This window comes from Dendrobates tinctorius, unplaced genomic scaffold, assembly GCF_039654945.1.
Source record: "Dendrobates tinctorius isolate UK_male_01 unplaced genomic scaffold, ASM3965494v1 ptg000062l, whole genome shotgun sequence".
Lineage (NCBI taxonomy): Eukaryota > Metazoa > Chordata > Amphibia > Anura > Dendrobatidae > Dendrobates > Dendrobates tinctorius.
The window spans coordinates 22619198-22737363 of record NW_027361730.1 but is presented as its reverse complement, the minus strand read 5'-3'; the positions used below and the strand labels follow the sequence as shown (position 1 = coordinate 22737363).

At 43.5% G+C, this 118166-nt stretch overlaps 1 protein-coding gene across 1 annotated transcript; it reads right to left on the bottom strand.

The window, feature by feature from the left end:
* Window positions 1-451: 451 nt before the first annotated feature.
* TBC1D2B (TBC1 domain family member 2B) lies at window positions 452-112158 on the bottom strand. The gene is made up of 13 exons (XM_073579377.1): window positions 111458-112158; window positions 83972-84128; window positions 82698-82860; window positions 64196-64368; window positions 58482-58648; window positions 32696-33073; window positions 24654-24764; window positions 20786-20979; window positions 19563-20057; window positions 19243-19360; window positions 8312-8497; window positions 3921-4042; window positions 452-3681 (listed from the first exon to the last, which is right to left on the bottom strand). Exons 1-13 carry the CDS (start codon window positions 111794-111796, stop codon window positions 3486-3488), a joined length of 2799 nt encoding a protein of 932 aa, XP_073435478.1. The 5' UTR covers window positions 111797-112158; the 3' UTR covers window positions 452-3485.
* Between the last annotated feature and the right edge of the window lie 6008 nt (window positions 112159-118166).

Below are 118166 nucleotides of genomic sequence, written 5' to 3'. Positions count from 1 at the left end.
CCTGCGGATTTCTTCCATTTTTCCTGCGGATTTATTGCGTTTTTAGTGCGGTTTTCCACTGCGGTTTCCCCCTGCGGATTTGGTGACAGGGGAGATGGAAAACCGCACAAAAGAAGTAACATGCTGCGGATTTTGTAGCGCAGGTAAACCGCGCGGAAAAATCTGCAGCGTCTGCACAGCAGTTTTTTTTTCATTGATTTTAAGGCTACTGTACATCACAATGCGGATATGCAACGTTTCTGGGCGGTAAAATCCGAGGCGGATCCGCTGCAAATCTGCATTGTGTGCACACAGCCTAAACATTAGGATATTTTAAGACAATTTGTGCTTGATACATTTTTTTTCAAAAGATTTGATACATGAATACATGCACACTAAAATGAGGACAAGTCGATATACGTTAATGAAGATTTTGGCAATGAAAGCTGAACAGAAGAATGAGACTAAGAACTGTTATCTTATTACATTATTTATTACATGTTAAAAGAGCAAATATGAATGACTGCGCACATACATCGGGCCCTTGGAAACCTCACTACCAACTTTGTGCATTAGGACTGGCCCCTTTAAAGAACAAGTTCACTCACTGGATAAAGTGGTTAAAAAAAGGCAAACAGTAAAGACAGTAACCACAACTATAATACATATTAGAAGACACCTTCACAGTCATTTATACTCAGGGATATATCCAAACAGTTTTTTTTCTTGCACACCTGAGGCATGTGAACAGACATACTGGTACTTGTAAAACAAGTTCTTACAAAAAAAGCAAAAGAATCTTCTTAAGAAAATTGAGAAGTATTTATGACCAGCGAGAGATTTTGTTTCATTTTCTGGTAAAAAAAAAACAAAAAAAAAACAAAAAAAAACACACTACTTGTCTTGATTCTGAAAGAAAAAATGGAGACAGTCTGGATGTCTCAAAAAGTAGAAACAAAATAGTGGTTCAGGAATACAAAGAAAATTCCAGCGATTATTTTTTTTAGTGACAGCAAAAATAAAAATATGTAACACTGTAAAGTAAATCATCATAGCTGCAAGGACTTTGCTGCTGGACCCACGTTTCAGAAATATCAGCTATCCATTGAAATGTTACATCTAAATTCTGTGTCAATGGTTCACTTGGGATGGACCTGAATGAGGAGACTCCGCTAATTTAATGCAAATTCTGCTGTTGTCAGTCTGCTTTATAGACCAAGATGTCAAAAGTGTGACAATATTACAGCATTTAGGATATTACCAGAAGAATTATGTAAGTGAAAAACATTGAATCCTACCCTTCCCTCCCCACAAGGAAGAAAAAAAAAAATCTGAATGATGTTTCACACAGAGGGGTAAAGTGCTTACTAGTGTGGTCACTAAACTCAATCCTGTCTTCTCCATTGTAATTTCATACATTTTAGGATTTTCTGGCAACCGCAGTGGATCCAATACGATACATAGATCATGCCCTTCTCATCATGATAAAGACTAGGAAAGATAGCTGCTGGTGGTTGGTATCAGTGTGGCTCAGCCAAGACTAAAGGAATGCAGTTCTTTAAGAATTAAGGGTATATTCAGAAACCTGGTTTAATCCACCTTTTACATTGGGGGAATCCATCTCATAAAAATGCTACATTTCAGGAATGTATGAAAATATTAATGCTACATGCCATACATGTTGGAGGCGTACACAAAGTTACTAGAATTTGGTTGGGGTTTCTGGTCCTTTTAAAGGCAATAGTGCAGTCTACTACAGTACTAGGACTTGTCATCGCCTGATAAAGCTAGAGGATAGCGAAACTCACGTCAAGGTTTTCATTCCTTCACATGTACATTTTTAGATGTCATGTCTAAGGGTATGTATAATGTTTTTTTGCCTTTTATCTTGTTGACACATTTCTAGGAGCCATCATATTCTATTGGTATGATTGCTAGCTGTCATCTGTATATGGTTATTGGATAAACCATCTTTTTTTTCTTTTATCTAATTTATAGTCTCAATACATTCACTATAAATTATATACTTATTATAGAAATAATAAAGAATATTTATGATTTGTTTTATGGTCATTTTTACTTTCATGTTTTGATAATCCACTTTGGACATCATAACTTAATCAAAGTTACTGAAACCGCCAACGGCTCCATTAAAGTCAATAGCCCATTTGGGTATCAATTAGAAATCAGATTTGATATACCCGTCATGACCACTTCGCTTGTGTGAACATCAAAATATATCTGGATGCTTGTTTGTTGTGTAAGTGCCATCATATATTCCTTATTAGTAAATCCTATAAGGGTAAGGCTTACCTAATAATGCAAAATGTAACCATTATATACCATAAATGCGGGTAGAAATAAACTGCATTAATTATCCGTTTATAATACTGCTACATTTATGGGAATGCTTATGGAATCTAAGGCAAAAAAATAATATAAAATGAATTGATATATATGCATATTGTAACATAAAAGAAAATATGTGGCTAAAAGTGTAAAAAAAATACTGTGATAAAGACTTGGAATGATAGTTAAGTAACCATTCTATAACTAATGGGCCTAAGGACTAAAAATGATTTTAAAAAGAGTGCAAACAATGCAAAACGTTGGCACCCGAATGCCTGATCCCTGGCGCCAATGTAACCATTTACTTTCCAGCACGTTTTTGTCCCACGCTCATAACATGTTTTCTGAAAGGGCTAAACCTGAAGTAATTAGCTTATAAAAGTGCAGTGTTACATGTAACTTAAGATGGCCATACACGTGAAATAGTTGTCGGCAACAGCTATTTCTCCCAAATCCGTAATAAAGATGCATGATCAGTTCAGCTGAGCATGCCTGTCTAATTCAATGGAGACTGGGTAACAAACCAGACCCATTGTAGGAACAAAGAATTGGGTATCAGTTTTGGACAAACATTGTGCACTGCCATCCTCAGGTTCTCCTGTGGTACATGTAGCCCAGGGAGGAACGTCTATGGGTACTTGCACTGTTCCCTAGCAGAGCTTTGAGTACGTGTAGCACATGATGGTAATTTACTCTACCACCTTCTAAAACAAATTACAACTCTTCCCTTACAAAACACATTTAGAGTAACACGAGCTGCCAACACTTTTCATGCCCATACAAATATTTGCTGCATCTCAGTACTGCAGTAATCACCGGGTTGGACATTTTTCTCGAATAGCTAGCCTCACTAGGCCCAGAAATGCAAAAGTTTCCTTGGCCCAAAATGACTTATAACATGGAACAACATATAGCCTTTTCATATTGTATCCCTTTAGCATCAGGCACTGAATACATTCTGAGTTATTCTGTTCTAGTCAGGATCAAATGGCAATTTCCGCATCTCAAAATCATAAAGGAACATTAGCCATATTTTTTATAAGCAATCTGATAATAAACGGATATCTAGATAGAGACTGCTAGAAGTTTAGAAATACGCCCAGCGTCATTTCACAAGTTTTTTTCAGTGACCTCCATGGTGGCAGATTTTTTGCACCCTAATTATCCTCATCATCGTCACTTATGAGATCTCGTCTTTCTGGGTTTGTTTCCCGTTCTCGAATAAAATCTGCGCGGATAGCGTCTAACTCAGACAGCTCCAGTCTGACTTTCTCCAAGTGATACGTTCGGCGGTTGCGGATCTGGCGTAGTGGGAATGGGTTCATATCCACAAAGGCCATATTACTGAGTTTCCTGCAACAAAGTGTGAAAAAGGTATACAAATAAATATCACAACTGCTATAACATATACAAATATATATATATATATATATATATACACACACACACACACACACATACACACACTGTATATATACACATAGTATATCATACATAAACACAGACACTGATGTTCCTTTATATGTATGTACCGTTTACACTCTTCACATAACCTTATATAACCGCATATTCTAACAAGAATTCAAACACACCTTGCATCAAGAATGGTCCGACTGAAGTATCGCAGATACTTAAAGATGGATGTTGAGTCGCGGAGCTTCAGAAAATCCTCTTCTTTATATTTGAACAAACCCAGGGCAAAACGAAAAATGATCTAATTGATGGAGGGAAAACTACATCTTAACTACACTTAACTACAAATATGCACGAAATGCAATGCAAGAGTGGCAAACAAAAAATGTTAGTTGCCTGTATCTCCAGATCTGTGAAAGTGATACATTGTATACTAATATATAAATAATATGTGTCTATAATACACACACACACACACACACATACATACACACATATAGATATACACCTAAATAGAGTGGGAATGGTTGGTGATATCAACTTCCTATTTGTGGCACATTAGTATATGAGGGGGGAAAACTTTTCAAGATGGGTGGTGGCCATTTTGAGGTTGGCCATTTTGGATCCAACTTTAAATTTTTTTAATGGGAAGAAGGTCATGTGACACATAAAACTTATTGAGAAGTTCACAAGAAAAATAATGGTGTGCTTCGTTTTAAAGAAATTGTGTTGATGTCTGGTGAACGCAGTACCCGAGTCATTGCAGCAGATTTGAATGCAAGACACCTGTCACCATTCCCATCTTATTTAGGTGTATCCATATAAATGGCCATGTATGTATGTCTGCATAATATAACCAGGAGCTACGCTACTGTAATGCCGATACAGTTACATTCTGAGGCAGAGCAGGGAGACACAGCTGCCAGGCGGTCATGTGTGCCCGCTACTTAAAAGAGGTGAATATTCATTTGTCTTAAGTAGCGACACGCGTGACCGCCCGGCAGCTGACACTGTGCACGCTACTTAATACTCACTGCCCTCCACGCACATAGTTCCGGTGTGGGGAATATTCCGGCAGATGTGCTCTGCTTGTGAGCAGTGCATGACGTCCCTGCCATGCGCTGCTTACAAGCATAAAGCAGCTGCTTGCACTGGAACAAGACACTGCGAGGGAGCACAGGAAGTGTAATGGTTTATTTTTGTTATCTTTTTTGATGGTGGCCAATGATACCAGGATAAGAATGGGGCCATGCCTACATGGATAGGGATGGGGGCCAATCATACAGGATAAGGATGAGGAGCCTTGCATACCAGGATAGTGATGAGGAGCCATGCATACCAGGATAGGGATGAGAAGCCATGTATGCAAGGATAGGGATGAGGAGCCGTGCATACCAGGATGGGGATGAGAAGCCATGTATGCAAGGATAGGGATGAGGAGCCGTGCATACCAGGATGGGGATGAGAAGCCATGTACGCAAGGATAGGGATGAGGAGCCGTGCATACCAGGATGGGGATGAGAAGCCATGTACGCAAGGATAGGGATGAGGAGCAGTGCATACCAGGATGGGGATGAGGGGACAATGCTTACCAGGCTTTTTTTTTTTTTTTTTTTTTTTTTTGGGTAAAATAAGGTGCCTCGGCTTATACTCGAGTATAAACAAGTATAATAAATATACGCATACACACACACACACACAGTTCTGTGAAAAAGTGTTTGCCCCTTCCCGATCTCCTATTCTTTGCATGTTTGTCACACTTAAATGTTTCAGATCACCAAACAAATATAAATATTACACAAAAATAACAACATTTTTAAATGAAGTCTTTATTATTAAGGAAAAAAGAAATCCAAACCTACAGGGCACTGTGTGAAAAAGTGATTGTCACTGCCACCCCCCTCCTCAAGCTCACCCGTAACCCCTTCAAGACCGGAGCTTTTTTCGGTTTTGTGTTTTCGTTTTTCGCTCCACTTCTTTCCAGAGCCATAACTTTCATTTTTCCATCAATATGGCCATGTGAGAGCTTATTTTTTGCGGGATGAGTTGTACTTTTGAACGACACCATTGGTTATACCATGTAGTGTACTCGAAAATGGGAAAAAAAGCTCCGGACATGAAGGGGTTAATAGGTGCGAGAGGATCGCGATTCCACCCGCGCCTACTGCGGGCACAAGTCAGCTGTTCAAAACAGCTCACACGTCCCGGCTTTGAGGTGACCTCAGCCTGAAGTGCATTTGGGTTGTGCAGCATGACAATGTTCCAAAACACACCAGCAACTCCACTTCTGAATAGCTTAAGAAAAAAACAAAATTAAAACTTTGGAGTGGCCTAGTCAAAGTCCTGACTTTAATCCGATTAACATGCTGTGGCATGACCTTTAAAATGTGGTTTATGCTCGGAAACCCTCCAATGTGGCTGTATTACAACAATTCTGCAAAGATGAGTGGGCCTAAATTCCTACAGACCGTCGTAAAAGACTCATTGCCAGTTATCGCAAACGCTCAATAACAGTTGTTGCTGCTAAGGATGGCCCAATCGGTTATTCGGTTTAAGGGGCAATCACTTTTTCACACAGGGCGCTGTAGGTTTGGATTTCTTTTTCCCTTAATAATAGAGACCTTCATTTAAAAACTGCATTTTGTGTTTACTTGTATTATCTTTGTCCAATATTGAAATTTGTTTGGTAATCTGAAACATTTAAGGCTGCGTTCACACGTTCAGGTTTTTACCGCGCGATTTTGCAGTGAAAACACAAAAAAAAAAAAAAAAGCATCCCATGCATTCCTACGGGGTTCCGCAATGCTGTGCTAATGCTGCGCATTTTCCCGCGGCGGAATCGCATCGCGGAAAAATCCACAGCATACTCATTAATTTGCGAAATCGCGGCGATTCCGCCCACATAGGAATGCATTGTTCTGCTTACTTTCCGCATGTGGCTGTGCCCACCATGCGAAAAGTAAGCAGAACATTTGCGGATGGTACCCACGGTCTGGAGAAGAGGAGACTGTCCTCCGGGCTCTGGGTACCATTTCCCTGTAAAAAAATAAAAATAAAAAAAATCGGGTTATATTCACCTTCCGATGTCCCGTGCAGCGTCCCCAGGCTTCAGCGATACACGCAGCAGCTCCGGTTCCCAGTAATGCACTGCGATGACCCTTGCTGACGTCGCGTCTCGCGATGGTGTAGCCGTTTCGCGAGACCGCGACGTCATCAAAGGTCATAGCCGCAATGCATCACTGGGAACGGGACCTGTCGGAGCATCGCGGAGGCCTGGGAACGCTGCGCGGGACATCAGAAGGTGAAAATAACCCGATTTTTTTTTATTATTTTTAACATTAGATCTTTTTACTACTGATGCTGCATAGGCAGCCTCAATATTAAAATGTTGGTCACACTCATCAAACACTATGTTTGACGAGTGTTACCAAACTGTCAATCAGTTCTCCAAGCGATGCTACAGATAGTTTGGAAAACGCTAGCATTCTGCAAGCTAATTACGCTTGCAAAACGCTAGTTTTTCCGCGGGAAAATTACTGGAATTTAAAATGCGATTTTCCCACGGAATGGAATTCCGGAATTCTTGCGGTAACTTCCACGGGAATTCTGCTACGTGTGAACTTAGACAAAGTGATACAAAATGCAAAAGAATAGGAAATCAGGAAGGGGCAAACACGTTTTCACACAACTGTATAGGTTATACAATATGTGTGTGTTCGTATATGCATCTAATATATATTCGATGCATACACAAAAACACACTTTATAGATGATAGATATATTATAAAGTATTAGTATAAAATATATATCTGTCTATCTATAAACCATATTTTTCAGATTATAAGGCTACTTTCACAGTTGCGTGCTGAGGCGCAGCGCAGGGCCGCCACTAAGCTCCGCCCCTGGCCGCGCCTCCTCCGGTCAGCTCCTCCTATGATCGCATGATGCTGCATGCGATCAGCGTACCCTATATTTAGGGTTGGGTACGCTGGCCGTGCGCTGTTATGATTATGACCTAGGTACGTCTTATGGTCCGGTGCGTCTTGTAGTCCAAAAAATATGGTATATAAAACACTGAGCAACTAGATTTAGAGTGAATTTGACATCACGTAAAAACAACCACCACAGTAAAGGCAAACTATTTATTATCTGACCAGAAGTGCACTGGTGACAGGTAGCATAAGAATATCTTTGGTTATGAATGTAGGAGAGCATAAAGGACATGAAAAAGTGCCAAAGGAGTTGTAAACTTTCAATTGCATTTTACAATATAATGTTTTGTAAGTGTTATAACATTCTTTGTCCATTACATGGGATGCCATTTTGGAAGTTATTGTACCAATGAAGCACATGCTTGTTTGTGTAGGAGTAGTGAGTCGGCAAAGTGATATTTTAGTATGGACTTAATATGCCTACACTAACATGAAAAGCATTACCCAGGATCTGATTAAGAAAAATGACTTCCAAACTACATGGAAGATGCACATTAATTATAAAACATATAAGTCAACTGTGCATTATGAAAATCTAACACGAAAAGGGTTGAAACATTTACAATCTGCATTTTTACCTTAGATCCTTCATATAGGAAAGTGTCCCATATTCTAAAAAATATGTCACTAACCACGCTGTCCACAAATACCACGAGGAACCAGTTAAATGTGATCAATGTGTAATCCACCTTGTGCTGCTCAAAATGAGCATTGAGACGAGGCAACTTCTCACTCATCAGGTCCTTGAAAACTCTCTGATCCACCTGTACAAAAAAAAAAATAAAAACGGGATATTCAACTTTCATTCCTTCTCTACATTTAGTTTAGCATACACACATACAGTAGCTCTATGATATGGCTGAAAAACAAATATCCATTAATATTAACTGGGAGATAGGAAAAGATAAAGGGAAGGATATCTGTACAACAATTCATGTACAAATCTGCCAACAAAGAGCAAATTTCCCTCGGATCCCTCATGTCAATTGACTAAATCGACATTCAGACACACATACAGGTGCGTCTCACAAAACTAGAATATAACCAAAAGTTGATTTCAGTTCTTAAATACAAAAAGTGAAACTCATCTATAATAATAAATGCCCTAAGGCCTCTTTCACACTTCCGTTTTTTACAATCAGTCAAAATCCACCAGGTTTTGAAAAAAACGGATCCTCAATTTTATTTTGAGGATCCGTTTTTTTCCCCATTGACTTGCATTAATGGCGGATTGTGACGGATTGCTGTCCGTTGTCGCCGGCGTGGAGGACGCCGGGATCCAAAATGGCGTCGGCGAAATCTTGCGAGATTTCGCCGACGCCATTTTGGATCCCGACGGCATCCACGCCAGCGACATGTTCCTGCGGCGACGCTATTTTAGGTTGGCGAAATCCCGCAATACTCAAGATGGCGTCGCCGCAAGAACATGTCGCCGGCGAGGACGACGTCGGGATCCAGGATGGCGTCGGCGAAAACTCGTGAGATTTCGCCGACGCCATTTTGGATCCCGACGTCGTCCACGCCGGCGACATGTTCTTCCGGCGACGCCATCTTGAGTATCGCGGGATTTCACGATACTCAAGATGGCGTCGCCGCAAGAACATGTCGCCGGTGTGGACAACGTCTGGATCCAGGATGGCGCCGGCGGAAGATGATGTCGGGGATCGTGGAGCAGCGGCGATGATGGCGTGAGTATGAGAGACGGAGTGAGAGAAGGGGTCGTATGTGGAGTGAAAGAGTGAGTGGAGATGGTGAAAGGTTAGAGGAGTGTGTGTGTTGAGGGTTAACATGGCAAGAGGTGTGTTGCTATCGCATCCTCCCGATGCGATAGCATCGGGCCATAATCTAGTATTATATAGAATCATTACAAACAGAGTGACCTATTTCAAGTGTTTATTTCTGTTAATGTTGACCATTATGGCTTACAACCAATGAAAACCCAAAAGTCATTATCTCAGCAAATTAGATTAAGAAAAAACACCTGCAAAGCCTTTCTAAACTATACTACGGTATATAATGTCATATTTATTAATTACAAATGAGAGTACATATATGCAATACCAGGGTAATAATAAATAAAAAGTGTGTAGCAAACCACCTGGATGAAGCATTTCAATGAGAAACGCGCGTCGGGTGTGGTGGGTGCCTGGTGTCAGGATCCTGTCAGCGCCGGCGTGCAGCCTCCGCTGAGCAGGGACTCACCCGCACTGTAGGGGGGCCCGGGGTCAGGTACAGCCGGAAAGTACAGATACACAGGACCTGTGGACGCTGAAGTTTAGCAAGCAGTCACAGGACCTACAGTCATGTGACTGCAAGGGGGCGGGGCTTAGCGTCCTGCTTTCAGACATGGCAGGATACTATACAGAAATACTCAGTCAGGCAAAAACGGAGGTCATACACAGAGATATCAGTAAAATACCAGGGATGAGACAGAACGGATAGTCAGGGCCAAGCAGAAGTCAAAACCAAACAGACATAGAAGGTACCAAGCAGAATCCAAAGCAATATCCAGAGAACAGACCGAGCCGTACACAGAGAATCAAGCAACCAGAACACAGCACAAACACACTCAGGGGTCACCACAAAATGCCAAGGGCGAAAGTATAACTGACGGGGATGGGAGTGTCCTGAGGCAATAAGAAGCCTCCCCCAGAACCAGGGAGAGGCCACAATCATAGCCCCAGGTGTGCAGGTAAGCCTGCACTGGAATCACAACCTTTAACCCCAGAAATGCCAGTCATCAGCACTGGTTCCAGACATTAACCCCACGTGTGCGAGTCAAACCCACACTGAGATCATGACACCTGGATCTGGATAACTTCTCCTTATGTAATATGTATGGTTTCTCTTGCAGATTATGTTGAGGATATGTACTCAAATGGGCAACATTGATACTTAGTAACGTATATATGCATCATGTCTGATAAGTGATCACTATTAGTGGTTTGCCACACACTATTTATTTATTATTTTCGTACTCTCATTTGTAATTATTTAATCTGACATGATACACCATAGTATATATACTTTAGCCCACAGGATGATTACATTTTGAAGCCACACTCTTATTGGTATCTATACCTTTACATATACGTTTTACCATACTTTAGCCACAGGATGATTACCGTATGTTTTGAAGCCACACTTATTGGTATCTATACCTTTACATATACGATATAATGATAAATACTCAATATATACTGTTCAAAACAGCTGACATGTCCCGGCTTTGATGCAGGCTCACCATTAAGGGGTTAGCTGAAATGACAGCTGACACCCAACACTCACTGTCAGGAGTGGTATGTATATTTATTTATTTTACTCATTTATATAGCGCCATTAATTCCACAGCGCTTTACACACATTAGTGGCACTGTCCCCGATGGCGCTTACAATCTAGATTCAGTATGTCTTTGGAGTGTGGGAGGAAACCAGAGAACCCGGAGGAAACCCACGCACACAGAGAGAACATACAAACTCCTTGCAGATGTTGTCCTTGGTGGGATTTGAACCCAGGTCCCCAGCGCTGTAAGGCTGCAGTGCTAACCACTGAGCCACCTACTAGCTAACCCCTTCAGTGAACACCGTAAAGAGAATAAACAAACAAACAAGGCAAGAAACGATGCTTTATCATCATATCGCCAAGCAAAAAGTGGAATAAATTGCGATCAAAAAGACGAATGTAAATAAAAATGGTATAGCTAAAAAAGTCAACTTGTCCCGCAAAAAAAAGGTGCCATACGGCTCCATCAGCGGAAAAATAAAAAAAGTTATAGCTCTCAGAATAAAGGGATGCAAAAACAAATATTTTTTTCTACAAAAAATAGTTTTTATTGAGTAAAAAGCATCATAAAAAAAATTATATAAATTATTGCTGTAATCGTATGGACCTGAAGAATACATTTTACCACACGTGCAACTGCATAAAAAAAACAAACAATTCCTGAATTGCTGTTTTTTTGTTCATTGTGCCTCCCAAAAACTTTGAATAGAAAGCAATCAAAAAATGTCATGTGCTCAAAAATGGTACTAATAAAAACAACTCGTCCAGCAAAAGAACAAGCCCTTACATGACTATCAGCAGAAATCTAGAAAAATTATAGTTCTCAAAATACAGCGATGAAAAAACAAGTTATTGCAATAAAAAGCATTTTTTAGTGTGTGACAGCAGCCAAACATAAAAACCTTATATAAATCTGGTATTGCTGTAATCGCACTGACCTGAAGAAAAAAGTTGCCCAATCATTTATATCACACAAGGAACGGTGTAAAAAATAAATAAAACCAATTTGTCACCCGAAATTGATTTTTCATTGCGCCTTCCAAAGATTGCAGTAAGTCTCGGCACACATTTATCCTGCGTTCTTCACATGCACTGGGGTTCCATGTAAATCTCTGAAATACGTGATTCAGACCAAACCCCCAACAGAAGATTCCCTATGATGAGGCAGATGGAGGAACTGTGGGCGCCATAGGACCTGTGATCCGGCGGCGTCCGTCTTCTGAGCTGTGCATAAAAATGTGGTCGGCCACAGTTTGTGCACTTCTGGACCACGCTAAAAAGGAAGCTAAATGGAGTCTAGAGTAACTCTGCTGCCTCATTATAGTGAATGGCTCCCTCGGGGGTTTCATTTGAATCACGCCACTCAGAGATTTAGATGGAAACCCCAAAGTAAGTGCTCAGGATAAATGTGATCCCAAATATTAAAATGTTCCCAACAAAACCTTGAACTCAATACACAAAAAAAGCAAGTCCCCATTCAGGTCCGTCATCTGTTATCATAAATATAGGAGGCTTCCACATTACTGATAGCACAGACTCTGGAAAAGTGCCATCTCTTTGCCCCCGAAAAGAAATTCAGCAAATTTTGCACTCTCAAACCCAAATGCGCCCCTTCCTTCTGAGCCCCAGTGTGCCTAAACCATATTTCGCATCCACATGTTTGACATTTCTATAGTGATGAGAGCCTAATTTATGGGTGCGTGTTTCCAGAAGCACGAGCTGGCACCACAACGTACTGGTCATCACAACATACTGGGCACTACACGTACTGGTGACTACAATGGCAGTTTGCAATTTTTATTCAGCAACATCCATGGCTGCTTGTTCATGGAAAACACCCATGGAGTCAAAATCATCACTACATCTGTAGATAAAATCCCAAAGGGGGGGATTCTGCTCTTCTAGCACTTAGGGGCTCTCTATATGGAGTCTGCAAACTATTCTAGGAAAATCTGCGCTCCAGGAGGCAAAGAGCGCTCTGTCCCTCCCGAGTCTCACCATATGGCTAAGCAGTACTGTACAGCCACATATGGGGTATTTCTGCATTCAGCAGAAATTGTGGGACAAATTCTGGTGCCATTTTTACCGATTTCACAGTGTAAAAATGTAAAATCTGGGTCTAAAACAACATTTTGGTGGTAAAAATATAATTATTTTTTTTCTTTACTGCCCAGTGGTAAAACTTCTGTGATACACCTGTGGTGTCAATATGATCACTGCTGTTCTAGCACCTCAGAGGCTCTTCCAATGGGTCATGGCACCCGCAAACGATAACAATAAAATCTGGACTATAATATGGTGCTCCTTCCCTTCTGAGTTCTTCACTGTGTCCGAAAGGTATTTCACGATTAAATGTAGGGTATTGGCGCACTCAGGAGAAATTTTTACAACAAACTGAGGTCCACTTTTTCCTAGTAGCCCTTAGAAAAATTAAAAGCTTGGGGCTAAAACAACATTTTAGTGGTAAAAATGTAATTATTCGCTCTTCACCGCTCAACTTTGGATTCCTCAGGCAAACCAACCTACATCCCCATTCGGATACAGCATTCATTGATTTATCATGCTTGTTTATATAGCCACAAGGGTTGCCTTGATGTGGTGGGATGGCTTGTACACTCGATCAAAATTATGTTTACTAAATACCCTTATTATTATTACTACCTTTATGCAATTTTTGCAATTTATTTTTTAATTTTTTATTTTAGGATATTTGTTTTTGTTGTTGTTCTCTGTGTAGTCATGTGTTTATATGCATTTACATTTTGCATACACATTAATTTACTTTTTCAGCTCAGATCTAGTTTCTCATTTAGTTCAATGTGCATTCTGTGCATATAAGGGTGTGACCGCCCTATTTCGGAGTTGGAAAATCCATCCTGTCTGGCCTATGCTATTACTGTTGGTTTAGTCCCTCGGACCTTGTTCACATTTACGTCACTTGACAAGTGAAAATGTTTTAAATACAAGAGATAGGACTGTCCCACAAGGGTTGCCTTGACGTGGCGGGATGGCTTGTACACTCTTTTGATCAAAATTATGTTTGCTACAGTAAATACCCTTATTATTACCTTCATGCAATTTATTGTTTACTTTTTTATTTTAGTATATTTGTTTTTTGTTTTCTTTGTTTATATAGCGCCATCATATTCCACAGCGCTTTACAGACATTATTGGCACTGTCCCCGATGGGGCTCACAATCTAAATTTCTTATCAGTATGTTTTTGGAGTGTGGAAGGAAATCAGAGCACTGGAGGAAACCCACGCAAACACGGGGAGAACATACAAACTCCTTACTGATGTTGTCCTTGGTGTGATTTGAACCCAAGAACACTGCATTGCAAAACAATAGTGGTCTATTTAAGTTGCTCTTCCATGTAACCACTATGGCACTTTCAGAATTTAAGAAGTCAAAGCTACTGAGAGACTTTCTTTAAGTCCTTCCAGACTTATGACACATGTTGGGCTCCTGTCCTGGCATCTTTCCCACAAGATAATGCTAGTGTTGTGTTATACAGCCATTATTGACCAGGAACAGCAGTGGGTGGAATCGAGCTCCGCTCGCTGCTGTTAACCATTTAAATGCAGCTTTCAATCTCTGATACCGGCATTTACAGGGCATGGCTCGGGGAGTGTGCTATTCAATATAACCATCAGCGCCTCAGCAATGTCATTGTAGGGTGCTAATAGGTTGGATATGGCAGCTGGGGGTCTAATGAAGACCTCTGTTCCTGCCATTGCTATGCTCCGATGAAGGCCATCCATAGGCTTCATAGGAGACAGGGATTTTTACTATATACTTCCAACAGTGATTAAAATAAATTAAATTATCGTATGCGCTTTCCATTGACAAAACTGCACAAAAAAAGCAGTAAGAAGTGATCCAAATGTCATATGTACCCCAAAATGGAATAAAAGTGGTCGCTTGTCATACACAAAAACTAGTCCTCACATAGTTCCTCTGACTGAAAAAATGAAAATTATTTTGTCACCATTTTCCAAGACCGTATATATAGTTACAAATTTTCATTTTTTTTATAATTAAAAAAAATTCTATAAAACTTTGATATTGCTATAAGCATACTGACCTAGAGAATCATGTTGACAAGTAATTTTTACCATAGTATCAAAACCATAAAAACAAAACCCAAAACTCAAATTGAGAAATCCGATATATTTCACAATTTCACCACACTTGGAATTCCTCCCCCACTTTTTCCAGTACACTGAATAGTAAAATGATTGGCGTTATTCAAAACTGCAACTAGTTATGCAAAAAATAACCCTCATACATCTATGTCGACAGAGAAATCAGAAAGTTATGCCAGTGTGAAATATAGGGAGGAAAAACTGAAAGCGCAAAAAGAGGAAAAAAAAAGAAAATCACCAAGTCAGGGAGGGGTAAACTATATGCCTCCCACTGAATGGGAACAAAGCTGCAGTCTCCGAGAATGGTCACTACACAGTGAATGAAGCTGTAGTGTTCTAGCCCTGTACACTGCAAGATTTCAATGGGTCGGGACCTTCAAGCAGCTGATTGTGGGGTGTCAGGTCTTGGGTAGTGCAGAAATATCTTAGGGTATGTTCCCATGGTAAGTAAACGCTGCGGGTAGGACGCAGCGGCCAGATGTTACAGCATAGTGGATGGGATTTCAAGAAAACCCTTGCTCACTACGCATGCACGGACACCTCTGCCTTCCCTGCAGAGATGGACATACGGCGCGTTTTTCCTGACCGCAGCATGTCAATTTATGTAGCTGAGACGCTGTCTCCGCTGCGTAAATTACCCTTAGACTTTCATTGGATGCAGTAAAACCACATTATCTTTCTAGTCACATGTGTAATAAGTGAGGGAACGCAGCTTACTACGCATGTGTACTAATTTAAATAAATGGTGTACCTCGGTTTAGCTGGAAGTACACGTACACAGCAGTTCGCAGCTGATCGCAAGAACTGCCGTGCACGTGACCGCCGGGGATGGGGTTATCTGTGGTCACTAGACAAGTTCTCAAGATCAGCTGATCGCGAGAACTGCAGTGCACGTGACCGCCGGGGACCAAGTTATCTCCGGTGATCATCTTCAAGCTCAGCTGTGTTCTGGATATCAGGTTGAGTGGTGGCATAATGCCACCGTTCAGCTAAAGGCAACCAGATGTAGCAGTGCTGGACTCATCGTGGGACAGTATGTACAGTGGGGCAAAAAAGTATTTAGTCAGTCAGCAATAGTGCAAGTTCCACCACTTAAAAAGATGAGAGGCGTCTGTAATTTACATCATAGGTAGACCTCAACTATGGGAGACAAACTGAGAAAAAAAAAATCCAGAAAATCACATTGTCTGGTTTTTTTTCATTTTATTTGCATATTATGGTGGAAAATAAGTATTTGGTCAGAAACAAAATTTCATCTCAATACTTTGTGATATATCCTTTGTTGGCAATGACAGAGGTCAAACGTTTTCTGTAAGTCTTCACAAGGTTGCCACACACTGTTGTTGGTATGTTGGCCCATTCCTCCATGCAGATCTCCTCTAGAGCAGTGATGTTTTTGGCTTTTCGCTTGGCAACACGGGCTTTCAACTCCCTCCAAAGGTTTTCTATAGGGTTGAGATCTGGAGACTGGCTAGGCCACTCCAGGACCTTGAAATGCTTCTTACGAAGCCACTCCTTTGTTGCCCTGGCGGTGTGCTTTGGATCATTGTCATGTTGAAAGACCCAGCCACGTTTCATCTTCAATGCCCTTGCTGATGGAAGGAGGTTTGCACTCAAAATCTCACGATACATGGCCCCATTCATTCTTTCATGTACCCGGATCAGTCGTCCTGGCCCCTTTGCAGAGAAACAGCCCCAAAGCATGATGTTTCCACCACCATGCTTTACAGTAGGTATGGTGTTTGATGGATGCAACTCAGTATTCTTTTTCCTCCAAACACGACAAGTTGTGTTTCTACCAAACAGTTCCAGTTTGGTTTCATCATACCATAGGACATTTTCCCAAAACTCCTCTGGATCATCCAAATGCTCTCTAGCAAACTTCAGACGGGCCCGGACATGTAGAGGCTTAAGCAGTGGGACACGTCTGGCACTGCAGGATCTGAGTCCATGGTGGCGTAGTGTGTTACTTATGGTAGGCCTTGTTACATTGGTCCCAGCTCTCTGCAGTTCATTCACTAGGTCCCCCCGCGTGGTTCTGGGATTTTTGCTCACCGTTCTTGTGATCATTCTGACCCCACGGGGTGGGATTTTGCGTGGAGCACCAGATCGAGGGAGAGTATCAGTGGTCTTGTATGTCTTCCATTTTCTAATTATTGCTCCCACAGTTGATTTCTTCCCTCCAAGCTGGTTGGCTATTGCAGATTCAGTCTTCCCAGCCTGGTGCAGGGCTACAGTTTTGTTTCTGGTGTCCTTTGACAGCTCTTTGGTCTTCACCATAGTGGAGTTTGGAGTCAGACTGTTTGAGGGTGTGCACAGGTGTCTTTTTATACTGATAACAAGTTTAAACAGGTGCCATTACTACAGGTAATGAGTGGAGGAAAGAGGAGACTCTTAAAGAAGAAGTTACAGGTCTGTGAGAGCCAGAAATCTTGATTGCTTGTTTCTGACCAAATACTTATTTTCCACCATAATATGCAAATAAAATGAAAAAAAAAACAGACAATGTGATTTTCTGGATTTTTTTTTCCTCAGTTTGTCTCCCATAGTTGAGGTCTACCTATGATGTAAATTACAGACGCCTCTCATCTTTTTAAGTGGTGGAACTTGCACTATTGCTGACTGACTAAATACTTTTTTGCCCCACTGTATATCTTCTTGGAGGACAGATAAGAATTGATGCTTTTTTATTTTGTCTTCCAGGAGACAAGAGTGTCTGTGGAATAGGCGATACAGTAAGTATGGTTTAATTAAGATCTATTAAAGGAGTCTGTGTCATTAATTCAATTAAAAGACTTTATTCTTGCTGTGTCTTTATTTACCATGCAACTATAGGATTAGTAACGGAAAGGTGTCTTACAGACTCTTCTCGATTACTAATACGTGGGCTTGAAGTCACCTGACAATACAAAGGTGACATCGTCGCCACAAAATTGATGAGCCGGTCACAGAGCCACCATTGGCACATCTTTGGATGTGTCAATTGTGGGGCGGCTGCGGGCTGCTATTTTTAGGCTGGTGAGGGCCAAAATCCATGGGCCACGCTAGCCTGAGAAAACCAGGCCGCAGCTGTCTGCTTTTTCCTTGGCTGGTTAATAAAAATAGGGGGACCCCACACTATTTTTTTTGGAGGATATCCCAGTATTATCAGGCTGGTAAAGTTCATGGATATTGGATCCTTACCAACCTGAAATACCAGTCCCAGTAGTCTGCTTTACTCTGGCAAATATAGGAGGACCACACACTTTTTTTTATTTATATTTTTTTTAAAAAGGAGGGGAGGATACTACATTAAACTGATCTCTCTCTGTGATTTCCTCCACTTCCTGTGTCATGTATTACTGACTGTGTCACACGATTCCCTATTATGTATACTAGTATATATGCGTACTAAGCAGAGTTCCCGCACTTAATACGCATGTGACTAGGAAGATAATGCGGTTTTACCGCATCTAATGAAAGTCTATGGGTAATTTATGCAGCGGAGACTGAGCGCCTCTGTTTCATAAATTGACATTCTGCGGTCTGGAAAGACGCGCCACATGTCCGTCACCGCAGGTGAGCCGCGGGCGTCGGTGCACGCATAGTGGGCATGGGATTTCTTGAAATCCTATCCACTATGCTGTAACATCTGGCGCTGCGGGTTGGACGGACTGCGGATGTAAGCAGCGTCCAACCCGCAGCATTTACTGTCTGTGGTAACATACCCCCAATATATCTGCAAATAGGAAATCACTTTTTTTCCCTTCTCAGAAGGCCAACTTTCAATTAGCTTTATTTCAAGTGACAAAAAAAAACAAAAAACACATGCAATGGAAAAACGCATCAAAAATGAATGTAAAAACGCACCAAAGACGCAGGTGACCTACCAGTGACCTCAGATGCAGATTTGGTGCAGATTTCACCTGCGTCAAATCCTGAGCCATTCCTGATCGTGTGCACATAATCTTAATCCTGGACAACCCCTTTAAGCCTACTAAAATACATTTCAGCATAACCAGCAAGTAATATAAACAAGTTTTAAAATATGAAGCAATATGACTGTGTTGGTTGAATACCAGGATGCATGCGACAGATACCTGGGATCCTAGAAGAGTTTTGGTGTAGTAATCACGTGGCATGAAGACCTCTACTATTGTAACCAAGCACCAAAAGGCATCCTCCTGATCAAGGTAAAGCAGAGCAATAGCGGCCAGCCTAGAATTAAAGAACACACATTTTACATACAAATGGTATGGAATATTGATCACTAATCCTTTTTTGTTGGCCAATGACATTTTGCTAACAAGGGCTACATTATTAGAAGCTACATGCTCATGGTCCTCAGAAGTGTATTTCTAGTCTAACTTCATAGATGTGATAAACGACAGCAGACAGATCCTAAACAAATAGCACTCACCGATTTAATCCCTGGCAGTAGCCAATATCTGGATTCCTCCAAGAATAAGCCAACAAGACATTGCGTAGCTTCTGAATGCCCTCCGACGTGGGTGAGGTGTAGTGCTTGTTGTTGGGAAGTGTCCTCATGAGATCCAACTCAATTTGCTTTGATGCCGGGTTTTGCTTTTCAAGAGCTTTTTGGAGGAGACTTTGGAAATATCCAGGTAGTTTCTCTTCCTTTAGTTTCTTAATATGTAGGTTTACAAACATCTTCCACATTTTAGAGCGATGCTGGTGAGGTATTCCGTTGCGGACAAGACTCTTCAGCTCTGGTGAATGGACCATCTCACGATTTACTGTGCTGGCAAAATAGTTTTCCCACTTCACCACTGTTGAAATTTCTTGGCTCTCTGACAGAGACAAAGACTTGAGATCAAGGGCTCTTACTCTTGCCACCAACTTTTCCTCATCGTCGTCTTCAGGGATGTTCTGGAATCCGTATATATCATATTTGCTACATAGATAAAGATAACACATGACAGAATAGAACTTACACAATTTATATGAAAAATGTAGATAAACATCTCAAAACACACTTATGCACAAATTCATACTCCAGAAGTTTTTTTGGTGGAACATATTGCAGTGTCCTGATGACAGTAGTTCTCTGATTATTATTTTCCCTACGAGCAAAAACTGGTGGTACCAACAGCAATCAGCGAGATATGTGATAAATGGATAGAAACCTGTTTAAGGGAACCTGTCACCTCCAGACATCCCATTTACCTGCAGATAAAGTGGTAATCTGCAGGTAGATAGCATTTCATTTACATCATGGAAGAGCGGCTACAGGTAGAAATTGAAGTCATACACTCCCTGCACGCTTGCAGTCATTGGAGCAGAGCAGGGAGATGTTACAATCTCCGCTCACTACACAGTGATTGCATTGTAATCACTTCCCGGCATAATGATTGACAGCCTGCTGTGCAGTGTACAAGTGAAAAGCAAGGTTTCAATCAATGTGTAAGGGAGTGATTTCAAATCACTGGATGTATATTGAGCAGTGACTCAAAATGACTGGCTGCAGGGAGAATATAACTTAATTTTCTCTCTGTAGCCACTGGTTCAGTATTTCTGCTACATAGGATTTGAACCCTATTTACCTGCAGATCATCACAATATCTTGGGAAAAAAATAAAACAAGGTAAGCATCAGAATATCAAAATTAGCAGATATCCATACCTCATAGTGTGGGGCCTGATGTACGCATGTTCAGGGTGCTCAACTGTATCCACCTTTAGAGCATCCTCAAGCAACTGGTTCACAACCTCTTGGCCTGGCCCTTGGCTATCAACACACACTGGTGTTTTCATCTCTTGAAGAAGGACAAGGTACTTGCTCTCAATCTGGCATAGTTTGGCTTCCAAATTGGAGTACTGTAGAAAATAAAGGGAGCTGTGAGATTTCTAACTATGTGATAGAGATAGAGATTACACATATACAGTATGTGTGATTGTTTGCATGTGTATATCTTTGTTTTGTGCAGTCATTATCTATACTGTCTGTTTTATAATGATGCAGTATAGACAGAGGCTCTGTATGGCGAGGGGGCTTCTGAATTTACAAAGAAGCATTGCGATCTTTAGGATAATGCGAGAAGATTTATCAATACCATCTAAGGTTTGAAACATTCTCATGTCTTTATCATGAACCATTATGACATTTGGTGTATCTTTAAATTTCAAAGTCTAAAGGCCCCGTCTCACTAAGCGATCTCTGTAGCGAGATCGCTGCTGAGTCACAACTTTTGTGACGTAACAGCGATCTCACCAGCGAGATCGCTGTGTGTGACAGCGATCAGCGAGCGGCCCCCCTGCCGGTATCGCTGATCACTGCAAGAAACCTCTGGACATTTCTTTGGTCGCTGGTCTCCCGCTGGCCAGCATGCATCGCTGTGTGTGACAGCGGGAGACCAGCGATCAGGTGTAAAAAAATAATAAATAAAATAAAAAATATAGTTATTCTCACCTTCCGATGTCCCGTTCAGCCATCCTGCCTCTCTCCACGCTCCGGTCCCAGTGATCCTTTGCGAGAATGACCGCGAGACTTTGTTATCCCTCGAGACCGTGACATCTCGCGGTCATTCGTGCAAAGGATCACTGGGACCGGAGCGTGGAGAGAGGCAGGATGGCTGAACGGGACGTCGGAAGGTGAGAATAACAATATTTTTTATTTTTATTCTATTTTCTACAGCGATAGCCAGCGATGCCGGGCGCTCGGCATCGCTGTGCTGATCGCTGGTGAAGCTGTCTGTGTGACAGCTCACCAGCGATCACATAGCAACTTACTAGCGATCCTGACACCTTCATATCGGTGTCGGGATCGCTGGTAAGTCGCTTAGTGTGACGGGGCCTTAAGTTTATACTACCTATTAGTTTGCTTATTTTGAGCCAGATATGTATGCCAACATTTTGGTGCACAATGTCGCACATGATGCCCAGCATCTTTCCTCAAAGCTACGTCAGACAAGGCAACAGTAAGTATTTCATACAAATATGGTGCACGTTATGAAAAATAGGTTCAAATGTTGTCAGAATAAAGGCGAATTTAGCTGGATAAATCTCCTTTAACCTCTTCACGACCGCCCACAGTAGATAAACGTTGGCGCTTGCTGGGCTTTGTGCAGCGCCGACGTTTATCTACTGTCGGCGGTTTTGTGCCCCCCGGGGATCCCGGTGCGCAATGCATGCTGGGACCCCCGACGTCATCGAGACCTGATTGGTTCAGGTCCCGATGACGTCAGCGTCACAGCAGCCAATGGGAGCGATCGCTGGGAAAGCTGCTTGTTTCCCGGCGATCTCCCTCATTGTAACGCGGCTTCTCCCTCTGATCTAACACTGAAAGCTGATCAGAGGTGAAGCAGCGTTATTGTGTGACTAGATCAGCGATCTTGTCACACAGTAACGCTGCTTCACCTCTGATCATCTGTCATTGTGAGATCAGAGGAGAAGTCGCGTTATTATGTGCCAGGCAGCGATCTTGTCACATAGTAACGCTGCTTCTCCTCTGATCTCACACTGACAGATGATCAGAGGTGAAGTGGCGTTACTATGAGTCAGATCGCAGGGCAGCGATCTTGTGACAAAAATAAAAAAAAAAAGTAAAAAAAAAAAAAAAATGCAGGGGCTAGGGCTAGGGTTAGGGCTAGGATTAAGGTTATGGGTGTGTTGGTGTTAGGTTTGTGGTTAGGGTTATGGTTAGGGCTGAGATTAGGGTTAGGGGTGTGTTGGGGTTAGGGTTGGAATTAGAATTGGGGGTTTCCACTGTTTAGGTACATCAGGGGCTCTGTAAATGCAATATGACGCCCGCAGACCATTCCATCAAAGTCTGCATTTCAGAACGTCACTACTTCCCTTCCGAGCCGCACCGTGTGCCCAAACAGTAGTTTTCTCCCACATATGGGGTACCAGCGTACTCAGGACAAATTGGACAACAACTCTTAGGGTCCAATTTCTCCCGTTAACCTTGTGAAAATAAAAATTGGGGGCTAAAAGATCATTTTTGTGGAAAAAAAATGTTTTTTTTTATTTTCACGCCTCTACATTATAAACTTTACTGAAACACTTGGGGGTTCAAAGTGCTCACCACACATCTATATAAGTTCCTTGGGGGGTCTAGTTTCCAAAATGGGGTCACTTGTGGGGGGTTGCCACTGTTTAGGTACATCAGGGGCTCTGCAAACGCGACACGACACCCGCAGACCATTCCATCAAAGTCTGCATTTCAGAACGTCACTACTTCCCTTCCGAGCCCCACCGTGTGCCCAAACAGTAGTTTTCTCCAACATATGGCGTACCAGCGTACTCAGGACAAATTGGACAACAACTCTTAGGGTCCAATTTCTCCTGTTACCCTTGTGAAAATAAAAATTGGGGGCTAAAAGATCATTTTTGTGGAAAAAAAATGATTTTTTTTTTATTTTCACGGCTCTACATTATAAACTTTAGTGAAACACTTGGGGGTTCAAAGTGCTCACCACACATCTAGATAAGTCCCTTGGGGGGGTCTAATTTCCAAAATGGGGTCACTTGTGGGGGGTTTCCACTGTTTAGGTACATCAGGGGCTCTCCAAATGCGACATGGCATCCGATCTCAATTCCAGCCAATTCTGCATTGAAAAAGTCAAACGGCACTCCTTCCGTTCTGAGCTCTGCCGTGTGCTCAAACAGTGGTTTAGCCCCACATACGGGGTATTGGCGTATTCGGGAGAAATTGCACAAAAAATTTAGTGGTTCATTTTCTCTTTTTACACTTGTGAAAATAAAAAAAAAATGGTTTTGAAGTAAAATGTTTGTGAAAAAAAGTTAAATGTTTATTTTTTTCCTTCCATATTCCATTCATTCATGTGAAGCACCTGAAGGGTTAATAAACTTCTTGAATGTGGTTTTGAGTACATTGAGAGGTGCAGTTTTAGAATGGTGTCAATTTTGGGTATTTTCTGTCATATTGACCCCCCAAACTCACTTCAAATGTGAGGTGGTCCCTAAAAAAAATGGTGTTGCAAATTTTGTTGTAAAAATGAGAAATCGCTGGTCAACTTTTAACCCTTATAACTTCCTAAAAAAAAAAAAAATTATGTTTCCAAAATTGTGCAGATGTAAAGTAGACATGTGGGAAATGTTATTTATTAACTATTTTGTGGGATATCACTCTCTGATTTAAGGGCATAAAAATTAAAAGTTTGAAAATTGCAAAATTTTCTAAATTTTTGCCAAATTTTGATTTTTTTAACAAATAAGTGCAGATCATATCTAAAAAATTTTTACCACCATCATGAAGTACAATATGTCACGAGAAAACAATGTCAGAATCAGCAGAATCCGTTGAAGCGTTCTAGAGTTATGACCTCATAAAGTGACACTGGTCAGAATTGAAAAAATTGGCCCGGTCACGAAGGCAAAAACAGGCTCGGGTGCGAAGGGGTTAATGTGTTACTACATGAGGCCAGGTAACAATGGTAAATGGATAAATCATGTTACAGACACCTTTCATTTACCCTGTGTAATTATGGGTACAGGAAAACCTCTGTTAAGACTTATGGACAATTTACCTTTGCTTCCAATTCTTGCTCCCTCCTCTCAGTGCTTCTTCGTAGGGCAGAAAGCTCCAATATTTCTTTATTGAGAAACTTGTTTTGTGCCTTATATCCCTGTAAACTGTCCTGTAAAGAAATAATTGAGTACATTTATATTTGATTTTTATCATCGACTCCCTAGGCTCGTTAACAAAGGGTTATCCAGTGTTGCTCTATTTTGTTTTTTAATCAATAAACTTTTATTGAATGCCAAATAACAGTTTACAGCAGAAAAATCTTTCATGTGGTCATACAGTACATATACAAAAATAGTACCTATCTAAACCAATTATTCATTCAATGACATCCAAATAACCACCATACAGTTCTCCCCTTCCCAATCCAGAACTAACATCCACCCTCTTTAAAAGTGTGCATTACAATAAACCACACCCATGCTGACATAGGTGTTATTCTAAGACAATTAGTCAAATACATGATCCTACTACCAAGACAGGGGTTAATCATAATTTACAGAATCAGTAAATTAAAAAAGACCTTTCTAGCCAGCTCCTCCGAAACCACAGCTGTGGACCTAATCCAGTCTCCCCATACTTTACTAAATTTACCAACCGGAGCCCTCAATGTAAACCTTCTTTCCAATAAGACAGTAGAGTTGAGAGCTTGGACCACTTCTTCTACACAGGGAAGTCTGGTTGCCAGCCAGTGTGTGGCTATAGATTTTCTACTCTAAAGAGTATTTTAGCAAAAGCTAACTGTACCTGGGAAGAGCATTCCACCTTCCCTGTTAATCCCAACACAAAGGTTTTCGCTCTAAGCATGGTCTGAATATTAAACACATTTGCTATTAATTTACCACCCCCCCAAAGCACCAACAGTCTCGGGCATGTCCAAAACATGTGCATCAGGTCTGCATTTTCTTCCCTGCAATGGGAACAACAGTCATCCATCTTTAGGCCCATTCCAGACAATGCGTCATGGGTCCTATAAACTATGAACTAGAAACAGTTGAGACCTATTTGGTGTCATTTATTGAAAGCAACCCTGGAGATTCCAGCACCCCTTCTTACTCCTCTGTAGAAAGGTTACCCACAACCTCCTCCCACTTACTCCAAATATGAGCCATTGGGTCACCCAAAATCTTTAGCAATAATAAGTTGTAAACCAAAGATTATTCCCTTCATTGATTTTGCCTGTACTCGAAGTCCAACAGCCCATTAGAGGACATTGAAAGATCAGAGCTGGCTTCCTGAGTCCATATTGCGTGTATTAGTTGCAAATATTTAAAGCTGTTCAAATGACTTGAGATGGTTATCTGAGTATAACTGATGCACATATTTCAATTCCTGATTCTTCAATTCTCCAAATCCCTCCAATCTCCACAACTACTCTAAATTAAAGTTATTCCACATAGATGTGTACTTTGAGCAGTCTGTCATCCAAAACGGTCTTTTACATGTCTCCCAAATTTTATGGCCCAAGGACCAGGTCGGGTATATAATCGGACTACCAACAAATTTGTGTGATTCCAGTATTTCCACTAAATTCTCCTCCCCCTCCCACCAAATATTTCAATAATATGTAGACCCTGTTTCCTGGCCCTCCTCCAATGCTGTTCACAACAGTAATTTTGACCAGGGGTGCCAAAACTTTAACTTAGACCAAGGTTTCTGACCGGAATTAGCTTGTTAGGGTTATGACTTGTTCACTATCATCGTTAAGAAAGGCCAGGCAATGCAAATTTCAGCTTCTTTATAAAAACCCAGCCTCCGCTAACCTTGTGCTAAAAAACAGCAGTCAAGGGTTCTTTTAAGCAGCTGCCTAGCATTCTGAAAATGAAAATGGTGGAGGCCCACAGAGAATGAGAAGGCTATAACATAGCAAAGAGTTTTGAAGTTGCCCTTTCCTCAGTTTGAAATTTAATTAAGAAACGTCAGTTAACAGGAACGGTGAAGGTCAAGATAAGGTCTGGAAGTCAAAGCAAAATATCAGTGAGAGATGCTGGTAGGACTGCTAGAGAGTCAAATCAAAACCGCAGACTGACTGAAAAAGACCTTCAAAAAGATTTAGCAGACTCTGAACTTGTACATTTTTCTGGTGTTCAAAGACACCTGTACAAAAATGGCCTTCATGGAAGAAAACCTCTCCTGCATCCACACCACAAAATTCAGCGTCAGAAGTATGAAAAAGAATGTCTGAACATGCCCTGTGGACTGATGAGGTTAAAATAGAAATCTTTGTGGACTGATGAGGTTAAAATAGAACTCTTTGGCCACAATGATCACAGGTATATGTGGAGAAAAAAGGGCACAGAATTTCAAGAAAAGAACCTCTCGCCAACCATTAAGTATGGAGGTGGATCCATCATGTTTGGGATTGTGTTGCAGCCAATGTCACAGGGAACATTTCATGGGTAAAGGGAAGAATGGATTCAATGAAATTTCAACAAATTCTTGATGCAAACATAACACTATCTGCAAAAAAGCTGACATTGGAAAAAGGATGGCTTCTACAAATGGATAATGATTATCTTAAACACACGTCAAAGTCCAAAATGGACTACCTCAAAAGGTGCAAGCAATGGCCGTCAATGTCCTCTGATCTGTGGAAAATCTGTGATCTAGACCTCAATATAGTAGTGAATGCAAGAAGACTCAGGAATCTCAAAACTGGAAGAATGGATGAAAATCCCTCAAACAAGAATTGTAAGACACTTGTCTGGCTACAAAAAGCGTTTACAAGCTGTGATACTTTAAAAAGGGGGCGCTAATGGGTACTACTAACTATTCAAGTTGCCCAAACTTTTGAATGGACTCATTTCCTTTTTGTAATTTTTAAAATGTAAAAATATAACACAAAGGAAAGGTGTCATCTTTAACTTTAGCCCTTTTTGAACATACCCTTAGTTAGGTAAAAATAATAAAATAACAAAAGATTTTTTTCCATTCTGTGCAGCTGGGGTTACGGTTGGGGTGCTGGGGTTGGGGCCGTGTAAGGGTTGGAGTTAGAATTGGGGGGTTTCCCCTGTTTAGGTACATCAGGGGGTCTCCAAACGCAACTTGGCGCCCGCCATTGATTCCAGCCAATTTTGCGTTCAAGAAGTCAAGTGGTGCTACATCCATTCTGAGCCCTGCCATGCGCCCAAAATTGTGTGGTCTGTTTTCTCCCATTACCCTTGTGAAAATAAGAGTTTGGGTCTCAAGTAAATTTTTTGTGAAAAAAGTAAAATGTTAATTTTTTCCTTCCACATTGCTTTAGTTCTCATGAAGCACCTGAAGGGTTAATAAATTCTTGAATGTGGTTTCCAGCACCTCGAGTGGTGCAGTTTTTAGAATGGTGTCACTTTTGGGTATTTTCTGTCATACTGACCCCCCAAACTCCCTTCAAATGTGAGGTGGTCCCTAAAAAAAATGGTTTCGTAAATTTTGTTGGAAAAATGAGAAATCGCTGGTCAACTTTTAACCCTTATAACATCCTAACAAAAAAAAAAAAATATATCTTTCCAAAATTGTGCTGAAGTAAAGTTGACGTGTTGGAAATGTTATTTATTAACCATTTTGTATGACATGACTCTCTGATTTAAGGGCACAAAAAAATGAACGTTTGAAAACTGCAAAACTTTCAACATTTTTGCCAAATTTCCTTTTTTCCCATAAATGAACCAAGTTATATTGAATAATTTTTACCACTAACATGAAGTACAATATGTCACGAAAAAACTCTCAGAATCAGTGGGATCCGCTGAAGCGTTCCAGAGCTATAACCGCAAAGTGACAGTGGTCAGAATTGTAAAAATTGGCACTATCACTAAGTGGTTAAGTGTAATATTGATTTATCTAAAAATATGTAAATAAAATGAGGATAACTCATAGAATAAAAAATGCCCATATGGATCCGATTGTAAGGAGCTCTCCGTTCCTATGTCATCAAGGACTGATTGTGAAATACAACTCAACGTGAAAATCATTTCCTCGTGAAAAAGAAAAATGGACATTTTTCATTCAGAACAACCAGCAGGGAAGGCTTGACTGTTTACTTCATGTTACATCAGCGGATTGATTCCACCTTACAAACTAATCTCCTTTATTTCTGCACTGTCAAAGTGTTATTGATAGTTCTGCTGATCTGATAAATATATGCGGAGTTGCACTACTTATGTGTATGTCATTTGTCAATGCGTGTGTCCACTTGTAAAGACAGATCTGATATATGTGATGCACTGTGCTCATTACATTCATTGTATATGGAGGTCTAGTACATTAAAGCCAATACATAGCTGAATGGCCTTCATCTGACTAATACAATATTCACCACTCTAGACAAAAAAAATAGTTGCTTTTTGCCACAAATAAAAACCTATTTGATCTAATGCCTCCCCACTACGCTAGGTCAGCCTACTCACTTTAGTCCCTGTAAGGCAAGGGTCACACAACCTGATGTTTTCTCAACCGAGAAAATCGGGTAGATTGTGTAAATCACACTCTGATCAGGGTAAGATCCAATTTTCTCAGATGAGCAGAAGATGTAGAAAACAAAGTGTCTCCAACTTCTTCATTGTGTCAGTGTGTGGAAATCGGTCTGTACTGAGATGTCACCCGAGTGCAGTCCGATGTTTTCTACGGACCCATTGACTTGCATGGCTGAGTGTGATCTGAATATCAGATCAAATATGGGCATGCTGTGATGTTTTCCCAGATGGGCTCTGTCTGAGGAGAAAAAAAAAAAAAGAATAAGACAAGTACACAGCCCCTCAGAATACCATGGGGATGAATTCTATCTGTCAAAACAACGGATAGCACTCATCTGAATATTATGGTCATGGGTATGAAACCTAATGCCAAATCCATAGGAAGCAAGAGAAAATGCAAGCATTCTCTGGTTGGGCTAATATTAATGGCAAAACAAGACAGTATTGCTAAAAAGAAACCTAGCTGTATGCAGAGTAGAGGGAGAAAAGCCACATATGAGGTCATTACAACATGCTGGGTAGACAAATAGTGGGAATAGAATGAAAAAAGTCACAGTGTCACCTTTGATTAAGAGAATTAACCTGTGCACCTAGCAATTCCAATTTCAACACTGGCTATACTTGTGAGAAACAGCTGCTGACAGTCCAGGTCTGCGACCTTTAGATTGATTGTGGAGAGATCCCCGGTAGATTGGGCATTATTCAGAAGCAACCCTAGGAGCTTAATCCACATTCACCCTTGCAGACAACACCACATTTTGGGTTGTCAGCCTATAAGAGGGCAGGTCTCCCATGCAGCAGACAGCGATGATGCTGTCTGTCGTTTCCAGAGTCTGCTCATTTCACAATCCGGAACAGGCCTGATGCGTAGCAACATGGTTAGGGGAGCTTTTTCACTTTTTATTTCTTTGGTGCAGTGTTACTATTGCTTTTGAGGGTACCATGAGAAATATACGGAGCACCAATTCTGCTGGCAGCACTAAAGATATCTTTGCTCTGACTAGGGCTGTGGTGTCGGTAAGCCAAACCTCCGACTCCTCAATTTCCCTGACTTTCAACTACAAGACCCCACAGCACTGGTCACTACTGAGCATGTACATAAAGTGCAGCACAGATTTATCTCCACTCCGATTCCACAGCACTGCCTCACTACTGAGCATGTACATAAAGTGCAGCACAGATTCATCTCATCTACGACCCCACAGCACTGGTCACTACTGAGCATGTACATAAAGTGCAGCACAGATTTATCTCAACTACGACCCCACAGCACTGGTCACTACTGAGCATGTACATAAAGTGCAGCACAGATTTATCTCCACTCCGACTCCACAGCACTGCCTCACTACTGAGCATGTACATAAAGTGCAGCACAGATTCATCTCATCTACGACCCCACAGCACTGGTCACTACTGAGCATGTACATAAAGTGCAGCACAGATTTATCTCAACTACGACTCCACAGCACTGGTCACTACTGAGCATGTACATAAAGTGCAGCACAGATTTATCTCCACTCCGACTCCACAGCACTGATCACTACTGAGCATGTACATAAAGTGCAGCACAGATTTATCTCAACTACGACCCCACAGCATTGGTCACTACTGAGCATGTACATAAAGTGCAGCACAGATTCATCTCATCTACGACCCCACAGCACTGGTCACTACTGAGCATGTACATAAAGTGCAGCACAGATTTATCTCAACTACGACTCCACAGCACTGGTCACTACTGAGCATGTACATAAAGTGCAGCACAGATTTATCTCCACTCCGACTCCACAGCACTGATCACTACTGAGCATGTACATAAAGTGCAGCACAGATTTATCTCAACTACGACCCCACAGCATTGGTCACTACTGAGCATGTACATAAAGTGCAGCACAGATTCATCTCATCTACGACCCCACAGCACTGGTCACTACTGAGCATGTACATAAAGTGCAGCACAGATTTATCTCAACTACGACCCCACAGCATTGGTCACTACTGAGCATGTACATAAAGTGCAGCACAGATTCATCTCAACTAAAAGCCCAGATCCTTAGATCAGGAACAGAACAGACATTTATAGGACATTTCATAACTTTCCCAAATTCTTATGAAAACATTTAGCCACATCCTACATTGTACCCAGTTTTTAAAATATGCAATCGGAGTTGGTTCATTTTATACCAACTCCACCAAAATTGACACCGACTCCACAGCCCTGTCTGATAGTTATTATTGGAGCTTCCATGAGTACACTATGCTTGGCACAGTAATGTTGTGAAATATTGTTGAGGCATTATGCTTGGTATAATGTGGGCACTTAATTATGTTGTTGATACTATGTAGGAATTTACTGATTGCATGCAAATATCTGCAGAGTACAATTATTTTGGCTTGGTTCTGTGTACAACTATTAATTTTGGGGGTATGAACTGCTCGGAAGGGTTTTTGTTGGGGGCAATATCTACCTGCTACCATTCTGGTTGTGGGCACAATGTGTGAGGTATTATTAGCTTTGTGGTGACTGTGCTTATGTGCTACATTTAGGGGCAATAAGCAGCACAGCGTTAGGGCAGCAGCAGGATGACACTGCTAAGGAACCAGGGATGGGGAAGTTTGTGTTTGTGAGATGGATGATGGAAAAGTGAGGAACCCAAGATGTCCAGACAGCAGCCTAATACCATTCCCCCACAACAATGAAAGAATCAGATCTCAGGACCCCCACCCCCAAGTTACAACAGTAAATCTCAACCGCCCCCAGACCTACTACTAGTTTGTAATATAGTCAACGATGCAAACAAGGCATAGATTCATTCTGAGATAATAATTCTCTTTTGTACAGCTAAAACAACCAGCACACAGGCAAAAGATGCTTACCTGCCCAGGCCACAGAACAAATGCACTATCAAGGTGAATAATATAAACTAATACCTCACATATATTGCTGTGCTTTTTGCACTTTATATCTTTTCAGGGTGCAGTTAGGCCCATATGGCTCTGTATACTGTGGCCACTGTTCACACAGTATGCATTTTTGTTAGCACTGGCTGGCCCACCTGTTCCGAGTATGGGCGTCATTAATAGCTTCAGCCAGATGCTCTGCATTTTCTGTGTGAACATTGCCATATACAGATTATATTTTTTGTGCATTATTATACCAAGCGGCCATTCCCTGATTGCAGGCTGGCTGTCTCATCAGGTATTTTTGCACCTGTGCCATATAAATCAGGTGCGCTGCACATTGATAGTGCATTTATTCTGTGGCCTGGGCAGGTAAGCTTCTTTTGCCTGTGTGCTGGTTGCTTTTGTCTAACTTAGTCTTTTTTGTTTATTTCTTCTGTACAGCTACCAACATTAATTCGTAGTCAGAGCTATGCCATTAACAGAAATGATCCCTGAAAATGCTACAATATAAAATCACCAAGCATGCACAGAATATGTGATATAAATTGATATTGCAATATACAAGGCAGAATTGCTAACTTTTCACGTACATGCACAAATATCTGGAAGTAGTCAGATCCTACACGTAAAAGGAATTCTTGTAAGAATCATGCTATGTATTCCACACAAGTACAAAAGAACTTACTCTTAACCGATTCATATCTTCATCTTTCTGAATGGGGGAGTCTGAACTGTTGCCAGATAAGGGCGAAGATTCCTCATAGTCACTGATCTGCCTTGATAGCCTCATAATCACTTCATCTTTAGCCTGAATTGTTTCAATCATCATGTTGAGCTGTTCTTTCATTTGCTCAACACCGCATTTCAGCCCCTCAATTTCCTGTTGGAGACTGTCCTTCTCCAAAGTCTTCTTCTCCAGAAGAAGGTTCAGGTCTCGAATGTGATCATCTTTTTGTTGGAGCAAGTGTAAATGGTCTTTTGAGAGCTCATCAGAGAAAGGAGTAGCAAAGTACTTATCATACTGCGATGACTTTAATGATTGTTGCAAAAGTTTTACAAGTTCCTGAAGAGGAAAAAGTTGCATAATTCATAAATATAATGTTAGTCAAAGCAAAATAATGTAATATACATAAGTACATCAATACTACAGTCCAACAAAGCTTCCCCTCAATAATCCTACCATGCACCACAGTAAGGCTATGTTAACATATGGCGATGAATTTCAACAGATTCCACAGTAAGAATGCAGTAAACTACAGTGCAATAAGCAGAGAGATTTTTAAAGTTTCAATTACACAAAGTATAATTCTAAAGCTTGATACCGATTTCACAGCATGCTCTATTCTATTAACAATTTCAATGCATGTATATCGGGCTGCAGAACTCTCATTCACATTAATATCAATGCGGTTTCATGTGAACGTCTCAGTTCAAAAAGTGCAAAAATCAGACATCCGTGAAATATGATACATGTACAGACTGATGTATGGACTGGCCACATGTCCCCCGACCAGAACTCAGCTTGATGTCTGAATTTGGCCTAAAATAGTTAAAGCGTAAACATGCCCTGAGACGCAGATTTACTGGTCACTTCTGTCTTAGTAGATTCCAGAGTATAGTTTGCTTATGCATCAGCAATGTTGTCTTGGTGGATGAGATATATACGATAAATGCTTGAACGGAAAGAGAGCGAGCTGGAAAGAGAGCGCGAGCGAGCTGGAAAGAGAGCGCGAGCGAGCTGGAAAGAGAGCGCGAGCGAGCTGGAAAGAGAGCGCGAGCGAGCTGGAAAGAGAGCGCGAGCGAGCTGGAAAGAGAGCGCGAGCGAGCTGGAAAGAGAGCGCGAGCGAGCTGGAAAGAGAGCGCGAGCGAGCTGGAAAGAGAGCGAGAGCGAGCTGGAAAGAGAGCGAGAGCGAGCTGGAAAGAGAGCGAGAGCGAGCTGGAAAGAGAGAGAGAGCGAGCTGGAAAGAGAAAGAGATATCAATAGAGATTGGATTCAGGTTCAACTTTGGACTTAAGTTTGGTCCAGTACTAGAATATCCATGGGTCCGCTGATCCCTATTGATGTTTACAAGCCATCGCACTGTAGCTAATCTTCCTAGATGTGGACAGCAAAAAAAAAAAAAAAAGAGAGCTGGAAAGAGCGCGAGCTGGAAAGAAAGCGCGAGCTGGAAAGAAAGCGCGAGCTGGAAAGAAAGCGCGAGCTGGAAAGAAAGCGCGAGCGCGAGCTAGAAAGAGATGGAAAGAGAGCGAGCGAGCCGGAAAGAGAAAGCGATATCAATAGAGATTGGATTCAGGTTCAACTTTGGACTTAAGTTTGGTCCAGTACTAGAATATCCATGGGTCCACTGATCCCTATTGATGTTTACAAGCCATGGCACTGTAGCTAATCTTCCTAGATGTGGACAGCAAAAAAAAAAAAAAAAAAAAGAAAGAGCGGGAAAGAGAGCGCGAGCTGGAAAGAAAGCGCGAGCTGGAAAGAAAGCGCGAGCTGGAAAGAAAGCGCGAGCTGGAAAGAAAGCGCGAGCTAGAAAGAGATGGAAAGAGAGCGAGCGAGCCGGAAAGAGAAAGAGATATCAATAGAGATTGGATTCAGGTTCAACTTTGGACTTAAGTTTGGTCCAGTACTAGAATATCCATGGGTCCGCTGATCCCTATTGATGTTTACAAGCCATGGCACTGTAGCTAATCTTCCTAGATGTGGACAGCAAAAAAAAAAAAAAAGAAAGAGTGGGAAAGAGAGCGCGAGCGGGAAAGAGAGCGCGAGCGGGAAAGAGAGCGCGAGCGGGAAAGAGAGCGCGAGCGGGAAAGAGAGCGAGAGCGGGAAAGAGAGCGAGAGCGGGAAAGAGAGCGAGAGCGGGAAAGAGAGCGAGAGCGGGAAAGAGAGCGAGAGCGGGAAAGAGAGCGCGAGCTGGAAAGAAAGCGCGAGCTAGAAAGAGATGGAAAGAGAGCGAGCGAGCCGGAAAGAGAAAGCGATATCAATAGAGATTGGATTCAGGTTCAACTTTGGACTTAAGTTTGGTCCAGTACTAGAATATCCATGGGTCCACTGATCCCTATTGATGTTTACAAGCCATGGCACTGTAGCTAATCTTCCTAGATGTGGACAGCAAAAAAAAAGAAAGAGTGGGAAAGAGAGCGCGAGCGGGAAAGAGAGCGCGAGCGGGAAAGAGAGCGCGAGCGGGAAAGAGAGCGCGAAAGAGAGAAAAAAAGAGCGCGCCGGAGAGAGAGAGAGAGAGAGAGAGAGAGAGAGAAAGCGAGCGAGCCGGAAAGAGAGAGAGCGAGCGAGCCGGAAAGAGAGAGAGCGAGCGAGCGAGCCGGAAAGAGAGAGAGAGAGCGAGCGAGCCGGAAAGAGAGAGAGAGCGAGCGAGCCGGAAAGAGAGAGAGCGAGCGAGCGAGCCGGAAAGAGAGAGAGAGAGCGAGCGAGCCGGAAAGAGAGAGAGCGAGCGAGCCGGAAAGAGAGAGAGAGAGCGAGCGAGCCGGAAAGAGAGAGAGAGAGCGAGCGAGCCGGAAAGAGAGAGAGCGAGCGAGCGAGCCGGAAAGAGAGAGAGAGAGCGAGCGAGCCGGAAAGAGAGAGAGAGAGCGAGCGAGCCGGAAAGAGAGAGAGCGAGCGAGCCGGAAAGAGAGAGAGCGAGCGAGCCGGAAAGAGAGAGAGAGAGCGAGCGAGCCGGAAAGAGAGAGAGAGCCGGAAAAAGAGAGAGAGAGCCGGAAAGAGAGAGAGAGAGCCGGAAAGAGAGAGCGAGCCGGAAAGAGAGAGAGCGAGCCAGCCGGAAAGAGAGAGAGAGAGCGAGCCAGCCGGAAAGAGAGAGAGAGAGCGAGCCAGCCGGAAAGAGAAAGAAAGAGCGAGCCAGCCGGAAAGAGAGAGAGCGAGCCAGCCGGAAAGAGAGAGAGAGAGCGAGCCGGAAAGAGAGAGAGAGAGAGAGAGCCGGAAAGAGAGAGAGCGAGCGAGCCGGAAAGAGAGCGAGCCAGCGAGCGAGCCGGAAAGAGAGCGAGCCGGAAAGAGAGCGAGCGAGCGAGCCGGAAAGAGAGCGAGCGAGCGAGTCGGAAAGAGAGCGAGCGAGCGAGCCGGAAAGAGAGCGAGCGAGCGAGCCGGAAAGAGAGCGAGCGAGCGAGCCGGAAAGAGAGCGAGCGAGCGAGCCGGAAAGAGAGCGAGCGAGCCGGAAAGAGAGCGAGCGAGCCGGAAAGAGAGAGAGCGAGCCGGAAAGAGAGAGAGCGAGCGAGCGAGCCGGAAAGAGAGAGAGCGAGCGAGCCGGAAAGAGAGAGAGCGAGCGAGCCGGAAAGAGAGCGAGCGAGCCGGAAAGAGAGAGAGCGAGCCGGAAAGAGAGAGAGCGAGAGAGCGAGCCGGAAAGAGAGCGAGCGAGCCGGAAAGAGAGAGAGCGAGCGAGCGAGCCGGAAAGAGAGAGAGCGAGCGAGCCGGAAAGAGAGAGAGCGAGCGAGCCGGAAAGAGAGAGAGCGAGCGAGCCGGAAAGAGAGAGAGCGAGCGAGCCGGAAAGAGAGAGCGAGCGAGCGAGCCGGAAAGAGAGAGAGCGAGCGAGCCGGAAAGAGAGAGCGAGCGAGCGAGCCGGAAAGAGAGAGAGAGAGAGCGAGCCGGAAAGAGAGAGAGAGAGAGAGCGAGCCGGAAAGAGAGAGAGAGAGAGCGAGCCGGAAAGAGAGAGAGAGAGAGCGAGCCGGAAAGAGAGAGAGAGAGCGAGCGAGCCGGAAAGAGAGCCGGAAAGAGAGAGAGCGAGCCGGAAAGAGAGAGAGCGAGCCGGAAAGAGAGAGAGAGCGAGCCGGAAAGAGAGCGAGAGCGAGCCGGAAAGAGAGCGAGAGCGAGCCGGAAAGAGAGCGAGAGCGAGCCGGAAAGAGAGCGAGAGCGAGCCGGAAAGAGAGCGAGAGCGAGCCGGAAAGAGAGCGAGAGCGAGCCGGAAAGAGAGCGAGAGCGAGCCGGAAAGAGAGCGAGAGCGAGCCGGAAAGAGAGCGAGAGCGAGCCGGAAAGAGAGCGAGAGCGAGCCGGAAAGAGAGCGAGAGCGAGCCGGAAAGAGAGCGAGAGCGAGCCGGAAAAAGAGAGCGAGAGCGAGCCGGAAAGAGAGCGAGAGCGAGCTGGAAAGAGAGCGAGAGCGAGCTGGAAAGAGAGCGAGAGCGAGCTGGAAAGAGAGCGAGAGCGAGCGAGCGAGCTGGAAAGAGAGAGAGAGCTGGAAAGAGAAAGATATCAATAGGGATTGGATTCAGGTTCAACTTTGGACTTAAGTTTGGTCCAGTACTAGAATATCCATGGGTCCGCTGATCCCTATTGATGTTTACAAGCCATGGCACTGTAGCTAATCTTCCTAGATGTGGACAGCAAAAAAAAAAAAAAAAAAAAATGATGCAAAGTTGCAATGCAGGATAGTCCGGATGGTGGATAAGCAGCCCAAATCAAGTTCCAAAGAAATTCAATCTGTCCTGCAGGCTCTCAGGGTGCATCAGTGTCAGCGATAACTATCCATCGACATTTGAATGAAATCAAACGCTATGGCATGAGACTCAAAAAGGACCCCACTGCTGACACGGACATAAAAAAGCTGGACTTCAGTTTGCCAAAATGTACGTAAGTAAGCCTAAATCATTCTGGGAAACTATCCTATGGACATATGAGACCAAGATAGAGTTTTTTGGTAAAGCACATCATTCTACTGTTTACTAAAAACAGAATGAGACCTACAAAGAAAAGAACAGAGTACCTAGTCAAATATGGTGGCGGTTCAAAGACGTTTTGGGGTTGTTTTACTGCCTTTGGCACTGGGTGCCTTGACTGTGTGCAGACTTGGCACTCAAATTAGGGCTGAACAGTATAACATCTTTAATTGCATTCCAGTCAAAAAGAAAGAGTAATACACGTAGACGTTTCGGCCTCATATGACCTTCATCAGTAAACTATACCCAACAGCACAGGTAAGAAGAAGAAAAAGGGGTGACAGAGAACCCAGTGTCAAAAAGAAAATTGTTTCACAGTCCAGATTGGAAGTAGAACATAGAACAATCAGTGGACACCGTGTTCAGTGATGCCATCACACACTCTTTCCAATCTGGACTGGGAAATAATTTCCTATTGGACACTGGGTCCTCTCTCTCTCCTTTTTCTTTCTAAAAAAAAAAAAAAAAAAAAAAAACCTGGAGTTAAATACCTTGTAAAAAAATCCCTGAACTTCTGATTCTGCTGCCTCAAGCCATTGCAGAGATATTCAAATTTGATCCTTTTGGAGCACAATATGTGAAATGTTTGCTTGCAGACTAACTGGGTGTTTCTTCATTCTTCTTAAAGAGATCCACTTTCAATCTTCCCTCTCACACACTGTGAATCACAGTTCGGCAACTGATCTGTGATTGGCATTGTCTGTGAGGGAGATATGAAAGCACACATGCTCAGAGAGGACTCTGAAGAAATGCCCAGTTGGCCTGCAAGCAGACATTTCACATGTTGCACTCCAAAAGCAACAAATATGAATATCTTGGCAATAGAGTAGCACATCATAAGACAGAAAAGAACAGCAAAATCAGGAAAGCTCATAGATTTTTACAAGGTATTTAACCACACTTTTTTACCAAGTGATAGGTAATCTTTAAGGGGACCAGTTGGGTGCATAGTCTTCTTGCCAATGCGTCATAAGAGAAAAGTTTGATAAAATTAGTATCTGAACAGCTAGATGGGTTTCTGGTTACCCATTATCCCTGGTCATGTTGCAAGGCTTATTAAAGGTTTAGACATTGACTTATACAGTCACTAACTCGCCAGATCATTTCGCTCGGTCTGCTTCATAGCCAATTTGCATTATGTGCAGCCTTAGTAAGAATATCACAGCAGACTGCTCATATTGCATGGTGGTTATGTGGTTTCATAGTAAGCCTGACACAAGGATCTATTTTGGTGTAATATTTTCTTAATAGCATGAACTCTGCTTAGGCCTTATTCACATGTAGGTATGTTGATCTGCATTTGGCCACACTAGATTTTTGGCTTACAAACTATTATTATTATTATTTATTTATATAGCACCATTAATTCCATGGTGCTGTACATGAGAAAGGGTTACATACAAATTACAGATATCACTTACAGTAAACAAACTAAAAATGACAGACTGATACAGAGGGGAGAGGACCCTGCCCTTTTGGGCTTACATGCTACAGGATGGTGGGGAAGGAGACAGTAGGTTGATGGGTTGCAGCAATTCCAGTGTTGGTTGAGGTGATATCTCCGGTAGTGGTGAGGAGGTAGCGGGGTCATTGCAGGCTTTCTTGAAGAGGTGGGTTTTCAGGTTCCGTCTGAAGGATCCAAATTTGGTTGATAATCGGACATGTTGGGGCAAAGAATTCCAGAGATAGGGGCAATTCGGGAGAAGTCATGGAAGTTGGGTGAGGAGCGAATAAGTGTGGAGGAGAGAGAAGGAGGTCTTGGGAGGACCGGCGATTACGTGAGGGAAGGTATCGGGAGATTAGTTCAGAGACATATGGGGGAGACAGGTTATAGATGGCCTTGTAGGTCAGTATTAGTAATTTGAACTGGATACGCTGAGGGAATGGGAGCCAGTGAAGAGATTTGCAGTGGGAAGAAGCGGAGGAGTAGCGAAGCAAAAGATGAATTAGTCGGGCAGCAGAGTTAAGGATGGAATGGAGAGGTGCGAGGGTGTTAGCAGGGAGACCACAGAAAAGGATGTTGCAGTAATCGAGGCGGGAGATGATGAGGGCATGCACAAGCATTTTAGTAGATTGAGGGTTGAGGAAAGGACGGATTCTGGAAATATTTTTGAGCTGGAGTCGACAGGAGGTAGAAAGCTCGGATGTGCGGTTTGAAGGACAGGGCAGAGTCAAAGGTTACTCCGAGGCAGCGGTCTTCCGGTACTGGGGAAAGTATGATGTCATTAATTGTTATACATAGGTCGGGTAAGGATAATCTGTGAGAAGGAGGTAAAATGATGAGTTCAGATTTTTCCATATTGAGCTTGAGGAAGCGAGAGGAGGAGGATATGGCTGATAGACACTCTGGGATTCTGGACAGCAGAGAGGTGACGTCTGGGCCAGAGAGGTAGATCTGAGTGTCATCAGCATAAAGGTGGTACTGGAATCCGTGGGACTTTATGAGTTGCCCCAGACCAAGTGTATAGATTGAGAAGAGTAGGGGTACTAAAAAAGAGCCATGGGGGACTCCAACAGAGAGAGGGTGGGATGAGGAGGTAGTGTGGGAGTGGGAGACACTGAATGTGCGGTTGGAAAGGTATGAGGAGATCAAGGATAGGGCGAGGTCTTTGATGCCAAAGGAGGAGAGGATCTGTAGTAGGAGGCAGTGGTCAACTGTGTCGAATGCAGAGGACAGGTCTAGAAGCAGGAGTATAGAGTATTGTCCGTTTGATTTGGATGTAAGTAGGTCGTTAGTAATTTTGGTCAGGGCTGTCTCAGTGGAGTGATGGGGGCGGAAAGCAGATTGTAGATTGTTGAAGAGCAAGTTAGATGATGGGTGGAAGGAAAGTTCAGAGTGGATGTGCTGCTCCAGGAGTTTGGAAGGAAATGGGAGCAGCGATATTGGGCGATAGCTGGACATAGCGGTTGGGTCGAGTGTTGGCTCTTTAAGGATAGGCGTGATTGTGGCATGTTAGAAAGCAGAAGTGAAGGTACCGGACGTTAGTGATAGGTTGAAGAGGTGGGTTAGGGATGGGATAAGTGTGGTGGTGAGGTTGGGGAGGAGGTGGGATGGGGTCGAGTGCACAGGTTGTGAGGTGCGATTTGGAGGAGACAATTAAGCTCCCTTTCAGTGATGTTAGAGAGGGAGGTTATGGGGTTTGGGCATTGGTCTGGTATACAAAGGGGTAGTGGTGGTTGAATGATGAAGACTTGCCTTATTTGGTCAATCTTATTTTTGAAATGTGTGGCAAAGTCTTCGGCAAGACTCCGATGAAATACTGAACAGGTGGGAATCTTTCAGTTACACCATTTCTCTCTATAGGTTCCGCTCCTGAATTTGGCATATTAAATGGAATCTGTCAGCAAGTTTTTGCTATGTAATCTGAAGACAGCAAGAGGTAGGGGTTAAAACGCCAAATTCAGCAACGTGTCACTTATTAGGCTATGTGCTGTTTACTTACATTGAAGATTTTATCACCAGGACCTTATCACTGCTGGGACTACAACAGCTACAGCAGGGCATAAAGGCCCCGTCTCACAAAGCGAGATCGCTAATGTGTCACCGATTTTGTGACGCAACAGTGATTTCGCTACATGTGACACGCAGCAGCGACCGGCCCCCCTGCTGAATATCGCTGATCGTGCAGGAAGGTCCTGGGCCATTTTTTCGTCGTCGTCGTCCCGCTGGCTAGCATGCATCACTGTGTTTGATCGCTGGATCGTTGCTGCATCGCTGAAGAGATCTGCCTGTTTGGCAGCTTACTAGCGATCATTTAGTGACACACCAGTGATCCCTACCAGGTTGTATCGTTGTCGGGATCACTGGTGCGTCGCTAAGTGAAACAGGAACCTAAGACCTAGCCCGACCACGGCCCCTCCTATGATAAGCAGCTCACTGTCTATAGACTATGTACACAGAGAGCCTGATGTAGGCGGGATTAGCTTCCTCAACCCTGCTGCATTCTATATCCAAACTCTGTGTCACAACTACTAAACTACGTGATACATCGCTGGAATCAAAGTCTCTTTCCCTGCATTATGGTGCCCTCAGATGAGATAGCAAAAACTTGCTGACAGATTCCCCTTTAATGCTGATGCAAACTACAGATCAAACGCTGACATGTGAATAAGGCCTTAAGTGTAGAGTTTCTATAAAACAAGAAGCATGTTCTTAGTAAAAATCCTTGACAACTGATAATAGGCAAGTAGGAAAATAATGTATCACGTTGATCATTAAATAGCGATGAAGATCTGAATTATGTATACTAGAAACTGGATGATTCAGGAGAGCTCCAGAAAACAGCTAACTGATAGACAGGATCGCAACACTGTCTTTGCCTATAACCGGTTAAATAAATCAAGTTATAGACATGCCAACAATAAAAAAACACAGCAGTGATAAAAAAAAACCTTCCATGCATCTGTATCCAGTCACCAATGCTGCCAAGAGATATATAGAAGTCACGAGACCACATAAAAGCTGAAACCTTGAACTCATCTAAAAGGAAAAGGGACTTGCTGAAGGCTCACATGATCATATGACTATTAATAGTATCCAGAAGTTAACAGTATCCAGCTGGAAAGGAGCAGCATCTCTGGCTGAACCCACTATATGAACATGATTAATGGCTAAATATTTCCACTGCTTTGACCCAACATCACAAGACTAGCTTAGCTCACATTTCCTAGTTTACCAAAGCTCAGCTAGAAATGAAGAATTATTCTGTCAGATCCCTGGGGGGAGACTCTGGATGTCAGAAAGGTAATAAAAAGGACTCTGGCATGTGGAATATGCTGTAGAGCTTAGTCTGTAAGACTACATATATAAGTTGGATCTCCTTAAAGGGACTCTGTCACCCCTTTTTTGAGATATCATATAATGATATCATTCAATTGTGTGTCACATAAGGATTCTCTTAGTACTTTTGCTTCCCCCTGACCCCGCACCTTTCATGCATAAATACCTTTTTTATCGGTTCAGATGTATGTAAACTGCCGCTGTCCGGTCCGCTGGGCGGGGCTTATTCACCTGCTCCCCCCCTCCCTGTCTTGCTCTACACAAGAAGAAATGCGTAGAGCAAGACAGGGAGGGGGGAGCAGGTGAAGGGGTCAGGGGGAAGCAAAAGTACTAAGAGAATCCTTATGTGACACACAATTGAATGATATCATTATATGATATCTCAAAAAAGGGGTGACAGATTCCCTTTAATGAGAACCAGCGCCCATCAGAAAAAAGCCTGGCACTCAGCAACCCATTATCATTTGTACCTATGAGGGGTAAGTAACCTAATATAGCTTACTACAGACAGGTTTGTGATTGGTTAGTATTCCACGTAATTTTGCAAGTCCTGTTAAAGGGTCAGACTTGGACTTACCGTAGTTTTCTTCCTTCAGAGGGTTCGCCCTAGCGTCAATATCTTGAATTCTATTTATGTAGTACTCACATACTCAGCAGCATTATGAAGGCAATATTCATGTAGTAATTTCTGCCCTATGGGGCGGACAATCAAGTTTCCTTGTTCATGAAAACATGTTTCAAGGAAGTAAAATTTTCAGATTTGAAAAGGAAATTCACACAAATAGGAAAACATCATGTAGAAGTTGCAGCAAATTAAAACCCATGACTCCAGGACTTAAAGGGATTTTCCCATGAGCAAAAGTTCATTTTAATCAATAAATCTTTAATAATAACTTCCACAACTGGATGTGCTTAAATAAAATGTTCCTGTGCTGAGATAATCTTATACACGTGCCCCTGCTGTACACTGTGTAATGGCCGTGTCTCACCATGCAGGCACATGGTCTGATCATACCACATCTCCTGGGCAGGGGAGGAAGCAAGAGTATACAGACATTACAGCACGGGAACACAGCTGATGTTTTCAGTCACGGAAAGTATTTCCCTTCCTGTTTTAAAGCAATGTTTTAATCCAAAGAAAACAGGATTTTTGGTTGCTTACCGTAAAATCTGTTTCTCGGAGCCTTCATTGGGGGACACAGGAACCATGGGTGTGTGCTGCTGTCACTAGGAGGTTGACACTATGCTGTGAAAAAAATGTTAACTCTGCCTCCGCAGTATACACCCCTCCGACCGGCTGTAGGACAATCAGTTAGTGAGAAAGCAGTAGGAACATTCATCAAAAACATAGCCATAACAATTAAGCTAAACATGAGAGGGTGCTGTGTCCCCCAATGAAGGCTCCGAGAAACAGATTTTACGGTAAGCAACTAAAAATCATGTTTTCTCTATCACTTTATTGGGGGACACAGGAACGATGGGACGTCCTAAAGCAGTCCCTGGGGAGGGAAAAAACAGGCACTTCATTCAGGTCGGAGAGCTCCCCACTGCAGCCTGCAAGATTCTTCTACCTAAGCTGGTGTCCTCAGAAGCATAGGTATGGACCTTGTAGAACCTTGAAAAGGTATCAACAGAGGACCAGGTAGCCACCTTGCACAGTTGCATGGCTGATGTGCCAGGAGGCACCCACTGCCCGGATAGAGTGAGCCTTAACGCCAGGAGGAGGCACGCTGTTCTTAACCCGGTAGGCCTCCAGAATTGCCATCCTGATCCTGCGGGAGATTGTAGCCTTGGAGTCTGGTAGGCCTCTTCTCGTGCCACCTGGAATGCCAAAAAGCGAGTATGTCTTCCTGAAGGGGGCAGTCCTAGGCAGGTAGACCCTTATAGCCCTGACCAAGTCTGGCTTATTTAGAGAGCGCTCCAGAGGATGAATTGGAGCGGGACAGAACGAAGGAAGGATTATAGCCTCATTTAGATAAAAAGCGGACACCACCTTGGAGAGAAAAGAAGGGGGAGGTGGCAGAACCACCTTATCTTGGTGAAGAATCAAAAAAAGGGGGGGCACACGAGAGGGCCACCAGCTCTGAGTCACATCCACCCTCAGCACTTACGGAATAACATACCCAAAGGACAATTTTTTCGGGTAAGACGTAATTGTAGTACTGATTTTGATTTTCGTGAGGGGGCGAAAGATCTAACGCAACATTTTGTAGAAAGAGGCTATCCACGTAGGGTCATTTCTGACGCCTATCAGAAATCCTTATCTGTCGACAGGTCAATGTTATTGCAGCCTAAGAATCGCAATACACCACGTTCCATTAATTTGATTACACCCTATAACAACCAGTGGCGGGACATTTAAAAAGTATTGGATAAACATTGGGGCATTCTTTTGAATGAACCCAAATTGAGACCCTTTCTTTCGGATAGGCCAAAGATGGTAGCCAAAAAAGCTAGAAATTTGAAGGACCATCTTACCACCAGCAACTTCAAAAAGACCTGTGTCTCGGATTGGTACTGGTTATCGCTTATCAGGTTCCTTCCCTTGTGGTGGATGTTCCATCTGTCCCTTCATAATTGCCTCTGACACCATTACTCTTCCAATCTTTCCAGGTACAATCAGATTGAAACATTTCTCTAATTGTAAATCCAAGAATGTGATCTACCTACTGGTTTGCCCATGTCCGAAGAGCTATGTTGACCAAACCAGCCAGGAACTTAGACGTAGAGTCCAACAACACATCTCCAATGTCAACAAGGCTCGAATTGACCGAGAGAAGGGTAAGTCTATTACCTCAGTGGCAAGCCATTTCTTGGATCATCATGGTGGCAAGCACCAAAGCATACGGGTCTTGGTGGTTGACCAGATACAGAGTAACATCCGTGGTGGCAGTCTTACAAAGGAACTACTTCGTAGAGAGTCACGTTGGATCTACAACCTAAGGCGTATGGCCCCGCAAGGGTTGAATGAGGTACTCCTTTTTTCAGGCTTTTATGGATAATAATTTGGTTCTCTCTCTCTTTTCAGGGGATCAAGTGGACTTTATTTGAACTTAGAATCCACGTCATCGACCTTTTTGACAGAGGATCTTCATCTTACTCTGTGTGTCGACTTGGTTTCCTGATCTATATACCTTCTTGATGGATTAATTAGCCACCATTGACCAATTGGACTTCATTCAAGCCTAGGACACATAGCATTGACTCCTTATAATGGATCAGCTTTCTTATTTTGTGTGCCGATGTGTACCATTTCTGTGCTGATGTGTAACATTTGAACTAGCCAGTCTTTATTTGATCATATCTAGTTTATATTATTTGAACCAGTAAGGCCTGTTTCACACTTCAGTTTTTTGTGTCCAAAAAGCGGATCCGTTATTAACTGATGTGAACGGATGCCACTGTATCCGTTTTTTTTGACGTGACGGATCCGCCGAATGAAGAATTTTAAAGGAAGCGCTGCCCGGGGGGGGGGGGGAAAGAAGAGAGAGAGGAGAGAGGAGAGAGGAGAGAGAGGAGAGAGGAGAGAGAGGAGAGGGGAGAGGGGAGAGGGGAGAAGAGAGAGAGAGAGAGAGAGAGAGAGAGAGAGAGAGAGAGAGAGAGAGAGAGAGAGAGAGAGAGAGAGAGAGAGAGAGAGAGAGAGAATTTTTTTCGTCCGCCAGAAAGGATTTCAGGGTTAAATTCCCGGCTGACTTCCTTTCTTTGGGCATGCGCACTGTAAAATGCGGATCCTGCAGCAAAAAAAAACGTTGCAGGGTCCGTCCAGGCATGTCGGCGGACGCAAAAAATTTGGCGGATCCGCAAAAAAAATGGAACCAACGGATGGCCGTCCGTCAAGATCCGCCGGTAATGCAACTCAATAGGGGAAAAAACGGATCCGCCAAAAAAAATGGCGGATCCGTTTTTTTCAAAAACCGGCAGATTTTGACTGGTGGCCAAAAACTGAAGTATGAAACAGGCCTTAGTCATCACTGTCTTTATATGATCATATCTAGTGCGCTACCCATTTGGGTGTCTCACATTTTTTCTTAGTACCATGTCTGGTTATTCACAGTACCATGTCCTTTGAATATACTAAGAATAAATACCTGTTGCTTGCTACAAGTTGGCACTTCATCTGTCTATTCACAGCACCAAGTTTTTGGAGTATTCTAGTATATTCGGTACTAGCACTCTTTATTATCAGTTGGCTTCCATTTATGCATTTCTATCTCGTGTAGTTGTGGCCATGCCCACTTACTTTGTCTGACCTCACTTTTTCAAATAGATTCTTTGGTCTCTTAGCATGACATCTATCTCTGTAGACGAAATGCACCTACCTCTTTCAGTAAGCTCTTGGGAAGTTCTTTACCTATGAATTGGATTATGTCGTTCATGAATTGTTTTCATGAATTTATGCCTTCACGTATTAATTGTTAAATTCCATTTATATTATTGAGGCATTGTTTTTTGTGCTCTTACGGGAGGCTTTATTAAAAGCTATCTATATGTGGTTTTCTGTATCTGTATATTGAGTCCACAATGGGTTGTCTAGGGATCATCATTTATACATACATTTATTTCTCAGTTCTTTCTGGAGTGTGCATTCTTGGAAGCTTCAATGCCCCATATATACCTTAGGTCCGATCTACCTATTGACCATTGTTTGGCATGAACTTCAAAGTCCTCTTATTTAGTTCCTTTACATTTTTTACATCTCTTTCTCCAACTCTTGAGTCCAGGATTTGTATACCAAGTTCAATATTTCTGAACATATTGTGTCGTGCCCAGTGCAAGCGCTGTCAGGCTTTTTTCAATAGGACAAATTTTGTCCCTTATAGAACTTAAACGTCACGATTGCTGATTAGGTACTTTTTATAGTATTGATGACTAACTATATTATGTTTTGCAAGTGCCGTTTTTTACAGGCTAATTTTTGCCATTCCTATGACCTATATGTGATGCTTGCGCATGCACTGTTTGGTTTCTATTATTTCTTGTATTTATTTTTGTACATCATTTTCTTTTTGAATTATTAAATATATTATGTCGCACTTAGCCCATACGCCGCCTTTTTGTCAGTCACATTTTGGCTTAAATGCTTTTTTTGTGACTGATCTCTATGTAATAGCCGCGCATGCGCTGTTCATGTGGGGACTACCTTTTTGGCTACATACGGATATATTGTTTGCGCATGCGCTATATATTAGGAAAAAGATGCAGTTTGTTATATAATTGTGCCACTCTGCGCATAAGCTCTATACTATGTCTAGTGCAGGCGCCGTCCGGCTTCCTGGGCTATTCTTTGTGACGTGACATTATTGTGCTGTTCGCCGCATGCGCTTTGCATTGTACTCAGCGCAGGAGCCGTCCAACTCCTTTCCCAACTTTATTGGTATGCCTAGAGACGCTGACAAGATGGCCACGGCCGCGCGATTCCTCACATGCCTCATTCCAGTAAGATTCTTTTCTTAAAATCTAATTATATTGCACATGTGCTCTTTGTATAAATATACCAGGACACACTGACGCTCAGCGCTTAATCCTCCCTTGAGAAAGCCACCTGGGTAGTGGCGATACGCGTGGGGTTTGCTCCCCCCACCAGTTCATCCCACATATGCATCATACACTTAACTTTTGATGTACCATCATGCCTGCAGGGGTCCTTGATTGATTTGACTCCCAGCCCTCCTATTTTCTGGTAATATATGGTGGTTGTTGCATTGATTTAAAACCACCTTAGGGGGCATTGGCTTTTTCTTATATACTGGCTTGGTGCTGTGAATAGCTTTATTCGCACATATAAAACGGCATTATACATCATAGATAATCTTTTATATATACTCTATGTGCGTGGCTCATGTTTTAACATATTTGCCTTCATCTGTGGGGTTTGGCTGTGGAGGGTCATTACATCATAACCATATGACATGACCAGTTTATGCTTTTGCATGTTTTTATGGGTCTAGTGTTGCACTGTGTGTGTGTGTTTTTTCTGTTTAATAAATTTTGTTTATTATATACATTATTCATGTGGTGTTTCCTTTGTATGGGCAAGTCGCTTTCTCTCTGTTCATGACACATCTGATAGAGGTGATAGCTACAAGAAATACCACCTTCCAGGACAAGAAGGACATGGAAACCTCCCGGAGGGGTTCAAAGGGAGAATCTCTTAAAGCTTCCAATACCAGACTGATATCCCATGGGGCCACTGGGGACCTGTATGGATGCGCTGTATGTGCTACCCCCTGAAGAAAGGTTTTAACCAGCGGACGGGAAGCTAAATTCTTCTGAAAAAGAATATAGAGTGCAGATATCTGGCCTTTTAAGGAACTAAGGGCAAGACCCGCATCTAGCCCTGCCAGGAGAAAAGCTAGGATGGCTCGTAAAGAGCATGCCATAGGTGTGACGTGGTTTGACTCACACCAGTTGAAGTAAGCCTTCCAAGTTTGATGATAGACTTTGGAAGAGGATGGATTCCTAGCCTGGATCATTGTGTTGATCATCTGGTCCGAAAATCCAGCCGCTCTTAGTATCATAGCTTCAACGGCCAGGCCGTCAAATTGAGTAACAGAGAATTCGGGTGGAAGAACGGACCCTGGGCTAAGAGATCTGGTCTGTCGGGGAGTTTCCAGGGCGCATCTGCGAGAAGGTTGATTACTTCCGCAAACCAAGCCCTCCTGAGCCAATACGGAGCAATCAGTATGACTGGTATCCCTTCCGACTTGATCTTTTTCAATAACCTGAGAAGGAGAGGAAAGAGCGGGGGAACAGGTAAGGGAGTCTGAACTGTGACCAAGGAGAGGCCAGAGCGTCGACCCCGGCTGTGAGAGGATCACGGGACCTGGAGACAAACTGTTGGACCTTCCTGTTCTACCGGGACGCCAGAAGGTCCACATCTGGGGTACCCCATAGATGGCAGATCTGACAAAATATCTCCTGATGAAGAGACCATTCGCCTGCCGCAAGTCCTTCCCGGCTGAGAAAGTCGGCGGTCCTGTTGTCTATGCCTGGGATGTGAACCGCCGATACTGCCGGAATCGATACTTCCGCCTAGCTGAAGATTTTGGATACCTCGGCCATTGCCCGGGAGCTCCGGGTCCCCCCGGTGGTTGATATATGCCACTGCTGTGACATTGTCTGTCTGAATTCGGACCGGCTGGCCTCGAAGGGGACCTTACCAATGGAGTAGGGCTTGAAGGATGGCCCTCAACTCGAGAATGTTGATCGACAGCGAGGATTCCCGAATCGACCAACGTCACTGAACTGCCATCTGCTTGAATTCCGCACCCCAGCCTAGTAGGCTGTCATCCGTGGTTATCACCTGCCAATGGACGGGAGGAAAAGACCGACTCAGACGGATCAGAGGGGAGGTTAGCCACCACTTGAGGGAATGTTTGGTCTGGGTAGTGGGGAAAAAGGGGGAATCCAGAGAAGGAATGGATCTGTTCCACTTACGGAGGATTTCTCCCTGAAGTATCCTGGAGCGAAACAGGGCAGAAGGAATTGCCTCTGAGGCTGCTACCATTCTCCCCAAGACCTTCATGGCAGTGTGGAACGATAGGAGACGAGAATCTAATAGAGAGAATTCCCTGCTGGAGGGTTGTCCTTTTCCCCTTGGGGAGAAAGGCCCTTGACCAACTGGTGTTGAAAATCATGCCTAAGAATCCTAGGTGCTGGGTTAGCGTAAGGCAGGATTTCTCCCTGTTGATAAGCCACCCAAACCGGGATAGATTATCGATGACCACCGATATGTTCTCCTGAGCCTGAGTGTAGGATGGTGCCTTGACGAGGATATCGTCGACATACGAGACAATCACTATGCCCCAGACTCTTAAAATGGCTACCAGCACTGCCATAACCTTTGTAAACACCCTGGGGGCTGTTGCCAGCCCAAAAGGTAGGGCCACAAACTGAAAATGATCCTGCCGGATGGCAAAGCGCAGGAATTTCTAGTACCCCGAAAAAATAGGAACGTGCAGGTAGGCGTCCCGAATGTCTATGGAGCACAGGAATTCCTGTTCCTCCATAGACGCAATCACCAACCGAATCGACTCCATCCTGAAACGCCGTAGGCAAACCCACTTGGTCAGCATCTTGAGGTCTAAAATCGGTCGAACTGAGCCATCCTTTTTTGGTATCACGAACAGGTTTGAGAAGAAACCTGTGAAACGTTCTTGCTTAGGAACGGGAACGATGACTTCTGAGTTGAGGAGAGAAATGACGGCTGCAAAAAAACCTAGGGCGAGAGAAGAGTCTCTTGGAGGCTGGGATAAGAAAAAACAGTCTCGCGGGAGCGAGTTGAAGTCTATTTTGTAACCTGTGGATACCACCTCTTTTATCCAAGCGTCTTCTACCAACCCCAGCCAAATGTCTCTGAAGAGAAGATGGCACCCTAGCTTGGGAAAAGAACGAACGGAGATCCCTGTGGGCATCATGCTGAAAAAGATCTGCCTGGCCCCGACTTGGCAGATTTGCTGTGGGAGCTACAGGAATGCCAAGACGGGGGTGACCCGAAAGGAAACCCTCTTTTTGTCCTTAGGCGCCTGCGTCCTCTGTGAACCTTGGACATAAGTGTCTGTCGTCGGAGTGTGTCGAAAGAAACAAAAAATTTGGGCCTTTCTTTTCATGGGGTATCGACAAACTATGGACTGGTGGAGAAAAGAACTTGTGCCCCCGATAATGTCCTTAATGATTTGGTCCAACATTGGACCAAAGAGGCGGGACCCCTGAAAAGGGAGGCCAGTAAGGGATTTTTTTTTTTTTTTAAGATAGATCGGCTTGCCTGGCTTTTAGCCAGACCGTTCGCCGGATAGCTTCCACGTTACTGGATGCTTGAGCCACACAGGATGCGGCGTCTAAGCTGCTTCACCCATCTTGTAACTGATTTAGACACCCAGGCTGAAGCAAAGGCAGGACATAATATGGTGGCTGATGCCTCAAAGGCGGATTTTGCCATCCTGTCGTTAGGATCCCTAAGCGCTGCCCCACCGGCGAGCGGAAGGACTGTATTGGTAGCTAGTCTTGACACTGGCGAATCCACTGAAAGTGAGGCCGTCCAGTTAGTGGTGAGCTCCGGAGGGAAGGGGTACAGGGTCCCGAAGCGGCTTCCTCTCTGAAAGCGCCTGGTCGGATTCTGCCTCTCCCTGGCCAGTATTTCCTCAAACTCACTGTGGGAAGTGAAGACTTTTGAGGGGGACTTATGCCGCTTAAACGAAAACCCCCTGCTCAACGGGTTTCCATGCGGAGTCCTGAATGTTAAAGGTCTCATTGACTTTGGCAATGAGGCTCTTGACCATATCCTTGATGTCCTGGGAATGCTCCGACCCATACTCTGAACCCTCCTCTGAGGGTGTCTCTGATAACGCCTCGCCTGGTTCCGGGGAGGAGGATTGGGAAGAGGCAGACCGCCAGACAAACTCTGGTGGTGAGATGGTGCAAGAGGGAGACCTGGGCTTATGATCCTGTCTGAGCCTCTTACGGCCTCTGGAGGCCCCAAAAAAAGACTTCTCCCACGTGCCGGAAGTTGTTGGAGACTGAAGTGTCAATTTGTCGCGTACTGTTATCAATGTATATGACACCTTGGTAAGGTCGGCCACGGATTTAGACAATGAGGAGGCCCACCCTGGGCAAGGAACCTCATTGTCCCCGGATGCAGAAAATGACCACTGGGCGGCAGGCAAAGCAGCGTGATCATCCTCTTGAGATGATCCAGGGGGTCTGACAGGAAAGGAAGGGGGGCTGTTCCCGCTTTCCTGCATAGGAGATACAGCGGGTTTACTGCAGTCTAGACACAGAGGGTAGGTCTGATCTGAAGGAAGCCTGACATTACATGAGGTACATACAAAGTATTTTATTACGGTGGCATCCTGACTGCTCCACTGACGATGGTCAGGGGAGTAAGAGCGGTGGAAGAGGAGTGACAGCGCAGCACTCACTGTACCGGTATCCTGTGTCCCCGTTGTCAGGAAAGGCCGCTGGAGTCTGCTCCCGGAAAAAGACCCCCGCCGCCCTGAGGAGAGCATGGCGTGGATATCTGTTGCTGGTGTTCAGAGCTTTTATGTGCTTGCCGGAAGCCGGTGGGCGGAACTACACTGTGTTCCAAATTATTATGCAAAAAATATTTCCTCATATTTTCTCTAAATTACCTATATGAATTGCAGTCATTGTTATTTTCCAGTCATCTAATATTCTAGTATAATTGCAATGTTTTTGAACAAACTGCCTATGAAAACAGTATATTTTTAAAAATAAGAAACACTCAAAATGCATGTTCCAAATTATTTTGCACAGCAGAGTTTTCAACCTTTTTATTTTTATTTTGAACAAAAAAATGGTCAATTGTGAAATTATAAGCATTATCAGCTTATTACAAAATGAAATCAGTTTTCAAGTCAAAACTTTATTCTAGGTGATGTTACATTTGCACATAGGACCCCTTGTTCGAAAGAAGCTTCTGAACTCTCTCGTCCATTGAATTTGTCAGTTTTTGGATGGTTTGTGCTTCAACTGTTTTGCATGTGGACAGAATACCCTCCCAGAGCTGTTGCTTAGATGTGAACTGCCTCCCACCAACTCCTTTTGATGATGCTCCAGAGGTTCTCAATGGGGTTGAGGTCAGGGGAAGATGGTGGCCACACCATAAGTTTGTCCTCTTTTATGCCCATAGCAGCCAGAGATGCAGATGTGTTATTTGCAGCATGAGACGGTGCATTATCATGCATGAAAATGATCTTGCTGCGGAAAGCACGGTTCTTCCTCTTGAACCATGGCAGGAAGTGCTGTTTTAGAAACTCCACATAGATTATGGAGTTCATCTTTACCCCTTCAGGGATCCTAAAGGGGCCAACAATCTCTCTCCCCATGATTCCAGCCCAAAACATTACTCCACCTCCTCCTTGTTGGCGCCTTAGCCGTGTTTTCATGGGTTGTCCATCAACCAGCTATCCTCCACTCCATCCATCTGGACCATCGAGCGTTGCACGGCACTCATCGGTGAACAAAACAGTTTGGAAGTCAGTCTTCATGTATCGTTTGGCCCACTGGAGCCGTTTCTGCTTGTGTGCAGTGGATAGAGGTGGTCGACAGGATGGCTTACGCACAGCTGCAAACCTCTGCAGGACCCTGCATCTTGTTGTTCGGGGGACGTTGGAGGCACCAGCAGCTTCAAAAACTTGTCTGCTGCTATGACAAGGCATTTTTGCAGCTGCTCTTTTAACCTGATGCAATTGCCTGTTGGAAAGTCCTCAATTTTTCCTTATCAGCACGCACACGTGTGTGCTGGGAATCGGCTACATACTTCTTGATTGTGCGATGATCACGATGAAGTGTCTTGGCAATGTTGATTGTAGTCATGCCTTGACCTAAATACTCCACAATTTGTTGCTTCTCAGCAGCCGACACATCCTTTTTCTTTCCCATTTTGGCAAAAAATGTAGGCTGCTTAATAATGTGGAACAGCCTTCTTAAGTAGTCTTGCCTTTATTTGGACACACCTGCCAAACTAATTTGCACAGGTATCTGCAATTGCTTTCAGTGATATAAAGAGCCCTGACACACATCACCATCAATGAGTTTAACAGCTTCCCGACCGCCCACAGTAGTTAAACGTCGGCGCTAGCTGGGCTTTGTGCAACGCCGACGTTTGTCTACGGTGGGTGGTCTCGCAGCTCTCAGGACACCCAGGAGGCTGCAAGCGCTGCGATTCCTGTGCAGAGCCATTGCTCTGACAGGTGACATCATCGGGACCTGATTAGATCAGGTCCTAATGGTGTTAACCCTTTGCTATCTTCTAGATGCTGCGATCGCGGCATTTAGGCATTTAGAAGTTAGCAGGAGGAGACCCCTGCTATTTTTACCTTATGTGTATTGCATTGTAAGAGACCAGTGATCTGACGAATGAAAATTGAAGTCTCATACAGGGACTAAGTAAAATAGTAAAAAAAAAAAAAACAAAAAAAAAACAAAAAAAAAACAAAAAAAAAAAATCACAAAATAAATAATAAAAAAAAAAAAATATTAAACCAATAAATACATATATATATATTTTTCAAAACAAAAAAAAAAGTACACATATTTGGTATCGCCGTGTCTGGAAGGAGCCAACCTATAAAATGGTCACACTTGTTCACTCCTTCAGTGCACTTCATAAAAAAAAAAAAAGCGGAAAAACCTTTGCTTTTTCATCATGTCACCACACAAAAAGTAGAATACGACGCGATCAAAAAGTCATATCAAAATAAAAATGGTAGCAATGAAAACGTCATCTTGTCCCGCAAAAAACAAGCCGCCATCCAGCTCCAGCAGCGGAAAGATAAAAAAGTTATAGCTTTCAGAATAAAGCGATGCAAAAACAATTATTTTTTCTATAAAATAGTTTTTATTGTGCAAAAACAGCAAAACGTAAAAAAAAAAAAATATAAATGTGGTATCACTGAAATTGTACTGACCTGAAGAATAAAGCTGCCTTATTAATTTTACTACCCACAGAATGTCATTAAAAAATTTAAAAAAATTTCCAGAATTCCTGGCGTTTGATCATTCTGTCTCCCAAAAATCAGAATAGAAAACGATCAAAAATTTTCATGTGCCCGAAAATGGTACCAATAAAAACGTCAGATCATTCCGCAAAAACAAGCCATCACATGACTCTGTGGGCCAAAATATGGAAAAATTATAGCTCTCAAAATGTGGTGAGGCAAAAACTAGTTTTTGCAATAAAAAGCATTTTTTTAGTGTGTGACAGCTGCCAAACATAAAAACCCGGTATAAATCTAGTATCGCTGTAATCGCACCGACTCGAAGAATAAAGTCACCTAATCACTAATACCGCACAAGGAACGGCATAAAAAATAAATAAAAAAAGTACTTCTACAAAGGCTATTGGTTTTTTCATTCTGCCTCCCAAAGATCGCAGTAAGGCTTGGCGCACATTTATCCTGCACTCTGCGCTGAGCGCTTACACCAGGGTTTGTGTGTAAATCTCTGATTAGGCAGATCAGGGGCTCTCCAAAACGCAACATGACTTCCGCTGTCGATTCCAGCCAATTTTGCATTCCAAAAGTCAAATGGTGCTCCTTCCCTTTCAAGCCCTGCCGTGCGCCCAAACAGTAGTATTGTCCGACATATAGGGTATCGGCGTGCTCAGGTGAAATTGCTCAGCAAATTGTATGGAGCAATTTCTCCTGTTACCCTTATGAAAATGCAAAATATGAAGCTAAAACGATTTGTGAAAAATGTTGCTTTTTTTACTTCCACGGCTCTATGTTACAAACTTCTGTGATGCACCTGTGGGTTCAAGGTGCTCAATACACATCTAGATAAGTTCCCTAAGGGTTCTAGTTTCCAAAATGGGGTCACTTGTTGGGGGTTTCCACTGTTTAGGCATGTCAGGGGCTCTCCAAACGCAACATGGCGTCCACTATCGATTCCAGCCAATTTTGCATTCCAAAAGTCAAATGGCGGTCCTTCCCTTTCAAGCCCTGCCGTGCGCCCAAACAGTAGTATTCTCCCACATATGAGGTATCGGCATGCTCAGGAGAAATTGCAAAGCAAAATGTATAGTCCACTTTCTCCTGTTACCCTTGTGAAAGTAAAAAAAAAAAGGTCTAAAGGAAAATTTTTGTGAAAAAAGGAAATGTTTCTTTTTTCCCCTACACATTCCATTCATTCATGTGAAGCACCTGAAGGGTTAATAAACTTCTTGAATGTGGTTTTGAGTACCTTGAGGGGTGCAGTTTTTAGAATAATGTCACTTTTGGGTATTTTCTGTCATATAGGCCCCCCAAACTCACTTCAAATGTGAGGTGGTCCCTAAAAAATGGTTTTGTAAATTTTGTTGTAAAAATGAGAAATCGCTGGTCAACTTTTAACCCTTATAACTTCCTAACAAAAAAAAAATTTTGGTTCCAAAATTGTGCTGATGTAAAGTAAACATGTGGGAAATGTTACTTATTAAGTTTTTTGTGTGCCACATCTCGCTGATTTAAGGGCATAAAAATTCAAATTTGGAAAATTGCAAAATTTTCTACATTTTCGCCAAATGTCCGTTTTTTTCACAAATAAACGCAAGTTATATGAAAGAAATGTTACCACTATCATGAAGTACAATATGTCGCGAGAAAACAATGTCAGAATCAGCAGGATCCGTTGAAGCGTTTTAGAGTTACGACCTCATAAAGTGACACTGGTCAGAATTGATAAAATTGGCCCGGTCACAAAGGCAAAAACAGGCTCTGGTGCGAAAGGGTTAAATGACAAATAAAAAAATTCTAACCTTATCACTCCTAAACTCTTTTTTCATAATAATTTGGAACACAGTTTAGGTTAAGGGACCCTTTGAGTCACAAGATGGTGCCAGTCCCGGAAGACGGTAGGGGGGCGAGGCCTCTCCAGGAAGCGCTTTGCCCTAGTGATGCCTGCTGCAGGGAGAGGGCGCGCTAGGCCCGGCGTGAAGTCAGGGCCTAGATTTTTCGTGCCCCCGCCACTGCCAGGGAACCGAACACCACTGACTGAAGAAACCAGGAGGGACTACTGGGACACGGTATCACTGGACGGGGCGCACCTCTGGACTCCACGTGGAGCTGGGGGTTTTAATCCATCCAGCCCCACACAGGGCACTAGGGAAAGGAAGGACCTGCTCTCTGCAGAGGTAAAAACAAAAGAAAAAAAACACCCATCTTCCTTTTTCTCTCTTCTTTCTGTCCGAACTGAAGGTTAACAAACAAAACAATTCCCGCAGCTCCCCTTGTGAAGGGGAGCCGCATTACCTGAGAGAAAGGATTGCGGTCCCAAATCCTTTCTGCAGGATGTCTCCCTTTACCATCAGGCTCTGGTGGGCGAGTGGTTGGAGATGAAGGTCAGGGCCGGGTCCAACCGCCTCAACACGCTTCTGTGCTGTGCTTAAGGCCCTGCCTACGGGAGCTATGAGGATACGGGGTGGCCGTACACACCGTACTAAAAGCTACTATGTGGGACTATAGTAGTGACAGCTTCACTCTGTATCCCTCCAAAGGTTACCTAAAAAGGAACGACGCACATTGAGGTAGGCCTGGGTCTGTGAGAGACCCCTGTCCAACTCCTGCTGACACTAAGCAAAACTGATTGTCCTACAGCCGGTCGGAAGGGTGTATACTGCGGAGGCGGAGTTAACATTTTTTCACGGCACAGTGTCAACCTTCTAGTGTCAGCAGCACACACCCATGGTTCCTGTGTCCCCCAATGAAGCGATAGAGAAAGAATCATTGCGAACCTATGCTGTAATGTCTGTACAGTTTCCTCCCTCCATCTCAGCAGATGAGGTATGATTCTGCATGGTGAGACACAGCCATTACACAGTACACAGCAGGGGCACATGTATAAAATTATCTCAGCACCGGAACATTTTATACATATCCAATTGTGAAAATTATTATTATTTCAAGAGCTATTGATTAAAATGAACTTTTGTTCTTGGGAAAACCCCTTTAAGTCAGCCCCGAGCCCAATGCATAACCGTTGTTTAATTGTTTCTTTCATAAATCAATAGTACACATGAATATAAGAAACTTTGTGATATATCTTATTAGATAAATCTGCTTATTTCTACACCTGAGCTGATCAGTCAGTCTCAAAATGCTTAATTTGAGGGCAAAATCTAGTAAATACAGACTTTCCCATTCCTAAAGTGCCAGTTGGTGATCATAAAGTTCTATGGAGAGGTGTAACCGTCATTCCAGAAAGTCTGTGTCTTACTCTAGCTTTTTCCTACTCCCCATAGAATCTTATAAACACCAACTGCCATCTCCTATTTCAGTAATGGGAAAATCTTTTCTCACTTAATACAGATTTTACCCATTAATGGAGAGTGAAGGATCAGTAGAAGAGAAGAAACAGATTGCTCTAGTAAGACATATTACAAAGTTTTTTTTATTTTAATTTATAAGAATTAACACAACCGTTAGTTTTTAAGCCTAATTAAGCTTGTATTTATTTTATCACTACTATTTTGGCATCATGGCTTCCTTGCTTGTCTTGATATGATATACGCCTTGTCTTTGGGCAGCCGTGCACACACAATACTGACCTTCTGGCTGGTCAGTTCTTGTTTCAGTCTTTCCAGGTCACCTTCCTGGTTCTGCAGCCTCATTTGAAGGTCACAATCAATCTTAGGATCACTTGACGGTAAAGATTCCACAGAAGTGTTGTCTGAGCTGTATCGGTTCTTTAGCGCAACTAGTAATGGACGTTTACCTGTGGGAAAAAGGGTCCAAAAAATACCATAAATAAAAATTGTAGAAGCAAATAAAACAAAACACAGCCGGTACACAAGATTAATGGAAATTAACAACATACTTTTATTCATTTTTTTGTGCTTTCGTTTTTTTGCTCCGCTTCTTCCAAAGAGCTAAAAGTTGTTTTTTTTATTATTCTGTCAACATAGCCATATGAGGGCTTGTTTCTATGGCATTCATTGTATGTTAAAAATGACATCCACATGATTCTCCAAGTCAATACAATTACATCAAACTATGGCAGTATATAGTAAAAATTATGATCTCCTTTTGAGGACCAGCCGCAGGCCTCCAACTGCCTTAGCAACTCAATGGAACCCCACAATTGCATTGCGGGGTGGGGTAACAGGGAGTGAATGGCCTTGTGAAAAGCCCAAGCTTATTCACGCAATTTATATGTCGCTGTCAAAGAGCAATAGCGGCATTTGAGTGGTTAACAGCAGTAGGCGGAGTGCAATTCCATTTGCTGCTCTGTATCACAGTGATTATCTGCCAGAAAAGATGTAGGCTCAATCCTGAGTCTGCATCAGACAGGGACAAAACATACTATTTCAATATAAATAGTATTAAGTTGTGCACTTTGCCATCAGAATTAGAGTGTATGGGATGTCTTCCGGTTTTGAAAAGTTGGAAAAAGAAAAGTTAGTAGAGAACAGTTGTATGTCATGTTAACCCCTTCAAGACTCAGCCCTTTTTCGCCCCCTTCTTCACAGCGCCATATCTTTTTCATTTTTCCATCAATATGGCCACGTGAAGGCTTGCTTTTTGAGGAAGTTGTACTTTTGAATGACACCATTCAGTTTACCATATCGTGTACTGGAAAAGGTACAAAAATCCCAAGTGTGGTGAAATTGCAAAAAAAAAAAAAAAAAAGTGCAATTCGACAACAGTTTCTGGGAGTTTTTTTTTTTTTTTTTACAATATTCATCAAATGCTAAAACTGACCTGCCATTATAATTCTCCAGGTCATTAAGAATTTGTAAGTTTGTAAAAAAAAAAAAAAAATTGCATCATTTTCTGAGAACCGTAACGTCTCCATCTTTCATGATCTCGGGTTGGGTGAAGGCTTATTTTTTGTGCGCCGAGCTGACATTTTTATTAATACTATTTTGGTGTAGTTACAGCCTTTTGATCGCCATTTATTACATGCCATGCTGTGGCGACCAAAAAGCGTAATTCTGGAGTTTTGACTTTTTTTCGCTACGCCGTTTATCGATCAGATTAATTATTTTTACATATATTGATAGATCGGGCGATTCTGAAAGCGGCAATACCAAATATGTATTTTTTTTGTTTTATTTTGAATGGGGCAAATGGGGGAGGTGATTTGAACTTTTATATTTTTATTATTTTTTTTTTATATTTTTAGAAACATTTTTTTGTTTCACTTTTCACTAGCTTCAATAGTCTCCATGAGAAACTAGAAGCTGCGATCTTCTGATCGCCTCTGCTACACACAGGCAATGATCAGATCGCCTGTGTGTAGCAGAAATGATCACTTGCTATGAGTGTCGACCGCTGGACGGCACTCATAGCAATCCGGCAATGATAACCACAGGGGTCTGCTGCAGACCCCGAGTTGTCATGCAAACCCATCGGCGACCAGCGGTCATGTGACACGTTTCTGGCGTGATCACATTACATGCCGCTGTCAGAGATTCAGGGCTGTGGAGTCAGAGTCGTGGTATTTTGGTGGAGTTGGAGTCTGTGTCGTGTAAATTGAGGAGTCGGAGTTGGAGGTTTAGCTGGCAGGGCTGTGGAGTCAGAGTCCATTTTGGTGGAGTAGGAGTCGGTGTCATGGAAATTGAGGAGTTTGGAGGTTTGGCTTACCGACTTCCACAGCCCTGCAGAGATTGACAGCGCCATTTAACAGGATATCAATGCGATCCACACGCGGCTGTTAAGGGCACATGTCAGCTGTTCAAAACAACTGACATGTGTCGGGAAAGATGTGGGCTCAGCGTCAGCGTCGGAGCCCACATCAAAAGGGAGAGTCAAGACATGCGCAGTACATATACGGTGCATGTAGTGAAGGGGTTAAGGAACACAGCACTCCACACATCATTGTTCTACAGGTGTATCTCAACTGCGTGGTAGAAACAGAAAAGGTACCCTAGGGTTTCAGGGAGCAAAGAAATTCTGTAGATTTAGGAATAAATGTGATTATTTTCTCCAACATCGGCACTTATGGACTACGACCCTCTTAATCCTTGTGTATGGCATTTGCACTAGAACAATTTATATGCTGCAAAAACCGCTCTTCCAATGACGTAGATAAGATTATGTGCTCTATATAATAGTGATGGGAACAATAATACTATGTGTGAAGATCTGAGATTGTGGGTTTTATTTATCACCTAGGCAGGTTAACGATGCCACTAGAATTATCTTTTCCGTCCACGGTCTTACAGCAACTCCGGTTAGATGGCTACAATGAAATGCCCCCAGTTTACAAGATCCCAACCCAGGACTGATAGTTCCAATACCCCCATATCAGGTGATAACCACTGTTTCCTAACTTTTGGTTGGCCCACAGCTTTTGTATCTCTCGCCAGCATAGTCTGCAGTCACAGCCTTTGGTCCTCCAAATCGCGTGCAGTCATCTTCAACTGGTAAAAACCCTCAAATTCCCTTGTCGGAGTCCTAAGTACCTCACCTTGGGAACGAGCCCAGCTCCACAGAAACAACCCCCCAAAGCTAACTGTGCATTCGAGGAGGTATTTTCCCGATGCCAAGCCGCTCACCTGGGACTGCATGTGAGACCCTCCCCATGGTGACGGCTCCACTGTGTTTACTATCCACATTCACGTAATGGAAGTAGTGGCTGAGAGAACAATGGCTTAATTGAGGCCCCTTCGACACTTAAAGGGCATGTCACACTAAGCGATATCGCTAGCAATATCGCTATAACTTGTGACGTTATAGCGATATTGCTAGCGATATCGCTGTGTCTGATACTTACCTACGACCCGCTCCCCCGATGGTTATCGCTGATCGCGCGAGAACGTCCAGGACTGTTTCTCATCGTCAGCTTCCTGTGGAGAGACGAGCGACGCGTGGATGCGGGCAGGAGGACGTCAGGATCGCCTCGTCTGACAGGTAAGTAGCGACCCCCGACCCCTGCGATGTCGCTGGTGAGATCTGCCCGATTCATTAACATTTTATTGTGCACCTTAAATGGACAAGCAAGCAAATCTCTAATAAAACACACCAATAAAATCGACGTATCCAGTGCTCCATGTTGGAAAAAGGCCGCATTCCCTTACAGCCGTGTACTCTGCGTCCATTGGTCCTATAGTCTTTAGTCCGTGGCCAGGACCTTACACTACGGAACATTAGATGTACACCACAACTTAAGGTCCATTTACAAGGACCGAACGGAGGCATAAATACGATCGCCGATTGGTAAATGTTTACTGATTGGCGGTTCATTAAATGCCTGTTTACACAGGCAGATCAAAACAAATGGTGATGACTGAGCAATCTTTACTAAAATGCTCAGTGAACATAGGCTGCCATAGTTCTCAGCAGTGCCAGTCCCGTTTACACAGGTTGATGCGCCACATAGAACGATGATTTTTTTTGCGCTATACTGCATTTTTTTTTTTGCTAACATTAATTTATGACTAGATTAAGGCCCGATGCCATCGCATCGGGAGGATAGTGATGTAGCGTTGACCATGTGTTGTGCGGCACTGTGAGCAGCACACCTTGAGAAGGAGATGTGGTGAACAGCCATCCCGCCTATCTCTTTAGCTGTTCGCAAAAACCCAGCCCTGTTAAAGGGAATCTGTCACCCCTTTTTTGAGATATCATATATCATATCATTCAATTGTGTGTCACATAAGGATTCTTTTAGTACTTTTGCTTCCCCCTGACCTCGCACCTTTCATGCATAAATACCTTTTTTATATCGGTTCAGATGTATGTAAACTGCCGCTGTCCTGTCCGCTGGGAGGGGCTTATTCACCTGCTCCCCCCCCCCCCCGTCTTGCTCTACACATTTCTTCTTGTGTAGAGCAAGACAGGGAGGGGGAGCAGTTGAATAAGCCCCGCCCATCAGACCGGACCGTGGCAGTTTACATACATCTGAACCGATATAAAAAAAGGTATTTATGCATGAAAGGTGCGGGGTCAGGGGGAAGCAAAAGTACTAAGAGAATCCTTATGTGACACACAATTGAATGATATCATTATATGATATCTCAAAAAAGGGGTGACAGATTCCCTTTAAAGTTATGAAGTGGTAGAGGCAAATTGGCCCTGTAATTGCCCAGCAGTAGTTATGAAGTGGTAGAGGCAAATTGGCCCTGTAATTAGACACCGGCAGTGAACAGGCAGAGGAGCAAAGCAACACGTCCGCACAGCAAGTCGGCGTGAGGTAAATGACGAAATTCCGCGGGATCCAAGCTGGCGGATCCCACGGGATCCAAGATCCGAGGTTTCCCCGACGCCATCTTGGATCCCGTCGTCGTCCACGCCGGCGACATGTTCTTGCGGCGACGCTATCTTGGATCAGCGAAATCCCGCGATCCTCAAGATGGCGTAGGCAAAATCTCGCGATCTCGCCGCAAGAACATGTCGCCGGTGTGGACAAAGTCTGGATCCAGGATGGCGCCGCGGAAGAAGATGTCGGGGATCGTGCCGATGCTGACGGCGATCGTGGAGCAGCGGCGATGACGGCGTAAGTATGAGAGATGGAGTGAGAGAAAGGGTTGTTATGTGGAGGGAAAGGGGGGGGGGACGTGATTGGAGATGGTGAAAGGTGAGAGGAGTGTGTGTGTGTTGAGGGTTAACATGGCAAGAGGTGTGTGGTGACGGCTGGCATGGTGAGGAAGGTGTGTGTTAGGAAGGTATATGGTGTCGGGGAGTGTGTGGGGGGCAGAAGAGGCACAGTGCTACCGCCAAAGGCAGCTTTTGTCTGGATGTGACGTCACCAAGTTACAACCGGACAGAAGCTGCTTAGCGCATTTATTATTATAGATTATCTTGCAGTGTAAATGCAGCTTTACAGATCACTTTTGGTTCTAGGCAGGTACCTATAGAGAAACATTCACCTAAAGAAAGTTAAAGGATTGTTCACAAAGTATAAAGCGATACAAAGACTTTGTGGGGGCCTAACCTATGGGACCAACACTAATCATGAGAATAAACTGGCTATTTTTCCTGCACAGCCATACCCTTGCCACCTGCTGGGCACAGAACGGTAGGACAGACCCAAAGGAAACTTTAAGCACCCATACATTGCTCTGTGCACATTTGGTGGACATCAAACGACATGCAAGTTAGAGAAAATATTTATATATTTTAATAATTAAAATATATAAACATAGTTAAGAGTTACACTTTAAACTGATCCAGCACTATGGACAACTCATTTTCACAATTCCCAGGATTTCTACAATTTATGCCCCCACCAATCAAAATATGATTGTACATTCTAGTGATACGCGTCACTTTATAAGTTAGAAATAACCCTTTACATTCTATACACCCAAAGCTCTACCTGTGCTCCATTTTCCGCCTTCCATAGGAGGTCTTCTCCTTTCCTCATGCAGAAGTGATTCCTCCAGCTCCTTAGGGGTTGGGTTAAGCATCTCCCATTCCTCATTGGTGTAAAAGATGCTCTTCCTGCACTCATTGTTATTTCTGCCAGGTCTTAGGTTCTGCACAGAGTTTCTAATACAAGGAAAAACTAGATTACAGCATTTTTATACCATGCATACAAGAGTGCACTGGTTGTACACATTAAACTAAGGCCAGCAGAACTTACTGTATAATCCAACATCACTCATTTATAATGGAAAAAGTTTATCCACATGCTGCTCCAAGCCTATCAAAAATACCCTGCGAATATACAGCTCTGGCAAAAATTAAGAGACCACCTCATCAAAACCCTGTCATGGGGGCCCATTCTCCAGACCTGAACCCCATTGCAAATCTCTGGAATGTAAACAAGAGGATGATGGATAGTCACAAGCCATCAAACAAAGAACTGCTTAAATGTTTGTGCCAGAAGCAATGTGAAAGACTGGTGGAAAGCATGCCAAGAGGCATGAAAGTTGTTTTTAAAAATCAAGGTTATTCCACAAAATATTGATTTCAGAACTCTTCCTGAGTTAAAAAAAAAAATAGTACTGACGTTTCTAAATGATTATGAACTTGTTTTCTTTGCATTATTTGAGGTCTGAAAGCACTGTTTGTTTTTTAATTTTGACCATTTTTCTTTGTCTAAAAAAAAAAATAAAAAAATCACACAAACAAAATTTATTGCTTGGAAATTCAGAGACATGTTGTCAGAAGTTTATAGACTAAAAGAACAATTTACGTTTTACTCCAAAAAATACCTACAAAGAGAAAAATCAGACAAAGTGAACATTTGGATGTGATCTCTTAATTTTTTCCAGAGTTGTATGATTAAAATCAAATCAGATTAATTCAAGCTTGCCAGAATGCCTCCTTTATACTTACTATACAGTACTTATGAAAGAATAACCATCTTCCAGATATTTTTAGTGTTAAAGAAGAGCTCCCATCAAAGTTTTTACGCTCTTAATATATTGCAGTCATCATGCTATATAGCATGTTGTACTTACAATTGTTCATCTATACAGTTCATTCTTCTGTTCTCCATTAGATCTATGACATCACATGATTAAAATCTAAGCTTTATGTAGAAAAAGGAGGTCAATTTTCTTTGCACAAGTTATGAGTCACTGCAAAAGTCTATGTTAGGGAGAGGAGGGGAGCAGCTGGCACAGGAGTTGAAGAGGGGAATGAGACTTCCTGTTTTTACATAGAGCAGAGGAAAGAAGAATTTACTGGGTAGAAAGACAAATGGAGCAATTGTAAGTATTAAAACTATGCCCTTAATCAGTGTCTGTGCTGCAGTCCATCAATGGTTATACAACCCCTGGCAAAAATTATGGAATCACCAGCCTTGGAGGATGTTCATTCAGTTGTTTAATTGTGTTGAAAAAAAGCAGATCACAGACATGGCATAAAACTAAAGTCAATTCAAATGGCAACTTTCTGGCTTTAAGAAACACTAAAAGAAATCAAGAACAAAAAATGTGGTAGTCAGTAATGGTTACTTTTTTAAACCAAGCACAGGGAAAAATTATGGAATCACTCAATTCTGAGGGAAATTATCGAATCATGAAAAACAAACAAAAAAACTCTCCAACACTTCACTAGTATTTTGTAACGAACCCTGTGAACTTATTGGGGATATTATTCATTATTTTTTTAAACCGCCGGTGGGAGAGTTACCTTCATATATCAAGGACACCACGTCGGCTTTACAAAAGGTTGGATCAACTATACTCTTAATGAAATTACCTTTACTGTGACAGCCGACGTGGAATCCCTGTATGTCTATTCACCACCAGGATGGGTTAAAGCTGTGAAATTATTTTTAAAAACCAGCTCCATATATAACTATTTGATTGAGCGGATCATGGTTCTACTGGAATTTTTATTGACACATAATGTGTTTATTTTCAATGGTCATCATTATCTTCAATTACAGGGTACAGCGATGGGGCCTCTTGTGCCCCCTCGTATGCCAATTTGTTTCTTGGTGCATGGGAGAGGGAGGTGTTTCAGGGTGACATCATCCAGGAAATGGACCATGTCCATAACTGGGATAAGGTACATAGATGTTCTTTTCTTTTGGGATGGCCCCGTAGAGGGTCTAAATAATCTGATTCAACAGTTGAATAACAATAACATCAGATTAACTTTTCAATATGGTAGAGAAATTGATTTTCTTGATATTAAATTGAGGATTGATTCCGAAGGCCTTTTAAAATACTGAAATTTTTCGGAAAGCCACGGCAACTAATTCTTTTTTATCAGCAGATTCTTCTTACCCAATTTCCACGATTCGTGGAATTCCTGTGGGACAGTTTCTCCGGGCAAAGAGAATATGTTCAAATGAAGACTCTTTTCAGAAACAAGCTATGGGCCTCACCAGGAAATTCACCGAAAGAGTATAGCAAAAGAATGATCAAAAGAGGCTATTTGAGAGCATCTAAAACTCCACGTAATGAACTCTTGTATGGGTCTTCGCACTCCAAAAAACAAGACCATCGAGATCAAGTATGTTTCATCAGTACATACAATGATAAATGGAATGATTTGAAAGGAATCATAGGAAGCATTGGAGTGTTTTATTGGTGAATCCAGTTTTGAGCCACATATTATCTGATCAACCATCTTTTGTGGCTAAGAGGTCAAGGACTCTCAAAGACACCTTAGTCCACAGCCATTTTGAACCATCGGTAAAGAAGTCAGATATTGGAATGCCAGGCTTTTTCACTTGCGGCCTCTGTAAAGGCTGTCTATCATATTAAAGCTGCAACATTCTCAAAATTTTGATCGATCTCGTAAATAGATACGAAAACATCTTAATTATAATTCCCTGAGCGTAATCTATCATGCGCAATGTCCATGCCAGAAAGTATATATTGGTTTTACCACAAGGGAACTGAAGGTAAGAACGCACGAACACGTCAGGGATATAGAGAAAGCCAAAGATTGTGATGAGACTTCATCCTTGAAACCCCTCCCTAGACATTTTAAATCCTACCACAATTGTAATGCTAAAGGTTTGGTGATCAAAGCCATAGATCAGGTCAATTTAGGATCCAGGGGTGGAGATTTGGGCAAAGTTCTTGCTCAATGTGAGAGCAGATTGATCTATCGGCTGGGTACATTGAGTCCAAATGGTCTGAATGAAACTTTAGGATTTTCAGCTTTGATTGTCATATATAGAGGTATCTTTTTATAGGTTGGGGTTTAGGGATTTTAGCTTTATTATTCAACAAATTGATTTTTATGGTTTTATTTTTGCATTATATTTATATTAATTTTTGTTTATCAATATTTAGAGCTGATATTTATCATGAGTCAATGGGTTCGAGAGTTTTATTTGGAGGAAGATTGGGGTATATGCCGTATTGAATATAAAAAAAAAAAATATGGGAAAATTTGAATCAATGAACAATAAAAACAAGGGAAATAAGAGGGACTAAGATAATATAGTAGTGCATTATTATAATGAACTAGCTGAAGAGCCCGGCGCTGCCCGGGTATAGTAACTAACTGTGATTAGTTATAGCAAATTATAACTATCCTCCATCCCATAGGCCCGTGCCCATATACCCATCATACATATCCTCCATCCCATAGTCCCAAGCCCATATACCCAACACACATCCTCCATCCCATAGTCCCGTGCCCATATACCCATCATACATATCCACGATCTCATAGGCCTGTGCCCATATACCCATCATACATATCCTCCATCCCATAGTCGAGTGCCCATATACCCATCACATATCCTCCATCCCATAGTCCCATGCCCATATACCCATCACACATCCTCCATCCCATAGTCCCCATACCCATCATACATATTCGCCATCCCATAGTCGAGTGCCCATATACCCATCACACATCCTTCATCCCATAGTCCCGTGCCCATATAACATCATACATATCCGCCATCCCAGAGTCCTTTGCCCATATACCCATCATACATATCCACGATCCCATAGGCCCATGCCCATATACCCATCATACATATCCTCCATCCCATAGTCGAGTGCCCATATACCCATCACACATCCTCCATCCCATAGTCCCATGCCCATATACCCATCACACATCCTCCATCCCATAGTCCCATGCCCATATACCCATCATACATATTCGCCATCCCAGTCGAGTGCCCATATACCCATCTCACATCCTTCATCCCATAGTCCCGTCCCCATATAAAATCATACATATCCGCCATCCCATAGTCCCGTGCCCATATACCCGTCATACATATCCTCCATCCCATAGTCCAGTTCCCATATACCCATCACACATCCTCCATCCCATAGTCCCGTGCCCATATACCCGTCATACATATCCTCCATCCCATAGTCCCGTGCCCATATACCCGTCATACATATCCTCCATCCCATAGTCCCGTGCCCATATACCCGTCATACATAGTCCTGTGCCCATATACCCATCACACATCCTCCATCCCATAGTCAACCAGTATGACATCATAGTGAGCGGCGGGGCTTGCAACCTATGATGACATCAGCGTCACCTTGGCAACCATTATGACATCATAATGAGGGGCGGGGCTTGATACACACTTTTTCCCCCCATTATGTAGATAGGGGCAAAATTGTTTGGTGAATTGGAACATGCAGGGCTAAAATTTCGCCTCACAACATAGCCTAGGACACTCTCGGGGTCCAGACGTGTGACTGTGCCAAATTTTGTGGCTGTAGCTGCGACGGTGCGGATGCCAATCCCGGACATACATACATACACACACTTGAGCTTTATATATTAGATTGTTATAGCATATATTTTATGTAATGATGAAATTTTGTTTATGAGTACATTCAATGGATATCGATATTTGGTCTTTGTCCTTTTCCCTTGTTTTTAATTAAATTTTTAAGGAATTTTCTCTTAATGGAATTTTGCTAGGTATAGGGAATACTATATTTATAATTTTTTATATGCACTTTGGCACTTTTTTACAAATGTATATGCTTATTATATAATTATTTGCACTATGGCACTTTTTGTATTGTAAGTAGCCATTAGCTCCTTATTATTCTATATTATTGTATTTTATAGGTATTTATGCATATTGTTCAGTTATTGCTATTATCACTAATTATACATTTGCAAACTTTATTGGGGGCATGAAATTAATGGTCACTTTAAATGTCACTATGTGTAGTTGTCCTCCCCTCCCCCGTTTTTTCTAGTATTGGCACTTCTTTCACTCTTATAACAAAATCACTACTATTGGTAATTTTGGTATTCTTTATTTTTCTTTCCTTCTTCTAATATTCCTCTTCTATTCAAACTGTTGAATTCCTGAAGTTCCACGGGATGGTGCGTACGCGCATTCCGGTCAGTTCTCTGTACACTTCCGACAGCGCTACTATGGTGACCAGTATGCGTCCACCATGTGGTTCACCAAAGGCATGTCAGGAAGTGAATTTGAACATCCCTGAAGAGTATGACCAGCGCCTGCGCCGTAGAGTCTCGGCGTGAACTCCAGTTAATGATTTCTCGGCAATTCCATTGGTCTCTGGATAATATATATACACCTCTCCAACTTTTTTGGCACGCCCCGGAAGAAGCAAGCAGGCGAAACGCGCATCAGGGCGCAGGGGTTCATCACCACCACAGTCTTATACTTTACCCTTCTTTATTTCAGTAAGTAATTTGCTGGTACTGGTCATTTATTTAAGTGGGGATAAGGCATCTCTTGCTTTACACTATCCGCTGGACGTCGCAAAGTGGGGATTACATTGGAACTTGGTTTAAGGATACTATATATGGGTGCATGTGGAGTATATTGTAGATGCCTTTGGCACTAATTGCATACCGAAACCGCTACCATTCCCTACATTGATTATTTACTCCCTAAACAGGATAGTTTATTATTTCTTCTCCCTTTAAAATATATTATGTGCAGCATGATTTTTGTTGCCTATATGTTATTTGGACCTTTTTTAGTAGTTGGTGTCCCCTTTTGGGGTATGTTTACTGAAATTATGTATATGTATGTGTATGGATTTTTATTAATGTTTGAATAAAAAAATATTTTAGGCTAGTTTCACATTAGCGCTTTTGAGTGCAGCGACGGCCTGCGCACGGTCGCCGCTAAGCCCCGCCCCCTGCCGCGCCTCCGCCGGTAGCTCCGCCTACCGGCGCATGACGCTGCATGCGTCCCCTATCTTTATCACTGGGGGCGCAGGCCGTGCGCAGTATGCGTTTGGCGGCGCATGCGTCCTTTTGACGGTGCGTCGACCTGCGCCAAACGCAACCTGCTGCAGTTTGGTTGCGCTCGGCGCACCGTCAAAAAGGCGCATGCGCCGCCAAACGCATACTGCGCACGGCCTGCGCCCCCAGTGATAAAGATAGGGGGCGCAGGACGCATGCAGCATCATGCGCCGGTAGGCGGAGCTACCGGTGGAGGCGCGGCAGGGGGCGGGGCTTAGCAGCGGCCGTGCGCAGGCCTTCGCTGCACTCAAAAGCGCTAATGTGAAACTAGCCTCAATAATATATTGTTCTCTTCTTGTTAGTGAAAGTTTCAATAGCTGACCTACGGATTTATGAGTGTATCTGGAGGTTCCTTTTTTTGATATTTGGACAATATTGATTTCATTTTATAACAGCTTGAAGTCTCTGAGGCATGGACTTAATGAGTTTCAAACAGTACTCTTCATCAATCTGGCTCCAACTTTCTCTGATTGCTGTTGCCAGATCAGCTTTGCAGGTTGGAGCCTTGTCATGAACCATTTTCTTCAACTTCCACCAAAGATTTTCAATTGGATTGAGATCCGGACTATTTGCAGGCCATGACACTGACCTTGTGTCTTTTTTCAAGGAATGTTTTCAGTTTTTGCTCTATGGCAGGATGCATTATTATCTTGAAAAATGATTTCATCATCCCCAAACATCCTTTCAATTGATGGGATAAGAAAAGTGCCCAAAATATCAACATAAACTTAAGCATTTATTGAAGATGTAATGAAAGCCATCTCCCCAGTGCCTTTACCTGACATGCAGCCCCATATCATCAATGACTGTGGAAATTTACATATTCTCTTCAGGCAGTCATCTTTATAAATCTCATTGGAACGGCACCAAACAAAAGTTCCAGCATCATCACCTTGCCCAATGCAGATTTGTAATTCATCACTGAATATGACTTTCATCCAGTCATCCACAGTCCACGATTGCTTTTCCTTAGCCCTCTGTAAACTTGTTTTTTTTCTGTTTAGGTGATAATGATGGCTTTCGTTTAGCTTTTCTGTATGTAAATCCCATTTCCTTTAGGCGGTTTCTTACAGTTCGGTCACAGACATTGACTCCAGTTTCCTCCCATTCGTTCCTCATTTGTTTTGTTGTGCATTTCCTGTTTTGGAGACATACTGCTTTAAGTTTCTGGTCTTGACGCTTTGATGTCTTCCTTGGTCTACCAGTATGTTTGCCTTTAACAACCTTCCCATGTTGTTTGTATTTGGTCCAGATTTTAGGCACAGCTGACTATGAACAACCAACATCTTTTGCAAAATTGCGTGATGATTTACCCTCTTTTAAGAGTTTGATAATACTCTCCTTTGTTTCAATTGACATCTCTCGTGTTGGAGCCATGATTCATGTCAGTCCACTTGGTGCAACAGCTCTCCAAGGTGTGCTCACTCCTTTTTAGATGAAGACTAACGAGCAGATCTAATTTGATGCAGGTGTTAGTTTTGCGAATGAAAATTTACAGGGTGATTCCATAATTTTTTCCTCAGAATTGAGTGATTCCACAAAGCCAGAAAGTTGCCATTTGAATTGACTTTAGTTTTGTGCCATGTCTGTGATCTGCTTTTTTCTACAAAATTAAACAACTGACCTATACCAGATGATGACATAGCTCCCCAAACCGTAGACCTCAAGCAACTTGGATTGTGTGCCTCTCCACTCTTCCTCCAGACTCTGGGACCTTGATTTCCAAGGTCTAGTGTGAAGTATCCACAATCAATAATGGTTCCGGGAGCCATCTGCTGGTGTAGGTTCACTGTGTTTTATCAAGACCAAAGTCAGCGCAGCCGTCTACTAGGAAATTTGAGAGCACTTCATGCTTCCCTCTGCCGACAAGCTTTTTGGAGATGGACATTTCATTCTCCAGCAGGACTTGGCACCTGTCCACACTACCAAAAGTACCAATACCTGGTTTAAAAACAACAGTATCACTGTGCTTGATTGGCCAGCAAACTTGTATAACCTTAACCCCAAAGAGAATATATGGGGCATTGTCAAGAGGAAGATGAGACACCAGACCCAACAATGCAGACGAGCTGAAGGCTGCTATCAAAGCAACCTGGGCTTTCAATAACACCTCAGTACTGCCACAGACTGATCGCCCCCATGCCTCACCTTACTGATGCAGTAATTGATGCAAAAGGAGCCCCGACCAAGTATTGAGTGCATTTACTGAATGTACATTTCAGTAGGCCAACATTTCGGATTTTAAAATCATTTTTTCAAGCTGATGTTATAAAGTATTCTAATTTACTGAGATAATGACTTTTGGGTTTTCATTGGCTGTAAGCCATAATCATCAACAATAACAGAAATAAACACTTGAAATAGATCACTCTGTTTGTAATGACTCTATATAATAATATATGAGTTTCACTTTTTGTATTGAAGAACTGAAATAAACTTTTTGATGATATTCTAATTTTGTGAGATGCACCTGTAAGAGATTTCCAAAAATTCTAAAAGGCAAAATTTGTTGTTATATTTGTTTGCAGATGAAAACAGTTTCTGAACCACCAGAAAATAAAGTGTGTCAAGGCACCCAAATAAGAGAGTTTTTTAACATTAAAAAGACCATTTTTGTAATTTAGGAAAGGGAAGTTACATAAATTTAGAACAAAAAAAATAATTTTTATAATTGTAATACAATAGGTTCAATAAATATCATTATTGGCACTTACAGTTCTGCATTCTACTTGTGTCAGGTTTCTAAATGATACTACTAAAAAGTCCAAGTAGCAAAATCCATCTAACATTGATACGATATGCGATATTGCATTGTCCCAAGTAAGACTATAAAAAAGTCAATATTTGGATCAGGACTAGTCAAATATTGTGGGCATATCCTGGTGTTATAACAGGGTGAATAATTAATTTTCTTGAGGGGCCACATGAGAGACCGTGACTGTTGTGGAGGGCCAAACCAACTGGCTGAAATTAATTCTGCTCAATATAAAAATCAATATATTAGAATTATATTATTGCTAATTATATTAATTGTGTCACTTAAAGGGAATCTGTCACCTATTTTTTCGAGTATCAGCTGCCGGCATCGCCATCAGGGGCTTATCTACAGCATTCTGTAATGCTGTAGATAAGCACTCGATGTAACCTGAAAGATAAGTAAAACAAGTTATATTATACTTACCCAGGGGCGGTCCGGATCCGGTTTTGGTCCAATGAGTGTCGCGGTCCGGTCCGGCGCCTCCCATCTTCTAACGGTGACGTCCTCTTCTTTGCTTCCTGACGTGGCTCCTGCACAGGCGCACTGCTCTGCCCTGTTGAGGGCAGAGCAGAGTACAGCAGTGCGCAGGCGCCGGACCTCTCTTTAGCCATCTACAACTGTTTAAAAGCTTGAGTTTGCTTTAAACTCTCCCTGTCTTTATATATACAGTGGGTAAAATGAGTTTTGAACAAGTCAACAATTTTCTAAGTAAATATATATCTAAAAGTGCTAATAACATGAAATTCTCACCAGATGTCAGTAATAACCCATCCAATCCACACACGCAAAGAAATCAAACCATAGATGTCCATAAATTAGGTTACTTGTAATAATGAGAAGTGACACAGAAAGTATTGAACACGCCAACTGAAATTTAATTAATACTTTGTACACGAGCCGTTGTAGATGATGACAGCTTTAAGACACCTCCTGCATGGAGAAACTAGTCACATGCATTTCTCAATTGTGATTTTGTCCCTATTTGTCCACGTAAACACTCTTCAAATCCTGAAGGTTCCGGGGACTCCTATGGACTCTGTTTTTGTTTTGTTCTTTCCATAAATTTTCTATTGGATTCAGGTCAGGTGACTGGCTGGGCCATTATAGCAGCTTTATTTCCTTTCTTTGAAATCAACTGAGAGTTTCCTCGACTATGTGTTTGGGAACATTGTCTGATAAGCTATAGAATAAACGGGCACCAACCACAATATCAATTTAGGTGGGATCACCTAGTGCATATAAATGGATTGACATGAAAACACATGAAAAGAAGAAAGTATATGCACACAAATAGGGATCACCACAAAGATATGAAAAAAGTATCAATTTTATTAACGGACACAACAAACAGACACTTAGTGGTTAAAAACAATTAAAAAGTCTGAACAACCAGACATTAATAACAAAACAAAGACAATGGGTCATTTTGATAAATAGTTAAATGCTATGGGTCCCAAGACCAACCATACAGTGTAATGCCAGGTATCTGCTAGTTACCATAACCTAGGGTCTATCAAATCAATTGTTATGACAATCATGACCTTAAATCAAAAAATACCATATTATCAATAACTACTATGGTTACATAGTAACCAAACTCTCTCCCAGAGGCCATTTTCCAAACAAATATCTCAAACTACTAGGCGATTGTCCCTGTCCCGTCTCCACCCCCCATCCTCCAATATGCTGGCATTGTGCTGATAAAAAAAATAGACCCAGGGGTTGGGAAGCGCCAAACCTCCTTCCTCCTTTGGCCTCTGCAAAGTTTCTTGTTTAAACCATGGGCTTTTCCCCCCCATATTAGTTCGCCAAACAGCGATTTAATTTTGTGGAACCTACTCTGCGAGATCCAAATTGGAGAATTATGCAGTACATATAAAAGCTGTGGCATCACAATCATTTTTAAAAGGTTCACCCTTCCAATTACCGAAAGATGTAATTTATTCCATGCCGATATTTTGGAACGAATTTTTTGTAGCAAAGGGCTTAGATTAAGTTCTTCAAACCTAGTCAAAGGAAGGGCGACTTCAAACCTAGTCAAAGGAAGGGCGAGTTGTATCCCCAAATATTTAAATCCCGAAACTACCTTCAATTTTGCTGACCTTTCCACCTCCCCCATATCCCTATCTACCTCATCAATGGGCATAATGCACGATTTGTCCCAATTGATTTTGAGTCCGGAAAATTCCCCGAATTCCTCAATTAATGCCACCGCGTTATCCAAATTCTCCCGAGTCCTCCAAAAATAACAAAATATCGTCGGCATACAAAGACACCCTCTCCTCCTTCACTCCATAGACAAATCCTTTTATCTCTTGTGCATCCCTTATTTTAGTGGCCAGAGGCTCCACGGCAAGGGCAAACAGCAACGGAGACAACGGGCATCCCTGCCTCGTACCCCTATGTAATGCGAAACTATCAGATAATTCATTATTCACTCTAATTTTTGCCGTTGGAGAGGAGTATAGCAACCCCACCCAAGATATAAACTTGGGCCCGAACCCAAGGCCCATCAAAACCGACCAAAAGTACTTCCATTCTACACAATCAAAGGCCTTATGGGCATCCAAAGACACTACTACTCTCTTTCCAGCATTTTCGGCTGGAATTTGCATATTTAAATATAGCCACCTTAAATTGATTGCTGTAGATTTATTGGGCATAAATCCCGATTGATCTGGGTGGATTACTTTATCAATCACGTGGGTCAGTCTGTTGGCCAAGGCCTTCGCCAGAATCTTTACATCTGCCGTAAGGAGTGAAATTGGTCTGTAGGACTCCAGATTCAATGGGTCCTTATCAGCTTTTGGAATGACCACAACAATGGCCTCTCTCATAGATGTAGGTAACATTCCCCTCTCCAATGACTCATTAAATACCTTCTCCAATTTAGATATTACTTCTTCATTAAAAATTTTATACACCTCTGCCGGAATGCCATCCGCCCCCGGGGCCTTATTTCCCGCCATGTCCGCCAGTGCCATCCTCAACTCCTCCGCTGCAAGCGGCCTATCCATCCATTCTCTGTCTTCCTCCCCTAATCTAGGAAGCTTAATCGCCCTCAGATACCTGTCCATCTCCTCTTGACCTTTATGTATCTTTGAGGAGTATAGCTCACTATAAAATTGTTTAAATACATCCAAAATTTGATCCCCTGTGTAACCACATTACCTTCCTTAGTTTTAGTTGCATACACATGTGAGGATTCCCGTTGTGCCAAAGCTATCACTGAGAGCAGGTGCCCCACTTTTTCTCCCTCTGCATAGAATGCCTCGTTCTGAAATGCCCGCCGTCTCTCCACCTTACGGATGTGAAGTTTATTAACTTCCGACTGGGCCACTCTCATGCGGGTCCGCGTAGCTTTAGTAAACTGCGCACCCAATGCTTCCTCAGCCGCCCTTAATTCCTCCATCACTGCTTTGTCTAGATTTTGAGACCTAGTCTTATATCGAGACACTTCTCTGAATAAAATCCCTCTCAAAAACGCCTTCATAGTATCCCAGACTACATGACCCTCTGCACTACCTTCGTTTATCCTAAAGAATTCTCCCAGTTCCTCTCCTATCTTTCCCATATCCAGCAACCGTAACCAAAAGGGATGAATTTTCCATCCCATATCTGTCAACCTCCCCCGTTCTCCCAATTGTAGAGATATCACCAGTGGACAATGATCCGATAGGACTCTGGGCAAATATTCCACTTCCTGTACCAAGTTATCCATCCCCTCATTTCCCAAAGCCACATCAATGCGAGACAGGGATCCATACGTCGCCGAGTAGCACGAGTAAGTGTAGTTCTCCATATTCCGAACTCTCCACAAGTCTATCCAACCAATTTCCCTCACGTAGTTTCCAAAAGGTGTCACATTCCCTCCCTCTCTGCTCCCCGCATGTTTACCCTTATCCCAATGATCATTTGCAATATTATTCACATCACCTATTACAAGCAACGGGACCTGTTGTGAGTTCATTTTTCCCCTCACCATTGAGGTCTGATGAACTCCCTCCTCTAGTGAAAGAAGGTGGTGAGACTGATTACCAAACACCTGGGCAGCTGGATGATGACTGGGTGGCTGGAATTGAGGACTGGATATAAGGCTGCCGACGCCCTTCTTCCTGGCTGGTGATTTTCCTGCTGGATTCCTGGAGACCAGTCTGATTCCTGCATCTCAAAGCTAAGTTTTTCTGCTCTTCTTTGTACACTTGAGTTTTGTTTTTGTTTCGCCTTGTTTTTTGGGAGTTCTGCCATCCCCGGCCGGGGGTGAGCTGGATTCCATTTTTGTCTCTGATCTGTTGATATTTTGCTCTGTCTTCAGAATATACCTGAGTGCTGATATAGTCTTTTGAAGCCTAGCGACTTCAGGGCCTGTTTTTCCTATCAGTCGGTTGGCTCATTTTGATAGGGTTTTTGCGGATGGCAGACAGCAGCTTTCCTATCCTGTCCTATGTAGTTAGCTTGGGCCCCATCATTTGCTCAACCTATCTTTCTATCTGTGTTAGTGTTTTCATCTTGCTTCACCGTCATTACATGTTGGGGGCTGCCTATTGCTTTGGGGTCTGCTCTGGGGCAGTTTAGTTTTTCCCCTTTCTGTCTTTAGGCTATATAGTTCTCCGGCTGTGATCGAGGGGTCTAGGGCACCGTAGGAACCCCCCACGGCTGCTGCTAGTTATTGTGGATAGGTTCAGGGGTCTGCAATCCGATAGCTGCCAACCTCTTTGGTTTTTCTGGACTTAGCTGGTATTTTGTTTTTTCCTCCTTCGGTGACGCTTCATAACAGGGACCCCAGTCCATTTCCCGGATAAGTCCAGAATTTCCTGCATCTTTTTTCCAGAAAATGGTGGAGGGATATACAAAGACACAATACATAATAATCTATTCAATATCCTACATACAATAAACACGTATTGCCCATCCTTGTCTATTATAGCCTCCACTTCTTCATATGGAGCAGAAGTGTGGATCAACACCGACACTCCCCTAGCATAGGCTGAGAACGTTGAGTGATAAGCCTTCCTCACCCATCTTTTTTGTAACATAGCTACTTTGTCTTTTACCAGATGTGTTTCTTGGAGGCAAATCACTGAGGGCCTCAGCTTCAGCAGATATTGTAAAATTGCGGCCTGTTTTGAGATGTTAGCGAGACCCCTAACGTTTCAGCTTAGAATTTTAATTCTACCCCCCATGATATGTTGCAATACCAAACATTTGACACGTTATAACTGAAATCTCGGTCCTCCCCCCTATCTCTCCCCCCCTTCCCGCCTCTACCCCCTGTCCCAACCTTCCAACTGAAATAACTCTCATCCTTCCCCCCATCCCCTTCCCGAAAAATTAGTTGTCTCCCACAGCATTTAAGCTGAAAAGAATTCTCTCTCCCTCTCTATTTGAGATCAAGAAGGGCGTTTTTACAGCCTAGCAATACAAGCTCTGTACTCCAATTACTCTATCAAACTGCAATAAGCGTTGCGCCGCCGAACACAACCCACATAAACCAACATGGCATGGCTTCATCTCAGAGATGACCATGAACTTATCAAATTCAAACTAAATCACAGTTAGTCACTGTTTCAACATCACTCAGAGTATGCTTCAACGGGACTGTCCCGCTCTGATATTCTTTATGTTAGAGTCAAGCCAGAGTGTCGCCTCCTCTGGATTTTGAAAAAAGTGCACTCGATCCAAAGCTACAACTCTCAGCTTAGCTGGGTAGATCATTGAATAGCGCACATCCATGTCTCGTAGTAGTCTTTTAACTTCTCCAAACGTCATCCGGAGCTTTTGAACCACTGCAGAATAGTCTGGGTAGATGGAGATGCGATTGCCATCTATGGTAAGTTCCGCACAGGTCCTGGCTTTCCTCAGCAGAGTATCCCGGTCTCGATAATTCAGAACTTTGGCCAAGATGACTCTTGGGGCTGATCCTGGGGGCAGGGGTCTGGTGGGCACACAATGTGCTCTTTCAACGGAAAACATTTTAGTGAGACCATCCCCTCCTACAGTATTTTTCAGCCATGACTCAATGTACTCAGTGGGGTTATTTCCTTCCGCTTTTTCTGGTACCCCCACAATCCTCAGGTTGCTCCTACGGGAGCGGTTCTCCAGATAATCAGTTTTAAATTCCAGTTCAGCTATACGTTGCACATACTTTCTTCCCTTTTCAACAGTTCATTAACCTGGTCTTCAGCGCTTCCCACCCGTTCTTCCACCACCTCCATTCTCTGTTCAACTTTGCGCACTGCAGCATTAAATCGCAGCCATCTCTCCCTTTAAATCATCCACACGACTGTTCAAAGCCGCAAAGGCAGACTTGTTGTAAATTACCACAGAAAATATATCTTTGAGCGTCGGCTCTGCGATATCTAATGTGTCCGGCTGTTCAAGCTGGCCCGCGCGTGCAGCCACAACAGGGGATCTCTGTTCCTCCCCACCACTCTGTGGCTGGCCCCCTCCTTCCTGCTGTTTCCCAGGGACCTGCGTTGTGTCAGGTCTCTCACCTTCAGCCGCTGACCTCTCATTAGCAGCCTCTTCTGACCTCGCAAAGCGTTCCAGCCGAGAAAACACCTCCATCCGTCTTTGATATGCCGCGCTCGCCCTTGCCGCCTCGGCGCCATCTTGGGCCTGAGCGCTTCTCGACGCTGCCAGCTCCTTCTGTCTCCTGCGCGTCATCCTCGTGCGGGACTCCTCTCCACCAGACCGCCCTCCACTCACTGCTACTCCCCAGATCTCTGCACACTCCTTGGAGCGATTTCAGTGTTCGGCGGCGCCTCAGGTATCCTTAGTAAGGGAGATTGTGGCAGGAGAGCTCCACTGCACGTCCTCTCACATCGTGCGCTAGGCCACGCCCCGAACATAATTTTTGTTCAGCAATGGAGTCTTGAGTGGCGAGTGTGCATACAGGCTAAGGAAGTTGAGTGTAATACTTAGTTTTATTTAAAATAATAGCACCTGCAGATTCCAGGTTTTTTGACAACTCTCCACAGGTGGTGCTCTTGGGCAACTCTTCTGATAATTCTTTTCACTCCTCTGTCTGAAATCTTGTGGGGAGCACCTGGTCGAGGCCAGTTTATGGCGAAATTATGTTCTTTCTACTTCTGGATTATGGCCCCAATAGTGCTCAATGGAACCTTCAGTAGTTTAGGAATTCTACTGTAACCTATACCATCAGTATGTTTAGCAACAATAAGGTTGTGAAAGTCTTGAGACATCTCACTGGTTTTACCCAGCATAAGATGGTTCTTGTTTGGCACCTTGGTAATGAGACACCTCTTTATAGGCCATCAGTTGACACAGCTGATATTTTTCACTAAGGGTCCCGTTTCGCATAGTGACGCACCAGCGATACCGACAACGATATGACCTGGTAAGGATTGCTGATGTGTCACTACATCGTCGCTAGTAAGCTGCCAAACAGGCAGATCTCTTCAACGATGCAGCAACGATACGGCGATCCGTATAACGACCTCGGCGGTCGTTGGTACCTTGTCACACAGCAGTTTTTCTGACGACTCACGCCTGCGTCCCTGAGTTCTGCGTCGCCAACGAGGTTGCTCGTCGGCGTCAAACACAGTGATGCATGCTGGCTAGCGGAATGCCAACGATCAAAAAATGGCCCAGGACATTCGAGCATGATCAGCGATATCCAGCGGGGGGGGCGGTCGCCGCTATGTGTCACACGTAGCGAGGTCGCTGTTGCGTCACAAAATCGGTGACGTTTCAGCGATCTCACTAACGATTATGTGAGACGTGGGCTCAAGAGGCAGGATTGCTTTATAATTACTAATAGATTTTAGCTGGTGTAATAACTTTCCATGGTTTTTGGCACCTCTCTTTCTTCATATGTTCATTATTTTTTCCCTGTGTCAATTCTCATTTTTACGCATAACTATGGACATTTATGGTTTGGTCAATAGCACCTTTAGAAATATATTCATTTAAAAATACTTATTTCACACACACACATATATTCTGAAGATCAGTTTTAGATTGCTATTAGCAAAACTGTTGAACAAAAAAATAAAATAAATAATGGCCTTCAAGCATCCAGTATTGCCATATATTTTGCAGACACAGGGACAATTAAAGCAGTCTTTAAACGGGTAGTCTCAAATATGCATGGCATATACACAGGACTTGCAATAAATGCCTGATAAATGAGGGCCCTACCCAATCCTGCTGACAGGGTCCCTTTAAGTTACAATATAAAAAAGCCCAGTGTGAAAATTGCAGCATTTCTAATTTTTAAACAAATGTTGAAGTAATCAGGTTTTTGTGAGAAATAAATAGTTCATTTTCTGCAACCCACAAAGGATCCTTTTGTATAATGAGACAGACAAAGTGATTTCATCATCAGTCATTTCACAGGAAGTTTAAACGGTGATACTTATCTAAGCTGCATAGCTGAACCTGTGAAAAAGCCTCTTGAGCTTTGTGGTCATACATAGGCTGTTTTATACAATAGCGGTTTTTGTCTCTGGTAACACAATTCACAAGAACAGGGTTACAACATCTCAAGACTCATGTTGTAATCAGAAATCATATGCAAGATGGTATTAGATACCAGTGTAACATCCTGCAACACTTGTTTAAGCCATAGCACAGCCGCTCGCCCAAAATTACAACATACCTTAGGCTGAGTGCAGACGGACTTTTTTGCCCTGCGGATTTTTCCGCGCAGAATGGAAGAAATCCGCAGGTCAAATGACCTGCATTTCTCCTGTGGATTTCTTCCATTTTAAGGCTGTGCGCACACGATGCAGATTTGCAGCGGATCCGCAGCGGATTTTACTGCGCAGAAACGTTGCATATCCGCATTGTGAGGTACAGTAGCCTTAAAATGGGAAAAAAAAAAAAAAAAAAAAAAAAAAAGCGCTGTGCAGATGCTGTGGATTTTTCTGCGCGGTTTTCCTGCGGTACAAAATCCGCAGCATGTTACTTCTTTTGTGCAGTTTTCCATCTCCCCTGTCACCAAATCCGCAGGGGGAAAACCGCAAGAAAACCGCATGAAAAATGGAAGAAATCCGCAGGAAAAATGCAGGTCATTTGACCTGCGGATTTCTTCCATTCTGTGCGGAAAAATCCGCAGGGCCAAAAAGTACGTCTGCACTCAGCCTAAATGCGGTTTTCCTGCGGATTTGGAGACAGGGGAGGTGGAAAACTGCACAAAAGTAGTAACATGCTGCAGATTTTGTACCGCAGGAAAACCGTGCGGAAAAATCCGCAACGTCTGCACAGCGGTTTGTTTTTTTTCATTGAATTTAAGGCTACTGTACATAACAATGCGGATATGCAGCGTTTCTGCGCGGAAAAGTCCGCTGCGGATCCGCTATATATCCGCATTGTGTGCACACAGCCTTATACCACTGGTATTCTGATGTTGCAGTAAACTAGCATTTATCTTTTCATTGTGCTATAATACACTTTGGAGTACCTGATATCATTACTCCATTGCCTTAGCAAGCCCTGCACTGCGCCAGACTGACTGGATCCGTGGTCGGCCGTCTGATCTCCGAGGGCAGCGGGACACATGTCAGCTGTAAAGTGGATACGAGCCCGTTCTGCTGAATCGGTCATACCAGGCACAGGCATGATTTCTATATAAAAGAAACAGTTAAAATATAAAATGCGTAAATGACTGCACAACTGCACTCAAACAAAAACATTCCGAAGAGTCGGATTGGCGCTATAGAGCGAGATGAGACTAATCCGGTTTCGCCCCAACTGGCTTCTCCCGGCGCTGCTGGTGATTGACAGGTCTCCAGTTAGTACACACATAGAAGGGACATAGTTCCAGGATTAGTCTCGCCTGGGACTATGCTTACTCTGAAATGCCAGAATGCTACAGATACAAACATACATGGCTGCAATAATGGAGCCAGGCTCTGATTCATGCCGCACGCTGCATGGGCAGCCAGAATTATGTGACAGGTTCCCTTTAACTTATTTCAAAAGTTATGCTTTCACTATGATTTCATATCCATGTGACGTGCCATTACAAGAACCAAGAAAAGTCTGTATTCTTGCCAAACCCAGTAAAATACCTATAGGAATGTGAATTAGTTACTGCCAAAGATGCATATATACAGCTCTGTATACATACAGTGAGATGCAGAAAGAAATGGCAGGTTTCCCTTCCTCATTTTCTAACTGGACTCTTCCCTATATACACTACCCCCCGTTTGAAGCAATTAATTTAAACCTATTAGCAGCACACAAACTTCTCGCATAGAATGCAAGGCAAAAAAAAAAAAAGAAGTAGATTACTGCAGACAATAGACAGCATTTTACATCAACATACTGACTGTCATGGAAGTTGGCAGAAGGTTGTGCTTTTTTACAGCTTATTCTTATACATGATACTTTACTATAAGGCTGGATTCATATAGCGCTTTCTTACATTCAGTGGCCCCGTCGGGGTTTAAGTCCAGACCTACCCGTAAAATGTGAGCTCTGTTGTACATCATTTTCTACCGTAAACACCTATTGGAGGTGGGCACCAAGGTGTATGCTCCCAAGTAATGCTGCCTGCCAGCGTATATGGTGGAAAATGATGCATAACGGAGCACAGGGTGCTCAGCAAATATCCAACGAATTCCGTTTTGTGCGTGGGGGGTCTTCAGATGTAACCCGAATGGAGCCACTGAACATAGGAGAAACTGCTGCCTAAGGTTTATGGACAATAATATCAAACTCTAAAGGCTTTACCTGAGCTTTCTTTGGCTACCAAGCCGGTGGGGACCTGCCCAGCAGTAGGGTTCACCATGCTATCTCGCTTTCCTCCAGTCCGCCGGCTGTTACAATACTCCCAGCGTTTCTGCTGTAATTCTTGCAGCCACCAAGTCATTGCTTGACGACTAGAAGCCTAAAATTGTAAAGTGAAAACAGAAATACAATTCAGTTTAAATTTAACATGATTCGATGGTGAAATGTTCAGCTTTTATACAGTCTTAAAATACAAATACTCTACATAAAACTGATCAGTTATGCTTCTCTCATCTTTTATTGTTCCGAAGCCTCAGTCTATTGTTGCAGCAAAGATGTGGATTTTCACAGGTAACATATGTGGTGGACTGCGGTAAGTGTTTTCCAGATATTCACAAATGCCAAAATTACTGTTTTTATTTTCATTGCCTCACGAAAAAAATTGATCAAAATGTTGTATGTTCGCCAAACCGGTAGAATGAAAAATATGCCCCGACACAGCCACATCAGCAAGTAAACAATAAAGTTAAAGCTTTCAGAAGATGGCAGTACAAAAACTAAACACAAAGGATTACATTTAGAAAAGTTATTCTATGGTCTAAAAGTAGTAAAACATAAAAGTCCTATAAAAGGTATTATCATAATCGTACCGACCCATAGAATTACGTTAATTTATATGTTAAAGATGCAAAGTGAATGTTGTAAAAAAATTACACTTAAAAGCGTTTCAAAAAATAGCTATTAGCTGATTAATGTTGCACCCAAAACTGTGCAAAGTCATCAAAAAGTAGTATGAATTATAAAATGGCATCATTGAAAATTACAACTTGTCCCTTTAAAAATAAGGCCCCACATTGGTCTGTCAAACAAAAAATAAATAAATATGGCAAAACAAAAAGACTTGTAACACTAATATTTTTTGCAAAAGTAATGAAGTAATAATAAAGTCTACATAAATTTGGTATTGCTGTAATTTTACTGACCAGTAATGAAAAAACGATATTGACCTGCAAACTTAATATGCAGGTTAATAGCATTCTGAAGCCGTGTGGCCTTGGGCTGTCACTGGGGTGGCGCTGGCGCGGCTTCAGGTACCACTTAGTACATAGTGAGCGGCAGCTATAACCACGACCTGGCACTGACTGATGCACTGAGCCATCTAAGGAAGAAAATACCAAGATTCCTCCTATGTTTCTGTGTGACAAAGTAGGCAAACCAATGAGGAAATCATTTGCTACCCAGACTACAGCAATGGTGCAGCAGTATGCAAGGATAAGAAAACAACTTGAATACTGGTTTGCAGTTCCACAGGAGAGAGTGGATCATCTGTACACGTTTTTTGTCCAATGGTCTCCTGAAGTTTTTGGAAAAGATGCAAAAGAGAAAGGATTTAAGATGCAGCCGTACTTTCATACTTAGGTCACATTGATCACCCAATGTTTACTTTACACACACAACTAAAATGGGGAGAAAAATAGGGGGGGGGGGGGGGTAGCTTATAGTCAGGATGTACCGGCACGGGCTGTGGTGGGGAGGTGGGGGAGCAGGGGGGCAGCGAGTCACAGGAGGCAGGAGCCGGAGGCTGCGGCTTACATGCCCGCTGCTAAAGAGAAATGAATATTCACTGCATTCCACGCCCATTGGTGTGGAGAGCCGTGAATATTAATTTCTCTTTAATAGCATCCTGGTATGCATGTCCCCTTCCTTGTCCTGTTATGATTGGCCCCCATCCCTATCCAAGTATGCATGACCCCATCCTTATCCTGGTATGATTGGCCCACATCCCCTTCCTGGTATGATTGGCCCCATCAGAAAATCACTAAAAAAAACAAAAAAAAACAAAAAAAAAAAAAAAACACATTCCACTTACCTTCCTTTACTCCCTTTGCAACGTCTTGCTCCGGTGCCAGCAGCTGCTTTATGCTTGTAAGCAGTGCATGGCAGGGACGTAATGCGCAGCTTACAAACCGAAGGACAGCTGCTGGAATACTCACTGCTCTGCACGCCGGGACTATGAGTGGAGGGCAGTGAGTGTTCATTGCTCGCTGTTTAGTAGCGAGCACAGTAACAGCCGCTGGCTTCCTGCAGCTGCGGGGCGGTAGTGTGCCCGCTACTTAAGGGAAAAGCCGGATTACTTACCGGTAATGCTCTTTTAATGAGTCCACGACAGCAACCACTGGAGAGAGGGATCCGCCCATAGGAACAGGAAACCTACAGAGATAAAAGAGGGCGGTCCGCCTCTCCTCCTCAGTTGGATTTCAGAGTACCCGGAGGACCGCCAATTATTAGGCCATTATATTAATATTTTATCATTTCTATATCTAAGAAGGTGTACACACTATGTTAACTTCTAGGGAGGGTAGTGAGCGGGTGCTGTCGTGGACTTACCGGTAAGTAATCCGGCTTTTTACCCACTGGAGAGACTTTCAGAGACCTTCACCTGGGAGGGACCACCGTGCTGAGGACCGCTCTACCAAAGGCTAGGTCAGATGAGGATGATAAATCAAGCCTAAAGTGGTTGTAAAAGGTAGAAGGCGCCGACCAAGTTGCGGCATTACATATTCACTCGATTGCGACGTCTCCCCTCTCCGCCCATGAGGATGCCATAGCTCTGGCAGAATGTGCCCTGAAACCCTCGGGAGGATCTTCATTTCCCGCGTAGTATGCCAGATAGATCGCATCCCTGATCCACCGAGATAGGGTACCCCTTGTGACTCCATAGCCCTTCTTTTGGCCCTGGAAGGAAATAAATAGAGCCCTACTCTTTCTCCAGCTAGTAGACATCTCAATGTATTGTAATACTGCTCTTCTCACGTCTAGTGTATGGAATTTTTCTTCCTCTGGAGTAGAAGGGTTACTAAAGAATGAAGGGAGGTGGATTTCTTGCGACCCATGAAATTTCCCCACTACTTTTGGCAGATATGAGAGGTTGGTTTTAATATCAACTGATCCTGGAATATTATTAGGAAAGGAGGTTCTATTGAAAGTGCCTGTATGTCGCTGACCCTCCTGGCTGAAGTTAGTGCCACTAGCAGTACCGTCTTAAGAGATAAATGCTTAAGGGATATTAATAATAATAATAATAATTTTTATTTATATAGCGCCAACATATTCCGCAGCACTTTACAATTAAGCGGGGACATGTACAGACAATAAATTCAATACAAGTTAAGACAATTCAAACAGTGACATTAGGAGTGAGGTCCCTGCTCGCAAGCTTACAATCTACAAGGAAATGGGGGGACACAGTAGGTGAGAAATGCTTGTTAATTCAGGTCTGGCAATTATAATAGGGATTTTCATATAAAGCTGCATGATCCGGTCATCAGCCCGTGTGTTTAAGTGCAATAGACAAGTATCAAGTGCAGTTATCATGTGCATGAAGGGTGTGGAGACCGGTGAATAGTAGGGTGCAGATTCAGAATAATATTTGGAAGGAGGGAACAGGGCAAAGTTAGCTTGCTGAGTAGTTGATGTGGTAGGCTTGTTTGAAGAGATGGGTTTTCAAAGCGCGCTTGAATAGGTCAGGGCTAGGTATCAGTCTGATCGTCTGGGGAAGTGCATTCCAGAGAGCTGGAGCAGCACGAGAGAAGTCTTGGAGACGGAGGTGCGAGATTCGGATTACGGGGGATGTTAGTCTTAGGTCATTTGTAGAACATATAATAGATATTGAGTCTAATGGTTCAAAGGGGGAGCGTGTTAGGGCATCTAGTACCAGATTCAAGTCCCAGGGAGGTACTCCGGGTATGTGTACCGGTTCGCTCCGTTCACAGGCGGAGATGAATCTGGCTATCCATCTATTGCCTGCCACGTTATAACTATAGAGGGCCCCTAGGGCAGATATTTGAACGTTTAGTGTGTTGACCGATAGCCCTAGATCTTTCCCTTTTAGTAGAAATTCTAGAATGGGTGTTATCAGAATTTCTCTAGAGTCGGGAGCTGTGCGGAACTCTAGGAACTTCCTGCATACCCTGGTATAAATTTTTGTAGTGGTCAATTTTCGACTCCATAGGAGGGTATTGACTAGCCCCTCTGTGAACCCCCTTGCTCTCAACATTTCCCTCAAGTTCCAAGCTGTCAAGTGGAGATTGTCCACTTGAGGATGGAAGAATGGCCCCTGAGAGAAGCTTGGGGGTTGAGGGAAGCACCCAAGGGTCTGTCACCGACATTGCTTGTAGGCATGACAACCATGGCCTCCTGCGCTAATCTTCCTGATGGCCTGCGGCAGTAGTATGATTGGGGGAAAAGCATATGCCAGTCCGAACTGCCACGGGGCTTGGAGGGCATCCAGAATTTCCTAGCAGTCTGCCACATTCAGAGAGGCGAACCTTCGCACCTGTATTTTGTCTTGTGACGAAGAGATCTATCTGGGGAAGACCCCACAGTGACACGATGTGTTTGAATACTTGCCGGCTCAGGCACCATTCTACTTACCGTCACGTGTGGCGACTTAGGAAGTCTGCTTCCGAATTGTCTCTTCCTCTTATGTGGAGAGCCGAGAGAGACAAAAATTGTTTTTCGGCTAAGGATAAGATTTTTCTTGCGGAAGACATTAGGTTGTCCGATCGAGTTCCGCCCTGTTTGTTCAGATATGCTACCACGGTGGTGTTGTCTGAAAGGATTCTCACGTGCTCCCCTTGTAGCTGCAGAAAGAAGTGATATAATGCATGACTAACCGCTTTCAGCTCTTTTAAGTTCGAGGAATCCTGTCTCTCGCTTATATCCCACCGGCCTTGGGAGAAGGTCCCTCCCATATGAGCCCCCAATCCTGTAGGGCTGGCATCGGTAATAACTAAACGGGAAGGTGTTATTACCCATGGTACTCCTCCCGATATGTTGTTGTCATCTAACCACCATGCTAGGGAAGTTAGGACTGTTTAGGATAAGGTGATTTTCTGTGTCAAATTCCCTCGGGCACCAGCCTCCTCTAGGAGAATTTGGTGTTGCAGTTCCCCGGTGTGGAACTGAGCCCACTGAGCTGCCGGGATACAGGAGGTAAGGGACCCTAAGGCCGGGGTCACACTAACCAACGCAAAATACGGTCAGTATTTTACATGCGTAATACGGATGAATGGCCCCTAAACAGTGCTCCGTATGTCATCCGTAATCAAGGTGTGGTCGCGTATTTTGCGCATCTAAGCATCCGTATGTAATCCGTATGGCATCCGTATGGTGAGATTTTCTCGCCGCCTTGCAAAATGGACATATAATGGAGCCCTACGACAGGGTTTCTAACAGAAACGAAAGAATAGATATAGACATAGAGAATATAAATATATATATATATCTATTCTTTCGTTTCTTTATTAAAACTGTCAGTGTGAGTTTACTGTATAGCGCACTGAATTGCCGGCTTTGCTAAAAGACACCGGGTGCGTATTTCTCGCAAGTCACATGTGTGGTCCGTGTGTAATCCGTATTTTTTGCGCACCCATAGACTTGCATTGGCGTATTACGGCCGTTTTACGCTGACAATCGCAGCATGCTGCGATTGGCACGGAGAGTAGAATACGGGTGAGAAATATACCGCTGGTGCGAGGGACCCCATAGAGAATCATTTGTCCGTGTCTAATGCGTGCTTTTAGCGCCTCTCACTCGGCCGTATTCCTCGCCAGTGTGACCCCGGCCTAAGAGGGACATTGCTTCCCTTATGGACATGCTTGATTTGTCCATCACTAATTTGATCTTTGTTTTGATCGTTGAGATTTTTACCTGTGGTAGCAGATATATTTGATTTGTGGAGTCTAGTTGGAGACCTAGGAAGGACTGGACGGGTTGCGGCTTGACCCTAGACTTCTTGAAGTTTATAATCCAGCCTAGAGCCTGTAGGGACAAGATTGTGTCAGTGACTCGTCTGCTACATTGTCGAGCTGAGTTTCCTATTATTAAAAAGTCGTCCAGATAAGGTATTATCAAGCTTTTTGGCGTAGGAAGGCCATTACTTCCAGCATCACCTTTGTAAAAACTTGTGGTGCGATGGAAAGGCCGAATGGCATGGCTGTAAACTGGAAGTGATGTATGATGCCATCGAGGGAGACCGCCACTCTGTGGTATTTCTGATATCTGTAATGGATGGAAAGATAATAGGCATCTTTTAAATCTAAGCCGGCCATCATACAATTGGGGAAAAAAAAAGCTTAATTCTGGATCTAATAGACTCCATCTTAAACCTATGGTTTTTAACAAATGTATTTAGCTTTTTTAGGTTGATAATTGTCCTGAATGAGCCATCTGGTTTAGGGACCAGGAAGAGAGGGGAATAGAATCCTTTCCCTTCCTGTTCTTTGGGTACGTGGACTTTTTTGTCCAATAAGCTTAGAATCTCAGTTTCAAGGGCCCACGCTGTTGGATTGGCGAGTTGAGAGATGTTATAACAACCGAATTATGGGGAACATGATGAAATTCTATTTTTAGCCCCTGCCTAATGATGTCCAGGACCCAAGAACTGGCTGTAATCTTTTCCCATTCCTGAAGGAAAAACTTCAGTCTTCCTCCTACTGGAGGGACTGACTATTTAGTGTCTGTCTCTACGGAAAGAGGACCCTTTAAATATGGCACCTTTGTTTTTGTCCTCCCTTGTGGACCAACAATTTTGGTTTTCCACTGGTCTTCCTCTGCCAATGGCCGTCTCCTAAACGCCCTCCTATAAAATGGGAAAGAGGGGTTAGGGAAGCCCTTTTTCCTTTCCTTCCCCTTGGTGAGGATTTCATCTAGGGTTTTCCCGAACAGAAACTCAACCTCACAAGGAATGGCGCAGAGCTTTGCCTTGGACTGCATATCGCCCCTCCATCTTTTAAGCCACAGACTACGAGCCTCTATCCCCCTGATCCGTGGTGCGGCTGCATTTATAGCTGACGCCTCTGCTGACTCGTTACGTCTGGCAGCCAGGACAGCAGGCTTGCTTAATAATGCCAGACGTAACGAGTCAGCAGAGGCGTCAGCTATAAATGCAGCCGCACCACGGATCAGGGGGATAGAGGCTCGTAATTTGTCCCTGGACGTTTTTTGGTCTATTTGCTGGTCTAGTTGATCAATCCAGACCAGCATAGAACGGGCCGTGCAAGTGCTGGCTATTGTGGGTTTGAATGTGCCGGTAGCTGCCTCCCAAGCCCATTTCAGTGCGGCATCGGCTTTGCAGTCGAGTGGGTCCTTTAATACCCCTGCGTCCTCTACCGGTAAAGCGGATTGTTTTGAGGTGGAGGCGACCGCAGCGTCCACTTTCGGGACCTTGGATCATGATAATAATTCCTCGTTATTGAAGGGGTATCTTCTCTTTGAGGCCAATGGGAGGTAACCTCTCTGGTCCTGTTTCTCCCATTCTTTCGTAACCAGAGCTCTCCTCTTCCCATCAGTTAGTCCTGCAAACATCACTTCTTGCGTTGTTTGCGGCTCTCTTCTCTCTGTGCATCCCATGCTGCTTCTCACGGACTTTACTAAATTGTCCATGCTTTCTAAGGGAAAACATGAACGCCCCTCTATATCTGAGGAGGATGGCGATGTGGATGCATTAGAGCTATCAGAGATAACAGCCTCGTCCGAGTCTGAGCTGGCCACAGTCAGCTTTTTAGTCTTCGTATGAGTAGGTATACTACTAGACACGGGTTAGGGCCTGTAACTCTTCCCTTATCATGGCCCTTTTGTCTGTGGCTGATACTGATGCTTGTTTTGCGGTCTCGCTAATGCATCTTTTACAAAGCCTTTTAGTGTAAGTGTCTGGTAGGAGGCGTCTACGCAGGGCACATTATTTTTTGATTATTCTTTTTTCTTAGCCAGAGGGAGGAGACGTAGCAAAGAAGAGGAGAAAGATTGGGAGAGAGAGGAGTATTTGTCAGCTTGATAGGCAGAATCGTCCACTCACCCAGAGAAGCTGTAGGTACCGGATCAGGAGGCTGAGATGGAGGCTTGTTGGCGTGGCTTCTATCCGAGGAACCTCTGCCCGAGTGATCCTTGGATGTCGCCGTATCACCTGCTGGGGGATGCGTGCCTTGTCCTAGGGAAGACATGCTGGACCCCCTGCTGCAAGCCTTTTTATGTGCTCCACCATTTTGCCTTCCCGGTACCTCCCCCCACCAGGGCGCCTCCTCCAGAGGGGCGCTGCTAATTTTGTGCGTGCGCAGCCTGGTATGTAGCCGCCGGGCACCCCTCCTCCAACCCCCGAGACCACGCGGGGGATCTCAGGCTGACCCGGAAGTTACCCGCTTGCCACATCCGGCGTCAGCGCTTGCATGTGCGCGGCGCTCCATAGTCCTTCTGGGGCCGCGCTGAAGCCATGGGGAAAAGGAGGCTAGATACTTCTTCCTCCGGCCCCGCGCTCCCACACGAGCCAGGACGGCCATCTCTGGACCCCGGCGGCATGTGTGAAAAGAAACCTCGGGCAGCCTTCCCCGGACCCGTTGTTTCTGCCAGTGCTGCTGCTGCTCAGCCGAGGAGGGAGCCGAATTACAGCACTCCCTCGTCGATGCTTCTGGACTGGAGCCCCTGCCGTTCCCATAGAGACTGCACAGGCGGCTCCCTGGCCCAGGTATGTTCTGTAGAAGAATCCTGCGGTTTCCCATAGGAGCAGAAAACCAACTGAGGAGAGGCGGACCGCCCTCTTATCTCTGTAGGTTTCCTGTTCCTATGGGCAGATCCCTCTCTCCAGTGGGTGCTGTCGTGGCGTAGGGTAAAATGAATATTCAATGCGCGCCACTCCCATAGGTGTGGAATGCGATGATTATTCATTCCCTTTAGTAGCAATGGCACATGAACGCTGGCAGCTGCAGGAAGCCTGCGGCTAACACTATGCGCGCTACTAAAGAGCGAGCAATGAGTATTCCGGCAGCTGTCCTTTGGCCTGTAAGCTGGGCATGAGGGGCCCATGCACACCAGGATGGGGATGAGGAGACCATGTGTACCAGGGTGGGGATGAGAATGCCATGCATACCAGGATGGGGATGAGGGGACCATATATACCAGGATATGGGATATTAAGTACATAATTGAACACATTTTTTGCTGCAATTTTTGTTTCGAATTTTGTCCTCTAAACCTAGGTGAGTCTTATAGTCCGAAAAATACGGTAAACTGTAATAATCCTAACTGTCATACTCTGGGGAGGAGACTAAAACATTATGGTTTAAACTTGGTAAAAATTACAAAAATAAATTGGTTACACATACTGCAAACTTGCTTTTTTGCACTTACTCATTACTTTGCTTCTATGGGTGTAAAGAAAAAAAAAAAAAAAAAAAAGGAAAGGATCAGAGAGCACATGACAGAAATTAATCTCCCCCCTCCCCTGCCCTTATACCCATCAATCCTCCATCCCATAGGCGCATCTTCCCTATTAAAGGAATCATTGGTTTTGAAGTCAAGGCAAATCCATCCAGCGCTTTGGTTTTGACACCAGGCCTCTCTTAAAGGGATCCCTGGTATGGAAGTTAGGACCTTTCCACTCAGCGCTGTGGTTCCGACCCCAGGGTCTCTTAAAGGGATCACTGGTGTGGAAGTTAGGGCAATTCCACTAAGCGCTCTGGTTCTGACCACAGGCCCCTCCTTAAAGGGATCCCCGGTACGCAAGTGAGGGCAAATTCACTCTGCGCTTTGGTACTGACCCCAGGCCTCTCAAAGGGATCCCGGGTATGGAAGTTAGGACCGTTCCACACAGCTCTGTGGTTCTGACCCCAGGGTCTCAAAGGGATCATTGGCATGGAAGTTAGGGAAATGCCACTCAGCGTTCTGGTTCTGACCCCAGGCTCTCTTAAAGGCATCCTTGGTATGGAAGTCAGGGCAATTGCTCTAATTCTGACCCCAGGATTCTATTAAAGGGAACATTGGTATGCAAGTCAAGGCAAATCCATCCAGCGCTTTGGTTCTGACCCCAGGCCTCTCCTTAAAGGGATCCCCGATATGGAAGTTAGGGCAATTCCACTCAGCCCTCTGGTTCTGACCCCAGTCTTTCTTAAAGGGATCATTGGTATGGAAGTTAGGGCAATGCCACTCAGCGTTCTGGTTCTGACCCCAGGCTCTCTTAAAGGCATCCCCGGTATCGAAGTCAGGGCAATTGCCTTCAAATGCTCTGGTACTGACCCCAGGCTCTCTTAAAGGGATCTCCTGTATGGAAGTTAGGGCAAATCCCTCTCAGCGCTCTAATTCTGACCCCAGGATTCTATTAAAGGGATCATTGGTATGCAAGTCAGGGCAAATCCATCCAGCGCTCTGGTTCTGACCCCAGGCCCCTTTAAAAAGGTATCCCCGGTATGGAAGTGAGGACAAATCCAAACTGCGCTTTTGTACTGACCCCAGGCCTCTCTTAAAGGGATCTCCGGTAGGGAAGTTAGGGTAAATCCCTCAGCGCTCTGATTCTCACCCCAGGCTTCTATTAAAGAGATCATTGTTATGGAAGTCAGGGCAAATCCACTCAGCGCTCTGGTTCTGACCCCAGGCTGATGGGATGATATGGGATATTAGGGGTAGTAGTCTGGTGGCTCTGGCTGACGGAATGATGTGGGATATTAGGGGTAGTAGTCCGATTTCTCTGACGGGATGATGTGGGATATTATGGGTAGTAGTCCGGTGGCTCTGGGTGACAGTTTGATGTGGGATATTAGTGGTAGTAGTCCAGTAGCTCTGGTTGATGAGATGATGTGGGATATTATAGTGAATGTGGCTATGCGGAGTGGGTGGGGCTCTATACTCAGCTTTATATACTCGAGTATAAGCCGACCCGAGACTTCTAATTTTGCCTCAAAAATGGCCCAAGAAGATGCTCTATAGTTAAATACCCCCATAAAATGCTGCACAAGGGTTAATGGTGGCCCAAGAAGATGCTCCATAGATAAATACGGCCCATATATTGCTGCAGCCGCTGCAATTAGTAGGAAAATAAAACACATACTCCCCTCTCGTCGCTGGGGGCCAGGTGCCGGTGTCCTGAGCAGGCGGGGACACCGGCGCTATGTGGGCAGGTGCCGGTGTCGCCGTTGGCTCAAGCCCCTGGCACTGGCAATATTTACCAATCCACCGTTCCATCGTCGCGCGCCACTCTGTCTCCCGGGTCTCTGCAGCGACGTTCAGCAGAGGGCGCGCACTGACTACGTGATCGCGCCCTCTGACCTGAACGTCACAGTCAGAGGACTTCTTCCATGGTCTCCGCACCGCAGCTCTTCCAGGTTTCAGCGGTCACGTAGTACCGCTCATTAAAGTCATTAATATGCGCATATTCATGACTTTAATGAGCGGTACCACGTGACTGCTGAACGCAGGAAGAGCTGGGGCCCCAAGATAATAGAAGCAGGGCGGCTGCAGAGATCGTGCCAGGAGGGGGTGAGTATGATCTGACCCGCGCTCCCCCTCCCCCGCCGACCCCCCGGTATATGACTCAAGTATAAGCCAAGAGGGGCACCTTCAGCCTTAAAAAATGGGCTGAAAATCTCGGCTTATACTCGAGTATATACAGCATATAGATAGAATCATTATAATTTGTTATAACTAACCGTAGTTAGTTACTATGCCCGGGCAACGCCGGGCCCTTCAGCTAGTATATAATAATCACTAAGGAAAAAGCACAACAGCAGCAGAGTTACATTCACTTGACAAAAGGGTGAAACTGGATATACCAGTACTGCAAACACAAAGGGTATGTGCCCACGATGGGGAAATAGAAGCACCGTGGACGCAACTTATTTTTGCTGCATCCAAAACGCTGCGCTCAATCACATGGTTAAATCCGCATGTGTTCATTTAACAATGCGGATTTACATCATCCAATATATTCGATTGTGGAAATTTCTGTTGTGTAGACTAGCGTCTCAGCAACGAAAATTAAAATGCAGCTGCTCGTGAACGCACATCGTGGGTGAGTTTACGCAGTGTTAAATAGAAGCATAGTGGGCATGGGATTTCTATAAATCCCATCCACTGTGTTTGTATTGTAGAATGCAGCGTTTTGGACACAACGCAGGTGAGCTGCATCCAAAACGCTGCTATTCCTGATCGTAAGCACGTACCCAAAGGGGCTTTTGCTCGAGTTGTCAACCATAGCACCTTAGCACTTGGACCATGAGATTTAAAGGGGTTTTAGACCCAGGATATTTGAAATGCCACAGTTTAGCCTGTCGTCCACTCACAAAAAAAGCATCTTTTAAAAGGGGCCAATCAGGATCATCCTGGAAATATGAGCGTATGGTCCAGACTATAGAAAGCTTGGTGACCCAAAGAAAAGTTGTTCACATGTGTGGGTAGCTTAATAGGCTGATGCGATCCATAATTCCCTTCTCCTACTCTCAATGAAAACAGAAGGTAACTGTAGATGGAAACATTTAGGTATTTCTGTTATTTCTCCCTTTTTATTTTATGACTGTTTTGAATATTTGTGTGTTTTGTTACCTTTTACATATTTATTGTAAGCACTGAATATTTTTATATTAAAGCTTGGGATCCAAGGGGTAACGTTTCTCCTTGCGGAGAGTGACATGTCAAGCATGCAGAGAGGAGGGCACTTTTAAGCTGCAATGCTCCTCTGGGAAATATGAAAATTGTCTCTTCAGAGAGGAAGAGGACTAGAACTCTAGTGCCACATACTCTAGTATTCTTCTCTGTACATTAAACCTTAAAATAATTAATTTTTTTTTTTTTTTTTTTATGTCGGCATAGTTATATGGTAGGTGTTTTTAATTAACTATTAGAACGCAATACTGACCATGCTCTTAGTCACTAGAGTCTAACTCGGACACTTCACACTTTTTTTTTTTTTTTTTTTTTTTTGGGGATATGACTTTGCATTTTCAGATATAAAACTTATGTTTTGTCTTTTTGTAGTCTGATCCATCAATACTCAGTATCTTCTAACATCTAATGCTTATGAGTTTATTGCCTTGATCCTACAGGTATATATATATATATATATATATATATATATATATATATATATATATATATATATATATATATATATATATATATATAGAGCAGACAAGGATCAAACTTATTTTAATATTTAAACAAAATGATACTCGCACTGTGAAAGGAGAATATATATATATTTTTATTCTCCATTGATTCACAGTGCGAGTATCATTTTGTTTAAATATTAAAATAAGTTTGATCCTTGTCTGCTCTAAAAGAATCTATAGGCCTTGAGAGAGTGTGCAGATCAAGGAAGACATGTCACTCCGACATCTATTTTCAAGGGGTGCACAGAAAGGGGTACCAGTCCCAATAGTAAATAAAGGCCCTCTTACCACCCGTGATCCTTTCAGGCGCCATTGTCTCAGGTACCCCGGCTATTGCATTCAGAGAGTGTGTGACCTTTTGATTGTCTGACAGTAACTTATTTTACGGACTCATCACCGTGTTGTTTGACGAGTGGTGGCAGCGTGTTAGAAATCAGGGTATGCGTTGTGTGTCGGGGTATGATTTATACTCACTTTATAGCCTAAAACAGAGGTTGGGAGCTGGATTGAGAGGAGTCAAACTAACCCTTGCAGGTGCAGTCCACATCACGTGCTGAGAAGATAGTATGAGACCCTGCAGTTTTAAAAAATGCAGCAGTTTTGCTATTCAGTCAGGAAAAAAGACAATGTGCGTGCATTAGATTTTTGAAATCTCATAGCTTTTGCTGGTGCTGAAAAACGCAGCTTTTAATTTGCATAAGAAAAATCGCAACGTGTGAACATAGCCTAATAATTAAGCAGAATAGACCATTGCACATGGGGTTCACATTACTAAATTGCACCATCTAATTCCTTTAAAGACAAAAAGTTCTTAATACCGTGTCCAGCCCACACATTTAACAAAATAGGTGACCTGGTGAACAAAAACCACTACCTGTGTGTGTAGGAGGGTAGGAGATGTCTAATGGAGCCACATGATCTACAAGAAACAGGATGTAAAAGAAGATCAGGCTAGAACTACCGTATTCTACAGATGTCACACTTGTCACATGCCTCTTTCAGAATATACACCAACATAGGTACTGCAAGCCAAAAATGGAAATTTGGCTTCAATTATATTTTACCACTAAAGTCATTAAAGGCATTTATATATTTAGTTTACTCACTTACACAGCACTTCACAGACATTATCACCATTGTCCCCATTGGGGCTCACAAGCTAAATTCCCTATTAGTCTTTAGAGTGTGGGAGGAAAACAAAGAACCCTGCTAACCACTGAGCCACCGTGCTGCCTGTAATTAGGATCCTTTAATCCTTTATTCAGTATTGCTTATATAGGACACATTAAAGGGGTGTTCCCACAATACACACTGTGACATTGCTAGTGTACGACTTTGCGGTCTGTGGCCAGTAGTATAAAGTATTTGGTGCTGCAGCCATGATGAAAGCCTAGTGCAGTGCCCAGCCATCCTATTCTATGCCATGGACTTTTAACGGAGCAATAGTGGTCACGATATCGTCTAATGTATATATATCCTTGGGCTGTGCACTGGCTAGCCGTACTTGTAGAGGTAGGCCAAGTCCCATATTGCAGAAATGCTGCGGGAATGTCCGCAGCATTTCCGCAACTCCCTGCCGCGGGTAAAACGCATGCGGAATTCGCATGCGTTTTCCAGCTAAACACAAGCATTTTGCAAGCGTTCTTAGCTTGCAGAATGCTTGCGCTTCCCAAGCGATTTGAAGCATCGCTTGGAAAAGTGATTGACAGGTTGGTCACACTTGTCAAGCATAGTGCTTGACAAGTGTGACAAACTTTTTACTGTTGATGCTGCCTATGCAGCATCAAGAGTAAAAGATATAATGTAAAAAAAAAAAAATAGGGATATACTTACGCTCCAGGGGCCCCGGAGTCATCCCGCCCCTCATTGGCGCAGGCAGCAACTTCCGTTCCCAGAGATGCCTTGCGACAATGACCTCTGATGATGTAGCATCACACGAGACCGCTACGTCATCAGAGGTCATTCACGCAATGCATCCCTGGGAAAGGAAGATGCCGGCAGAGTGGCTGAGAGGCGGGAGGACTCCGGAGGCCGCCGGAGGGTAAGTATATCCCGATTTTTTATTTTAATCCTATTTTTTACAGCGATATGGTACCCAGGGCATGGAGGAGTCTCCTCTCCTCCAGACCCTGGGTACTATCCGCACATGAAGCGCTAACTTTACGCATGGTGGGCATAGGAACATGCGTAAAGTGAGCTTCAATGCAATCCTATGGTGGCATCGCAGCGATTCCGCAGAAATAACGAACATGCTGCGGATTTTACCACGATGCGATTCCGCAGCGGTACAATCCGCACCATGGGAACAGCAACTGCGGAATCCTATAGGATTGCACGGGGGTGCGTTTTATTAGCGTTTTTTAAGGGTTTCCACTGCAGCGGAAACGCATAAAAAACGCAACGTGGGCACACTGCCCAAGGTTACAGTGACACAAACGTTTCGGCTCACAATGAACACTTCACGGACTATACTTGGTCAATGGCATGTACATGTCTCGTGTGTTTTGCAGAGGACACAGTGCTAGGTTTCAGATGCTGAACCTTGGCTGTAATGCAGAGCACGGAGCTGCACACGGAAGCAGTCATGTTTGAAATTCGCAGACGCGGCTGGTCCACGAACAATAACATTCAACTGGACGTAACCACATATTATATTAAAAAAGGCCAATTGCTACAGATAGAATTGTGTGGGGCCTAAGTAATGGGGGTTACTCCTCTATTAGGGCATTGGACAGCCATCTACGAGTTAGAGCAGGGCTCTCACACTGGGTAACAGTCCGGCTACGGTACTTATTTTAACCCCTTCCAGTTGGGGTCAATTTTCATTTTTTCCATCTTCATTTTTTTCCTCCCCTCCACCATGAAATGTTGAATAAAAATTGCAGTTCTAGCAATGATTTTTTTTTGTTTTTACGGCGTTTACTGTGCAGTAAAAATAACCTGGCAACATGATTCTCCGATTCACTAGGATGACAGCCATACCAAATGGCTTACATTTTTTTTCTTCTAAGTGAAGCCCTTGGTAATTTTTTTTTTGTTACGGTAACTTCATTTTTTGCTTCACCATTTTCTAAGAACCATAACGTTTTTCGATGATGCTATGTGACGGCTTGTTGTAAGCGGATGTTTTTATTGATAATTTGTATTACATAACAATTTGATCATTTTTTCTAAAAAAATTTCACGGATGTGTGGTGACAGAAAAAAAAAACGCAATTCTGGTATTTTGATTCTTTTTTCCTCTTTACATCATTTATCATATGGGTTGATTGGTTTTATTATCAGAATTTAATGAATGTGCCAATGCCAAATCTGCTCAATTTTTAATTGGAGGTGATTTAAAATGTATATATAATGTAAAATATTTTAAATCCTTTTTACCTTATTTTTTAGTCCCTTTAAGAGATTTGATTGCATGTACTATATAATCCATATAGCAGTATAGAGAGAAAGTGATGTTTTCATATCATAGGACTAGCATGGCAGCAAGGTGCATTTCGGTACCCAGAGATCGTGTCATGGGGGGCTCAATAGGAGGTGCAGAATGTTTGAACTGGCCACCACAATTTAAATAAACCTGTCCATAATTTGCAACGACATTTAAATGGTTAAAGAGAAGTGATTTGAGCAAGCTCCAGTCACTTACAGGAAGATGCCAGCTGTGTAACAGGTGTCTCCTGGGAATGGTGCAGGCTCAGCTCCTAAACCTGTTGCTTAGAGGACCTTACACCTAATATATAAAGCTCAATGTGTGTGTGTGTGTGTGTGTGTGTGTGTGTGTGTGTGTGTGTGTGTGTGTGTGTGTGTGTGTGTGTGTGTGTGTGTGTGTGTGTGTGTGTATGTATGTATGTACGTACGTACGTACAGTTGTGGCCAAAAGTATTGACACCCCTGCAATTTTGTCAGATTATACTCAGTTTCTTCCTGAAAATGACTGCAAACACAAATTCTTTGGTATTATTATCTTCATTTAATTTGTCTTAAATGAAAAAACACAAAAGAGAATGAAGCAAAAAGCAAAACATTGATCATTTCACACAAAACTCCAAAAATGGGCCAGACAAAAGTATTGGCACCCTCAGCCTAATACTTGGTTGCGCAACCAACCGCTTCCGGTAACCATCAATGATTTTCTTACAATGCTCTGCCGGAATTTTAGACCATTCTTCTTTGGCAAACTGCTCCAGGTCCCTGATATTTGAAGGGTGCCTTCTCCAAACCGCCATTTTTAGATCTCTCCACAGGTGTTAGATGGGATTCAGGTCTGGACTCATTGCTGGCCACCTTAGAAGTCTCCATTGCTTTCTCTCAAACCATTTTCTAGTGCTTTTTGAAGTGTGTATTGGGTCATTGTCCTGCTGGAAGACCCATGACCTCTGAGGGAGACCCAGCTTTCTCACACTGGGCCCTACATTATGCTGCAAAATTTGTTGGTAGTCTTCAGACTTCATAATGCCATGCACACGGTCCAGCAATCCAGTGCCAGAGGCAGCAACACAACCCCAAAACATCAGGGAACCTCCGCCATGTTTGACTGTAGGGACCGTGTTCTTTTCCTTGAATGCCTCTTTTTTTCTCCTGTAAACTCTATGTTGATGCCTTTGCCCAAAAAGCTCTACTTTTGTCTCATCTGACCAGAGAACATTCTTCCAAAACCTTTTAGGCTTTTTCAGGTAAGGTTTGGCAAACTCCAGCCTGGCTTTTTTATGTCTCGGGGTAAGAAGTGGGGTCTTCCTAGGTCTCCTACCATACAGTCCCTTTTCATTCAGACGCCGACGGATAGTACGGGTTGACACTGTTGTACCCTCGGACTGCAGGGCAGCTTGAACTTGTTTGGATGTTAGTCGAGGTTCTTTATCCAACATCCGCACTATCTTGCGTTGAAATCTCTTGTCAATTTTTCTTTTCCATCCACATCTAGGGAGGTTAGCCACAGTGCCATGGGCTTTAAACTTCTTGATGACACTGCGCACGGTAGACACAGGAACATTCAGGTCTTTGGAGATGGACTTGTAGCCTTGAGATTGCTTATGCTTCCTCACAATTTGGTTTTTCAAGTCCTCAGACAGTTCTTTGGTCTTCTTTCTTTTCTCCATGCTCAATGTAGTATACACAAGGACACAGGACAAAGGTTGAGTCAACTTTAATCCATGTCAACTGGCTGCAAGTGATTTAGTTATTGCCAACACCTGTTAGGTGCCACAGGTAAGATACAGGCGCTGTTAATTACACAAATTAGAGAAGCATCACATGATTTTTCGAACAGTGCCAATACTTTTGTCCACCCTCTTTTTTACGTTTGGCGTGGAATTGTATCCAATTTGGCTTTAGGACAATTCTTTTTTGTGTTTTTTCATTTAAGACAAATTAAATGAAGATAATAATACCAAAGAATTTGTGTTTGCAATCATTTTCAGGAAGAAACTGAGTATTATCTGACATAATTGCAGGGGTGTCAATACTTTTGGCCACAACTGTATGTATGTCCGGTATTGGCATCCGCACCGTCGCAGCTACAGCCACAACATTTGACACAGTCACATGTCTGGACCCAGAGAGTGTCATAGGCTATGTTGTGAGGCGAAATTTTAACCCCGCGCGTTCAATTCACCAAACAATTTTATCCCCATCTACATAATGGGGAAAAGTGTATGTATGTATTGGCATCTGCACCGTCGTAGCTACAGCCACAAAATTTTGTACAGTCACACGTCTGGACCCTGAGAGCGTCACAGGCTATGTTGTGAGGCGACATTTTAACCCCGCGTGTTCCATTTCACCAAACAATTTTGCCCCTATCTACATAATGGGGAAAAAGTGAAAGGAAAAGTGTTGGAGGCAAATTGACAGCTGCCAGATGTGAACAAGGGGGACTTAAAGAATGAGAGCGATGGCACCAAAGAGTATATACCGTACAGTTGCTAAGATGGGGCCCTGACATGAGATACTCACCGCACATGGGGATATGAACACACACACAAAATGTGCCACACACTACCCCACGTGCTTCAACACATATACCACCCTCAGCACACATTTCACCACACATACACCAAACTCGCCACATAAAAGTCAAAACACAAAAGTCGCTACTCAAAACTCACCACGCTGTCCCAGAGCTGTTTAAAAGATGAAAAATGAGCTGTGATTGGTTGCTATCAGCAACAGCTTTCTTTGTAGACAGTTGTGGTAACTGAGGCCTATTATTCTTATCATTTGTATGGTGTTATCGTCCTTCTGTAAAGCTGGAAATAACAATTTATTACCGTGCCAACACAGACCACCCTCTGACACAGACTGCAGGGGGAGCCCAGTATCACACAGGATAGGATTAGATACACAGCTCAGCAGTCAGTATCACACAGGATAGGATTAGACACACAGCTCAGCAGTCAGTATCACACAGGAGAGGATTAGACACATGGCTCAGCAGGCAGTATCACACAGAATAGTATTAGATACACGGCTCAGCAGTCAGTATCACACAGGATAGGATTAGATGCACGGTTTTTATGTGCAATATAATCATTATAATTTGTTATAACTAACCACAGTTGGTTACTATGCCCAGGCAACACTGGGCTCTTCAGCTAGTAGGGATATAAAGTTGCAGAGGCAAAGTTATATTAACCCTTCAAGTCCTAACTTGGGAAGACGTTAATACCACTCTTCTGCTCTTATTGTGTTATAAGCGCCATCAGATGCCGTATTACAGAGGTATTCTCCACTAGGATTTCTGTGTAGCATAGAGCAGTACAGAGGCCCTACACTGCAGCACAGGGCGTACCAAATGTTCAGTGCAAATGGTTCTACAGTGAGCTGGAGACGTTACTTCACAGTGGTTTCCCTTAGTGCTAGAATGTGTGGGAACCTACTGGTCCATAGTGGTGCAACCACAGGGGGAAGGAATAATGGAGCCCTTTCTCTGCACTTCTCTCCGACCACAAATGTGCATCTTGCACCACAACAGAACAATCACCGTAAATTGGGCGCTGCCTGTACAGCAGCTAGCGACTGATGGGAGTGTCGGCAATATACAATGACTAGGATGCTCTGGGATTTAGTTTGATTTTTTAATGTTTCAATAACTGTGTTGTTAATGAAAGTAAGAGTGCATACAAGAGCGACATGAATATCTAAATCACCTGCCTGGACCTACAACACTGTCACCTGGCAGACCTCACATGCTATATTCATTAACCCGAAAACAAACACTTCCCAACAGGTGCTGACTGCTGAAGCCTCACTCAGAAAACAGCATTTCTTTGTTTAGCAATTTGCTAGAGATTATCCTTAGTAAAGGATTTTCCTTCCTGATGTTTCTTTATTCATATACTAGCATTATAAAGACATTACCGATAAGAGCTGCTGGAGGACTTTCCCTTAGGCTATGTTCACGTGCCCAGCAGTGATCCATTACAATGAATCCAGCAGCAATCTGCTGGCAAAAAAGTTGTGCAGATGCAACTTTTTTGTCCGTTTTTAAATAGCTGATGTCTGCTGGATCCATTTTTTTTTTTTAACATTGAAGTCTATGGAAAATGGATCCATTAATTACCGATCCGTTTTTCTTTCATTTGTAACAGATCCGTTTTTGGCTTGCTGGATTCATTTCAAATGGAAGAAAATGTATGGCTGTTTAAATGTAAAAAATGGATCCAGCAGAGATCAGTTATTTAAAAACTGACAAAGAAAGCTTCACCTGCACAACTTTTTTGCCAGCATTATTACTGGACATGTGAACATCACCTTACTGTAACAGGACGTGTTGTGTAATTTACCAGTGTAATAAAGGATTTCCTCTTATGGATAAATCAGAAACTGAAGACCTGTTAATAGTAGCTGGCCGTGGTCGTATAATGGCCTGTTCAGAAGATTGCACTTCTGTGTAAACACAGAAAAATCATTGACTTGATCATGAGAAGGATGTGTGAGAAGCAACACATCATCAGATTACGCAGGCAATGTGCGGCTGAGAAAGAGGCGTTTTTAACCAGCTTAAAAATAATATCATTTGAGGAACATGCTTTTTGCTTATTCGTCAGCAATGGCCTCCACTCCATAAAGAAAGCAAAGTTGCCCAGGAATTTTCATAGTCTTGAAATTGCTGCATAGGAGTTGCACGTACCAGGGCAATATACTCCCCAATAACTCTCTATACATCTACAGGTGCATCTCACAAAATTAGCAGATTATCAAAAAGTTAATTTCAGTTCTTCTATACAAAAAGTGAAACTCACATATTATATAGAGTCATTGCAGAGTGATCTGTTTCAAGTGTTTATTTCTGTTAATGTTGATGATTATGGCTTACAGGCAATGAAAACCCAAAAGTCATTATCTCAGTAAATTGGAATACTTTATAACAAAAGCTTGAAATATTATTTTAAAAATCCAAAATGTTGGCCTACTGAAATGTTCAGTAAACGCACTCCGTATTTGGTCCTTTTGCGTCAATGACTGCATCAATGTGGCGTGGCGTGGCATGGAGGTGATCAGTCTGTGGCACTGCAGAGGTGTTATGGAAGCCCAGGTTGCTTTGATAGCAGCCTTCAACTTGTCTGCGTTGTTTTAGCTCCCAAAACCACCACTGATTGTGAATACTTCACACTAGACCTTGGAAATCAAGGTCCCAGACTCTGGAGGGAGGAAGAGTGGAGAGGACCACAATCCAAACTGCTTGAGGTCTAGTGTGAAGTTTCCACAATCGGTGATGGTTTGGGGAGCCATGTCATCTGCTGGTGTAGGTCCACTGTGTTTTATCAAGACAAAAGTCAGCATAGCCGTCTACCAGGAAATTTTAGAGCACTTCATGCTTCCCTCTGCCGACAAGCTTTTTGGAGATGGAAATTTCATTCTCCAACAGGACCTGGCACCTGTCCACACTGCCAAAATTACCAATACCTGGTTTAAAAACAACAGTATCACTGTGCTTGATTGGCCAGCAAACTCGCCTGACCTTAACCCCATAAAGAATCTATGAGGTACTGTCAAGAGGAAGAGGAGACACCAGACCCAACAATGCAGACGAGCTGAAGGCTGCTATCAAAGCAACCTGGGCTTCCTTAACACCTCAGCAGTGCCACAGGCTGATCGCCTCCATGCCACGCCGCATTGATGCAGTAATTGATGCAAAAGGAGTACCAATTCAAGTATTGAGTGCATTTACTGAACATACATTTCAGTAGGCCAACATATCGGATTTTAAAATCAGTTTTCAAGCTGGTGTTATAAAGTATTCTAATTTACTGAGATAATGACTTTTGGGTTTTCATTGGCTGTAAGCCATAATCTGCATTATTAACAGAAATAAACACATGCAATAGATCAACCTGTTTGTAATGACTATCTAATATATGAGTTTCACTTATTTGTATTGAAAACTGAAATAAATTAACTTTTTGATGATATTCTAATTTTGTGAGATGCACCTGTAAGTGATGCTTGCCCATGTATACCAATGTGGGCCAGGAGGGACGCTGGTTAACTTGCAGCCTAAGGGCTCATATATAGGACTGGCGCGCCACCTGTACACAGGGAACAGGCTGTCTACTCCACATGTGCAGAAACATACCTCTAAATAAAAAAAAAAAAAAATAGAAAATGGAATATGCCATAATACACTGCTCAAAAAAATAAAGGGAACACTAAGATACCACATTGTAGATATCACTGAATGAAATATCGCAGCTGCAAATCTTTATTCACTACATAGTGGCATGCGTTGAGAACAATAAAACAAAAATGATCAATGTAAATCAAAATTAATATCCCATGTAGGTCTGGATTTGGAAAGATACTCAAAATCAAAGTGGAAAATCAAATTACAGGCTGATCCAACTTCAGTGTAAATGCCTCAAGACAAGGAAATGATGCTCAGTAGTGTGTGTGGCCTCCACGTGCCTGTATGACCTCCCTACAATGCCTGGGCATGCTCCTGATGAGACGGCGGATGGTCTCCTAAGAGATCTCCTCCCAGACCTCGACTAAAATATCCGCCAACTCCTGGACAGTCTGTGGTGCAACGTGACGTTGGGGGATGGAGCAAGACATGATGTCCCAGATGTGCTCAAATCAGATTCAGCTCTGGGAAAAGGGCAGGCTAGTCTATAGCTTCAATGTCTTCATCTTGCAGGAACTGCTGACACACTCCAGCCACATGAGGTCTGGCATTGACCTGCATTAAGGAACCCAGGGCCAACCACACCAGCATATGGTCTCACAAGGGGTCTGAGGATCTCATCTCGGTACCTAATGGCAGTCAGGCTACCTCTGGTGAGCACATGGAGGGCTGTGCGGCCCTCCAAAGAAATGCCACCCCACATCAGTATTGACCCACTGCCAAACCGGTCATGCTGAAGGATGCTGCAGGCAGCAGATCGCTCTCCACGGCATCTACAGACTCTGTCACATGTGCTCAGTGTAAACCTGCTTTCATCTGTGACGAGCACAGGGCACTAGTGGCGAATTTGCCAATCCTGGTGTTCTGTGGCAAATGCCAAGCGTCCTGCACGGGGTTGGGCTGTGAGCACAACCCCCAACTGTGGACATCGGGCCTCAGACCATCCTCATGGAGTCAGTTTCTAACCGTTTGTGCAGACACATGTACATTTGTGGCATGCTGGAGGTCATTTTGCAGGGCTCTGGCAGTGCTCCTCCTGTTCCTCCTTGCACAAAGGCTAAGGTAGCGGTCCTGCTGCTGGGTTGTTGCCCTCCTACGGCCCCCTCCACATCTCCTGGTGTACTGGCCTGTCTCCTCATAGCGCCTCCAGCCTCTGGACACTATGCTGACAGACACAGCAAACCTTCTTGCCACAGCTCGCATTGATGTGCCATCCTGGAAGAGCTGCATTACCTGAGCCAATTGTGTGAGTTGTAGTGTCCGTCTCATGCTACCACGAGTGTGAAAGCACAACCAACATTCAAAAGTGAACAGAACATCAGCCAGAAAGCATTGGTACTGAGATGTGGTCTGTGGTCCCCACCTGCAGAACCACTCCTTTATTGAGGGTGCCTTGATAATTGCCAATAATTTCCGTCTGTTGTCTATTCCATTTGCACAACAGCATGTGAAATTGATTTTCAATCAGTGTTGCTTCCTAAGTGGTCAGTTTGATTTCACAGAAGTTTGATTCACTTGGAGTTATATTCTGTTGTTTAAGTGTTCCCTTTATTTTTTTGAGCAGTGTATTTTTTACTAACAGAAAACCTCTCTACATGAAATCAGTCACAAAAAGTAGGAAAAAAAAGTGATACATACAGCTTCCAATCCCCAATTCAACAGTGTGTTTAAAATGGCAAAATCTTTATTTCCACGATTAAAATATGACAGCAGAAAAAAATCCACATAGAAAAAAATGACCTCAATGAATGTAAAGGTGAGGAGAGAAGATATGGAGATACCAGACGCATTTCGACCACAACTGCGTTCTTAGGCTATGTGCACACGGTGCGGATCCTCCCGCGGATTTTTCCGTGCGGATTTTACTAAATCCGCAGGTCAAATGACCTGCATTTTTCCTGCGGATTTAGTGCATTTTTTGTGCGGTTTTCCACCTGCGGATTTGTAAAACTGACCAGGTGGAAAACTGCAGCAAAACCGCACAAAAGAAGTGACATGCTGCTTTTTTTATTCCGCACGAAATCGGCACGGAAAAATCCGCAGCATGTGCACAGCGGGTTTTTTTTTTACATAGCCAATAATGGTACTGTACATCACCTACAGTTCTGCTGTGGATCCGCAGGGCCAAATCCCCTGCGGATCCGCAGCAGAATCCGCACCGTGTGCACAGAGCCTTTCACTTGGTTTCTATATGAGGATTTTTCGTTTGTTCGCCACGAGTCATAACAACCACGCGGGAGCCCAAGGAGAGTGAATTTCGACACCAGCACTGGAGGCGAGTATAAGCTTTATTATTTTATGGGGACCAAGTGTTGGGTATGAGAAGACTCTGTCCAAGTAACGGACAACTTCTTTAAGCCATTTTCACATTAAGGGTTTTTTTTTTTCTTTACATGGGATCCTCACCAAAATCCTCATCAAAAACTCTTCCAAATTATTTCTATGGGAAATCCGCTTAGCTTTTCATGAAGTTTTTTTTTTCTTTCAATAAAGAGGTTTTGAAAAACGCCTAATGAAAAAAAAGAAAGTGCATATCACATCTTTGAAGCAGATCCTGGAAGAAACTTCTCCATACTAGGCTCTGTCCAATCAGAAGGCTGCAACCAATGAGTCAGGAAACAAACTCTTCCAAAACAGCTTCAGGCAAAGACAAACGCCTCCAAACCCCCCCCCCCCCCCCCATAACAAGAGACTTTCCGGAAGAAGTTTCTACTTGAAAACTCTAGTTTTTAGGAACGCCTAGAACTCAGAGTGATGAATCCAAAGGGAGTTTGTAGCTATATTCCGCGCTACAAACTCCCTTTGGATTCATCATTTCTTTGGTCACTGAAGACCTGTGGATCTGCAGCAGCCGCTACCTACACGCTCTTATCTCATCCTAACCAGGTGAGCATATTTCATGATATACTGTCTTTTGTAACGTGGATAAGACCCTATTGCGCTTTTTTGTCTCCCCCTTTTTTTGCAATAGAACTCAGAGTGAACATACCCAAACAGAAAATGAATGGCAAGAGATCGCAATATATTCAACCACCTATCCATTCATTCTTCAACTGAATGTGTCAACCATTAGCCTCCATCATTTATGGCACATCCTGCAAAGCAATAAGCAGACATACAATGATAGGGAACCTGTCAGCAACTCATGCAGCCCAAGAACAATAGAAACGGCAACAGCACCCAAAACAGAGAACAGGACTACTTTATCAATACATCATAAATTACAGAGAGATTGCAACTAGTGATGAGCGAACGCGCTCGGATCACGTGTTATCCGAGTATCTCGGGCGTGCTCGATTAGTATGTTCGAGTCCCTGCGGCTGCATGTTTTGCGGTGGTAGACGGCTGCAACACATGCGGGGATTGCCTAACAAACAAACAATCCCCGCAGCCAACAGCTGTGACTCATGCAGCCGGAGGGACTCGAATATATTACGTGAGCACGCCTGAGATACTCGGATAACACTCGAGCTCAGAAAACACAATATTCGGGTATAGTCACTTATCAATATTTGCAACGTTTCGACCTCGGAAAACAGATGGGTCTTTGTCATACCATATGAACAGACCCTAACAGAAATGAATGGCAAAAGCCTAAGATATACTCAGCCACCTCTCCATTCATTATTAAATTGGATGTGGAACAATATCAGAAAGGGACCTGCATTTAATATATATTTATGGCATATCCTGTAATGCAATATACAGACATCATACATGATTTAAAGGGAACCTGTCAGCGAGATCACGTTGCTCTAACTGCAGAACGCATTCCCTCGTGAAGCGTACAAGTTATTGATTTGGTAAGCCCCCAATCGCCCGGCTATAAAAGAGGGTCCTTTTGGTCTCTATCTGTAACTGTGCAATAGTCTGAGCATCCATTCATAAAGGGTTGGCTGCAAAAAAAAAAAAAAACGTTACTGAGGGGATTACGACTCTTTATAGTGTGCCCTATGTAGGACACATGCCATTGTATGCATCAGGACTGTGACCGCTGTTGGGTCTAAAAGCCCCATTCAGATGTCAGTATTTTTTTGGGGGGGTACAAGAACAATTCAAACAAAAGGCCATTTTCCATCAGTGTGCTGTATGCGATTTTCCCCCATCCTAGGTTTGTAACGCATCAGTTTTTCTTGTATAAAAGACAAAAAAAATGGAGTTAGTATTTTTTCTCAATTCATGCGAATCAATTTTTAAAAAAAAAAAGGAAGCATCTCCTAAATTTCTTTTTTTTTTTGTGCACAATTGGTCCTCAACAGAAAAAACTAAATTATAAAGGATATGTTTCCCATCTGTAAAAAACACACAAAAAAAGAGCACGTATGTCTGAATGTGCGTGATGGGATGGCGGTCTATACGTGTATATTGATAGACTTACCAGTGATAGTAAAAGAACCCACCATAAGATGCCCAGTGGATACTTCTCCCCATGCCTGGCACTGAATAAAGGGTTGGTACCGGCGTACTCTTGTCCTATTGGGCACGGAGAGATGCCACTGTAAACAGGTTGGTACAGTTGCCAATGCATCCGTGTGACACCCAGGGTGTAGTTGCGTCTCTCCTCGCCCGATGGTTGTATGCCACACGGGACACGACTAGTTTTGCTCTCCAACGCGTTTTAGGACTGTGGGAACTGTGACATAGTCTTGCTACCCCCGCTTAGGGCACCGTGATCTTGCTGACAGGTTCTCGTCAAGGTCTTCGCCCTGCATCTCTAGAGGAAAACCATCAAACAATGCTACCTGTGGCTCTCAGCCTGCTGGAAAACTAATCTGCACCAGCCATGGCATGATAGGAGTTGTAGTTGTGCCGCAGTTGTGGAGTCATAGGGGAAGGCACGCCGAATTAGGGAATAGGATAAAAAGAAACGTACGGTCAGATCTATGGGGGCAACATGACAACAGGGACATGTGCCAATCACCCCCTGATACTCACCCGCACAATGGACACCCTTCCAGAGCTGTGGATCTCAAACTGCCCCTCTTCTGCCTCCAGGTCATAGCTGAACGAGGCATCGCCAATGTCTATGTGCCCCAGGGGCTGGGAGTCCTGGGGACTTTTGAAATAGTAGAGGTGGCATCTTCTTGGGTCAAACACAAACCAACGACTCTTGAAGCTCCTCAGGGGCCCCTTCCCAGACAGCTTGGCCAGATATCCGCAGAGCCGGGGCGGCGCTCCTCTGCTGGGGTCCCCACAGGTCTTGTGCTCCTCAGTGGGAGGGTCCTGACTACCTCGCCTGCCCTCCACACCTGGCATCGCTGGTACCTCTGGCATCTGCAGGTCTTCCCATGAGCCCGCGGTGCTGCCCAGTGTGGAGAGCGCCCCTGCCGCACTCGCTACTTTGTATCCTGTCAGCTGCACGTGACCCCCTACATTTCCTCTGCTGCCCTCGTCCTGCACGCACCCACTGCCCTGTGCCCACACTACACCTCAGAGCTTCCGTGCATGCAGCCTGACTCCGGGCAGTGCCCACTAGTTCTGCACTTCATGACCAAGTTTCCCCTGCCTTCATTCACTCTCTCTGCTCTCTTCACTCTACACCCTCCACTGCATCCCATGACTGTAAGTCAGCCAGACGCCTCATGGGAACTGTAGTTTGACGTCAGGTAAATCCGAGCTCGCATCTGAAGAGCAAAACTACATTTCCCGGCATGCCTCGTGATTCCATGAAACTAAGTTTGTGAGGGGCGTATAATTCCCCTTTTTTAAAAAAATGGTAGCGACCGAATCCTAGCCAACTGGTCACGACCATTCCGAAATAAATATATTATTAGGGTTTCCACCCATAATGTACAGCGCATTGCCACGTATGTTGCATGGAGCACGTGTTTCAGGAAGTGTGAGACGTGTAGTCACGTTATTCAGTACCTCCGCTTAACCACAGATGTGTAGCTATGGTTATATTCCAGTAGGGGGCAGCTTTGTCAGTGCATGGTGCTGGAGCCACTGCCCCATGATAGGATTAACTAATAGTGTGCCAAGGGTACGAAAACAATTCACCAAGGTTTAGCATAAGGCCCCTTCACACGTCCTGATATTTCCAGTACTGGAAAAACCAGTAGCAGAGCTATCCATTTCCATGTGTCTTGAGTGTTACATTTGCGTGGCATCTGTGTGCCATCCATGTGCCGCCTCAGTGTGACACGTACCTGCGCCTGGGAAAAGCTGTACACTTTGCGCTGTTCCCGGGCACCAGGTGGTGAAAGCAGCTCTCATCATTGTCATCTGGTCTTCCTGAGATCAGTGCGACCAGGCGACAATGATGGGAGTTCTTTTCAGCACCGGCTGTGTACATCATATGCAAAAAATAATAATTTAAACAAAAAAATGGCTGTGGGCTCAATCGTAATTTTTGTAACCAGCAGAGGGAAAGCTGACTGCTGGGGGCTGATGCTAATAATTTGGGAAAGGAGCCAATATCCCAAAGGGTTTCCAGGCTATTAATAATAGCTCATAGCTGTTTGCTTAGCCTTTACTGGTTAGTTTATGGGGGAACCCAGAAAAAAGTAATGTAGAGTCCCCCTATAATTTCTAACCAGCAAAAGCTAAACAAACAGCTGTGGGCTGAATTTAATAGCCTGGGAAGGGGTGAGAGATATTGGCACCCTCTCAGGATAAGAACATCCGCCCTCAGCTGTCGCAGAAATGGCACATCAATAATATGCACCAAATCTGGCACTTAGCCTAGTTCTTCTCACTTGCCCTGGTGCTGTGGCAGGTAGAGCAATAGGGTTGGGGTAGATGTCAGCTGTTTTATGGTGGCTGACATCAAGCCCAGGGGTTAGTAATGGAGAGACATCTAGTACTAACCCCATAGTCATTTTGTAAAAAATACACAGCCAGAATAAAGTCCTTTAATTGAGAAATAAAACAACACTGATTCCTTTATTTGAAATACACACTCCACCTTCTTTTCCCCATTTATTACTGTAAAAATTAAAATAATAAAACACCATATTCCTCACCTGCATGAAAATCAATTTGTATCGCAAAGATTTCCAGCTGACCAGTGGCATGAAGCAACCATTCAGCCACGAATCCAGAAGACGCTGAGCTTGGGACGCAGCTTCAGTGAGGAGAAGTAAACATCATAGAGGTTACCGCCAGTCACTGCCCGCTGTTCCCACACTCAGGTCAGTGTGAGCCGGCCAATGAACTGCACTGACCTTCATGATGTCACCGCTAGCACCGTGATAAATTGATGACAGTTCTGGTGACAGCTCTGATCAGCACAACAAGTTAACATGAAACCAGCATGCAACATGACAGCAGTGACAGTGCGTGCTGGTGTTGTAGATTCGTTATTACGCAGTGTTCAGTATTGGTATTCAACAGATATTCAGCAGTGCTGATTATTGCGCTGATGATTCATCAGGTTAACAATAAGCCAGCACCAACAGCACTTACTGACAGTGCGTGCTGGAGTAGATTCATTCATTACTAAACCAGCATACTGACTGTTTCCAACACTGATTATTGCACACACTGGTTTAGTCAGTAGAAATAAGAGGCACCAGCCCAGCGGCAGCTGCAGACTGAGAGACACCTCCAGGGTGTTCTCAAAAAATGGGTTTCGGATGCCTACAGGAGGCAGACAATCAAACGCAGTTTGCTACTCCTGTAGGTGATACTACACTCCTAAAAATGATGCACAGTGATGCGCACGTTCGCTCTGTCTGCATCATTACAGTCTATTGCCCTGTTGGCACATACCCACGAACAGTGTTACTAGCATTCTGGATGCAGCATATTTTCGCTGGGTCCAAAACACAGCCACATTCTGAGTATCCATAGCCTTTGATCTAGGTAATTGAGCAGTATCGTGGGGTTCGGTGGACTACATCAGAGCTGGGAACTTTACTTTCTTAATAAATTGGTGAATGGATGCTCCCTTGTTTTTATTTCTTTATTCCTGTCTTTTAATGTTTTTTCAAGTTTCCATTTGTCGACTATATTATTGTTATTATTATTATTATTTATTTAGCACCATTGATTCCAAGGTGCTGTACATGAGAAGGGGTTACATACAAATTACAGATATCACTTACAGTAAACAAACTAACAATGACAGATACAGGTTAACAATAAGCCAGCACCAACAGCACTTACTGACAGTGCGTGCTGGAGTAGATTCATTCATTACTAAACCAGCATACTGACTGTTTCCAACACTGATTATTGCAGTCAGGCAGTCAGCACCCATACTGCTCAGAAACCAGTACCAGGCTCTCACGCAGGAAAACGATGAAGAAATACATCAGGATAAGACTTTGCCCACAAACAGCAACCTTGTACGCCTTCAGAGTCCTCCTGGATGGAGAAAGAAAAATGTTGTGAAGAAGAAACGGAGAGTGGTGGTCATGGGGGATTCCCTGTTGAGAGGAACAGAGGCCGCTATCTGCAGACCGGATATAACTTCAAGAGAAATGTGCTGTCTTCCAGGTGCAAAAATTAAAGATGTGTCTGACAGGATATCAGGACTCTTCAGACCTACAGATGACTACCCATTCCTGCTACTACATGTGGGGACAAATGACACCGCAAGAAACGACCTGGAAACCATCTGCAGAGACTTTGAAGACTTAGGCAAGAAAGTGAAAGAACTGGGAGCGCAGGTGGTCTTCTCTTCCATCCTCCCAGTGGATGGCCATGGAACAAGGAGGTGGAATAAGATTCTGCAGGTGAACAACTGGCTACGTCGATGGTGCCGTCAGCAACGATTTGGATTTCTGGATCACGGAGTGAACTACTTATACGATGGACTACTTGCTAGAGATGGGGTGCACCTTACGAAGACTGGAAAGCAGGTATTTGGAAGTCGCCTTGCTACACTTGTAAGGAGAGCTTTAAACTAGAACAACATGGGAAGGGAAGCAAAAGACCAGAAAAAGCCATACACCTGACAAATGCTACTGAGAACTCTGCTATTAGAAGTGGAAAGGAAGAACAAAGACGAAAGAATCTAAATAAAAAAAATATTGGAGAAAGAGAAACCAATCACAAACTAAAATGTTTCTATACTAATGCACAAAGCATGGGCAACAAACAAGGAGAATTGGAACTACTAACACAGGAAAAGAAATATGATGTCATTGGAATCACTGAAACTTGGTGGGACAATACACATGATTGGAATACAAGACTAGAAGGATACAACTTATTTGCAAGAAACAGACTTGATAAACGAGGAGGGGGTGTCGCATTGTATGTTAGAAATGCGTATATCTGCACAGAGATTGAAGCTTCAGAGACTGGGAGTTCTGTGGAAACTGTTTGGGTAAGAATACAAGGACAGAACAATGGAAAGGACACCATTGTAGGCATTTACTACAGGCCGCCTGTGCAAGCTGAAGATATGGATGAACTCTTTATGCATCAAATGGCCAAGTTCTCCAAAAAATATGACATAGTTGTCATGGGAGATTTCAACTATCCAGACATTTGTTGGGAATCTCTCTCAGGCAAAACTAACAGGTCAAGGAAATTCTTATCCTCTCTTGCTGACAACTTTATCTTCCAAAAGGTAAAGGAGAAAACAAGGGGAACTGCTACCTTGGATCTAATCCTTATAAACAGGGAGGAAATGGTTGAGGAGGTAAAAGTGGCTGGGACCCTAGGAGGTAGCGACCATGCTATTTTAGAATTTTGGATAACTAGAGGCGGAAGACCTGTGAAGACTCAGACGTCAAGGTTAGATTTCAGAAAGGCAGATTTTAAGGGATTCAGAAAGAGAATTGGAGGGATCCAATGGCTGGATATCCTTAAAGACAAAAATGTCCAGGAAGGATGGGAAATCTTGAAAAATGAAATTCTCAAAGCACAGTTGTTAACAATTCCGAAAAGAGGGAAGAATAGGAAGCATTTAAGGAAACCAGGATGGATGAACACAGAACTTAAGCACATGCTAAAAAGGAAGCAAAAAATGTTTATAAAATGGAAAGAAGGAGGCATATCTAAAGAAGAATATAATGCTGTCTGCAGAACCTGCAAGGCACAAATCAGATTAGCTAAAGCTGAAAATGAATTGAGGCTTGCAAGAGATGTCAAAAGCAATAATAAAGGATTTTGGGGATATGTCAAAAGTAAAAGAAAAGTCAAAGATGCTATAGGATTTTTACAGGATGAAAATGATGAAATGGTAAGACAGGATGTTGAGAAGGCTGAACTTTTAAATTCCTCTCCCCTCTAGAATCATAGAATCCTCTCCCCTCTAGAATTCTATGATTCTAGAGGGGAGAGGACCTTACATGCCACAGGATGGTGGGGAAGGAGGCAGTAGGTTGGTGGGTTGCAGCATTTCCGGTGTTGGATGAGGTGATATCTCCGGTAGTGGTGAAAGAGAAGGAGGTAGCGGGGTCATTGCAGGCTGTAGGCTTTCTTGAAGAGATGGGTTTTCAGGTTCCATCTGAAAGATCCAAATGTGGTTGATAGTCGGACTTGTTGGGGCAAAGAATTCCAGAGGATAGGGGCAATTCGGGAGAAGTCTTGGAGGCGGTTGGGTGAGGAGCGAATAAGTGTGGAGGAGAGAAGGAGGTCTTGGGAGGACCGGAGATTACGTGAGGGAAGGTATCGGGAGATTAGTTCAAAGACATATGGGGGAGACAGGTTATAGATGGCCTTGTAGGTCAGTATTAGTAATTTGAACTGGATACGCTGAGGGAATGGGAGCCAGTGAAGAGATTTGCAGAGGGGAGAAGCGGAGGAGTAGCGAGGAGAGAGATGAATTAGTCGGGCAGCAGAGTTAAGGATGGACTGGAAAGGTGCGAGGGTGTTAGCAGGGAGACCACAGAAAAGGATGTTGCAGTAGTCGAGGCGGGAGATGATGAGGGCATCCACAAGCATTGAGGAAAGGATGGATTCTGGAAATATTTTTGAGCTGGAGGCGACAGGAGGTAGAAAGAGCTTGGATGTGCGGTTTGAAGGACAGGGCAGAGTCAAAGGTTACTCAAAGGCAGCGGACTTCCGGTACTGGGGAAAGCGTGATGTCATTAATTGTTATAGCTAGGTCGGGTAAGGAAGATCTGTGAGATGGAGGAAAGATGATGAGTTCAGATTTGTCCACATTGAGCTTGAGGAAGCGAGAGGAGAAGAAGGAGGATATGGCTGACTATATGAGACTCCCTGGACTACGTCAGACCTGCATGGCTTTTTTTTTTTATAAATTGGTGAACAATGAAAAGTGTGGGTGAGGTTTTTATTAAATAAACTATTTGTGTGTGTTTTTTATCTTTATACTTAGTGGGTTAGTAATGGCGGTGTCTGATAGACGCCTCTCCATTACTAACCCCTGGGCTAGATGCCAGCTGACAATTCACAGCTGATATCAACCCCAAAAACCATTACCTCAATTGCCACCACACCAGGGCAATCAGTAAGAGCCAAGCTTTCTAATGTGATGCACCACCTCTGGGGCAGCTGTGGGCTTGTATTTTTTAGGCTGAGAAGGGGACAATATTCATGAACTTTCCCAACCTGATAATATAAGCCTCCAGCTGTCTGCTTTACCTTTGCTGGTTATGAAAAAATAGGGGGGAACCCAAGTAGTTGTTTTCATTCATTTATTTATTTTGTTAAACAAGCATAAAAAGCTGTAGAATAAACTCCACAATAAAGGAACTAAGGGGTGCCAGTTTAATATATGTAA

What these genes read in the sequence shown, in the direction of transcription:
- TBC1D2B (XM_073579377.1), bottom strand. Translation starts at nt 111,796, where the DNA reads ATGCCAGAGGTACCAGCGATGCCAGGTGTGGAGGGCAGGCGAGGTAGT. An exon ending in CAATGGAGTAATGATATCAG is followed by an intron (nt 64,369 to 82,697) that starts GTACTCCAAAGT and finishes TCCTTGTATTAG; the next exon opens with AAACTCTGTGCAGAACCTAA. An exon ending in CGGACCATTCTTGATGCAAG is followed by an intron (nt 3,682 to 3,920) that starts GTGTGTTTGAAT and finishes ACTTTGTTGCAG; the next exon opens with GAAACTCAGTAATATGGCCT.